General features: G+C 30.2%; 2 protein-coding genes and 1 long non-coding RNA gene across 4 annotated transcripts in view; all 3 read left to right on the top strand.

Annotated features, from left to right (window-relative positions):
* Window positions 1–2,931, top strand: part of LOC142318025 (uncharacterized) — a 4,250-nt gene extending 1,319 nt beyond the window's left edge. The window contains exons 2-3 of the long non-coding RNA XR_012754777.1: window positions 723–952; window positions 2,787–2,931. This is a non-coding gene — a long non-coding RNA (uncharacterized LOC142318025). The remainder of the gene's footprint in view (window positions 1–722; window positions 953–2,786) is intronic.
* Window positions 2,932–59,938: 57,007 nt separating this feature from the next.
* On the top strand, window positions 59,939–119,726 carry LOC142321050 (ankyrin repeat and SOCS box protein 11-like). 2 transcript variants are annotated; one of them, XM_075359088.1, is made up of 9 exons: window positions 59,939–60,045; window positions 65,345–65,537; window positions 69,265–69,532; window positions 74,460–74,690; window positions 75,830–76,094; window positions 79,915–80,253; window positions 82,984–83,146; window positions 90,204–90,468; window positions 93,730–94,159. In XM_075359088.1, exons 2-5 carry the CDS (start codon window positions 65,497–65,499, stop codon window positions 76,055–76,057), a joined length of 768 nt encoding a protein of 255 aa, XP_075215203.1. In that variant the 5' UTR covers window positions 59,939–60,045; window positions 65,345–65,496; the 3' UTR covers window positions 76,058–76,094; window positions 79,915–80,253; window positions 82,984–83,146; window positions 90,204–90,468; window positions 93,730–94,159. The 2 variants fall into 2 exon arrangements, with proteins under 2 accessions (XP_075215203.1, XP_075215252.1); XM_075359137.1 differs by lacking the exons at window positions 59,939–60,045; window positions 65,345–65,537; window positions 69,265–69,532; ... (3 more) ...; window positions 90,204–90,468; window positions 93,730–94,159 and adding exons at window positions 103,886–104,070; window positions 107,279–107,549; window positions 113,965–114,115; window positions 119,599–119,726 and having other exon boundaries at window positions 79,926–80,253.
* A 14-nt stretch (window positions 119,727–119,740) lies between these two features.
* On the top strand, window positions 119,741–129,230 carry LOC142321206 (uncharacterized). The gene is made up of 3 exons (XM_075359231.1): window positions 119,741–119,876; window positions 121,534–121,784; window positions 128,020–129,230. Exons 1-3 carry the CDS (start codon window positions 119,847–119,849, stop codon window positions 128,300–128,302), a joined length of 564 nt encoding a protein of 187 aa, XP_075215346.1. The 5' UTR covers window positions 119,741–119,846; the 3' UTR covers window positions 128,303–129,230.
* The last annotated feature ends 14,949 nt before the right edge of the window (window positions 129,231–144,179 follow it).

Raw genomic sequence — 144,179 nt, 5'->3', positions numbered from 1 at the left:
ATTCTTAAATATACTGCTCATACAAGCTCAGTTGTATATTATACAAATCAAACATTTAAATTCTAACTTTTTTATTTTATTTGGAAAGGCTTTAACTGTGCATAAGCTGAGTGTTTTGTTTTTGTGAATGATATAAAAATATAAATTTTTATTATTAAAAAAAAAATAAAAAAATAATGAATTTAAACATAAGAGAGATAGTGAAAATTAATCAAAAGTTACACTTTACTAGTAGAGCAGTGTACAATTTTTTATTTGAAAAAACAAATACTTTTACATTTAAAAAATTTTTTATTTATTTGCATTATGAACTCAGAGACCATTAATTAACGTTTGAAATATAAGAATAACATTATGTGAAATTTACTAAAATGCTAATATAAATAATATTATACTATTTATAAACCTTTTTAAAAAATTAACAAAATTATAATATTAAAAAAACAATTGGCTGAAAATGAAAGTTCCAAAATCTTTGTAATGCATTAAAAGGCTTAATAATAAAAAGCAAAATTTAAACATTGATTATAAATTTTTATCCTGGTGATTAATAGTGTTGTAAAAATACCATTTACTACCATTTGTCAATTACTTTCCATGAATGTATTCGATGATTCAATGGATAAAATTATAGTCATTCTGTTGAATGACTACTATACATGTGTAATAAAAAATAAATTTACAGTAACATATTTATGATATGAATTGATTTCACTTAATAGAGAGAAGAATACTGGAATAACTGGAAAAATGAAGGATGTCACGTGAAAAGGCAACAAACAGCACCACTAGATATTGAAGATGACATCACTAATAGTACTATTAATACTGGTGGTGTAATGTTAGGTGGTAAAAAATGTGGCATCAATCTGCGATTCAGTAAAAGACCCTGTAAAAAGTTAGCACAAATAATGAAGGACGCTGCTGTTCAGAAATAATATATATTGGGAAAGTGAGTATGTTAAGTATATAACATTTGTAGTAGCACAATAAAAATATAGTGCATAAAATCGGTACTTAATTATCATGGTAAGGTAATATTTGTCTACTAACTCCCATTTGGTGAATTTTTAAGTTTGCTTTTAAAAAATTATCAAAGAAATTGTAGTAAAATTTGTAGGATAACTATCTTGATATAAGAGATTCAGTTCTATATGATTATATCTGTGTATACAAACTAAATGTGCTGATTTAACATACAAAAACCGCTATAAGTGTAATTTATATAATGCATTCTGAGATAATCAGATGATATTAAGGACCTAAATATAGGAGAAATTATTTGAGAATAAGGAGAAGGGTAGTGTAATATATATTTACTAGCATCCTTGTTCCAATGTCACCTGCACTGTATGACTACTTGCGTTTCCCATCGCAATCAGGGGATCTTTAGTCAGTCAGTCAGGACTTGCTTTACATGCCCTCCCCATCTAGCCAGGGTCTCTGCCCCCTGGACCTACTGTGTTCGTTAAATTCATGCTTATGAGAATAATGATAAATAAAAATTAAAGCCAGTTCAATTTATAAAGACTATCAGTGTATTGTACTTCAGACAAACAATTTGGTCAGTACAGGACTCATTAATTGGTTTTTAGAATTTCTGTCATACCTTCACACACTATATACTGTACATAATCAGAATTACAAAAATAAATTACAATCATAATCTTACCAAATCTCATAAAGGTTGACTCAATAGCGGTAGCATAAAAGGGCAAAAATGTTTTTTTTTTATTCCTTAAAATATTAAAATCCAAAAACCTGAAAATGTTTTTTTTTTATTCCTTAAAATATTAAAATTCAAAAACCTGAAAATGTTTTTTAGATATTTATTTGAAGAGTAGTTGCAAACTCAAATCAAGTGAATATCTCGTTTAATACAGTCAGAAATCGAGGAGAAAATTGCAATCATTGTTTAGAATTGTTTACTTTCCTTCACCCCTTTCAGCGAAATTAAAAAAAAAAATGGTAAATTTCATACTTCGTTTTAACCCTTAAACTCAGAATTTCAAAAAATTCTTTCTTAGTATGTCTGTGTTTTATTATATATTTGTTGTAAGTCATTTATTTTATTATTATGTTTTGATAATTGATTTAGAGTAATATCTATCCATTAATATGGCAGACCATCTAACAAACAATAAATATTCTGTTTGTAATAAACACAAATTTAGAAATATTAGAAATTAGATGACATAAAATGAAATATTAGAAAAATATTACACGTATAAATACAAACAAAATTTCAATTTTATAAACCATCAGAAAGTTTGAGGGAGATGGTATTATAACAACTGCAACAAATAGAATTCGTGTAAATTAATACACAATTTTCAGTATTTTAGTATTTTTATTTTTAAATTTTTATTATGCAGTAATGGAATTATTTCAATCATGGCTGAGGATACGGGATCCAGCAAAAGTATTTTCATGAAAAATTAAGGTAAGCTATCTCAATATTCTACACTAGTGGTTCGTTTAATAGAATTTAAATATGTATGTCGATATACACACCCTTTTTCTGTAGGATCTACTGATGATTGTTTAACAATCAAAATGACCGTTTAGATTTATTTTTAAATAAAATTTTTTGTAATGGTTTCTGCAGTATAATCTTGTTTTCCAAAACTTTATGACAATTTTTATGAAATTTGATGTGACTATTAGCAAATGTAAGCAGATTTTGATTATTTGGTGTATCAGCATTTTAATCATATTTTATGTTATTCCTTTTTGTGTTGAATTTTTTTTTGCAATTGGAAATGCTTTTTTTTATGTTTTCATAGCCCTGAATTGACAAAATTATGGAATCATTTGCCAGACAGTTTAGAAGCTTGCAGAGGTAAAGCAAGAGATTTCCTACCATCTCTAGAGACATATTTTGAAAAGGCTATTGAACAGTCTGACCCAGCTGCTATGGCTGATGCTGAATACAAGTGGGAGTAATTTTTTCTATTTGAAATTTTCTTGATTTATTTTTAATTCTTTTTATTTACTTTGATACTTGTAAGAAGAGTTTCGGGGTTTTTGCATTCTGTTATTAGCATTACATATTTGTTTATTTCCAAACAGTAACATGATCCAATATCTTGTTTATCATAAATTATTTATTTTCATTCATTACTAAGTATTTTGTTATTCCTTGTAGATTATGTTTATTGATATTTTATATGACATTTATTTTTACTGCACAAGATGTTAAAAAAGTCTGGAAATGGCTTCAAATTATCAAATTGAATATGACTTATTGATAGAAACAAATTTAGATGTTTGCGGTTAACAAAATAAAATTTTGAATTTTTTTAACTATCATCATGAATTTATCTTTCACTTTTAGTAGCACAATATCACATATCATGTGATATATACAGTAATAATCCAATCAATAAATTGCCAGATTTCTTAGAAATTATGATCAAGAAAATTGCTGGAGATAAACCTGTTACAAATTGTTTAAAAATTAACTATTATATTTGAAATTTGTTTTTACTCTTTTGTTTTTATTGTTTATTTAATTTATTAAAAGTAAAATGTTCTTTAGTCAAAAACTAATTTTGTTATTGTTGATGTTAACTTACTGTAGTATTTGCAACTATTTTTTTAACTACTATTATTGACATAAACTAATATAATTTTTTTAAATGTTTGTCTCTTAATAATTTTTTGACGGTGTGTGTGTGTGCACACACACACACACATGAGCCTGCGCCTGCACAGTTTTAGCATAGTTGATGAGTAAATTATTTAATTAGGTATCTTGTTATTTTATTATAATAGAAATTTATAGTAACACATAAAATGTATTAATTACACAAAGGATATGTGTATTATGCATGCAATTCATAATATTTTTTTTATTTTACCTTTCAAAAATTAAGTTGAATATGGTGGATTTTCAAACACTCCTGTAAGCAGAGTCCTGCCTCACAGTCTGGGCACCAGTATACTGTATCCCTTCTCTTTTCTTTTTTATAATAAACTATACATCTTTTTTGAGTCTTTACATTCTTCCTAGATGCCGGAATGTTTTCAGTGAAGTGGTACTCAGTCAGTTTTGATGGAGGAGGTCCTATGGATGGTTGACCTATTTGTGGTTTTATCTCACTACGGTGATGACTATATATTAATTCACTAACTAGGATTAATCTAAGTGACAGGTGATCTATTTAAAAAAAATTATTAATTATTATTTATTGATTTTCTATTTTTAAAAAAGAGGAATTATTTTCTAGGACAAAAAAAGAAAGAATTTTCTACTTTTTAACTGAATATTGCAAAAAATGTTAGGTTTTCTAATCTACAAGCATGTTAAACGCTAAAAACTGAAAGTGGTAATCAACTAATCTGGCCAAAGCCAGATTTAATGAACCAGCTTCATAAACCATTTAAGTTAAACAACAGTTAATTGTGGTTTCACTGCACAATTTACTTTTGACCATGCAATCGATGACAGTTTTATATATATATAGTATTTAATTTTATTAATCATGCAATGACATGAATCATTTAGATGATTTAGTTAAACTACATTTATTATAATAATCTATTTATTTTTGGAAAATCAAAACAAAGCTATGACTATGTTAAAAAATGTTGTTTGCAATTATTTTAATCGGTTATTAATACTTCTAACCAATCGAGCATGGCCTTAATGAAAAAAAACCTTTCCAGTGTAAAAATGAAGAAATTAAACTAAATTTGCTTTAATCAAAATAGGACATTCTATAAAAATATTTTAAACATAACTCAATGATATATAATCAAAATTCTATGACAGCACTAACATATGTTAATCATTAAAACTTCTAATATGCTAAAAAGTAACGACTTTAAGAAAAAGATTTCTGTAGGTCGACATTTTTCTCGTAAGAAAAAATGCATTACTTATTTATTATGTTTTCATTAACAGTTTAATTTTGGTTATCTAGAAAACTTAACAGATTTATGGGGCAGAGATTATGGAAACAATGGAACAAATCTTAGGACTACAACACTTCTTAATAATTACCAGGAAAAAACCCCATAGAAATCTTTTTAAATACATTAAATAAATATTTATGGTAATATTTGTGTCACAAATATTGCCAAAAAGGTGAGCTTAGTAACAGTATTTTCTTTTTTTTTAATGAGTAATGTATGCCAACATTATATTAAGTAAATATATGGTTGAAAAATTACCAAGCAGAAAATTCTGTACGGTAAATTGTTACCTTTTTTAAATTATGTATCTTGAGTAGTCTGGAAAATTATTAGAACAATCTATTCATAAATATTTTTAAATTTTTGAAAGGTTAATTAAAATCTGAAAATTGTAGTAAATGCAAAACAAAACTTTTTAACCTATTTATACTAGTAAAACAAATACAAAACACAAAAAACTTATTTTAGTTTCATTAAACTTTCTTTTGTTTCATTATTGACAAAAAACAAAACCCTAAACACTACTAAAGAAAAAAAAAATGCATTTATGCAGTTAGAATCAATGTAACAGAAAGTAAAATAACACATTTAAATGAAATCTCATTATTTAGATAGTATGACAAATGGATAGTATCTGTTACTTCAACATATCATGGTATTGAAATGACTACAACAACTAAACTAATAAAATAGTCACAAAACCTGTTGTTGCTGTTGACTACAGTAAAAATATGGGTAGTGTGTATATTTGAGAGACCAGGTGCAGCAAAGTTTTCCAGTGGAAAGGAAAAGGGAGACTAGATGGAATGTTAATTTTTTAAAAGATTAATTAACGTAGCTGTTCTAAATTCTTACACAGGTTTTTTTTAAATATATCAGTTTTAATAAACGATTCAATCTAGAACACTAGAAAAAAAAAAAAATTATATTAGTTTAAAATAATAGCTAATAGAAGTATGTAAATAAAATGAAGTTTTACTCTAAAATTACAAATATAAATCTTATAGCAAAAATTAAGCAAAAGTATAAACAATGAAACTTATAGAATTACACATCTTTCCTGTTAATGGACGAACAGAAATTTCTATGTTTAATTAATCATTTTTACAAATTCCACTAGAATGTAGGGAATTGTAGAAAAGATAGCATTACTGAAATCCTACACATCCTGCATGAATATAGTCCAGAAGTCATTTACAGTAACATAAAATCATAGGCATGATAAATTAGACTGTGATTGTAATGATTTTCAAAAATTATTATTTTTTTTATTTATTTATTTTTTGGTACTTTATTTTGTTTTTTTTTTGTTTTGTTGAAGGACAGACAAGAGACGTGAATGTTAAATGTGATATTTTTACCTTATTTTATAATTCCAATTACCTGAATGCAACTCCAACATAAATATTTTTATGATGCATTAAAAAAAAAGATACTGCAAGTTGACTGTTGTCTTTTTGTAACAAATGTTGAAAAAAAATTCAGATCACTTGTCTTAATATCAGCTCTTTTTCATTTATACTCAAATCACTGTGCCTTAGCCTCTTAACATTTATGTGAATCAGCAACTACTTAACAATAAGAATGTGTTAAATTTTCCAGAAAGAAATCCAGTGAAATATCAATAATTATCCAAATTTACTTCTGCCAGATTCCATAATCAGAAAGCATCATAATCATTATACTGATGATGCTTGAATGAGATTTTTTCCTAATTTTTAATAGTGTGCCTTAGTAGATTTTTATAAAATATTTTTTCTTATCTGCTTTTTCAAAATGTAGAGGTGGGTCACAAGTAAAATTAATCTTCATCATTGTAAGGATGTAATTTATGCTATCCTCTATTGTATACATTTGGTTATTGAAATTATAAATAAAATATGTCAAAAATATTATTTTATGTTTTATTTATTTTAGAATTAAAACTGTTATTTTTAACAGTTGTAAACATTTTTATGATTTTTTTGTATAAATTTTATTATATGGATGTGAATATGTTATTTAGTTATTGTAAAGATAAAGTTTTTTTTGGAGTATATTTAAATTTTCGTTGTAAAAAGTTAATTTTTTTTACTTTCTCCTATAATTGTAAAGTAACCAGTGGATTAAATTTAGCTGTTTGCCTCACAAGTTTTACTTTTGTTACAAAAGCAACTGAGACAATGTAATATTGAATTTTAAAAATTTGCATTGATGTGACTTTTAAAGACTTACTTATTATGTTCTATGCAAGAATTATTCTTTTTTCTATATTAAATTAGTAGTAACAATTTGTCAAATTTTTAGTCATTTTTATAATAAAAAATTACTAGTAATGAATTAATTATTAATACTCAATCTTATCATTTACTGTCTACAATTTATCATCAGGTGTTGTGATAGCAGGTCCTTCTTAGCTCTTTATTTCATTTCAACTGATGTACACTTCCTTGATCTTTCACAAAGTCTTGTATTGTTTAGCTGTTCCTCTAACCAACCATACTTATGCAACTTTTTTCTGTGGATCCATCTGCTTGAGCTGGAGTAACCAAACTAGCTAAATCTTGTGTTTTCCATCTTTGTCTTTTGTCATTTCCTTCCATTTCAGATCTTGTCTGGTACAGTGTGGTTCACATGAATTTTAATACTACACTTTGAATCCTGTTGAATTTTCAAGAAGTCTTTGAATCCTTAGAGGTGACAAGTTTCTGCAATTACGGTTTGAATGATTCAAGATAATGATTGTATTCTACAAAAGACTAGCTTCAGTTTGTAGAATACATAGTTGTTAAAAAGTGGACTACTTTTTTGTAAAATTCACTATTTCATATCATAATGTATAATTTCTGAAATTCCCTCTCATGTTAATGGATACTTACTTGGGAATTACCTTCAAATTTGGTTCTGTTAAATAAATTTCCGAAAAGCTCTTTTCTCACTCCTCCCCTTCTCTCTTTTTTTCACTATTAAATTCATTACTAAGTTGTTTAGTATTATTGATTTTATATTAAATTTCTGCAAAACTTTCTACACTCTTTCTACTTTCTTTCGAATACGTGTTTGAATGAATGTTATTTTATGGTTCTAATCAGTGTGTATTATAATAAATGGGAGTTATATAAATGACTACATCTCTTCCAGTATTTTTAATTATCATCCTAACGTAAAACTCAAATTGGGTGAACCCATCTTCTTCCTAACCCATCTTCTTTAATGAATCTACCTTATCATAGGTTTTAACTTATTGCCTTCCATTTTTCTTGTTCTTGAACATCTTTCATTTCTTTAAGTTTCTTCACTTCATGTAAGCATCCCAGACTTTATTCTTCTTTCTCTCCTAAATTCCAGTTTTCTACCTATGATCCTTTACTAAAGACAATTTTGTTCAAAATATTATACTCCAATTAACATGTTATCCTCTTCCTTATTATTTTCATCTAATTTTACTTCTCTTATATTTAACTAATTTTTTAATTATTTTTCATGTAATTTTTGAATTGGCCAGATCATTGACATATAAATTGAACAAAGTAGGAGAAAGTACAACAACACTACCTTGAATTAAAGTACAATGTTGATTGTATTCATTCCCTATACTAACTTTCAGTGTTCTAATCATGAAGTAATTATCAAAAAATGTAAACAGTTTCCCTCTAATACAAATCTTATCTAATTTACCTAACATTATATTATAATCTACAAGGTCAAACACTTTGCTAAGGTCAGTTGCAACAGCAATAACAAATTTATTATCATTTAAATATTTTGTATATCATTGTAATTACTTCCAGAAGATTTACAGTAGATGTATGGGAAACAAATCCATATTGAGTCTGATTTATTATTATTATTATTAACATTATTATTAATTATTATTACTATTGTTTATTACTATTGTTAATTACTATTATTTATTATTAAATCTACCCATTTCTAAAATCGATTTTTATGGTTACTCGTCAAAGGATACCCACCATCATTCCGATAAGAGTAGGAACAGAAGTGATATAAAAAAGAGCTGTCCGATATCTGGGTGTGAGTCTTGACACAATATTCACATTCTGGAATCACATTTTGAGGGCATGCAAAAAGGCTGCTCGAGTGATCACTTCTCTCAGCCAATTTATGGCAAACATTGAGGGGGACACAGGCTAAGCAAAAGAAGATTACTTATTGGGATCATCAGTCTTTGTAGTATGGAGCAGACGTTGAAGAATGTTTGAATGGAGCATCGATTAAACCTCCACCCAATCTATTCCCGATATATGCGATCCAATAATATTATTATTAACTGCATAATTATTTTTAAAATTGTATAAAATATATTTTAATTTTTTTGTAGCGTTAAAAAAATTATTTTGGTTAGAGCTTCCTCCCAGCACTAACAAGAGTGGAAGGAATGCTGTAACTGCAATTAAATTCTATGTAGTATATTTTATACCATAATTTATTTAATAAAAATAAAAATTATTAGGTAATAATATTATTATTGGTCTTTGTCTCGTTATATTGAGTATATATAGTCATTATTCTTTGTGAAAATATTAGCATTATAAAATATATTTTTATAATACCGGTGACAGGATTTCATTGATGTATATTGGTCCATCAGGTAAGTTCTTGTTTATATTTTTAGTAGTTAATTGTTTAGGAGAGTTGGATTTGGTAGTATTTTTCAGTCATTTTTGTAGATTTTTATACTTGTGTTGAAAAAGTTATATTTTATTAATCTTCTTTTGAATCTTACAATTATAGGCAGGATAGCATTCTTCTTATTCAGTGGAATTCTATACACCGTATCGATGTTTACATCGTGATTGTGTGATTTAGCAATACCTTCCATTATGCAGCACACATCTTCATTTGGGTAACAGGAATCTCATGAATTTCTAATATTTTGTCTGCTGTACTGTTTACATTTTAAAATTCATTTTCTTTCTTTGTATTCTTATAATCTGACTGTAAATTGTTAACAACAGTGGTAAATTCATCAATTTTTGCTAAGAACACCTCTACAGAATGACATAGTTTTTTAACATTGTTGCATTAGTAATTTTCAACTCATCTTTAATATCTGCTAATTGATGTGAAATCGGTAATTTGATTTCTTGAGTATTTCTTTTTTGAAATCCTGCAGGCTTGAATCAAAGCGACATTCAGAGAAGGATTTTTAACTCTGCAGATTTAATAAAAACAATAATAAATAACCTAGATTATACCCCAATGCAAATGTTTTTGGAGACTTCAGTTGATGGCTGTCAGATAGCTTTACATTAAAGATTTATTTAGATATAGTAAACATTTTTGAGGTGGAGATCGAGAATCTATAACTTTATAAATAGCACCCTGAAGAATTATAAAATGGAATTTTCTAATATAACCACCATATGCAGGGCTTTTGTATATATATATATACCAATGTATGTATGTATATATATTTTTTCAAAACCATATTCTAACAATCATAAAATTTTAATAATGTATCACTATCATTGGAATTATGTAAATTTAAAATTTCATGTAACTATGTAAATATTGTTGTCAACTGTTACAACTTACTCTGTCTAAAATTAAAGTGGCATTTTTCAAAAATTGTCTGTTGATTAATCATTTTATGTTTTTCTTTAAATTTAAAAATGAAATATTTTTCGAGTATATTCATGTTTTTTGTTGTTACATATTTCTAAATTATTTTTATAATTAGTGATATAAAAATATATACTTAATTTATGTATACTTACACATAAGTATTTAAACATATACTAAATTAGTTTATATTTTATATATGTATTGTATAAAAAATACATGCATGTGTATATTTTTTTTCAACAATATTTTTTTAGTTTACAGATCATTATAAATAATAATAAACAATTGGACTTCGCATTAAAATTTTGGTTAATTTAAATGAATAGATCAAGATTGAATATATTGAATATAACAATTTATATTAAAGTAAGTAAAAAATATTTGATTTTATTCTTTTAGGATTTTATCAAGTTTCTGATAAAATTTTCTTTTATATAAGTTTGTTTTCTTTGGCACAATTTTAAAACAAAGGCTAAAAATTTTCTAGAGCAGCACCCCCACTAATTTTAGCTAAGAGCCGCCACTGCTTACCACACACCTTAAATCTCTCTTCCTCACCACACATATTACACCTCCCACCCTCAACGCACATGTTGCACCTCCATACCGTATTTTATAAAAAAGTTATTTTGATGGTGAGGTTTTTACTTTAGGTTTATTGCTTTGGCATATTCCAAAACTATAAAGCTTAGCTAATGCTGTGCATTATACAACGTTATGTGTACTGCCATTCGAAACTAAAGACTGAACTTCATATGTATGCTGAAGAAATTAGTGAAACTCATTTTTCAAACCTTTATTATTTTGCCCATTTTTTTTTACATATTGTTGATCTATGCAGAAATATGACAAAAAACTAATTTAAGAACCTATTTATATATTTCTCTTCATGCAGTGTAAAAAATAATATTTAAAAGTTCAATTATATCACTATCACTCTATCATTACATGTGATGAACAGGCCATTTTGTACTAATCAATATCATTTACAGTATAATTGTCATATTAATATTTAATAATTGTAAAATACTAGTAGTTCAAGTAATAATACGAAGATCAATTGCTCACATAAAAAATTACATTAAGTTAGGTAGTAAAGAACTATGATATTTATGTACAGTCACATCCCCAAACAGTTGGAAAAAAAATATGACTGAAGATTTCACAAAAATAATAGTAAAATTATGAAAACGATGAGAGAAAACAATATGTAATAGAAAGAAATAATAAAACTAACACATATGCAACTTAAGGAACGATCAAAAATCAAAACAAGTTCATGATAACAGCTGTTCAGGATGCAGAATAAGACATATAGAATGGATAATTCTATATAGTATAATTGATATGCCACTAGCGCTTCACCATTAAATTACAGTAAAAATTTAACTAGACACACACTGCAGTAACTCATCAACAACAGAATAAAACAGATAAATTTGTAATGATGAATCTCATCAGAAACACTTTTCAGCAAAAAAGTGGATGATGAGGTATTTCATCAAGGGCAATTTTTATCAAGGTGAATTACCTTAACACACCTTAAACAAGTGAATGGTTTTAAGAAATCTGTTATTAGTTTACTTGAATGGATATTTTAAATATTGTATATATTTTAAATAGACAGGCTATTTTAAATATTGTTAGATAATAAATGAAATACTTTTTTCCAAATCATCTTAAGTGCCATAGTTTGCAGTCTATGATGATTGTAGTAATCAGAAAATCATAGAAAACAAATTACGTTATAATTATAATTCTTTTCATGCTAAATTATTTATCAGATTTATGCTAATCATTTATCAGACCTGTGCATATAAAGACCACCTAGAAATTAAAAAAATGTTTATGAATAGTGCTTGCATAAGCAGTTTCTTGCTGAATGCAAAGTTATTTAATTATGAATGAAGGTCAGTTGAATATAAATAAAACTTTTGTCTTCACGGCTCGCATATGAACATGAGTGCACGGCATGGAGGATATTACCTGGATAATTCTCTGATTGAGAGAGACAAAGGACACTAACTGCCTCAGCATCTATGTTCTCTGTCAATACTGTTATCTCAAAGCAAGAGGTTCTGTTATTGGTGGTTCAATGTGTTGTCGTGAATAAGCATGCCAAAGTATAAAATTTTGACTAGACTACTTGTAGAGTTTAGGCATATGAAGTTATGTATCCAAGTCTATGACTTTATCACCAAATTAAAAGGAGAGTGTGAAGCTGAAGAAAATAAGTCACAAGCAAGCAAGTGTGATGGATTACAACATTTGATTGATCTGAGACCTCATTAAAGATCTGCACCTTAAGGTTGATGAAATTGCTTCAGAAGTGTGTATCAGTTAGTGTCAGTGGCGAGGTGAACTGGCAGAATCACCGATATTGGTATGACGAAAATCCTCACTGGATTGACCCATCCAATGTTGTTGGAGATGTTAAAATTATGGTATGATATGGGATATGGGGTACCCGTGTGGTTGGACCAATCTTCATCGATGTAACCCTTAATTCCAAGCAGTAGTTGGACATGCTGAGAGACACTGTCTTTACTTCCCTTTTAAATGAAGATGGAACATGTCCTTCATTTTTTCAACAAGATAATGCTCTGCCACACTTTGGGCTAAATGTTCGTTGGTGGCTTGATGTTCAGTTGCCTGGGCAATGGATTGGTCGGCATGGCCCAGTGGAATGGCCACCAAGACCACCTGACCTCACACCTACAAACTTTTATTTGTGGAGGCATTTGAAGCAACTTGTTTACGCAGAGAAGATTTGTGATATTCAGCATCTGCAACAAATAATTATACTGTGCTGCACGGAAATTGCATCAGAAGTGCTTATGTGAGTGTCTGCTGACTGGATTAAGTGACTGGAGTTATACATTCAACAAAATGGTTGACATATTGAACCCATTATGTAGCCCTCCAGTGTCAATTTTGGATGCCAATAACTCCTACACCGTAATAGTTATGTGAAATCTGATTGCTGAAATGAATTCCTAGTAAAATTTCAACTGTTTTGGTACGTCACATGACCCACCCCCATTAAAATCCATTTAAATAAATGTCTATTTAAGTAAATGGATGGCAATTCAAAATGGCAGCCATTGTTGTGTTTTGCCTCAAAGGTGGGCCCTCATACCTAATTTACATTGGTGTATCCAAATGTTTCATTTTCTTTACTACTTCTGAAATAATAGGCTGTTTTGCGATTTTTGGACCACTCTTTAAATATAATACAGCATTTTGAACAATTAGGATCTTTTTTTGTAGGATTTGTTATGTGGAATTTTTATATAATAGTTTGGTATAATATATAATACTAGTTTGGTATTTTATATTTTGTGAAATATGTTAGTTACACATAATCTTGGAAATCCCAGTTGTTAAACCTTTAATTTATCTGATAATTACTTATCTAGTTTTTTTTAGTTTTGTATAGTTCTGTGAAATTGTAGTATGTATTTCAGTGCTATTTTGAAATAAGATTTATTTTTAAATAAATTTGACATCATTATTTATTTTAACATAACAAATGGGCTTTCAACATGTTGTTAAGCTTTAATCTTTAACTCTTTTCAACATAGTGGCGACAACGTGGATATCGTTCTTAAATAATTTAAAAATTCTCATATTCAGAAATAACATTCTTACATTGCATTCTAATCATTATTTGAAATGCATTGTCTGTTTCTCCAGTCATGTTTATAATATTTAATGTATATTTTTCTTAATGTTAATGAAATACTCTTTTAAAACATAAGTATTTTATTACATATTTTGTTAGAATTCATTGTTTATTACTTTGAAAAAGAATGGAATTCTTTTCTTAAACAATGCTTATTAACTTCTCAATTACTTTAAATTATTGGCTATTTATTATTATCATGACAACCTCTATAATACCAAGTGAGCAACGGACTAGTGAACTGCTAAAGACTAAACACAGATGTGACATGTAACTTTTTATGAAGGAAATGAAAATGGAAATTAAATGCAATATTTGCATTAGCAAAAGTTGATATTTTTAAAAAAGAGGGTCAAAAATATTGGCCCCACTTTTTGATTAGCAGAACGCAGCACCATATATTTTCTCAACAATATCTGATGAGAATTTTTAGTCATCTAATACCTAGTGTTGCATGAATTAATTTGCCCAGACCTTGCATTAATTTGAATTACCTTGTCTCATCTGACATGAAATACAGCATCAGAGCTATCTGTCCACTGACAATGTTTTTTTCTAGATATTTAAAATATTTTTTGTCTCTTTGAAATAATACAATATAACAATGACTTGGAAAGATTCAACTCAGGAATGAATGCAAATAAAATTGAACTACTCTATCATCTATAAAAAAATATGTATAATAAAAAATTTCTCCCTTTTAACTCAAAATTAGACACTGTAACAACCATTTAACCAAAGTGCTTAAATGCTACAGAAAATATGGCAACAGTCAAAGAATCAAGAATAGAAAAAATAATTATAAAGAAAGGAAAATTTTAAAAATGATTTTAGGTCCTAAATGTAACAGTAATTATAAAAGAATGGAGAACAACAGATTAACAAAACGAATTGTTAATTATCTTTCTAGATAACAAGTAACTGGTTTCAAAAATAGATACGTAGTTATTTAAAAAATGAAAGAGTTCTGACAGCTTTTTGAAGTTGTTTTTTAATGCAGTTCATAGATGATTAAGATGAAAGAATATATATATATTTGTTAAATAGGCATGTTCTTCAGCAAATTTCTTCATATATTCCATGGATTTTCTACTTGGTTTTACTGTGAAATTAGTATTTAGATCTGGAAGGGATGTTTATACCATATAAAAGAACAGCAGAGGGTTAAAAATAAAGATTTCATTAAAAAGTTTTATGGTCGCATCTTTTGCAGTTGTTTCCATGAAAGGACGGTCACCCTGAGGATAGAGGGAAGTCTCCTGCAGACTAGTATTAAATCTTTTGCAATGTTGATATCCAGTATTTATTCCAACAGTCCTATTGATGATCTGAGGCTTTTCGTTGCATTTCATAACAACATGCTTTTCACAGGGTAGGGCTGTTAATCCCACACCCAACTACCAACCTGGAGGACCAGGGATTTTCTTATTAGAGTTCCCTTCTCGTGGATAGATAGCTTTCTCTCCAGCTTACAGAGAGATCTATCTACACTGCATTTTATTCAGGTTATCTCCCAAGCCTCATTTGCCCCCTCCACCTTTGGGGAATGTCTTCTTATTCCACCTTCCACCTTCAGATCCAATGAGCATCTTCACTTATTTTTGTTCACCTTGGGTATTTTATTTCCTCAGTGCCCTCCAACCTTAATTGGTGAGTGTACCCCTAGTTATATTGAACTATGATCTATTAATATTTTGTTACAGAACGCGAAACTGTAATTTTTTCAGAACGCATATAGTTTTTACTAAAATATAAGAAGTCTAATATGAGATGAGAAAGTACAAGATGCAAAGAAGTACCTTATAAATCTTTTTCTGTCATCCTTACTCAGAGAGCAGGAAGTTGGGTGCAGAGAGAGACAAAACATCTGAAACTCCAACTATAGAATTTCTGAGAAGCATATAGGAAAAACTAGAACAAAAAGAATAAAAAAAATATAAATTATAAGGAAATATGTTAAGAACGCTGAACAGAATCTGGAATGAAAAAATAAAGTGGTCTAGGCATCTCAAAAAAAAAAGGAGTGTGGGAAGTTAGCTGAATTATTCAAGCAAAATAGGAAGCAGCTAGAGGGACACTCGGAGAAAGACTATAATGAAAAAATCTTTTCAAATAATCAGATGAAGTAAGTACTGTGTTCTAAATTTCTGATGTTGAAGACTTAAAATAAAATTCTCCAGTTTTGTTTGTGTTTTATCCATCTACTGGAAAAATAGCATGTGATTAGTCCCAGACTGAATTTCCTTAGAGACTATTTACCATTTGTTTAATTCTTATAAAAAAAAGTGAACTTTTAACTACGAAAAAATTAAACCCATTTAAAATTACTTATACCATTTTATTGGATTTGAAGCTTGATCTCATCAGTCAGTGGATGAGTTTTGCATTTGTAGTTGCTGAAAATTATGGTTGTAAGTAGATTAGGAAAAGAGCGTGATACCTGAAGTGGCAAATATTAAAATATTTAATACCTATTTATTAAAACTAATCGTGCTGATCAACAAAATCAATTTATCCAGTGTATCAATTTGAATAAAGTGATAATTTTGAAAAACCTTTTGTGCACTCAATCTTAAAGTGATAATGATCAATCTCAGCATATGTGATGATTGGTACAGGCTTTTCAAAAGTTGTATGATTTATTAAATTATATTTCTTAATAAATGAAAAATAATTAAATTGACTAAATTCAAGAGGGTGAAGTATAAAACTAATATGAATTCCTTCCCCAGGATCTTTAAATTGATAATTTTTTATGAAAATTCATTAGATATAATTCAGATATTTGTTGAAAATCTTATTCAGCAGTTTGGAAAGCTGTCTGTAAACATTACATTAATAATTGTTCAATCTGTAAAGTTAAAAACATATGTGTTGGTATAGTATCACATTTTTAAGATACATTCTGCACAAAATCTCTTAAAGAAAAAAGAATTTTGATTACCAGATTGAGAACTAAGAATACTAAAGTAAAACTGAAAATGATATAAGTAATTTATATATATTATAAAAAATATGTTTTTTTAATATTTTTTTATCATTTCATAACAGGCAGTATGCATTAAAGTTTAACAAGTAATCATATCAGCTCTCAGATCAAAATGTCACAAGAAAAATGAATTTTAATGAGAGGTAATATTTAAATCTGGTTTAAAATAACAATTTTTTCTTCTGATTTGACTTTTTACCAAGGTTCTACTGGACTGAAGAAAAGTTCACCAGTAAAAATGCTGATTCCCTTGCCCATCCAACAGTGATGATTACAGAATATTTGTTGGTGCTAGACTGTTCAAAAATGACCTCCTCTTGGTTGTAGTCTTCCGTTGTTCCTGAAATACTCTTGAAATATCCCTTACTTTCTTTTCTATGTCGTTTATCGCTTTGCTGAGCCATCACTTGTGTGATATTCATTCAGGCTTTTACTCCCTTTTATTCTACTTCTTTTAGTTACTGTTCGTTTCTCTCCATCTCACTGAAACCAACTATGTATGCCTTGTTCATTTTTTCATTTAGATTTTTCATTAAAGTGCTAGTCTTCATGTCTTTATTGCTCAGTCTACTGTTATTTATATGATCAATTATACCTTTCTCTTATTTCTGTTGAATGTCTCATTTGTAATCAAACAATGATTTAGCAGTTACAGAAAAAATATTTTTTTTATGTATTCTAAGACAGTGCTGTATTTATAATAGCAGAACACGTAATCAGAAAAATAAAGAATTTAGACTTTTGAGATGCGGTGCGGGAGATGTAGTACAAAATGAAGTTTAAGATAAAAAGGAGAAGAATAAATTGGTGGGCCATGTATTAAGGAATAAGAATTGTTCCTATCTCTGTTGCCCTTCCTGATTAAAAAAAAAAAAAACAAATTTCTTCCTTTTCCATATATAGTTTTATAATAATAATAATGTGGGTATTAGGAGTATAGAGTTAAAAATAAAAAAATGTTCATTCTTGGTTCCTTTTGTGTAAGGTTTACTTTTCTAGATTTTTCTTGATTTTTTTTTTAATCAGGAAGGGGTTATTTAATTTAGTTCTAAAAGTAAGTCTTGTGGGTTAATACTATGAAGGAAGTAAAAAATCAGAATATATTTTAGACAAAATTGAGGATGTAGGATGTTAAAAGGATGTTGAGTTTCAGAAATAGGAAAAGTGAATGTAAAAATATAGAAAATGCATAAAACAGTTAACAGTAAAAAATTATTTAAATAACATTAAAAAATAGCATTAATAAGGAAATCAAAATTAGTACATCTACACAATTTTCCTTTTAATTTTTCTTTTAATCAAATAATTATTTTATCAGTCGGTGAGAATTTTCAGGAAAACAGATAGTGGTGAAATATTTTAATTTGCTGAGAAACAAAGACCACAACAAAGAGAAAAATCTAGAAAAGTAAACCTTATGCAAAAGGAACCAAGAATGGACATTTTTCATTGTTAATTCTACATTCCTAATACCCACATTATTATTATTATTATTATTATTATTATTATTATTATTATTATTATTATAAAACTACATATGAAAAAGGAAGAAATCTGTTTTTTAATCAGGAAGGATAGCTGTCATTCTCTGATGATTCAAACAGTCTTTCTCCTTTTATAGCATGTATTTGACTTTTCAAGAAGAATAAATTAAGGCGATTGATACCTATGATAAAAATGATTTTAACTTTTTTCATTCATGCACCAATAAGTTTAATATAGTTTTTCTTTTTATTTACAGCCCTGTTTGCTTTGATTTTAACTTTTATTGTTTTATTATCTTTGAAGAGGAATCTAAAATTATAACAAGTGTTTTTTCACCAGAATACTATTAAATTATTTAACATTATATGTTAAATAATTTAACCTTTCACCTTGTACAAGGTGACTGTGTCATTCTATAATAATGGGTGAGTACAATATTACTTAAATTTAATAAAAAAATAAGATTGTCCTGTGATAATTCTCTACTATTACTGTATTGACCTCAATCTTCTTATCACAGTTTGTTGTGTAATATAGGGTTATCTACCTAAAAATATGTAATGAGGTGTTGGAAAGAATATAATTCATAAGAGACTTTCATGAGATATTCATGCAAGTCCCTTATGAATTATATTCTATCCTACACCTCAGGTTCATCACAATTAGCATTGACGTGTGGTGTTATTCTTTTATCAGTCGATTACTGTCATAGACTTGTCCAATAGCTTTAAGTAAATAGTGAATCTTTTTTTTGTAGTTATTATATTTCCTCTTGAATATAAAATCTGCCTAGTGACCTACGAGGTCTTGTTTATGTTGCCATATCTTGATATATTACCTCTCACTTCTCTCCACAATCTTTCAGTGTGCAGGGTATAGGCACCTGAATGAATTGGTATCTACAAAATTATAGCTATCTTTTGACAGTAAGGTGCCGGTATCCTTCATATTGAAAAGAATTTTTATGTTCTTCAGCAGTCTAAATTGATGGTAGTTCCAAGGCATGCATACTTTATGAATGATAGGTTGTAGCGTTTCATGATCAGAGGTTGCAATTGTCACAAATGAACAATTTGAGACCATTCATACTAGCTAAACAATCCTATCCCTTCAATAACTCATCTTTAACTGTGTTTTCTCTTTACAGTTTTCACTATGTTGATTTCAACGATTCAGCCCTCATCTCTGACTACTTGAGATTCTTTATATATCACTACTGTACACCACCTACAAATGATTTTTCCAATCTACTTGTACAATTGTACTGGATATATCGAGTTCATTTAGGAGCAGTTCTTGCCTAGGCGATCTAAGCACCATGCAATAAGCAAAATATCTGGAAATAATTTTTTTCCCTCAAATTATGGTGTTCAAACAAAGTATATTTAAACTGTGTAATTTATTTCCAACACTGTACTTCCACTTTCTCTTTTGTTTATCTGTAATTTGAACACAATTAAAACATTGAAAACCATTGTTTGTTCATTTAATTTCATTTACACATCACAGTTTGTACACTTTTATTTTGCTGTAGAACTTTGTGATTGTACAAAAAATTCCAACGCTTTACTATCATCACTGAATAATTTTATAAAACTTGTTATTGTATTTTCACAAAAATTATTCAGAAACACATTTTGATTTGAAGAGCATGCTATTCCTCTAGGAAATGACATTTATCTATTAATGAGAAATGTCACAAAACAACTTATACATGAACTTTTAAAAGACCTAACAGTTGTTGACTTAGAACACTTTGCGTTCAATTCAATTCATGTATACTAATTTGCCGATTCTGAACTCTAAATAGACAATATATTTCATGATTAAGAAGATTGAGGTCGATACAATAATAAAGAAAAATTATATTTGTTTTATTATTCAGTAAGATATTTTATATATATCATTGCAAAAGAGGAAGCTTTTTTTTGCAGAATTTCATTCTTATCATTTGATGTAAAATTTTAGTTTAAAACTGAATTTCAACTTCTTATTTAATGCATTATTTTTACAAATTTCAAAATATTTGAAGAAATCTATTGGAAATTATGAAAAATTCACATGTTAAGTATAAGTTACGTTTTTTTTGTTGATTTTCCCAATAGTGCAATTTAAATATTCTACAAATTCATTAAGAAATGAAATTAAAAAATTATGTATATTTAAGTACACTGTTTTACTTATGTTATTTAAACAATTTTAGAAAAATGTTCTAATCATCAGTTTTAGTAAGGCAGCAATTTATGTCTCTCAGTTTTACATAAAAGTAGAACATTTTTTTTGTTTGTTTTGGATATGTGTTTTAAGAACACTATTGTACATGCATAACTACGTACTTCATAATTTCATCTTTACAATAAATGGGGAAAGGGTTTTGAAGGAAAGAAAATTTTTCATTGAAATTCTTGTCAAATTTGGTCATGTGTTAAAAAGAAGTAGTTACTCCATGTTTTGTAGAATAGTAGAATCTACAGGAGAAAAAGAATGCTTGTTAATACAAATTTGTTTTCTGCCTAGCACTTTTATTTTACTCTTTTGTTATGAATTAAATTATAATTCAGTACTAAATGTAGCAGTTTCAGGCTAATGGATAGATTTAAAAATGATATAAATGCTTTCAAAAAAAAAATTCATGTTTAATTAAAAAAAATTGTATAAAGTAGAAAATTAAAAATTCAAACAAATATTAAAACAGAATATTAAAACATTAAAATTAATTTTGGCAAAACAATAAATTCACTATGTTAACAATAAATCTCTATGTTTTTATTGACGGTGGAAGAAAGTTACAGCTTGAACTTTATTAATTGGTTATTTGAAAAAATTATGTAGAAATACCTTACAACCAGTAACCCAAAAATATTTTAACATGACTAGAATCATAATTAATGACTTTTAATGCAGTATTTATACTTTTTTATGAATGAAAAGTTATTTGGAATATGTGCTAATTTTTTACTACATCTTTAATTTACAACATTTTATTACTGCAAGATGTTTAGATTTTTCATAAAAAGTGTAGTTGTATCACATGTAGTGTTTAATAAGGTTTATAATATTGAGTCGATTAAGGCTCAGTGTTGATGTCATATATCAGATTCATTTTCACTAGCATAAGTTTATTTAAGGATTTTACAACTGCATCATACTTTTTCATCTTGAACATGATTATCTTTGAATCCAAGAACTGAATTATAGATATTAGTCATTATCTTTATATATATATATAATTAATAAATTACATTTTTTTCAAGGTTTAGCCTTGATGCAATATTTGGCTTATGAGAACAGGACTTCATTGTACTTCCATTGCCATTTTTAATTAATTACCTAACATTTAAAAAACCCTTTTCAGCAATTTATTTAAAATTTTGTTTTTAAAAAATTATATTACCTTATCAATGAATGTTTCATTAATATATTAATATTAATGAAACATTAATATTATTAAAAGATTAAATAACCTCTGAATTTTCTGCATCTCAGTGTTATACGTAAATACACGTTCAATTTCTTTTCATTTTAACAGCTTCTGAATTGTGATTTATTTTGTAATTGTTTATTGTATTGATATATTTACCTTATTTCACTTGTTTATAATGTAAATAATATATACATGTTTAATTTCATCAATTTTTTTATTTTATGATTATCACGTATTTTGTATTTAAGCTTTGATCATGGTTTAACCATGTTTTCCCTTCATCCATCCTGGCAAATGCTGGTCAGCCGGCATTTGCATTCAAATTGGCCAGTTGTTGGCCAATTCCTACCTATTTCAGAAGCGATGTATATGTGTATTATTATATACCGATCATAATAAAAGAATTATTTAATAAACTCATTTACTTAAATTCTCTTGGCAGCTCTTTTTTTCTGTTTAGCCCCTGAAACTAACGTAAGGTATTACTTCAGATGATGATATGTATGAATGTAAACGAAGTATAGTCTTGTGCAGTCTCAGGTTGACCATTCCGGAGCTGTGTGGTTAATTGAAACCCAACCACTGAAGAACACCGGTATCTACGATCTACTATTCAAATTCGAATAAAAGTAACTGCCTTTGAACCTAGGGTAACTAGGATTTGAACCTTAGAACTCTCAACTTTGAAATCAACTAATTTACAATAATGAGTTAACCACTTGACCAGACCATGGGCTCTCTTGGCAGCTAGAATAAACATCACCCTCAACTTAAAGGCCAGGAGGAAAACTGGCCTCTCATTAACAGTGAGACTTCATGGCATACGCTACACTGTCAGATTGAATGTATGGGAACCGGTTGATTAATTCCACCATTGTGAAAAAAGTTGATTTTCTGTTAAGGTTGATCCTGCCACCCGCTTATTACCATAATGGAGTGTACAGACCTACTGCATCAGTAATCATGCAGTAAAAAGAAGGCTTGATAGTTTCAAATCAGCCTATCCGCGCAAAGGAAGTCTACCCCTGACTTCTTTTAATTCTGATACGGCCGAGTTTATTTTATTTTATTAACTATAAGACTAAATTTGGTTTGTTAAATTGATGCAAGTACAGTGGATGAATAATTGACTAGGGACTAGTAGGTCATATCCATTTGCCACTTACTTATTTTATACCTAAATATAAGATTTAAATTTAGCTATAATTGTAAAATGGTTGCTAAGATTATAATTAGCAAGAGTTTTAAGAACAGACTCTGTGTCTATGTCATTGTATAGCCAAAAGGGAAGGTGGCAGAAGGAATACAAATGCTGTCTATACACATTGTAAATTCATTTGTTGATTAAAACACAATCATTTTGTGATTTATTTGATAATTGAAACATAAGCGATCTGAGCTTTTTTGTTGCAAACCCAGAAACACAAATGTATGGTAAATATACTGCACTCAGGGTAAAGATATCTTTAGATTTTTTTCTTGAACCGATCAGACTGGAATACATAATTAACAAAGTTATTTATCTTTGAAGTACTTTCAGAACTTTTATTCTGTTAATCCACATATCCATTAAATTCAGTGTAATCTTCTTTTTATATTATATAAGTCAGTTTTTCAAACTAAAATAATGTTTGTAATGTACCATCATGACATGTAAATGTATTTTTTCATCAATTTTTTGTTTGTTCACCTGAAGTTGTTGACGTAAAAGGAAAAAGCTCTTCAATATATTTTATTGGTTTAATTTATTGTTATAATAATTTTTGTTGTATAAGATTTTTTTTCAGGTAAAAAGGATATCTGATATTAAAGAAATTTATTATAATTTAAATTTTAATAATATAAGGTATAAGTTTATTTTATAATATTATACGCCTGTTGTATGATTATGTGTCAATGTAAACCGTTAAGCTATTTTGATCAAGGTTTTACCACAGTTTTCCGTTATAATAGGACAAATGCCAAACAATCAATTTTGTTTTCCATAGAATTTAATCTTTTACATTCTTATTCATATTCAAAATAATAAAACTAAATATTATTTGTTTACAATTTTTATATATTTATTTGGTTACTTGCTTAATCAACATTTTTAAGAGTAATGCAAAATATCAGTTAAAAAAAATTACCATCAAATTCCATTCATAAAAAAAAACCTTCATGTTACAGTCTGATTAGGATCCTGGCTTCTTTAACAACACCTCTCCAAATGTCTCTGCCCTTTGCCTAGCATCCATTTTGATTCCGATCATCCATGAAGATCTTATTCGTTTCAAGATTGTTGTCTATTTTACTAGACAACAGTGTAATTTTACTGTGTTGAGCCATTTGAAGAACCAACTTTTGGTCTGGTCTAGGTACTTTATTTTTCCAGTAACCACCACAGATATTTTAAAGGATATTAAAAAAAAATTTGACATAAAAAACCTTTCAACTACAACAACCCTAGCCAAAATTGCATTCATTTAATTTTTTCACAGTGGTTAATATGTACCTCTTAAATAACTGCTTAACAATATTGAAAAATAAAAAAAATACTATATATATATATATATATATATATATATATATATTTAAAATAAATATCATTTCTCTCTATTAAATACATGATACATTTGTCCCTGGAAAATATGTAAATGTGTGTATATATACAAATACATACAAAAGTTCAGTCATTATTGTGGGCGGCAAAATCATTTCCTTTATGTAAAAAGCCATCATTAATTGTTAAGATGTCAAGGTGATGTTAATTTGATTGGAAAGGCATTATGCAGTGCATTTTTTATTATGGTAAAATATTTAACAAACAGTTTTATCTAGAAGATTTTTACCTATTTTAGAAATGTTGTATTACGAAGGGGTTTAAGTTACAAAATATCTGTGACTTAGTTATTGAACCTTGACAGTGTGCCAAATTTATTATTCTTATTCATTACTTTTCCCCCTCTTTTTTTAAAATGAATTCACTTTATAAGCTCAAAGCTTGTGTGTGAGAATACGGAATGAAAATTTTTATCGTGTGATAAGATGCTGTACTTGACCAGGATTCATACTTGGACTTTCCAGATGAAAGGCTTAGGTGCTATCATTGTACCATGGAGGTTGACAGAGTTGTAGTAATTATCTTAGTAAAGATGGTTCTCAAAAACTTAGTCAAGATGTTTGATGTTTTTATAAAAAAAGAAAGAAATTTATTTCAAAAGAACTGTATTACTATAAAAGTTTTATTTAACACCAGTTTAGTTAAAATTAGAAGAAACGTGGAAATTACCAGAATCCTAAAATTAGGATTACTTAAAATTACAGAGATGTAGTAGTACAAATATTTCCTCAATAGCCATTTGTCAGTAATGCATGGAGACTATATCTCTCCATTCGTTTGACCAATTATATTCAAAATTAAATGACATCAATTACCTATATTCTGAAGTCATCATATAAAAAATTTCATAAAATTTTTTTATCCAGTCTGAAAAAGTCTATCCGGTTAAAAAATATGATAATTGATACAATGCAAAAAAGTTAAGCTGTTATATTCCCACCCAAAATGAAATTGCCCAAATATATCACTTAATTGATGGTACTAATTATATGATCTAATTAGTACAAAAAGCACATTGAATCTAGAAACATAAAATGAAAGAAAGGATTCTTTCCCCACCCCTGTATCAGGATTTTTTATCTTATTTACCAAAGAGAAATTAAATTACTTAAAAAAAAAATTAAGCATCCCTTATGAGTAAAATTTTGAGATATGAGACTCATACTTCCTTACCTTTTGACTGATTGTGACTAAAATTAATTGCCATCAATGCCCCATATATGCAGAAATCATCGGGCCAAATTTTAGCCGAATCGATCCACACTCAATCATGAAACATAAAGCATAAAATATACATACATGCATGCAATCAATATACATACATCGATTTGGAATCTTTCAACACTAGAATTGTGTTTTATTGTGGTTAAAAGAGGAAAACATCAAATTATTGTTACAACAGTTGTTCATGTTATTTGAAGATTTTTGGTTTGATGATAATCAAGACATGTTCATGAAAATACGATGTAATATTTTAGCCTGACCTGGAATTAAAGATAGAACTTTTTTAAGAAAGGTTATGAAACTTTTGGTTATAAAAGGTTCTGAAACTTTATCATTATTATTTATTTATGAATCCCCTTTGACCGATTGTATAATAATATATAAAACCTATTCCAGCATGAAAACATTTTATTTTCAACATTGCAATGAGCTTCCTTGACTTGTGCCTTTAGGCTAATCCATTATAAGTTTAGGAATCCTATTATTATCCAGTCTTTGAAGCTTATTCTTCTATTCATTGGAATAGTAATCTACTTTTTGGTTAATACTAACAACATTTATTCCTGATAATTATATTTTCTTTACTATCCTCTTTTTTGCAATCTTTTGACTAATTTAAAAAGTGCATTTTTAGTTGTTTCTAATTTTTCCCATAAAATCTCAAGGTTTCACTTCATATAAAAGAATCCAAACGGATATGACATTGCATAGTCTTTTCAGGTTATATCTATTAGCTTTTTTAACCTCTCTAAAAAATAAAACAGCTTTGATGTATTTCTGCATTTACTTTGATAGCAGACTATTCACTTTAGCTAGGTTCCATTACTTTTGTCTTTATATTAGTTATAGTTGTAATTTGAAAATTCAAAAAATAAAAGTAAACTTTTGTAAACATTTTTATGAATCGTCGATTAAAATATCTGCAAATGCAACGTTCAAGAAAAAGGTCATCACTTTTTTCTGTTGGAGATTAATATCCTGACTTCTATTACCTAAAAAGGTCGATCGATTGTTTAAGATGGTGAAGGATGCACTAGACTCTTGCCTTAAACCTTGATTATTTATAATTTTGTCCCTGTATTGGTAACCCCCCTTTTGTTGTGCTCCATCCTGCTGCAAATTATGAGTTATTCTTATTAAAATAGGGAAACCTCACTTTTCAAAAATTTTCTAGAGGATTTGTTTATTGATAAATATGTTCGGCATTTTAAAACTGAACTTTTTGATATAAGGAATGGTAACCCTATTAGAAGCGTACAGCGTCCCTTAATAAGAGAGTTGGGTGGATGATTTGGTAATTACACCATAAATGTTTCACTTGTATAAAAAATGAAACCTCAGATAAAACTGAATTTACTGAAAAATATTTTTATAAGTATAGATATAAAAAAAAATATTAAAAATATATTTTCAAGGTTTTATTAAATAATAACAGTATATTAAAAAAAAAAAAAATTATACATATTTTTTTCAGAAGTAGTAAATGTAATATAATAAAAAAAAAAATTAATTTTTTATCAGTTATTAAATAAAATGGTCAGTCAATTTAATGTTATTGTAAACGGCAATATAATCATAAAATTTATTAAATGTTTTTCTTGAAATTTAAATAAAAAAAATTTTAAATGTTAAATTTATTTACATAATATTGTTTTGTATTACTGTGATTTACATATTATTTTAATCATAAAAAACACAGCATTGTTATAGCTACATGGCCTAAATCTTACCGGCTTATTTATAGAAATGTTCATAAAAAACCTGTTTTTAAAGAAAAAGAGAAAAAACAAAATTAAAATAATGGTTAGAAAGAGAAAAAATTACAAGAAGGATCTTTCCCTAATTTTCATCACTCTCAACCGAGAGTTAACCATCTGCAACTTCTTTTTTTTTTTTAATAACACCCACAACTTACTAAAAATTAAGTGCTTCTTTTATTTTTTCCTGTTAAAATTGTTGTAACACCATAAACAAATATACAGACACACATAGATATAGGAGTAAACAAATTATCATAAAGTATTACTCTGTGAAACATTATCTTTTGAACTGAAGTTTGGTTAAAAGTATATTTAACAATTACCATTAACTACCGTGTATAATGAGATAAAAACAATATTAATACTTTTATTTTTTATATGTACATTTTTTTAAATTTAAAATATTTTATAAATAATATAAAATACAACAAAATATATCATTATTAACCTTACGATGGAATGTTTACACAAATCGTAGAAAAAGTCATGGACTCAATCCAAGTTGGATAATATAAAAATTTACAAACATATTAAAATGAAAAAAAAAAACAAAAAAAAATTTTTTTTAATTTATTAAATAAATAAATATCTTGCAGAAAAAATATATACTATTTTATTGGTCTTTAGTTGAATTTTGAAATCGTTTTGTGATGAGTATGGTAAACATCTGTCCCGCTTAATACATCTAAGATGAACTGAATTGTAGTTTATGAATAAATATTTCTGTGGCATATACCTTTAATCGCAATATTTAAAAAGCCACTTGTAAGTACACCTTATTTATTGAATGTAGAATGCTATTCTAAACAGACAAAAATACAAGTAGTCTTGTTGCAGATGCTAAAAACTGGCTTATTTATATAACCAGTTTTTTTTCTTAAGTAGAAAAATCTGACAACATAGTTGTAGGACATTCCCATCGCGCAGCTTTTTTATGATGCACGGATCTGCGAGTCAACTGGAAAACTCTCAGAGAATGGGAAATTGTGGCTGGCTTCCTCCATTTCCTCGCCCTGAGCAGAATGACTGAAGGGGTATAAGTAGAGTAGCACCCCGGGTGGCTAGGAACCACCTGGACAGTTGATTGGTTGGAGGTAGGCGTGTTAGAATCGAGCCACAGTTAGTCAGTAAAAGTAATGGTGATTATTATTATGATATTGGCTGTCAGCGGAACGGCGACTGGGCTTCTGAGGGCATGGATTCCTATGCAGCCGTGAGGTGTAGCGACATCTCAACGCTGGTAGTAAGTGGAATTAAATGTCATGCGGGTCTCTGCGATGGAGCTGAGTGGGAGTAGGAGGTCTGTCCGCCTCTCCCTGATAGATCAGACCGGAATCCAAAAATGAAACAAAGTCAGGATTATGAACTGAAAGTTGAGTTCACCGATAGAACTAGGAATAAATTTTGTTGTAGCGAACAACATATTTGGTGGTATGTTATTTATTCAATCGCCTCAAATATTATGAGACATTTACGCACAAATTGGCTCTATAAAGTGTAGAACTAGGTGTGGGGTTTGTGCTTCTGCGAACTCAGTTAGCTAGTTCAGAGGGCAATGATGTAGGACATTAAAGATGTACCCAGATGAGGCCTGCAGCGAAGGCAAAAGCTGAGTTACAAATCACCGATGTAAATGTCTACCGAGGCATCCCAACGAGCCCTGGCTTATATTACTATGAATGTAAAAAGTTAGAGGGCGAAAGATGACTCCTGTTAAAGCCCATCAGGGCTAGGAACGGGGAGGATGGTGTTGCAATCATAAGTATCACAAGACAGGTGTCTTCCCATGTGGGGTTGGGATGATGACGGCTTACTCACACAGCTTAATTAAAAATATTTATCTTTTTATTTAAATACTATATTTTTTGTGTGTTTAATTCAATAATTCTAACTACAGCGCACACCTATACCATATTTCATTCACACGGGAGTGCCGGTACAAGTAGCCACTTTAAATAAATTTTTACACTTTAAATATTATTCATATATTTAATTCTACTAATCACCTTTTTTTTCCTCCTTCTTCTCCCGACCGGATATCCATTTAAGTATACGCAGTCGGGGAGAGTGTCTATATACTCAAAGGAGGTGTCCCCCACCCACCGGCAGCACGTCCGGCACGGCAGGTAGCCTCCCCGGTCTCGGATCTTTTATTTTCCTTTTGCCATGCCTCTAATCCCCCACGTCATGGCCAAGGTCTACTATCTACAATCTACTAATCACCTGTGATGTCACAACATAACAGTCGACTACAGCAATAGTCTGTTAACTGGGATGTGAGGTTTATATGGTGAGGGAAGGGTGGCTGGTTTAAGTTCCCACTTTGATGGGGAACAAATTTGTGGATCCAACAAGATGCTAATAGAAAAGCTGTAACGAAAAAGACCCACTGCCTTACAGTGGGTAAAATCACCCCTTGTACTGCCTTCTATAACTCTTCAAAATTAAAACCATTTTTTGGGGTGGGGGGTGAAATTTAGCAGAATTTTTTTTTTTTTTTTACAAAAGTTGTTTATTAATAATATTCATAAAATTATCAAATAAGATTTCGTTTTCCTCTGTATCCCCACCCGCTGCGCTGACCTTTTAAAGTGAAAATTTAATAATATCAATGCCTCTACTATAGAAATACTCGTTTTATAGCCAAGTTTGGTGAAAATCTAGAAATATAAGGCGATTTACACACCAATATACATACTCGTACATTAATAAAATCAATAAATCGCCTACTACTGATGTACTATCCATAAAAAAAACAATGTCATAAAATTTTTTTATACACTTTTAAACACATTTCCATTTATCACAATAAAAATATTTTACAATTTTTACAGTGTTACACACCCACCCACACGCCCACACACACACACACACACACACACACACGGGCGCGCGCGTAAATATATATATATATCTTTTTTTTCCTATCTACTTATAACCTAAATATTTTTAATAGAACACAATTTACCATACTTGCGACTTGGCGTTATAGTGACACAAACAATAACTGGATGAAGAATTTTGTAATTAACATAAATTACAAACAAAAATTGAAGTAGTATAAAAGGGTATTTTTTTATTTCTTTTATTTGCGACAATATTTTTGCAGCGACATTTTATTTGCATTAAATATATTTGAAAAAAGTGAATAAATTGTCAGCTGCCGAACTAATAGTTACTTCTTAAATGTTATTACTTGTAAATCGAACTCAACGGGTTAATCTAGTGGTAAACTCGTATTCGCAAATTAGCTATTTCGAAATCGAGAGTTCTAAGGTTCAAATTCTAGTAAAAGCAGTTATTTGCATACGGATTTTACTAGATCGTTAATACCGATGTTCTTTGGTGGTAGGGTTTCAATTAACCACATATCTCAGGATTGGTCGACCTTGAGACTGTGCAAGACTACACTTCATTTCATTCATAAAATCATCCTCTGAGTAATACCTTACGGTGGTTCCAGAGGTTAAACCGAAAAATGTCATTAAATAGAACTGTTAACTGCAGCACGTAACAAAAGTATCGTTAATTGCAGTATAGAATAATTGGATTTAATAACCGCTTTGATGAATAAATTGGAAGTGTGTTAGGAATTTTAACTAACAGGTATTCAAAACAAATAACTCTTTGATAAATAAAATTTACACTGTTACAAATTAAGAACTCCTACAGAATTTCAAGTAATTATTATTAATCTTATATTTTTCGAGTAATATTTATGTTTGTCTCATAATAACAGGTGAAACAGTTAAAAGGGTGTTTTTTGTTTATCCTTAAGTAAATTAAGTTCTAATTTTACTACTCATTTTATTATAAAATTAACGTACAATTTGTACTCTAAATTATTCAAATAATGTTTATTTATGCAGTGTTTCTAATCATTACTTAACAAACTCAAACTTTAATATGTGGGATTATGATATGGAAAATTGAACCGTATGAAAAAATGTAATGAATAATCACGTCGCATCCACGATTTAAACACCCAGTTTTTAACATCCACAACATATTATGCGTTTAACGTATTATTTTAATCTGAATTTACGTGTCACAAGGTACATAACTATGAAATAACGCTAGCTTAAAATTATTTCGTAAGTTTTACTTACAAGGCTGTATAATTATTCATTAGACCATTTTGAACTCTTGTACCTATGAATCTTATTCGATGCGAGTGTGTTTATGTACTTTATGTACGTACGTACTTTACGGATGTACTTGATGTATATGTAAGTTCTGGCTGCTGATGAGCTGTGCGTCTGTGGGAAGGGTCCAGTCGAACGAACACGTAATGTTCGACTGCCCAGTTCTTGGAAGAGCCAGAACTCAGGTCACCCTGGAACTTAGAGATCAAGGGGAAAATTGGCATAAGCGGCGAGTCAATGTGCGGCGTGAGCCGCATTGTCGGACCGTAGAGAGTTCCTTGATGCCGTTGCTTTGTTCAACTGGCATCAGTAGTTTAAGGGCTATAAGACTGCTAGGAAGCTACCCTCGAGAAATGGCTGGCCATCGGTCAAATATAGCTCCAAGCGCTATAATATGGTGGACAGGTACTTGCTGGCATTCAGCGACCTAGGCGTGGCAGCAAATTGCTGTTCTTGACAGAATAGATTTTAATTTATTGACAACTCATATATATTTTAGTATGTAGACGGGGTGCGCTAACTATTTTAGTAATATATGACAAGTGAGCGGTGGGAACGCAAGCGAGTGGTGTAGGGCACCACCCTTATTCCGCTCACGCAGTTATGTATGATCTAAGAGCTAATTAGGATATTGTTCGCTAAGCCGTTTGTGGTATGGGCATTCGGTCTTATCCTTTAGGGCGACCGAATGGGGCGAAGGTGGAAGAAATGCCAGACTAACCAAATATATAAGTTTTATTGAGGGTGTTCATCGGAAGCCTCTCATCATGTGCTTTTTGTTATACAATTTACTTATGATTCCTTTCTCGTAACCGATTGTAAATAAATTACGAGGTAAAAAAAGGTTGTATAATTACACATGTCAATCGGGTTAAAATTTTCGTGTCGGGGATTACGGAGAGCTTGACATGCTCTCCGAAATCCCCAGGAGTGGGGATAGGTTACTGGGTCAACTGCTTTCTTGCTATGTACGACATCCTGTAGCGATACGTTATTCTTTCCACTGAAATATCACCGGTGTCGAGACAGTTGCTTCAGACACCCAAGATAGACTATATAAACTTTGATATAAGATAAACTTTGACTAGTAATACTTACTTGTACGTAGATTTGTAGGGAAGCCCTTGTTAAATAGTTAAGGGTTGTTCCCAGACATTTTATTTAGAAATTATTTTTCTTCTACCTTCATTCTAAGTATTCAAAATAAGAAAATTCTAAAAGAATAGATACTTCTAACCGCAGATTTTGTTATTCAAAATACCCCCGCTGAATATAAACCGAACTGTACGATTTCAGTTTACTAGCTATTTAAGATGCCTAAGAATTAATCATGAGTAAATTCATTCTCTTTTTTTATTCGTGGTATATTGAGGTTTTTATGCGTATACCTTAACAGATTCTTAAGTTAAAATGGAACCTCATGGAAGATTTTTATTTTCCAGAATAAGGAGTTATACAGTAAAAGTAAATAAGTGGTGTTTCACGTTTATGTTACGTATGCAGAAAAGCTGTGAACGTTCTTATAAGCTAAATACAGGTAGGAACTGGCTTCCTTGGCGCGAATCGTAGTTTCTCGGCATTTCATCCGGACGTCCCGGGTTCGAATCCCGATCAGGCATGGCTTTTCACACGCTACTTGTCATTCATCTCATCCTCTGAAGCAATACCTAACGGTGGTACTGAAGGTTAAAAGAAAAAGAAAAAAAAAATACGTACTAATATTTTCCGTCCGATTTTCTTTTTTTCAACAGAAATCCATATTTTAAAAAATAAATAGGAGTATTATAATAATAATAATAATAATAGCCAAATTAAATACAAAGGTTGGGAAAGTTGCTGTGCACTGGAATTATGGAAGTGTAATGAAGACATTTTCTTAATTATTTATCGCTTTGAATTTTTATTTCATAATTTAATAGAAAATAACATTACAATAATCGGAATAGTTTATAAAAGTAATCCGTCTTCAAACACCAACTGAGATAATGGAATGTCACGTACGTATGCAGTTATTGCGGTTTTTAGTTCTTCAATCGTGTGTGGTTTGTTGTAATACTCTGCTTGTTTCACTGCTCTCCATTCAATGTAATCTGGGGGTGTCAGATCGAGTGATCGTGCAGGCCACAAACCCTTCGAAATGATTCATTTACGAAAGACATTTCGTAAGAAAGTCGTCTTGTTGAAACCGACCGTGGTGGATTACCAATTCTGTTAACTGTGTAATGAAGTTTGTTAAAACGGCACAATAATGCTCACTATTAACTGTATTTTCAAAAAAGATTGGACTCATAATGCGCGTTCTACTCTCACTTAGTTGTCGACCACAGTCGTGTATTTTGTGAATTAATATACCCTTCCGCATGAAACCACGCTTCATTTGTAAAAATCGAAACTGTAACGTAACGTAACCTGCGGTCGATAAAACGTTTAAACTGTTAATAATAATTTAATCCTTTGGTATGGATCTGTAGGTTTCAGTTATTGAACACGCATTACTTTGTAATGAAAAAATTTCAGTTCTTTTCATGCAGCAATTCCGATATCTTGCTGTTGTGCTAACTTACTGAGTTTGATAGAATTTGTCGACATAGATGGACTTTCCGCCATACCATTCAAAATATCAAGCAGCTATTTGTACGTTTTGTTTATGTGGCTTCCATTTCGATCAGCGTCTTAAAAGAGCCTGTTGCCCGAAACGTTTCGATAAGAGTTCAAATTGCAGCGCGGTTAGGAACAGGTGGAAACTTATCAAAAAACTTGTACTTCATAACTGTCACCTTCACAAAAGACGTGTTCGACAAGAAAATGTGCTCTTCTACCGCGTTCCGACAAACCAAAAAACAAAACACGTTCAATAACAACTCAACAGCTGACGTTTTGATTTATTACTGAGCAACGCCCAACAAACGCACAGCCCAACCAACCTAACGCCGAAAGAACAGGATGTACCACATAATTGTAAAGCATACTGCACAGCGACTTAAAAATAAATAAATTAAGTTTTTATTTATCGGTTTATACTTTTATACTTTTCCTACAGGAAAAGTATAGGGACAAGGGAAGCAATTTTAGGCCTCAGATTAATAGTAGAAGGAAGATTAAAGAAAAACAAACCGACATACTTGGCGTTTATAGACCTAGAAAAGGCATTCGATAACGTAGACTGGAATAAAATGTTCAGCATTTTAAAAAAATTAGGGTTCAAATACAGAGATAGAAGAACAATTGCTAACATGTACAGGAACCAAACAGCAACAGTAGAAATTGAAGAACATAAGAAAGAAGCCATAATAAGAAAGGGAGTCCGACAAGGATGTTCCCTATCTCCGTTACTTTTTAATCTTTACATGGAACTAGCAGTTAATGATGTTAAAGAACAATTTAGATTCGGAGTAACAGTACAAGGTGAAAAGATAAAGATGCTACGATTTGCTGATGATATAGTAATTCTAGCCGAGAATAAAAAGGATTTAGAAGAAACAATGAACGGCATAGATGAAGTCCTACGCAAGAACTATCGCGTGAAAATAAACAAGAACAAAACAAAAGTAATGAAATGTAGTAGAAATAACAAAGATGGACCGCTGAATGTGAAAATAGGAGGAGAAAAGATTATGGAGGTAGAAGAATTTTGTTATTTGGGAAGTAAAATTACTAAAGATGGACGAAGCAGGAGCGATATAAAATTCCGAATAGCACAAGCTAAACGAGCCTTCAGTAAGAAATATAAGTTGTTTACATCAAAAATTAATTTAAATGTCAGGAAAAGATTTTTGAAAGTGTATGTTTGGAGTGTCGCTTTATATGGAAGTGAAACTTGGACAATCGGAGTATCTGAGAAGAAAAGGTTAGAAGCTTTTGAAATGTGGTGCTATAGGAGAATGTTAAAAATCAGATGGGTGGATAAAGTGACAAATGAGGAGGTATTGCGGCAAATAGATGAAGAAAGAAGCATTTGGAAAAATATAGTTAAAAGAAGAGACAGACTTATAGGCCACATACTAAGGCATCCTGGAATAGTCGCTTTAATTTTGGAAGGACAGGTAGAAGGGAAAAATTGTGTAGGCAGGCCACGTTTGGAATATGTAAAACAAATTGTTAGGGATGTAGGATGTAGAGGGTATACTGAAATGAAACGACTAGCACTAGATAGGGAATCTTGGAGAGCTGCATCAAACCAGTCAAATGACTGAAGACAAAAAAAAAAAATTTATCGGTTAAGCAAATTACGGCAGTAATTCTTAACTACAGTCAAATTAATTACATAATTTTCTACTAAAAAAAAAGTTAAAAATAAAAACTTTTTGAATAATTTACAAAAATACAGTATTAAAAGAATATTTAAAATTGTATTACAATTTTTTTAAAGATTATTAATATTGTTAATTTTTCTTTACATTTTGTTGTAAATTAAATTATTCGTTTTTTAATTTTTAAATAAGTTATAACATACTTCCGTTAGTTGTTATAGTTTTGGCTGTTATAACAAGTAAAAAAAATATTCAGTTATTTCTATTTACCCCTTAATACTAATAATTAAAATTCTTTTTTTTTACAATTTAAAACTAGAGCTTATAGCTTATTCATAAATTACTAAACAGACCGCAGTCAACGATTAACAATTAACTGAAAATGGGACAGGGAATTTTTAAGATAAAATATACTGCAACTTGAACACTATGACATATTATTTGTAATTCTTATAGCGTTACTTGATTATTATATTCGTACACTGTTACAAACTGAATTAATTTAAAGAAGACATTTTATTATTATCCTAACAGATGATTAAGTACTTTCATCACTTCCATTCATATTAGAAAATATGATACGATGAAAATCTTAAAAATAGAAAACTGTTTTTTTTTAATATCTTCATAGGCTAGACTATAAAGCTCGCATTCGAAATTTGCTCGAGTCGTTTCTAGCATTCTACTCGTTAACTATCTCATCTGAAACGACCGCATTCTCGAGGTGTATTCTTGAATAGCTATGAGATTTGCTCTGTTCTTCTGTTTGCTTGATCTTCCTCTGTTTCTTCTACCAAATGACTGTAGAATGATACCTATGCCTTAGGATGATAAACCAGATTATGAGGTGTTATTTTACTAACTTGTACGAAGTAAAGCGATCGCGAAAAATTTCGGGATTTTAGATTTCAACGGAAATATCCATTTTGACCATCCCTGAATCCATTTTGATTTCGGCGTGACGTACGTACGTACACGTATGTATATATGTATGTACGTATCTCGCATAATTCAAAAACGATTAGGCGTAGGATGTTGAAATTTTGGATTTAGGACTGTTGTAACATCTAGTTGTGCAACTCCCCTTTTGATTGCAATCGACTGAACCAAAAGTGTCCAAAAAAATCCCAAACAATTTGGTTTTTGGACTTTTTCTTAACTGCAGTAATAAGTCCTCGTAAAGAGCTTCTAAACTATATATCATACTTATTTTCATCGGTTCCAGAGTTAGAGATTAATTTGAATCTTAAATTTCAAATTTATCTGGCACATCGGGAAGGGAAGGCACATCGATTCGAATCGGACTTTATCTTTTTTTTTAAACTTTTTTGTAATTTAATTATCTTTATTAATTATTGTTAACCACCGTGATTGTTAACATATTTTTACAATAAATAATAATCGCTAATAAATATAAAAAATAAAAATAAAATCAGAAGTTAACGAAATAACTTTTTATTTACTTTTAAAAATGTGTATATGCAATTTTATAGGCGTTATTACATATGTGTATATGTAATAGATTTGGTTAAATATCTGATGATTTAATATGAATTGAAAATTATAATTTAGAATCGTATTATTTTTGGATTTTCTAGTTTAATTCTGTTTAATTTTATTTAATTATTCGGGAATTTCTGTTTAATTTTATCTACATTAACTAATACGATTTTTTTTAAATTTGCTTTATAATCTCTTTTAATGAAGTCAAGACGTATAAACATAATCAAAAATATCGAAATTCTGTAACCGACAGAAAAGTTGGTCTTTAACAACCTTTTACAGTAAGCATAAATTATAAATAATATTTATATATACACATTTGTAATGAAATTCAAAAATAAAAATTAAATAAATAAGAATCAAGGTCTGTTTACTTTAAGAATAGTGATATACCAATTACTTTATCATTTACTTTATATACCATATACTTTAAGAATAGTTCGTAAAATACCAACGTACTAAAAATAAACAGTTACTTTTAATTTTCGCTTTTGTAATAATGCCCTATGTCGAAAATGCACACTACACTTTCTGACTACATAAAGGTTTCTTATGTAACTGAAATGGGTTTTCATCGCTGCAATATCAACTATCCTGCTTAATAACATAACCGTTCAGGTAGATATAAGTTTCATCTGGCAAACATTTGGCCGAAACGCTACGACAAAAATTCATACGAACGATCAAATTAGCATCTTTAAATTTCCAAATAATTTGAATTTTATAGGGAGAAAACATAAGCACTTGTGTAAAATTCGACAGATTTTGGTTCACTGATATTCAATGCTACTGTTTTTTTAATCGCAGAACGTTTTGAACTGCGTGTTATGGCTAGTTCAAACGCTATCAATGTGGTATTCTAACACTTCTTGCTGATCCTTTATGTTTTAAATTTAATTTTAACTCGGTTTCCTGAAACTAATTAATCCATAAGTTAATTGTAGGAACAGACAGTACTCTCGTCCATGTCGACAAACGTTGAACCGATTATTAAATAACCTTCTAAGTTGTCGAAGAGTCATCTTTTTTATAAAACGATTTAACACAGAAAGCACGACAGGCACCTGACCATCCATCTTTACAAAACGGAATTAAATGACCGACAATATGTCATCAAATTCAGCCCATCCTCGGCTAATTGTTAAATAACCAAGCTTATAAATTTTCCCGCTTCGCTGACGTGCCCTTTATACAGACTAATTTCTGCAAAAATATCAAGTCTGACGGGGACTCTATCCCAGAACTTTTCGGACGGAGGTAATACATCGCTGTACGGAGTTCCGACTGAGTATTAAATTTCTATTTATCCAAATTTAAATGGCAGAAATTCTATTTAAATTTAAATGGCAGAAAGGCTCCTGGAATAGACGGAATACCTGTAGAATTACTGCGCAGTGCAGGTGAGGAAGCGATTGATAGATTATACAAACTGGTGTGTAATATTTATGAAAAAGGGGAATTTCCGTCAGACTTCAAAAAAAGTGTTATAGTAATGATACCAAAGAAAGCAGGAGCAGATAAATGTGAAGAATACAGAACAATTAGTTTAACTAGTCATGCATCAAAAATCTTAACTAGAATTTTATACAGAAGAATTGAGAGGAGATTGGAGGAAGTGTTAGGAGAAGACCAATTTGGTTTCAGGAAAAGTATAAGGACAAGGGAAGCAATTTTAGGCCTCAGATTAATAGTAGAAGGAAGATTAAAGAAAAACAAACCAACATACTTGGCGTTTATAGACGTAGAAAAGGCATTCGATAACGTAGACTGGAATAAAATGTTCAGCATTTAAAAAAAATTAGGGTTCAAATACAGAGATAGAATTGCTAACATGTACAGGAACCAAACAGCAACAGTAGCAATTGAAGAACATAAGAAAGAAGCCGTAATAAGAAAGGGAGTCCGACAAGGGTGTTCCCTGTCTCCGTTACTTTTTAATCTTTACATGGAGCTAGCAGTTAATGATGTTAAAGAACAATTTAGATTCGGAGTAACAGTACAAGGTGAAAAGATAAAGATGCTACGATTTGCTGATGATATAGTAATTCTAGCCGAGAATAAAAAGGATTTAGAAGAAACAATGAACGGCATAGATGAAGTCCTACGCAAGAACTATCGCGTGAAAATAAACAAGAACAAAACAAAAGTAATGAAATGTAGTAGAAATAACAAAGATGGACCGCTGAATGTGAAAATAGGAGGAGAAAGGATTATGGAGGTAGAAGAATTTTGTTATTTGGGAAGTAGAATTACTAAAGATGGACGAAGCAGGAGCGATATAAAATGCCGAATAGCACAAGCTAAATGAGCCTTCAGTAAGAAATATTAGTTGTTTACATCAAAAATTAATTTAAATGTCAGGAAAAGATTTTTGAAAGTGTATGTTTGGAGTGTCGCTTTATATGGAGGTGAAACTTGGACGATCGGAGTATCTGAGAAGAAAAGGTTAGAAGCTTTTGAAATGTGGTGCTATAGGAGAATGTTAAAAATCAGACGGGTGGATAAAGTGACAAATGAAGTGGTATTGCGGCAAATAGATGAAGAAAGAAGCATTTGGAAAAATATAGTTAAAAGAAGAAACAGACTTATAGCCCACATACTAAGGCATCCTGGAATAGTCGCTTTAATTTTGGAAGGACAGGTAGAAGGAAAAAATTGTGTAGGCAGGCCACGTTTGGAATATGTAAAACAAATTGTTAGGGATGTAGGATGTAGAGGGTATACTGAAATGAAACGACTAGCACTAGATAGGGAATCTTGGAGAGCTGCATCAAACCAGTCAAATGACTGAAGACAAAAAGAGATTTATCCAAATTATCCCCTTCATTTATTTTTAGATTAGACGTTATCTGTGTGAAAATAGTCTTCAACATCTATTACGAAGGTAAAGAATACGTTTTTAATTTTTTTATTTTTATTTTAAATGCGTATTGTCATATGTATTTAACTTCGTTTTATATCTCAAAGTCGAGTGTATTAGTTATCTTAGTACATATTAACTCTAGATATTTGCGGATTTAACATCGAATTTTATTAAATAAATCAGAATACTAATGAGGAGATTAATAATTATAACTTTAAAAACTTTATAATAAATCAAAAGAATGTTCAGGAACATCGTTGCCAGTTTTTTTAACAGGGAATTTGATATATCTAAAAAAGTTTTTCTACTTTTATATAGAAAAATAAATTATTTTTTTACGGATTAAACAATATAACCGTAATATATCAACAGATAATAGCGATTCAACAATGTGTTGTAGTAATAAAGCAAGATAAATTTTGACGGTAAAAAAACAAAGAATTAAAATAATTTAGTATAAAATAGGTTATTGTATAAATATTAACTTACATTTTTATCGCTGAAAAATTATTTCTTTGTATTAGAATTCCTTTTCTATAATTTCAAGAATCCTGACGTACGTTTGTGAAGGGTTATTTTTTTTAACTATCTACATTTGTTTGAAAATCAACAATTATGTAAAATATAAATACAACGATAACTCCTTTATGAATTAAATACTCGTATATACAATCTTTAATTATTAGATGACACTGTTTTAGCAAACAATAATGTAAAATAAATGACGTCATGTTTTATGAATACAATTAAATGAAGTAATTTTTTATGGTGTAATAGTAATTATGCTGCAGTATTAGCTTATAGTGTAACACTGCTAATTATTTTATAAGTTAAGAAAAATCATCCTCCATGAATGTTTATGTACATACAAGTTATTAAACGATTTACGATGTACTTACAATTTTTAAACACAAAATTCAGCAAATATGAGAAAACAGAAAGCAAATCTAAGATTAAAATTTTATTCCGGTTTCTATCCGGTCCGCTACAGAGAATCAAGTCACCGTGGTATATTTTTAACTCGGTTATCTAATTTTAAAATTCCAATCGCTGAAGAAATTGCGCAGATTTTCCGGAATATATATTAGTTAAAATAAAAATATATTACAAAGCATTAAACCTGGTGGTATTTGCGTAGAGTATGTCACCGGCATCCCACAGATTACTTCAAAAGAAGTTAAACTTCGATTTAACACTACTAATGTGTATTGTTAAATCTACACATATATAATATAATAAACAAGACATATTTTACTTACAAACATAATCTTTATTTGTCTCTCGGGTTAACCGATCACTTATATAAATTCGCAACGTTTCAGTTAGAATTTCAAGTGACAATATATATTCGTACAATCATCATACAAAATTCTCTTACATACTAAGAAATTGACTGATCTACCCGTCTTAAAAAATAAGATATTTTGTTCACATTACACGGAATGCTGTGTACTACGTTGGCTTGTTGAGAAATCCTTTTGCAGTCATTTTTTAATCTTTTCTGACAGATCTATGACATATTGCAATGCAACATATTTCTCACTCTTAGGATAGATGCAACAAACCAGGCTTAGGGGCCTCCATATCGCATGAGTCATAAACGGAATAGTGCGTCAGACGCGAGTGAATAGTTTTCGCGAGTTATATAGTTTGAAGACGTCAAACACGGTAAGTCGCGCATAAAACAAAAACGCGTTTTTTTTTTTTTTTTTTTTTTTTCCGCGTGTGTTTTGTTCTGTTTCTCTTGTTTCAGAAACGGGAGAAACGTGGATGTGGAACGACTCGACGTGCCGTCTCATCCTGCCAGCCGAAAGAAAAGTAATAATTAAAATTTTTTTTTTTTTTTTTCTCGTGTGTTGTTCTGCTTCTTTTGTTGCAGATACCAACAGCCACCACAAAAACAAATGGTTTCTTCACTGCGGCCACGCGGTCCCCCCAACCCCTTCTCAGACACACGTGTGTCTGAAGGTTAATAATTACGTGGAGTGAATAATTACTGTTTACTTCTTCCACAAAAATCGCCGCCCCAAAACCGCGATCGCGAATAGGTATCACCATTTGTAAGTTCCCTATTACCTTCCTTTCCTTTCAAGAAAGAAGAAAGAGGGAACGAGCCCAGCAGCCATCAGCCCAGCAGCCACCTGCCCAGCAGTCACCTGCCCAGCAGCCACTGACAGCACAGAAGAACGAAGAAACCTGCACTTTCCCCCGTTCAGCCCTTCGGGGCTTCGGGAATTACAAGGTTAATGGTATGTAACTTCGGTTACTACCAATTCTTGGAAAGTGCAGGCCAAAGAAGAACGAAGAGGTCTTCGGAAGAAGAAGAGGGAGAAGAAGAAGGAAGACCAACCACTCGCCTCAACATCACGGACTGGAGTCCGGAACAGAGCCCAGCAGAGATGCGTCCTGAAGGGCAGCCATACCAGAAGCGGATGAAGAGCTTCTACACAACCTCTCCTATTTCAAAACTTACAATAAGACAAAATAACCCAGCGACTCCTCCGGAAAAGGGGACGCATTGCTCCCTCCTTATAGCTAGTGCCCCGTTGTGGCGTATTCCTGCTAGCCTATTAAAGAGTTAGCACCGAAAGGACTTCAGTGGACGGTCTGAAGGGGAATTACGTCGGGAGGACAGGCTTTATAAGCCTAGCCTTCCGCGGTCGGCCCATGAAATGGGTTCGATAACGCTGGTTTAACAACGGATTGGAATGCAATTAAATCCGTCTTAAATTCACTAAAATAATAATAGACAAAAATTGAAAAATTAGATCCGAGATTAAAAAATAACCTTTTAAAAAACAAGCCCGATTAGAATGATCCAGCAGCAAGGGACTCTGTCCAGGTTCTGCGATAAAGTAGGGAGTAATAGACTCCTGCCAACTTTGCATTCCATTCCATTCCATAGGATAGATGACTGATATAATAATATTATAGGGTTTATGAATTGTATTTTTAAATTTTTATTTATGATATTTTCAGAATATTATTTATTAATAGATCTTTTGCTTTTTTATATGTACTGGTCTGTCTTCGGGGATTGTAAATTTTATTACTCTGTTTGCAAGATTCTTCACTATCGAATTTTTATGTGATATTCGTTGTGGAGATAGGAAAGTTAGATATCTGCCTGAAGATGTTGGTTTTATTTTCGTATTCCATTTTGTTGATATTTTCTTTTCTCAACTTCATTTGTAAATTTTATATGTTCATTAAATAGTTAAATTCTTTTAATATTTAATCGATATCCTGTTCATGTATACATACTAACGTATCTTTTATAGAATGAGACCTTAGTATTTAATTTTTCTAATACTTTATTTTCTAAATATTCCATAGTTAGGTTTGTTAAGCAGGCTGAGATTGATGACGCCGTCGCTAAACCTTGGCGCTGTTCGTAATTTATTTTTAAATTTAAAATTCATATTATCTATGCAAATAATACATTCTAAATTTAGTTATTCTTTCAACTTCACTTTCTATATGCTTAAATCGCTAAATTCTTCAGAGTGCTGGTATTTTATGAAATCACATCCAACGAAATTAATTTGTGATGTGTGGATATTATTTGCTTGTTAATAAATGTTTGCAGTTCCCGTGAATCTTTGATGTTGTATTTATTTTTTCCCATTATTTGTTGTAATATTTAACCAAAAGTTTGGATCGCTTGAACGTCGGACTTTATATGCAGTCTACTATACAGGTGTTCTAGGATAATCATTTTTATGTAATTTTATTGGACCGTACATTCTTGGCGGTATCGCGTTGTTGACACATATTAATTTCGCTTCTTTTGTTCTATACCCGTGTACAGAGAACTTTATTGGAGATTTTATTATTTTCTAGCTGTTATGTACGGGTCGGATCCCTTTTTATTTCTCTGTATGTGGTTTTATTATTCAATATATTTTCCATTTTTGTTAAATAATAATCATTGTTCATGATAACAGTTTTATTACTTTTACAGATTAAGAATTATAATTTTATCTATAAAAGCTGTAAGAAGCAAACTTAGGCGGAATAAAGAGAACCGGTAGAAAACCTTGGGTTTCAGACGATATATTGCAGCTGAAGGATGAACGTAGAAAATATAAGAATGCTAGTGATGAAGAAAGTAAAAGGAACTATCGGAAATTAAGAAATGCTATAAACAGGAAGTGCAAACTGGTGAAAGAAGAGTGGATTAAAGAAAAGTGTTCAGAAGTGGAAAGAGAAATGAACATTGGTAAAATAGACGGAGCATACAGGAAAGTTAAGGAAAATTTTGGGGTACATAAATTAAAATCTAATAATGTGTTAAACAAAGATGGTACACCAATATATAATACGAAAGGTAAAGTCGATAGATGGGTGGAATATATTGAAGAGTTATACGGAGGAAATGAATTAGAAAATGGTGTTATAGAGGAAGAAGAGGAAGTTGAGGAGGATGAAATGGGAGAAACAATACTGAGATCTGAATTTAAGAGAGCATTAAAAGATTTAAATGGCAGAAAGGCTCCTGGAATAGACGGAATACCTGTAGAATTACTGCGCAGTGCAGGTGAGGAAGCGATTGATAGATTATACAAACTGGTGTGTAATATTTATGAAAATGGGGAATTTCCATCAGACTTCAAAAAAAGTGTTATAATTATGATACCAAAGAAAGCAGGGGCAGATAAATGTGAAGAATACAGAACAATTAGTTTAAGTAGTCATGCATCAAAAATCTTAACTAGAATTTTATACAGAAGAATTGAGAGGAGAGTGGAAGAAGTGTTAGGAGAAGACCGATTTGGTTTCAGGAAAAGTATAGGGACAAGGGAAGCAATTTTAGGCCTCAGATTAATAGTAGAAGGAAGATTAAAGAAAAACAAACCGACATACTTGGCGTTTATAGACCTAGAAAAGGCTTTCGATAACGTAGACTGGAATAAAATGTTCAGCATTTTAAAAAAATTAGGGTTCAAATACAGAGATAGAAGAACAATTGCTAACATGTACAGGAACCAAACAGCAACAATAACAATTGAAGAACATAAGAAAGAAGCCCTAATAAGAAAGGGAGTCCGACAAAGATGTTCCATATCTCCGTTACTTTTTAATCTTTACATGGAACTAGCAGTTAATGATGTTAAAGAACAATTTAGATTCGGAGTGACAGTACAAGGTGAAAAGATAAAGATTCTACGATTTGCCGATGATATAGTAATTCTAGCCGAGAGTAAAAAGGATTTAGAAGAAACAATGAACGGCATAGATGAAGTCCTAAGCAAGAACTATCGCGTGAAAATAAACAAGAACAAAACAAAAGTAATTAAATGTAGTAGAAATAACAAAGATGGACCGCTGAATGTGAAAATAGGAGGAGAAAAGATTATGGAGGTAGAAGAATTTTGTTATTTGGGAAGTAAAATTACTAAAGATGGACGAAGCAGGAGCGATATAAAATGCCGAATAGCACAAGCTAAACGAGCCTTCAGTAAGAAATATAATTTGTTTACATCAAAAATTAATTTAAATGTCAGGAAAAGATTTTTGAAAGTGTATGTTTGGAGCGTCGCTTTATATGGAAGTGAAACTTGGACGATCGGAGTATCTGAGAAGAAAAGATTAGAAGCTTTTGAAATGCGGTGCTATAGGAGAATGTTAAAAATCAGATGGGTGGATAAAGTGACAAATGAAGAGGTATTGCGGCAAATAGATGAAGAAAGAAGCATTTGGAAAAATATAGTTAAAAGAAGAGACAGACTTATAGGCCACATACTAAGGCATCCTGGAATAGTCGCTTTAATATTGGAAGGACAGGTAGAAGGGAAAAATTGTGTAGGCAGGCCACGTTTGGAGTATGTAAAACAAATTGTTGGGGATGTAGGATGTAGAGGGTATACTGAAATGAAACGACTGGCACTAGATAGGGAATCTTGGTGAGCTGCATCAAACCAGTCAAAAGACTGAAGACAAAAAAAAAAAGCTGTATGAATATTATTTTGTTTTTAATGCCGTAATGACGATATTTTACAATTATTTTTCCGCTTCCGCGGTTACTGTTTACTGTTTACTTTTACATATTTGTATTACCTTCCATGTATTACTATGTATTTTATTTTTCTTCCTCACGATCAATATTTCTAATGGCATTTTCAATATTTATAATAAAATTTTTTGTAGGCAATGATTTGTGTGTGAGTGTGTCTTGCCCGAGATTATTTAATGTTAGTTGTACCGCAAATTTAGCTCGTAACGATAAACTTTTAATTACATATTCAGGAACCGGTAATGTTGGTAAATTTTTGTACCTATTTTTCGTTGTATTAGCGAAGTTAGATTTGCTCTACCTATTTCTTAAGCGGTGGATTTTTTTATTTTTTTTTAATAATTTTTTAACTATACTCGCATTTTTGTTCTTCCCAAATTATAAAACTCTCAAACATCGTATGGGGAAACTATCCTTTAAGGTATTTATCTCTTTATAAATATATATTTAGTTAATATTCTTTTCAATTTGTATTGCATCTTTTATTAGCAAATTTAGAAATTTTTACATAAAATTATATACGACATTTTTCTCCATTATCTTTGTTTTGGAATTCAATATGCTTTTGAATTCATTCTCTTCTATACAATTATTAATTTTTTATCGTGAAGTTACTAGTTTTATCCGACCTTATAATCATGGTTTTAAATTTTAATAACTTCTGTTTCAAATCAATTATAACTTTCATACTGATAGAAGCTCGGTTTATATATAATTTTTTATCCTTCTTGTTTAACAGTTTATTAGTATTATGTTTTTTTATTGTTTCTAATCATCTTCTTCCATATCATCATCATCATCATTAATATAATCCAAATTAATTTCTGTATCTATTATAATTTTTTTTTGTCTTCAGTCATTTGACTGGTTTGATGCAGCTCTCCAAGATTCCCTATCTAGTGCTAGTCGTTTCATTTCAGTATACCCTCTACATCCTACATCCCTAACAATTTGTTTTACATACTCCAAACGTGGCCTGCCTACACAATTTTTCCCTTCTACCTGTCCTTCCAATATTAAAGCGACTATTCCAGGATGCCTTAGTATGTGGCCTATAAGTCTGTCTCTTCTTTTAACTATATTTTTCCAAATGCTTCTTTCTTCATCTATTTGCCGCAATACCTCTTCATTTGTCACTTTATCCACCCGTCTGATTTTTAACATTCTCCTATAGCACCGCATTTCAAAAGCTTCTAATCTTTTCTTCTCAGATACTCCGATCGTGTCCAAGTTTCACTTCCATATAAAGCGACACTCCAAACATACACTTTCAAAAATCTTTTCCTGACATTTAAATTAATTTTTGATGTAAACAAATTATATTTCTTACTGAAGACTCGTTTAGCTTGTGCTATTCGGCATTTTATATCGCTCCTGCTTCGTCCATCTTTAGTAATTTTACTTCCCAAATAACAAAATTCTTCTACTTCCATAATCTTTCCTCCTCCTATTTTCACATTCAGTGGTCCATCTTTGTTATTTCTACTACACTTCATTTCTTTTGTTTTGTTCTTGTTTATTTTCATGCGATAGTTCTTGCGTAGGACTTCATCTATGCCGTTCATTGTTTCTTCTAAATCCTTTTTACTCTCGGCTAGAATTACTATATCATCGGCAAATCGTAGCATCTTTATCTTTTCACCTTGTACTGTTACTCCGAATCTAAATTGTTCTTTAACCTCATTAACTGCTAGTTCCATGTAAAGATTAAAAAGTAACGGAGATAGGGAACATCCTTGTCGGGCTCCCTTTCTTATTAGGGCTTCTTTCTTATGTTCTTCAATTGTTATTGTTGCTGTTTGGTTCCTGTACATGTTAGCAATTGTTCTTCTATCTCTGTATTTGAACCCTAATTTTTTTAAAATGCTGAACATTTTATTCCAGTCTACGTTATCGAAAGCCTTTTCTAGGTCTATAAACGCCAAGTATGTCGGTTTGTTTTTCTTTACTCTTCCTTCTACTATTAATCTGAGGCCTAAAATTGCTTCCCTTGTCCCTATACTTTTCCTGAAACCAAATTGGTCTTCTCCTAACACTTCTTCCACTCTCCTCTCAATTCTTCTGTATAAAATTCTAGTTAAGATTTTTGATGCATGACTAGTTAAACTAATTGTTCTGTATTCTTCACATTTATCTGCCCCTGCTTTCTTTGGTATCATAACTATAACACTTTTGTCGAAGTCTGACGGAAATTCCCCTTTTTCATAAATATTACACACCAGTTTGTATAATCTATCAATCGCTTCCTCACCTGCACTGCGCAGTAATTCTACAGGTATTCCGTCTATTCCAGGAGCCTTTCTGCCATTTAAATCTTTTAATGCTCTCTTAAATTCAGATCTCAGTATTGTTTCTCCCATTTCATCCTTCTCAACTTCTTCTTCTTCCTCTATAACACCATTTTCTAATTCATTTCCTCCGTATAATTCTTCAATATATTCCACCCATCTATCGACTTTACCTTTCGTATTATATATTGGGGTACCATCTTTGTTTAACACATTATTAGATTTTAATTTATGTACCCCAAAATTTTCCTTAACTTTCCTGTATGCTCCGTCTATTTTACCAATGTTCATTTCTCTTTCCACTTTTGAACACTTTTCTTTAATCCACTCTTCTTTCGCCAGTTTGCACTTCCTGTTTATAGCATTTCTTAATTGCCGATAGTTTCTTTTACTTTCTTCATCATTAGCATTCTTATATTTTCTACGTTCATCCATCAGCTGCAATATATCGTCTGAAACCCAAGGTTTTCTACCAGTTCTCTTTATTCCGCCTAAGTTTGCTTCTGCTGATTTAAGAATTTCCTTTTTAACATTCTCCCATTCTTCTTCTACATTTTCTACCTTATCTTTTTTACTCAGACCTCTTGCGATGTCCTCCTCAAAAATCTTCTTTACCTCCTCTTCCTCAAGCTTCTCTAAATTCCACCGATTCATCTGACAACTTTTCTTCAGGTTTTTAAACCCCAATCTACATTTCATTATCACCAAATTATGGTCGCTATCAATGTCTGCTCCAGGGTAAGTTTTGCAGTCAACGAGTTGATTTCTAAATCTTTGCTTAACCATGATATAATCTATCTGATACCTTGCAGTATCGCCTGGCTTTTCCCAAGTGTATATTCTTCTATTATGATTTTTAAATTGGGTGTTGGCAATTACTAAATTATACTTCGTGCAAAACTCTATAAGTCGGTCCCCTCTTTTTCCTTTTGCCCAGCCCGTATTCACCCACTATATTTCCTTCCTTGTCTTTTCCAATGCTTGCATTTCAATCTCCAACTATTATTAAATTATCATCTCCTTTTACGTGTTTAATTGCTTCATCAATCTCTTTGTATACACACTCTACCTCATCATCATCATGGGCGCTTGTTGGCATATAGACGTTAACAATCTTTGTCGGTTTAGGTTTTGATTTTATCTTTATTACAATGATTCTATCACTATAAGTTTTGAAATACTCCACTCTCCTCCCTATCTTCTTGTTCATCACGAAACCTACTCCTGCCTGCCCATTATTTGACGCTGAGTTAATTACTCTAAAATCACCTGACCAAAAGTCGCCTTCCTCTTCCCACCGAACCTAACTAATTCCTACTATATCCACATTTGTCCTACCCATTTCCCTTTTTAAATTTTCTAGCCTACCAACCTTTTTGAAGCTTCTAACATTCCACGCTCCGACTCGTAGAATGTTATTTTTTAATTTTCTGGTGACCCCTTCCTTAGTAGTCCCCACCCGGAGATCCGAACGGGGGACTATTTTACCTCCGGAATATTTACCAAGGAAGGCGCCTCCATTATTACTATGTGAAAATGCAGAGAGCCACATTTTCTTGGATAAAAAGCAGCTGTAGTTTTCCATTGCTTTCAGCTGCGCAGTACTCAGAGGACTGAGTGATGTTGATACGGCCGGTTAAGTCATTGTGACTCACGCCCCTAACAACTACTGAAAGAGCTGCTGCCCTCTTTCAGGAATCATTCCTTAGTCTGGCTCTCAACAGATACCTCTCCGATATGGTTGCACCTTCGGTCCAGCTACTCTGTATCCCTGAGCACTCAAGCCCCCTCACCAACGGCAAGGTCTCATGATTCATAGAGGAGGCTATTATAATATTCTTTAATAATTTAGTTTCATTACATCAATGATATTATATTACCTCATCATTTTTATGTTTAAATTGGAGGTTAGTCATTTTGATAAATTTATCATTTTTTTCTCTATTTCGCCGATTTCATTCGGTTTATCACAATCTATATTTCTTACCCAGAAAATTTATTTTTCAATAAATTATGGATTTTCTTATCGTGTCAACGTTGAATTTTTTGTTTCAAAATTCCTAATTTAACTTGATTCCGGATTTCATTGAAAATCAATCAAGCAAAAGAAATTAACAATATTAAGTAATTTTAAGTAATATTATGATTAAGTAATTTTGTTACGGTTTAAAAAAAATACTAAAATAATATTTTTATAATAGTCTATTATATATAATTGTTTAAAAAACAAAAACAATTAATCGAAAATTTAATTATAAATAATATATATTAAATATCAATTATTATTACTACGATTAGAATTTATAAATTAAAAACAGTTCATATACTGAAAAAGCCGGTGTAGGTTTTTCGATGCAATGTACTGTCAAGAGCATGTACTGTCGTTAGTAGCGAATAAAAACAGTACTAAATTTATGCGTATAAGAGTAAATTTATTATTTTAACATATATTAATAAAAAAAGGTAACTTTAATAGTTTACATGTCAAATTTCAGTTAAAAAAATTTTTATTGGAAGGATAAGTAATATTTTAACTATATATTTGACATACTAATATGTTTCTTAATTACAATGTTGAAACTTCTCAAAAGTAAAATCAGCGACATTTCTGCATGGTTATTGAATAAACAGAACAAATTTTTCCATTTACTCCCGGTACCAACCCCGGAATCCGATTTAATTTCAGCGGGTGAGGTTTAAATCTAACCTAATTTTTGCAATTTATAAGTTGATATTAAGAAAAGGATATATGTATCTTTATAAACATCAATTTGCTTAATACTGGAGAAGTAAAATCCCCTTCAGTATATTATCTATCATCTTTTTCTTGAATCGAAAGAAATAATCGTCCGAATAAAGATTCTTTCCCTACATAACCAGTACTATAAATTAATTCTAAAGATGCGCATGCTCCTCTCCTCATCCTTCCCATGTTTAGCGGTTCATCTCTCTTCATAATTGTGTTCGACTCAATTGATATTATACCACACCACCGGCTAAAATGTCCTCGATTACTTAAGTAAACATATGATTTTTTATAGGATGAATACGAATTTTAAGGAAATTTGTAGCAGCCAGCCTCACTTCTTTTATGGTTCAATAAAAAAAAAAATTCTGTCTCTTCACCTGACCTTACACGCAATTGCGTCACGGGATTGAAGCGATCTAAACCGGCCATTCAGCCCCTGATGGTCCAGGCGTGAACAAAAAAAAAAAAGCTAAGTGAGCCAGCGCGCCAGTCGCAAGCTTGTGATATGTACATATACTCGTAATTACATACTACTAGTAATTATTTTTCGAAAGGGCGAACCGTACGCTGTTCCCCGAAATTTATAAAATGGAAATTTTTAAATTAGTTGTAAAGAAACATATATATATATATAAATATGAATGTTTGTCTGTCGTCTTTTACCTTCTTAAACAGTTTATCCGATAGCGAAGAAACTTTGGGGAACGGTTGGACGCATGCCAGGAAAGGATTTAGAATTAGTTTGGATCCGCTAGATGTCGCTGGGGTTGCCATATTAGAAAAGTTATATTCATGGACCGATTTGGTTCATATTCAGAATATGAATTAGAAATATTTTTGCAAAAACCATATTCGCTATGTGGGGCCGATATATATTATATATGTATATATATATATAAAAGGCATGTTTGTATGTGTGTCCGGTAAAGGCCAAATAATTAATGGACCGATTTTGGCGCTGGCAAAATGGGAAAAGGGGAAAACTGGAGAGGGTAAAAATAAACTTTGAGAGGGTGGAGGAAGAAGGATGAAAGGGAGAAGTTAGAAAGGGAAAAGGGGAAGGAGAATATGTGGAAGGTAAAATGTGTGAAGTTCAGTTTAATTTTTGAAGTTACGTTTACAAATTGTTGTTTTTTCAAATTTTTGGCCCAAAATAAATAATGAGCTTAAGGTAACAGATCTGATTTTTACCTTTTAATTTTTAGTTACTAGTAGTACTTATAAACAAAAAAATGGACTGTTATCAAGTGTTCTTCATAAAAAAAATGGCCGCTAAATCGTAAGATTTTGAAAATGTCTTATTTTTGGGGCACAAAAACTACAGGTGGGGGGACAGGTGGCAAAATTCTGAAATGTTTACAGCAGTAACTACATTTTTGTACTTTAAAATCACATAAATGTTATTTTGTTAGTCAAAGGGGTTGACGAATAATAAAGTCATCAAAACCGCTAAAAACATCGTTCCTTCTAACCTTGAACATATAAACAAAAGATTCACAGCATATATTTTGTTAGATAATAACGTAGGTCTACTATAAAAATCTGTCCCCAGTATTTATCTGTCCTTGTACAGTAAAAGTTGGTGAAAATCCGGGCATTCTTATCACTTTATCTACTCCAAAGGATGTCATTTGGAAGCAAGAGTTATACTTTCTGATTTTACTTAAAAATTGCTTCGACTCATCTGTAACACTTAAATATAGAGTTTTCAAAGGTTCCTCCGGTTCACCAAGTAAAGGAAGCAAAACTTTACCGCTGGAACAGCACATTCCAGCAGTTTCATCTTTCCATTTCAAAGCATCGCAATGCTGATATTTTCTGTTCATGGAGCCAATACCAATTAAAGAACGCTTATGGTATTCAAGTGAAGGATCATATTGGAATCCAAAATTATTAAATACAGACCGATTGTTACGCATGAAATTTCGACGGTGCGCGATTTGCATTTCTGCATGAACGATTCTTCTCGCCTGCGATTGTTCTGGAGTTTCTCTCGCTCTTATAGCTGCCTTTATTGTTTTTGAACAATAAACAGTTCAGCTTGTCTTTATAAACGAATTTGTGTTTGAATTAGCGTTTCAGCGCTCTTAAGGTAGCTCGGCGTTCAGCTTGCTCATCTAACCGTTCTTGTCTCTGAGAAGTTGTTTCACCAGCCCTCAAAGCACATTGTCGCCTCGCTTGTTGTTGTCGTCTTAGTTCTTTGTGAGCGGAAGATTCTTGAGTTCGAGCAACTTTTGCCGCTCGGACCCGTAATGAATCCCTGGACAGGTTAGATTTGCGCTTCCGAGGTATTTTAGAAAAAAAAACAAAGTAAAAACTGAAAATAGCGTTAGAAGAAAAACAATAAACAGGCACCTAACCTCATAAACTGGAAAAGTTTTAGTATTGCTTAGAAGTGACAGAAGAATAACAAAAATATATAGAAGGACCAATATAAATTTTTTTACCCTCCCCAAAAAATTTTGTTTTTTTTTTTTACTAAAAAGTGTCCTACGTCCTTCGCAATACCTTTGAGAATATGTGTATGAAGTTTCATGATGATCGGTTGAGTAGTTTCTGCGTGAAAGCGTAACAAATAAACAAACTCACATTCGCATTTATAATATTAGTAAGGATTTTATTAATTAGAGAAATTTTTATTTTAGCTGTAGAGAAACTGGGATAAGACAAAGTGAGGTGCAATTGGTAATTTTGTAATTTATACTAACTGTATTGTTACTGAAGAACCCTTGCATTTTATAAAAACGGATAATGAAGTTTTCAATTGGCATTCACACTGAAACAGTATGTCACAAATTGACTTACAATAGATTTTCTGTATTGCACGATATTTTAGAGTTTACTGAACAGCAAATAACATTGACATCTTTAAGAAGTGGAAACAATTTGTGTACTTTTCATAAAACCGTCAAGAAATCTCTTTGACACTTACAACAAGCAATCCAAATTTAATATTATTTCCAGGCAGAGCACTGTGTACAAAATGCTTAAACAAAATTCAAAAACCACAAGATGATGCTGAAAGCGAAACGGAATGTCAAGATATATTTGAGCTTCAATGTGTTGTAGTCGAGTTGGTGAATAAAGCTTGTTCAGCACTTGGCATTTCCCCGATTAAGGTTCAAAAATTATCGAGCAACGCAAAGGAACTAATTTTAAAAATTAAATTTATAAAAATAGCCGAGTCAGTTATCAGTAAATTAAATGAGTCCTTTGATTTAAATAATTGTACAGAAGAAACCAGTTTAATACCATAAAATTATGCTGATTGTGGTAGGAAATCTGAAGAATTAATCATTAAAATAAAGGATAAAATAAAAACAGTTACATCAACCCAGGAAAAAATTAATATTTTAAGTTTATTACCAAGCATTGGTAATAAACTTAAGATAAGCCGAATGATGCCAGCCAAGAAGACTTGTGTTTCTGTAAGACAAGCTGACGGGAAGAAAATTAATATTCAAAAAAGGCTTATCTTATGTAACTTACAAGAATTGTACACAGCCTTTAAAGAAAAATATAATTTAATAATTGATTTTTTCAAAATTTGCTGATTTAAGACCTAAATTTTGTGTTCTGGCTGGTAGGTCTGGTTCTTGCTCTGTGAGTGTGTCGCCCACTAAAATATAAAACACATGTTATCTGCTCTAAAAATGAAATTTGATTATAAAATTGTCCTTTCAACCATGGTATGTGATATAGAAAATGAAACGTGAATGCTGTCAATGTTAAAAATATCCACGCACTAATGAAGTGCTCAGAATACTGCAAGAGAGCTGGGATGATTTTGATTCTGAAATTATCTTCAAATAGTGGGTTTCTGCTGACCGTTGTGAACTAACTACTGAAATTCTTTCATCTCGAAGAATACTGAATACTGAAGATTACCTCAGTTCTTGTTATCTCACAACAGTCCCAGAAACAAGAATCTTTCACAGTTATGTTTCAAAAAGTCAGAAATGTATTCTGAAAGCCCGGGTAATCCCTGAATCAGAAACATTTACGTTAGTATCAGTTCAGAAGGATATTAGTGTTTCTGATTACTTTATAGGTTTACCAAAGCCAAAATGTAAAAATTATGTCTGCTGCGTATACGATGGCAAGCGACGGTTAGACAAAGTCACTGGAGTCAAAATAATTGAAAACGATGAGGAATAACGAATACACTTTTTCCATCCGCAGGGTCCTGGTACTGCATTTAAGAAATCGTTGAGCGATAATAAAACATGGCTTCTCAACTGGAGAATGTTTTTAAGGTACTCACGCCTTCAGAGCTTTTTCTATCAACTACTGGAAAAGGACACAACATTACACCAAAGATGAATAAGGACTTATCAGTTCTACTCAATAAAAAAATGGCAGTTGGACTAAGTTGGGTTAAGTTTGTTATCAAAAAGTGCAAGATTTATTCATAAATTCTATTAGCAGGAGTAAAATAAGGTAAAAGCAAATTGAACAACTTGTTAATGTATTTGAATTGTTTATCATTCTGTAATTGACTATTTATTAATTATCAATTTATTCATTGTAATGAGTTTAGTTGTAATTTGTATAATCTGAAAGAAATACATAACATCAATATTTTTGGATACGTTTACGGTTGGAAAGAACGATGTTTTTAACGGTTTTGTTGGCTCCATTACTCGTCAACCCCTTTGAATAACAAAATAAATTTAATATCGTTTTAAAGTACATAAAAAGTACTGTTTTAAACATTTCAGATTTTTACCATTTGTCCCACATGTTGTTTTTGTGTCCCAAAAATGAGACAGTTTCAAAATCTTACAATTTGGCGGCCATTTTTTTAATGGACACTCGGTAACAGTCCATTTTTTTCTATAAGTACTACTAGTATCTAACAGTTAAAATGTAAAAAAACATTATTTATTTTGGACCTGAAATTTGAAAAAAAACAACAATTTGTAAACATAACTTCAGCATACAAGATTTGGTGATGTAACAAAATTAATTTTGAATACGCTAAAATGAAATTCCAACTTTACTCTTTCCAAAAAGCTCTTTTCGACCCTCCGTATGATGCAAAATAAGAAGGCTACAGTTCATGGAATGCAAAGCTCTGATTCAGAAAGTTATAAGAGATTGACCCCCTATTACCTTTTAACTGATGTATAAAAGCAGTAACACCGATGAAATACTGAGTGTCATGAATTTATTAATAGAAAAGAAATTCAGCCTGAAAATAAATAAATGTAAAACAAAGATAATGAAATATAATGGAAAGGAAGATAATAAAGAATTAGGGGAATATAATGTATAAGAAATATGCAGAATTTTTACTTAGTAAAAACACAAAGGATGTGTAATGTGTGTGTAATGCAGATATCAAATGCAGATGGAACAAGCAAAAAGAGCTTTCATGTAGAAAAGAAATCTGTTACTGTCGAATCCTCTCTTAGATGTAAGAACTAATTTACCAATCTCCACGATGGAACAATAGCATCTCAGACTTTCATCCAAAGGGGAGTTCTAGGTTCAATTCCTGGTCAGGCGTGGAACTTTCATACATTATAAAATTCATTTCCATATTTCCAAATACAAGCTTCAGTGAATTACTAAATCATAAAAAAAGCGTAAGGAAAAAATTAATAAAATTCTTGAAAATATTTTCGAAAACTGCAGCGCTTTAAAGCAGTGAAAAAGAATAAAATAAAGGATAAGATTTAAAATGAGGAGGTCTTAAGATTATTAAGAAAGGAGATAAATTTGTAAAAAAAATCTTGAAAAGAAAATGACTAGATTGATGGGCTATGTTTTAACGATATCCAGGCTTAGTTAATTTAGCGATAAGATGTAGAAGGCAATATCTGTAGAAGAAAACAATAATTAGAATATATAAAACTGATAATTAAAGAATAAAGCTGTAAAAAATATGTCAAGTTAAAAAGATTAGTAGCACAGGATGGAAATGAAGGAAGATAGCAAATACATAGAATATCTGTAAAAAAAAAATTTGTGTTCTATTTCAGAATCTTATATAAAACCTTTTCTCAATCCTTTTTCTTAATTTGTTTAGAAATATTATTTAATTATTACTAATATTATATATTACTATTATTTATCGTTATCAGTTGGTATTATGATAAGTATGGATATATATTTTGTTAAACCACAAAACATTTTCTATAAAGATAAGCAAAAACACAACTGAACAACACTCCCTATAAAGAAATATTATTTAGTTATGAGAATTAAGGTTTTTAAGCATGTCATATACAGATTTATTTTTTAAATAGAGATATAAAATTTATTATGCTCTTTAATGTGGAATATTCCTTTTTTATCTTTTTATTTGTTTAATATTTATTTATTTGTCACCATTACATTATTCGATATTTTATATTTATTAAAATAATCAAGGAAAATGGAAGTCAAATTTAAAGAGAACAATAAATGCAATATTGTTGCAAAACTAATGACTGCGATAAATTGGTCCAATTATGATGAAGTAAGAAATGTTCTAGAAAATTGTGATAATAGTGAATTAATAGTAAACTGTCGCAGTGGGCCAATGATGATGTTACCATTACAATTAGCATCATATTTAAGAAATCAGCAGGATGCAGTTAAGATAGTTAAATTACTTTTAAATCATGGTGCTAAGGTAAATTAATTAATTTTTCTTACATATATATATATATATATATATTGAATATATATATTCAATTTTTCTTACATATATATATATATATATATATATATATATATATATATTAATTTAGTAAAATAAATTGTTTTTTATCCAAATTAATTCAAAAGCATAAACAAAATTCAACTAACTTTCAGTTAAATTTAGCTTTTTATAAAAAAAAGACAGAAAAAGAAACATAATAAGATAAGGTAACAGCTCTTATTAATTATGCACTTTGTTGGGTTAAGCTGAATTTTGTTTATGCTTTTGAATTTATATATATGTATATAGATAATTACTAAATTACATTTTATTTAGAGTTGTTATCTGTCTGTATATGTATATGACTACAAGTTTAACTATTTAATTTCAGTGAAAATAAATAAATGTTTGAAAAATAGATATTTTAACAAACTAGTAACACGTACTCAACTTTTTTTATGTGCTATATTTCACCTATGTGCAAATATTAAAAATAGTGGAATGTTTAATTTGAACTGAAATATGTATAACATGCAGTTTTTTAAATGTTTCTCTTGTATCTAACATTACAGTCAGATTGCCATAAAATATTTTACACGTGATGTTGTAATAAAATGCAATCACGATCATATGTTTATACTTTTCTCATTGAGACATTAAATTAAAAGTGCAATTTTCACAAATTTCTAAACTTAAGAGAATTTTTGTAAAGAATGTGAAGCAAATTTCAGAGGTAAAACTCAGTTTAATATTTTACAAATATTTCCAATTGTTTATAAAAGAAAATATATTTGGTCTTATTTTTTTTTGTTGTCTTCAGTCATTTGACTGGTTTGATGCAGCTCTCCAAGATCTATCTATCTAGTACTAGTCGTTTCATTTCGGTATACCCCCTACATCCTACATCTACATTTTATTCCAGTCTACGTTATCGAATGCCTTTTCTAGACCTATAAATGTTTGGTCTTATATAATACTGTTACTTTTTAAAAATTCTTGAAAATAGAATATCTAAATTTTTTTGTTAAAATTTAACCCATATGTTATTAGTTAGGTAAAAATTCATTTGAGATTAACTTGCACTCTTTCATTTTTTTTTTAATAGATTATTTTTAACCCCATTTTGATAGGAACCAATCGTAATGATAGCAAACACAGTTACCGTAGACAAACAAAAAACTGTAAATTAAAGAAAGCAATCATTTTGAGCTTCAAACATGAAAGTGCATTTTTATATTAAAAAGAATATATGAATTTTTTTAAAAATAGCCAATAAAATACTGGTTGAAACCTTGTTGAAATGGATTCCTCTAAGCAAATTTACCAGCAAATTTTTTCTATATAATTTGTTTAATTAAATAAGTAGAGAAAAATAAGCACGTTTTGATATAAGATCATTTTAATGTATAGCTTTTAGAAAGTCATGTAATAGCTGCATAAAAACTGTCGTGAAGCATTAGTATTTCTTCTCTCTTTTATGTGGAATGTTCTCCTGATTTGGAACATAATTGGACATGGCATTTTTTAACAAACTGAAAATATCATTCCTCCTCATAGTTTGATGTTAGGAAAGGCATTTGGCTGTGAAAATCATTTCATATCACTTCTGTTTAAAATTAGGAAAAAAGAGGGTATGAAAGAAAAAGCTGCATATAATTTTTTTTATATTAAAAAATGTTAGTTAATGAAAAGTCAATTCTTGGAAAATTAATCTTATGTTTAAAATATGTGTTATTTAGGCAAATTGTTGTGATAAAATTGGCAGAACTCCATTGCATTATGCTGCTATACTAGGTTCTGAGGATGTTAGACTGTTACTGGAAGCTGGAGCTTCACCAAACAATCGATATGTACTTATGCCGTGGAAAAATGATGGCAGTTATAATTCATTTCGGTGTTCTCACGGAATGGATTGTGCAAGAGAAGTGACTGCTGCTAATAACGTATGTTAAAAAACTTGCATCATTATAACATGATTTATTTAAGTCTTCATAATATGTAAATTTTTTGGTAATAACTTTAACATTATTTGTAAATCCAGCACTTCAATTATTCATATTTGGAAAAAATAATATTCTGAAGGTGCTAAATCTGAGGTGTAGGAAGAATTTTGTTGCATAATAGTTAGAGCAATTTTGCTGTAAGAATCACAACTGGTATGTTTGTCTTGATGAAAAATAATTTTTTTTGTCAAATGTGTTTGTTTTTTCTTTATTTCATTATTTAGATAAATCATTATGCAAAGATGAATAATGGTGTCCAGTTATTGTTTTACCCCTTTCCAGAAAGTCAATGAAGGTTCAATATAGTGGCTGTAGAAAATTGAACTTTAATATGATGAAAATACTTAATAATAAGGCAAAAGTTTTAATTTATTAAAATTTAGTAGTGGAGGCGGAGGCATATATTTACAACAAATAGGGCAAGTCAAAAATGATATACACTTTCACTTTAACAGACCTTCAAGATTGTCGTACTGCCTACAACACATGGTTGCTTAGAGTTTATATGACTGCAGTCATGTGTATGAAATTTGATCTCAATCGTGTCATTTGCCTTCCAGTTATTATAGTGTAAACATATCTGCCCTGCTAGTAGTTTGTACCAAAGAAAAATAACACGCAGTGATCAGATTTCTCTGGTCGGAAAGTGTGAAACGGGCTGAAATTCATTATAAACTTTTATCACAATACAGGCACAGTGGTTTATCACATAAAAGTGCTTTTTGTGGATTGAGAGTTTAAAAGACTGAACAAGTGTGATGCATGAAGAGGGAGAAGAACGCTTATCAACCTCCACAACTGATGACAAGATACAGTTAGCTGGAGAGATGGTTCTGGTGAATAGGCAAGTTACCGTCGATAAGGTAGCATTTTCTTTGAACATCAGTCACGGTTGTGAGTATCAAATCATCCATGACAAGCTCAGTTTCCATAGTCTATTGTTGAAGAAAATATTGTTGCTCCATGCCAATGGCCACACACTGTTCAAACCATCAAGTTGAATTTTGAAGTACTGGAACACCCTTCCTGCTCCCACCCAGTCTTGCTCCCTCTGACATCTGTTTGGGCCACTCAGGAGTGTTTTGCAAGGTTGTTGATTTTCTACAGACTTAGATATGCAGGAAGCGGTCCAAAATGGCTTCATGACCGACTGAAAACCTTCTTCTTGAAAGGAATATGCAAGCTTCTGGACCACTGGACCAAGTGCATTGACTGCAGTGGTGTCTATGTAGAAAAACAATATACATGTTAAGCAGCTGCCTTTGTGTAAATAAACTGTAGAACAAAAAATGTAGATAATGTTTGACTCACAATTGTAGCTTCAGACTTTGACCTAATTTTTGACCCTCGTTGAACAAGGAATCATTACGGTAACCATGTTTTTTTTAATATACTATAATTTTTTTTTAGGTTTGTTTAATATCACAGCAAACTACACTATACTCGGATTAAAACAAGAGGGGTGAATGGAATCTGTACTTAAAATATCTTTAGACTTTAATATTCAGATTGAAAAATCCAACTACATCTAGTATTAATTAGACCCATTAGACCTAACATAACAATTTAAACATTTTTTTTCAAGTTGTAGCTGATATTAAAAATGTTATACGAGATAGATGTCATGCAAGGGAATCAAAAGGTGACCCAAATATTATTACTGAAAATTTTAATTTTAATTTTTTTTTTTTTTTTTTTTTTTTTTTTTTTTTTAATTACTTTTAAGACCATAATGGATTACTTTAGTTTATTTATTTTTTTTGGCAAGTTCTTTCTTTTCTTGCTGATTTGCTGTTTTTCAGCTTTTCTTTTTTGCCAGTAATTTCTAAGGGTTTCAGATCTTCTTGCCCTTTCTTGTTCAGAGTACAAAAAAGCTTATTGTTTTCTTGGGTTTTGATAGGAATCTTTTTTCTTTATTTTTTAATTTCTCATAGTTTCCGGTTTTCGTTTTTAGGTTTTCACGGGTTATGTCTAATTCCTCCATGTCTTTCTGTACTTCGTATAACCAGTTCGGTCTGCTTTTCTTGTTCCAGAAAAGTTCAATTATCCGTCTGATAAGTCTGGTCTCTTCCATTCTGAAAATATGTCCTAGAAAGGAAATTCTCTTCTTTTTAAATTTATTGGTTATCGGGATGATAGTTTTCTAAATCTCTTCATTTGGAATAATTCTCCAAATCCCGTCTTTTTTAATGTTTTTCCCGATGCATCGTCGTAGAATCTGTCTTTCAATCTTTTCCAGTTTGTTGGTAAACCTTGTCTGGTACGGTCCAAATATGGTTTCGCATCCGTAAAGTATTTCTGGTTGGATAACTGAGTTATAATGTCTTATTTTTGTGTTTATGGAGATGCATTTTTTGTTACAGATGTTTTGTGTTTTTATTGTGGCTTTGATGAGTTTTTTAATTGTTTATTTAATATTCAGTCATTTTTAAGGTAAGAAAATCATTTGATCAAGGAGATTTTGGACCTAAACTTTTTATGAGCATTTTGTTTTTTTTAACAAATGTGGGTCAAATCTTCTTTCTGTTCAGTCAGGTTAAGCAATAAAAACACTAGTTTCACTATTATTATTAATAATAAAAATAATCATTTAATAATTTATATTTTAAAATAATAATCACAATTTTTATTTTCATTTGTTTAATTTTAAAATTATTAACTTAACAAAACAAGTTCAATCTCAGTAAAATTGTTCAATTAATAATATTTACAGTTTGTATTTAACATTAAGTCAATGTTACTTATATTTATTTGTACTATTTCCATTTAAAAGTTTTGTTGAATGTAAGAGACAACACCAGAAAAGTTTGCTGTCTTCTTTCTTAAAATTATTAATAATATTATTATTATTATTATTTTACTATTTAAATAATAAAATTTTTCATGTTTAAGCATGAACAAGATAATACTAAAAGTTTTACGATAAGTCCCAAAAAAAATATTTCTATGATTTTATCACTCCATGGTCTTTTCTACGTGGACAAAAATATATGGAGTTTCTGCGCTTATGGATGAGGATTGTATTTTTAATTTTTCCTAGAAAAGCTACCTTGCATTTTACACAATTTGTGCAACTTTACAACACGCTGGTGTTGTGCTGAAGGCCTTATCAGAAGTTAGAATTTTATCTCTAATTTTCACTTAGAAATGCAAATGATGGTATTTACTGGATTCGCTCAGAAGGATTCAGTAAATGGGATTTTTATTACATTTCAACCCCCAAGGGCTTGAGCTTATGACAGTATTAAATGATACCAAGATATATCTGGCAAAAACGAGACATGTTATTTTATTATTTTAAGGTCATCTGATCTGAGTAGCAAAAAATTATTCAAAGGTTCTGTGTATACAAGAAGGTCATACTTATAATTTATGAATTCATTTAATTTTTGGAAGTGAAAAATGTAAAAACGTTTCAAAATGTTGGTGGGTTTCACTTCTCAGGACTTTGGATCATTACTGATCATTTTATTATTTTCAGCATTTGTAAATGTTTATGCAGGTTTTCGCCAATAGAGAACAAAACCGGTGTTTATTGGTTTTCATATCAAGATTTTTCTTTAGGGTTAGATTGTATTTGCCTGCATTTTCAAAAAAATTATTTGAGTCTGGAAATTTCTGAAAGGACTAAATCTTAATATTTTACTTTTTCTATTTGTTTTGTTTTATGGACAACAAAATAATTCATCATTTTTATGTGCTAATTCAATTATTGTAAAAATTCACATAAGAAAGTTCAATCCAGAGATAAGTTATAAGATTGTATTTTGTAATAATTTTAATTTTCTTATGAATATTAGAACTGATTACACTGATGATTTCAAGAGTTCAAACATTAAATGTGAATGCAGTAAAAAAAATGTCTTCATGAGTTTTTGCTTGAAAGCCTTGTGTGTATCCATGTAATTTCATATTTACTTTAAGTATTTGAATAATCCTTATAGAAAAATACTGTAACAAGTTCTGCTTCCTGTTTACAGTTAGTATTTTTTTTTATACTAAAAAACTTGCATCACTTAATTTTAGCTTTTATTTTAATGTATTTATTGTTAAGTTGATTATTACTATATTTTTTGTAAAAGATGAAAATAAATGAATTAGAAATATGGGTAATAAAATTAAATACTTTAATAATTGCTTGTTGTATTACATATTATAAGAAGACTAGTATAACAGACCTGAGTAACAGATTCCTGCCAATCAAGAGGAAAGTAATAGAAAATATAATAATGGCAGGAATCCAGAAAGGGGATAAAAGAAAAATCCTTTTAGTAAAGGTAACAAATCCGTTTAACAACTGTCTTTTGTAATTCTGACCACTGATACACCTAAACAGATGTTCCATGAAAACAGTTACCAGACCAGGGTAGGAATTTCATGAGAGTGTATGAGGCCGGACAATCATTCTCACACTTCGAGTTGGGTCTGGTCTGGCAGGTAAAGAGGTTAGGAGTATAAATACTCTGAGGAAGACCATTTGAAATCAGTCTAAGCAAGATGTTATGATGTCATTCTGCAAGGAGAGTATGCAAAATCAGTCTAAGCGACATATTATGATGTGAGTCCGCAAGGAGAGTTCTGCAAGATGTCAGTCAGTGAAAGTATTTTGCGAGGAGGTCAGTGAAGAAGTGAATTAAATTCAACGCGATTAAGGTGACGTCACAAGTAAATTCCAGTCCACAAAAAAAAAAATGGTTCGGTGAGTTATTGTTAGATTATAAGTGAAAGAGTTAATGTACTAAATTTCATTCATAAATTGTTAGGGTAGTTTTATTTCTGAACAGAAAAGCTATTTGCAGTGGAAGAACTTTATACTTGTCTTATCTATTGTACTATTGTTGTTAATACAAGACTAATGATCATGCTAATGCCTTTTGTCAATGGGACTGAATTCTGCTTTTTATTATTTATCTACCTGAGAATAAATCCTGACGATTACTTTAAATTCTGTTTTGTATGTAATCATGTCTGTTATTATTATTGTTGTTGTGATTACTGCACAACAACAATAAATGATTTGTCTATTAAATGATTTGTCTTGTTTTACTTATGTTCTTTAAACAATAAATTGTAATGTAAGCAATTTACAATTTACAATTTACAATATCCTGATCGAGCTGAGAACATGCAACAATATGATTACATTTACAGTTTTGAAAAATTTTCTTTAAAAAAACTTTGGAGTAAAATGTAGTTTTCTTCTGAACAATAATCTAATGTATTTTTTGTTTTATTTTAGTTGCCACTACCTAGGAGTTGGGGATATACACCATTACATGAGGCAGTTAAAAGTGGTCATATTAATTGCATTAAGTTATTGTTGGAATATAGAGAAATATAAATGCTGTGGATGAAAATGGTGTGAGTCCTTTATTATTTTTGGTCAATGAAATGATAATGTCAAATACTAGTAGTACTTTAACCATTGAAAGGTATTGATTATATATTAAATTATTGTTATTTTTTTTTTTTAAATATTAACTATTTACTTAATCTTTACAATTTATATTGATTTTCTCCGCTCTTAGAGCAAAATATATCAAGGTTTTTCACAGCTGATTGCTTGGAGCAGTGTAAATAGTATGACTATGATTTACTTTTTTTTTAAATATTAACTATTTACTTAATCTTTACAATTTATATTGATTTTCTCTGCTCTTAGAGCAAAATATATCATAGTTTTTCACAGCTGTTATATGTAATTAATTATATTTTTTTTTTTCAAAACAGTCCTAGGTGAATCATAAACAATGTGTTAAAATTCTTTCTGGCGTATCTGTTGCCTTGTTATCCTTGTCAATGACTCGATATGAAATACGGGTCACTTCTGAAATTCTGTTGCTCTTCTGAAGAGTGGTAAGCACGCTTGCTATGGAAGGTAATCTGTGAAATGGTTTCCTGTTGCATTCTACATAGAGCTAAATATGCTATGATAGATTTACATGCCAAACAAATTAAAAATGCAGATGATGTTCAGCTCAAGTGATATCTCATCTCATTCATCTCAATGATTGATAATCATAAACATTAACATCAGAGAAAGTAAATTTGATTGAGCCTCTTATACTTAAGTTGTCCATAACCTTTCTCAGAAAAATGTAATAATATCGATGTTACCACAGGAATGAATGTAAAACATCAACACCTTCACTGCATCCACTCTTATAACATCATACGCTGGTGTTACCTGATCTTAAAAAAAATATTTTATCCTTATTTAAGAGATTGATATAATTTATATTAATTTTATAGTTACAAGTCAAAAAATTAGCATATACCACTTCTATAGCATTCTAGTAAAAGCTGCTTTTATATGGATTTGAATATTAGACAGTAGATACTGTTGTACTTTGGTGGTTGGGGTTCAATTAACCACAAATCTCAGGAATGGTCTGCCTGAGTCTGTACAAGACTACACCTCATTTACATGTCGTACATATCATCCTCATCTCATAGGGCTATGGAAGAGTTGCTTACTGTTCACTAGTTGAAGAGATTGTAACAAACACATTAGGAATAATAAAAGTTATTGGAAAATAAATACAAAACTACTTTATTGTTCAATAATAGTACATGGGTGGGTGTAAATATGTATGGAATCTGTTGTCATTAATCAGTAGATGTTCAAATCATCTAAAAATTAAGTATTTTAGATTGATAATTTTCAAGTATCATTAATTTTTTTTTGAATCCAAGATTTTAAAGTAATATTTGTTATTGGTTGCACCAAACTGCTTCAAATAATTTCTACACTTAATTTTCATTAATTTAATTTAAAATCATTTATAATATATGATCAAACATTAATTTCATTATTTACCAGTAGATTATAACAGCAGCAATGTAATTAATTTTGTCAGACTGTGTTACACTCCTTAACATGTGTCTCTTATATTTTTAAAATTATTAATGTATGAATAAATTTATGTTCTAAAGAAGCTTTTTTCTCTGCATGGGTGCTAAATTGAATTAATTTAAAAAATTAATAAAAATAAAATCAGTAAGTATTGCCAGTTAAAGGTTTTTTTTTATATTCAGTCATTTGACTGGTTTGATGCAGCTCTCCAAGATTCACTATCTAGTGCTAGTCATTTCATTTCGATATACCCACTACATCCTACATCCCTTACATATTCCAAACGTGGCCTTCCTACACAATTTTTTCCTTCTGCCTGTCCTTCCAATAATAAAGCGACTATTCCAGGATGCCTTAGTATGCGGCCTATAAGTCTGTCTCTTCATTTAGCTACAATTTTCCAAATGCTTCTTTCTTCATCTATTTGCCATAACACCTCTTCATTTGTCACTTTATCCACCCGTCTGATTTTTACGTTCTCCTATAGCACCACATTTCAAAAGCTTCTAATCTTTTCTTCTCAGGTACTCCGATCGTCCAAGTTTCACTTCCATATAAAGCGATGCTCCAAACATATACTTTCAAAAATCTTTTCTTGACGTTTAAATTAATTTTTGATGTAAACAAATTATATTTTTGACTGAAGGCTCGTTTCGCTTGTGCTATTCGGCATTTTATATCGCTCCTGCTTCGTCCATCTTTAGTAATTCTACTTCCCAAATAACAAAATTCTTCTACCTCCGTAATCTTTTCTCCTCCTATTTTCACATTCAGTGGTCCATCTTTGTTATTTCTACTACATTTCATTACTTTCGTTTTGTTCGTTTTTATTTTCATGTGATAGATCTTGCATAGGACTTCATCCACTTCATCCATGCCATTCATTGTTTCTTCTAAATCCTTTTTACTCTCAGCTAGAATTACTATATCATCAGAAAATCGTAGCATCTTTATCTTTAAAGGGTAAGTCGTAGCATCTTTAAAGGGTTTAAACAAAATTAAATTTAAATAAAATTCTCCATTCTTTTCTGTTCTGAAAACAACTTTATTACTTTTTCTCCCTGGCTAGTTGCTGCCCTCAAATTTTTCCTTCATTTATTGTATTGCTTCTTGAATGTACAAATTAAAAAACAACACAAATAGATTACGTCATTGTCTCATTTCTGTCTGAATCAAAGCTTTGTTTCTTGCAAAGATAATCTATTAACTGGTACCTGATTTATGTATAGTATGTAAATAACTTATTTTCTTTCTACATTTAAGTACAGATTTTCTTAAAACTTTGCAAATTTCATTAAAATTTCACATTATCAAATAAATAGTTTCTTCAGATCTACTAATATCTTATAGGAGGTTTATAATAAATATATATATTTAATATTATATAAAATACAAACCTCCAAACACATTAATTAGATAAGTTAAACTTACCTTATTCATTTTTAATAATTAGTTTTCATGGTATTCCACATCTTCAGTCGGTGTGATAAAATTCTATTTTTAAATATTAAAATTTATTATTTTTAATAATTTGTCATGTTGTTTTAGAAACTGCAATATTTTTCTATTGTCATAATTTAAATAATATTATAAAAGTACAATCTAGAAGATTATTCCAGTAATGAAGCAAAAGTACAAATATTTTTACAATGTTATTTAAACTACAAAAGTGGGAATATATTACAATTTTCAAAACAACATGACAAATTATTAAAAATAATAACTTTTAATGTTATAAAAATAGAATTTAACACAAACTGAAGATGCCAGATATTGTGAAAACTAGTTATTAAAAATTAATAAGAGAAGTTTAACTTATCTAATTGTTTGGTGGTTTGTATTTTATATAATATTAAATCTTATTATCAGATCGGTCAAGATGTTATTGAATTATTTGAATATTCAAAAAATATATATACATTAATTATTTTACTGAAATTAATCCTTTTAAGATTCATATTATTCCGCTGTACAGTTAAATTACATTTAAATTCTGTTAAATAAACCACCTAGTACAGAATGAAAAATAAAAACTGTAACAGATAGCAGCACTCATTTAAATTAATATAAAATTTTCATTATTTTAGTATTTTTATTATGCAATTACAGAATTATTTCAATAATTACTGAGAATGAAGGATCCTGCTGAAGTACTTGAATGAAAAATTAAGGTGAGATACGTTCTACCTCAATATTCTGTTGTAGTTTCTTTATTTAACAGAATTTAAATATATATTTGTGTGTGTGTGTGTGTGTATGCAAATTTTTATTTACTTTTTTGAACTGTATTTATTTTATTACAGATATGAGATGATTGTAGATCTGTTAGTTTCAAAAGGTGCTTTTGTTAACATTGCTTGTGAAAATACTAAGTGTACCCCGTTACATCATTCTGTAAAAATTGGTTCAGTTACGGCTACTCGTATTCTTATTGACAAGGATGCTAAAATTGAATCTGAAGAAATAAATGGTGAGACACCTCTCCATATTGCGGCTAGTGTTGGCAATATTGATGTTCTTAATATTCTGTTAATGAAGTGTAGCAAAAATTTAATTAATTATCCTGATAAAGTAAGCATTTTAAAATTTTGTTCTTTAGTATATAGATTATTTCTTGTTGTCAGGAAATCCACTCTAGAATATTTAAGAAACATTCAGTTATGTTTTTTTAACAGATAAAAGCAGATTACAAGTTACGGATGGGTTGTTTAGCTTAATAGAGCATATTTAGTTAAAACATTAGAATTTTGATTTAGTACTTTTAATTAAAATAAATAACTTAATAATTCCAGCATACTTATATGTTACATAAATATGTCATATATGGTGGATTTGCTGTTCCACCAGAACTACAAATCTTTTTGTAGTTCTTCAAAAAGGGACTGCTTCAGGATTTGCCTGGAAGGAACACAGGAATCTTTGCAAAAACTTTGATCAGAGCGACATTAGAAAGTAAAAAACTAAAAATATAAAAGAGAGGTTCTTATTATATTAATACATAAAAATAATGATTTTCTGAAATAATGGGATTTAATTATGTGAAGATAATAAGTAAATAAAACCAGAAAAGAACAAAATAATAATCTGTTAAAGATGTTAATTGCTAAATATTTGAGTATTTATTTAAATAATACATATTAAAGAAACAAAAAAATTATATGTTTTTTTTTCTTAATAAGTAAAAAAATTATTAGTGACATTTTAAAATTAAATTAGTTGAAAAATTATTTAGCTGTATAGGTAATTACATTTTAGATGCAATAATTATAAATATTTTATTATTACAACAAGCTTGACAGTCAATTAAAACACTCAGAGCAAAACAATGTGGTTTGATCATGCTGCAAACAAAATTGATTTGATTATCCCATGAAATTTATGAATTTTACACTTTAAGTGACCGAAGTATTACTATTCTAAAAAATTGCAGTATGATCAACTGGATTAAAAATTGAACAGTTTATAGTTTTATCTATTTTTTAAATTAGATAATTATTATTTCTTTAAATTATTTTTTTTTCATCTAATAACACAGAGTTTTCTATCCTTTAAAATAATTATCTTCAGCTATACATACAGTGGCATCATGTACAAAATAGATAAATATGAATAGTGTGGTATTCTATGGAAAATTATTTATAAATATTAAGACAAGAAAAGGCCTAGAACACTTCTTCAATGACCCTATGTTCAAAATTTTGAAGCAAGGATTTTATATCCTTTGTGGATTGTATTATCAAAAGATGAATTTTCAATCTTCTACTTATGATTAATAAGGTACAACTTTAACCGGTTGCAAGCTGCTTCTCTGTCTCCACAATCACTAAGCTTTTTCATTTATAGGAAATGGGGAATGAATCAGGAGCAGAGTGATTTCACCGTTTCTCTGTACTTTATTCAATTTTTTATGTAAAATTTAATGTAGATCTTTTGTTCCATCATTTTCAAACAAAATAAATTGTCACTTGTAATAAAATATGTCAATTACACGGCTGTAAAATTTTAAATACGTTTAATATGGCTGAAAGTATTTATATACAAGGTGCTACCCAAAAGTTTGGGGAATTTGAATTTCGTGCGCGAAACATTGGTGTTACAACCTGCTTTTCTTTCTTTCTTTTTCCTGTTTAACCTCCGATAACTACCATTTAGATAATTCTTCAGAGGATGAATGAGGATGATATGTATGAGTGTAAATGAAGTGTTAGTCTTGTCTCAGTTCGACCATTCCTGAGATGTGTGGTTAATTGAAACCCAAACACCAAAGAACACCGGTATCCACGATCTAGTATTCAAATCCATGTAAAAATATCTGGCTTTACTAGGACTTGAACGCTGTAACTCTCGACTTCCAAATCAGCTGATTTGGGAAGACGCGTTAACCACTAGACCAACCCGGTGGGTGCTGTTACAACCTGCCAGATGAGGCTAACAGTACTCTTTGTGAATCAATGTTCCAATAGCTGTGACAGTGAGAGGCTGCATTGTTGACTTCCGTGCGGTTGTGTAACGTTGTGTTTTACTGCTTCAGCGAAGTTCCAGATGGCAGATTTTAAAGAGCAAAGTACCTGCATCAAATTTTGCTTCACGCTTAAAAAAACCGGTGCAGAAACGCATCGCATGCTTGTGGAAGCATTTGGTGACAATGCTATGAGTAAAAGTAAAACTTTTTTGTGGTACAAACGATTCAAAGATGGACAAACGACAGTCGATGACGATGAGCGTTCAGGAAGACCATCAGCGCAACACCGGAAAACATCGCGAGAGTGCGAGAGGCTATTATTGCAGATCGTAGATAAACAATCCATGATGTTTGTGCAATCGTACAAATGTCATATGGGTTCGTGCAACGCATCTTGTCGGACAATTTGAACATGAGACGCATTGCTGCAAAATTTGTACCGAGACTGTTGAACAGCGACCGGAAACAAAATCGCGTAGCTGTCTGTAGTGAATTGAAAAATTCAGCAAGAGATGACCCTAACTTCATCTTCAACATCATAACCGGAGATGAGACATGAGTGTACGGGTACGACCTTGAAACTAAGCAGCAGTCGTCGCAGTGGAAGTCGCCAAGTTCACCACGGCCAAAAAAAGCATGCCAAGTTCGCAGCAATGTGAAGTCCATGATTGTTTTTTTCGACATCTACGGCATTATCCATAAGGAATTTGTTCCTCTTGGTCAAACTGTTAATGGGATGTTCTATGTTGAAGTTTTGAAGCGGTTACGTGAAAGCATTAGGCGCAAATGTTCAGATCTGTGGGGTAACAACAGCTGGGTTCTGCACCATGACAACGCGCCTGCGCACATATCGCTAGCCGTTCAGAATTTCTTGGCTTCCAAAAAGACGGTAGTGATTCCCCACCCACCCTATTTGCCTGACCTTGTCCCGTGCGACTTTTTTCTCTTTCCGAAAATAAAATTTCAATCGAAAGGCCGTCGTTTTAACACAATTGAGGAGATTGAGAAAGAAACACAGAACGTGCTTCGAATACTTACACCTGCAGACTTCCAGGGATGCATGGAATCACGGGAAAAATGCTGGAATCACTGTATCAATGCCAAAGGGGATTACTTTGAAGGAGACAGTGGAAATTATAAATTATGGTAAGCTATTTCATTTTTATGGTAAAATTCCCTGAACTTTTGGGTAGCACCTCGTATATTATAGACAGTAGTATCATCAAATGGGAAAAAGATGAAGTCAGTCGAAAGGGCAACGTGTAACTCTAATTTTTTTATCACATCTCATTTGTGTACATTATTAATTATATTTTGAACAATATGAAGCATTACATAGTGAATGCTTTACAGTACACCTCTTCTGTAATAACAATTCATTTGTTGTTTGTTATAAGAGCTTGTTACAAAAAAAGTCACTCTTTTTTGAGGTAAATTCAATATACAATTACATTACTTTAATTCAAGGTAAAAATAAAATAATAATAATAATAAATTTAGAGAAAAATTTTAGTTACATTCTTGTTAAAGAATATTTAATCCGAATACAAATCATAGCAAAAGCATGATGGTTAAATCAATGACGGAATGTATGAACTGAAATTTGGATAGAAGTGATGTGTTTTGGATCAGTTGAGGTAATGAATCAGTGTGTTGTTTTCCCAGCTTCTAACAATCCACAATAATGACCTGGAAGAGAAATGTGGGTAAATCAGAACAGGTAATTAAAAAAATAATGTTTCTCACTGCATCCTTCTTTTCAGCATCCGTAGTGAAAGGAATATCCTTAATATCCATCTTGTGAAAAGAAGTGAAAATCACAGGGTATCAAATCTGGTGAGTACAGAAGGTAATCTGAACCTATTCCATACAGAGGGTGTGGAGTAAGTTCAGACTTCATCTTCATAAAAGCTTACTAGTTGCACGTAATATGTGTGGCTGAACATTATTGTTTTGTGGAATTATCGAGTAAATTGGATTGTCGAACATGATAAACCTCCCGGGTACTTTTTTCGTAGAAAAAAGTAATAGTAAAGGGAAGTTTTTTATGCAACACTTCCTCAGCTATCTATTGGTGCTTTTTATTTTTACATATGATTAAAAATAAAGTCGTTATTGACTTTAATTTGTTAATAAATAAATTAAATAGTTAATTGCTCATGTCTGCTAGGGCACATTTTTATTCTACATATTTTTCCGAACCCATTCCAATAATTTATTTGATGTAGTAAATTTTTTCAAGGTTAAAATCTCTGTTGACTCAGTGTAGCCCAGTCTTACAATGTGTCCTACTCTCATGTTTTTTTTTTTGAAATGACTATCCAGGTGGCGATGCGCTGTTATGTGATGTGACAGTCATTTTGAATTGATTCATCCACCTGATTTTGGTGCTTCTTATTGGTTGACCGCTACGAGGTTATCCTCATTATTTGATTTACCAGCTTCTGTTGCATGAAATTTTATTGCCTACCTACTTGCAGTACTTTGATCAACAGTTTCATTACGATAAACAGCTTTTAGATGACGATGAGTGTCAGTAGCATCCATGTTTTCAACTGTTAAAAATTCAATCATAGCATATTGTGTTAGATGCCTTAACGTGGCAGGTGTATTATACTACATAACAATGATGACGTGACAGAAAATTAGATTGCATGGGTCAGTGAGTTTTGGAATGTTCCTAGGAAAGGAATGAAACTCAAGATGGCAGCTCCTATCAGTTTTGCAGTTGAGAACAGACACTGTTTTCTCCTGTTTTACATTTCAGTGTGCATTATGTTTCAGCTGCTCCTTGTACATAATACTTAACAAAAAAAAAAAACATTTGTCGTAGTTATCTTTTAATTTTTAACAGACTTTGCAACTGTAAATCACTTATTTTCAATAAATTATGGGCAGAGGACTCTTCCACAGTTAAGAATTGTATTACGTATTTGATAAGAGTTATCTCATATTTGCAGGATAAATAAGAAATGCAGAAAATTTGAAATGATAAATATTTAAAAGTTATCTTACATGGTTTTTAATGATTTGCAGGCTGGTTGTACACCATTGCATAAAGCAGCATCCTCTGGCCACAAGGATTGTCTCAGTGCTTTATTAAAAAAGGGTGGTGATTTAGCTGCTGAAACAAATACTTGCGTTACTGTTGTTGATGAAATATTCACAAATTTGACACGTCCTGTTGATTTTTTACTTAGAATACTTGATTCTAAAATTACATTTACCCAACATAATTCTGTACTTAGCAGTGATCATGGATGTAAGGTAATTTTATTTTTATTATATAGTTTAAAAAAATTTAGTTCATTTATTTATATTGATAGACGAATTTCTTTACGTAAAAAAAATTTAATTAATTGCTAGTACAGTTTAATATAAAAGTTTTTTTTGTTTTAAACAAAACAAAATTTATACCCCATTAAATGCTTTTATGAATGAACATTCATGAATTTTTATTTTAGGAAAGATTTTGAGGCTTGACTTTCTCATAAATTCTGGGTCAGGCTTTTCATTTATCACAACAGGGACGAGGGTTTACTGTGTAATGAATAGGCCATTATTGGAGCCATTTCACACAAAAAAATACAGTTATATAGACAATAATAACTACTATGTTTTTTGTCAATGATTATAGTTAAGTATGACCATAGCCAGATAATCATCTGTCAGCTGAATTTTGTATCTTAAAAACTCGTTCTGATTTTTTGAAGAAGTTCCCCAAGGTGATATTATACTTTGTATGTAGTAATAACGATAATAATATTATAAATAAACATTTAACAACAATGACAAGCTTAGTATTTTATTAAAGCATTTTAGTTTAAAAGAGTACAGCCTGATTTTATTGCAAAGAAAATCAATTTGATCATCTCATGAGAACTTTTCATTTAATAAAAAACCCAGATGTTTAGCTTTGTGGGGAACAGAATATAATTGTATCATCTGTGAAAAGAGTTATAATGAATGACTCACAATTTTTTACATTTTATTAATAAACAATAAAAAAATAATATGGTAATGCCTTCTGAAAATCTTTTTAGAATTGGTTTGATTATTTAATTAAACCTTATGGTATCATCCTGTAATTATTCAAGCATTAAATGTTGCAATTCTTTTTCAGAAATCTTATTCACTGATAAATTAATAATGTATTTTATTCATTGAATACATTAATAAATATTGTATTAAATTCATTTTTAATTTCCTAAAATAGTTATCATGTTAATAAAAAATTAGTAAAAAAAGTTTTTAAGTATAAAAAAAAACATTGAGTTAATATTTAAAAAATCTATTTTTATCATTTAAAGTCAACAAAATAAATTAGTAAATAGTATTGATTTTTTAAAAACTAATAATACTTTTTTTAAGGAAATAATTTTAAATACTTTCTTTTTTTACAACAGATATTGCTTGATTTTGATTTGTTAACGCCAAAAAAATATTACAAAACAAAAATCAATATTGTTATTATTAGTAGAAGAACGTGGCAATTCAATAATACAGCATCCATTAATAGAGGCACTTATTTCTTTAAAGTGGAAGAAAATGAAACTGATATTTTTATTGTTACTTATTGCACATGTTTGCTTTGTAAGTACATTATCAGTATACGCTTTTGCTCTGGTTCATAGCAGTGATGTAAGTGAAACATCCAGCTTTATTTGGATGGTAAGTTACGACCTGTAACGACACATAAAACACCAAAAATAGACCTTATTTTTGGTGTTTTATGTGTCGACCGTGGATTAGATTTTATTAATCATTTCAACTAACTCAATATTTAATTTTTCCATTAACTCCTTAAAGATTAACTGTCTACTCCTTCACGTGAATAATTTTTTATTTATTTCAAGGTTTTTTTTTTTTAATCAGATATTCATTTAAGTCAATAAAATATAATTATTTTAATCTCAATTAAAATAAGAATATTAATCTCTCAAGTACTAAAAGCAGATTATATCTGTAATAATTTTATATGACTGGTTGTGAAAAGCTCAGGATTTGTTATGAAAAGAGTTAATGATGAAGCAGATGTTGGAATTTTACCATCATCACCTGCTTTATCCATTAGTTGTTTTTTACTGTAATTATATCAGATGAGTTGCACATTTCAGAGAAACTGTTTTTTTACAGTACTCTTTTTTTACTCTTCTCTTTTGTTCAGATTTTTTAAACAAAATGACATTGGCGTACTAAATTGTATTTGTTAAACACAATGTTATTAATAAATATTTTATTCTGTAGTAAGCAAATCAAACTTAAAATATATTAATAAATATTTAATAATTTAGTATAATGAAAAATTTCCGAACTAAAATTATGATCGGGTGTTAATTTTTGTACAATAAAAAAATTCCATTTCTTATTTATAAAATACATAGTTAATATTGAAGATTATAATAAAGATGTTTTTTAATAAGATAAATATGTATTTGTTATACTTTTTAATGCAACACTGTTTAATTTCAAATTACACCACTGTTATTTTATATTTTAAAAGATTTTTTTTTTTAATAATTAAAGTTATAATTTTGTTAAAATTAGATAATAGTTGAGACCACAAAATTGACAGGATATTTACATGACATAATTTTATAACATATGAAGAACAACTATTATGTTTTAAGCAAACATCAACATTTTTTATAATTTACATGTGAAGTTTTAATAACTTTTACAAGTAGGAAGAATATGAGAGTTCCTGAAGATGGAATTTAATTCTGAAAGCGCTTGAACGCTTTGAATTCAATTGTTGGTAAGCTAGTTTGTATATTAACTTAAAATATTTAAAGTTACATTGGAGAATCCGTCTTTACAATAAAAACTGGTTAGAAGGAGGATATATGTTTTAATAACCAGAGTATGAAAATAGCAGACTTTACTAATTGTTAGTTTCTGAAAGAAGAAGCTGATGAACAATTATGTTTTCTGATGAGAAAGGGCCACCTGAGCTATGAGTGATAATGTGATCGATTTCAATAATAAACAAAATTAGAATCTATGTTAGAAATGTAACATAAAGTTTAATGTTTTGTAGTATTGTATTACTTAAAAGGTAATATAATTCTTTGTGGATTAAGTTCTTTAATAATAGTATAAAATAATGTTTAACATAAAAGTGAAAAATAGTATATATATAATGTATGACCGTAATACAGGTCAATTATAATATCACTTATAAAGGTGAGAATATATTAAAATATATGAAGAGCGATAGAAAAATGAATGCCATGCTTCCCTCCATCTGTAGTTCCTATATAATTTCCATAACATTACATTATTGTGAAGTAAAGAATCTGCACCCCTATACAACTCAAGCTAAACGTTTTTGGTAATAGTTGACTTAAAACACTATTTTAAAACACTATATAAACGTACGTTTTAAAGTTGTACATTTAAATCATGATTCTAGTACTTTTAAAATTTCAGTAGGAAAATTTATTGTAAAATTAAAATATAATAAAAGTCTGAAAAATCAGCTGAATGCATGCTTGTTGTAGGGTTGTATAATTGAATCCAATTGCATCTGTGTGTGTGTGTGTGTGTGATTCAAGAACTACATAAAAATCATTAGAAATTATAGTTTTGTCTTCAAATGCATAAGTAATCCGTTAACTGTATTATAAAGTAAGTACATGAAATTCTTAAAAAAAGTGTTGAATTGGGGTATTTACCTCATTTTTTGAGCATAGTAAATCGGAAAATGCAATGTCCTTGACACAGAATTATTCTGTAATTTAATTACTACAATGTTACAGTTCCTCAGAATCACACCCACATTGAATGCGTATAAATAAAGTATTGTGAAAAGATTAATGTGAATTAAAAAAGGAAAAAATGAAGAGAATTGTTTATTGTAACCAATTTAAAAATTTGTGGGTGGTTTGATAATTAAGGAATTATTTAATAATCAAAGAAAGTGAAAACTGTTCCATCTACAGGGACAGTTATGACTATAGTTTTTTTAGGATTCTTGTATTGTGGTGGGCTTAGACTACCAAGAAAATGGAAGGACCATCACTAGGTAGTATTACATTTCACTACTGGACTGATTGAAGGATCATTCAGGCTAATGTCCACTCTTTTTTCTGTTTAGCCTCCAGAACCACCATAAGGTTATTACTTCAGGAGATGAATGAGGATAATATGTATGAATGTAAATGAAGTGCAGTCTTGTACAGTCTCAGGTCGACCATTCCCTGAGATGTGTGGTTAATTGCTACCCGAACACCAAAGAACACTGGTATTCACGAACTAGCATTCAAATCCATATAAAAAAATTTGTATAATGTTCATATCTGGCCAAAAATAAAGTGCTCTTTCTAGAAGATAATGTATCTGCACATACATCTTCAGGTTGTTGCTGCAACTCCATAACCTAAATTTCAAGGTCTTCCACAAGCACCAGATTTGGCTCCCAGCAGTTATTTTCTTTTCCCAAATCTGATGAAGAAATGGCTCGCTGTACATCACTTAAATGGAAATGGTAAAGATTTGGTTGCGATTGATCGAGTAGTTTTCTGTTTATCCTGAACAAACAAAAACCTCTTCCCCCTTTTATAATAGTATAGTTATAGATCAATTAAAAATGGAATGGAGAAAAGAATATGAGTGAAAAAATATTTTTATTAAATGTACTGACAGTTTCTGTTGTTTATCAAAGATAACTGTTGCTTTATGTTAACTTAGAATTCATTATATATACATATTCATACATCATCCATTTTATTGCATAGGAGTGAACTACTATTTCCTATCATTCATCTATATGTTTGTAGCATGTCAAGTGCGATAGCATTTTTTAGAAATTCTTTCCTTCGCAACTGTTATTTTATCCAATTTTTAATTAACACTAATTATGCTGGGACTGTTATAGTTTTGTTAAAACCAAAGAGGAAAAGAATAAAAAAATCTTGTTTTACTGAGAACCAGTGTAGTTTTAAAATGTGGAGCCATCATATTAAAATCTATTACAAAAAAACTTTTGTAATTCATTAACAACTGGTAAAACTGTTTTTTAAATATAAAAATTCTAATTAAAAAGATTATATGTATGTATTTATGTATGCGATGCATGTGTGTGTGTGATTTTTTTTGAAATTCTTACTAGAGTTCTTTTAATAAATGGCATTTTAATAATTAACAATAATGCAAAATTAACAAATTTCAGTTTTTTATTAAAATCAACTTTTCCATCAGAAGTTTTGTAAATTCTTTAAAGAAAAACTTTTTTATTTTGTTATATATAAAAGTAAGTCACTTTGTATCACAGAAATAAGTTTTTGGACTTTATTTTCAAATAAATCTATGGTTCTTATTTATACTGAATGTTTCTCTAACACTTTTTTCTTCAAAAAACAGTTCTGAAACTGGAATGCATCATAACACAAAGCAATATATTAACATTATGGTTTATTAATAATATATTAAAACATATATGTTATACAACAATTAATATATTTTATTACATTTTTTTTTGTGTTTTTAGTTCCTTGAAAAGAACGAGAGAGATTACTTGCCATATCTGCTGCTACTTTTTAGTACACTGATGTTGTTACAATCGGCTATTGAACTGGTACTTTTAGGTCCACTGCGTTGGAAAGTACTTGAGCCTTGGTTGAAATTCATTTGTCCATTATCTTTAATGGTATTAGTATGTATTGTGTTGAACAAAGGAGAAACTCCACTAGTAATTGACTCTTTATGTTATGTCAGTTCAGTCGTCGTTTTATTTGGATGGGCTCAGGTTATGTTTCTGCTTGCAAGATTTCCTCAATGAGGTTATTATGGACTTATGTTTTTAGCAGTTCTCACTAATGTTACTAAGGTATGTATCATTTACTAATTTTATTAGACAAATATACCATTTAATAGAAATTGAAAAGCAAATTTACATACTGATAATATTTACTAATAAAACATTCTGCTTTGGGTCCCGAATAAGATGGACACAAACCGACCTGTTGTTTCCATAACATCTAATGTGTGATTACAGGACCCTGTAATCTACAGAACCAGTTCCTGTTGGTTACTAAATTTTAAGGATTATGGGCAGCATGATGCTGGCATTTTTAATGGTTAATTACCATAGCTACATCAACTGTCAGGGCTGATGCTATGCTCATACAGTTTTATGATAAAACTGTATCACTGAATGTCCTAATTTATAGCATTTAGAAAAATATTCTCTGAAGTGTTTAAGAATGACAACCAAAAATTTGTTTTCACAGATCATATTAAAAATATTAACAATCTTTTTAAAGTTGTGAATATTACAATAGAAAATTATAACTAATTTAAATGTCATTAAATGAAAATACTCATGAGAATTCAAAAAAATTGAAAAGCACTAAAACAAATCTTGATTAAGAAATAATAAATAAAAGTGTGTTCAAGGGTTACTGAATAATTAACAACACAAATGATTGTAAAAAAATTTTATTTGTTCAATGACAATGAAATGAATACTATTAGCTACATTTAGGCATTAGTCCCATCTTTCTGTGAACTTTCTTATTCCAGTAGTAAAGAATTGTTCACCTTGGTGACATTCTTGACTTGCTATGTACAAACTCTTTGAGAAAACCAAACAAAAAATAAATTTTGGTGGTGTAAAATCTGGACTGTAAATTGAATATGATGGCACCTTCCTACCTGACCTTTGAATAGCTTACTGTTTCTTTTGAGTTATGGGTTGGGCGTTGTTATTAGAAGAATTGCACCATTTCGAGAGAAACAGGATGTTTTTTCCTTACTGCTGGTTTCATTTATTTTCTAGAATATCACAATTGCACTTTATTTTGATTGTACATTATTCTTCCTAATAATTGAAATAAGCTAGTCCTTTCTGTTATGTAATTAGGTAATTTAAAAACCATTGCCTGCTCCTAAAAATAGTCATGATTTTGTGAATGAAATGGACAGTGCTTACACCCACACTGCAATTTTAGTAATTACTTAAATTTGTTTGATTCTGTCCTTGCAAATAAGATCATTACATTGTCAGTCAAAACTTTCACCAGTCTTCAACTATAATGAAAATAAATGACTCCTGTTATGCAGTTACATTTGTGCAGTTGATAAAGTTCTTACCATACTGTTTGAACTTTCACGAGGGATGAATTTGGCTGGTTTTAGACCTTAAAAAATAAAAATCTTATCCCAGCACATGGTTCTTTCATGGTACATGTTTCAAGCAGAGCTATCATTTTGAAGTAAACAAAAGAAGTTATAGTAATAAAAATTCTTTTCGAACAGTTAATATTTTTTATGTCAGGAGTCCATGTTGAATGTCAGTCTCTTTAATATATTCTATTAAATATTTTTTTTGCTGTCGCTATTTGTCTATTTAATTTCTGAACGATCCTTGAATGTATTACGTTAATCGTGATATTCATGATGGTTGTAGGTAATCTGTCATGAGTCGCAAGCCATTTCCAAAAAACGACATATCCATTCTCAAGAGTAACAAGAATAATTAGGCTGCATAGCATTCCATTTTTTTCTTGTAAATAAGATATCTGATGGAAGAGAGATAAAAAAGAAAGTTTATCAAAACCCAGTGTAAGATTACTTGTTTAATAGTGTACAGAGATTACCTTACAGAAGTAGAACAGTTTAGAGATATTTATGAGTTAGGTTCAGGTAGGTTATGTTAGATATTTAAGATGGAATAAATCATTTGAATGAAGAAGAAGCTTGAGTGAAGATACTATATGTTTTTCCACTGAAAGACAGATTGGGAATGGCAGGTGACATCATGAGTAGAAAGTATGTTACAGCAGTCTTTGACTTGAAATTTATCCTTCCCATTACCTATCCTTTAAAGAAATATCCTTTCTAATACACCATCATTTAGAAATATATGGTTTTATTAGAAAGTGTTGTTATTCTGTCAAATAGCAACAAACATTACTGTAAAATTAAAAAAATGATTGGAAAATGAATTTGGTCATAACTGTATTACTAACAGAAAAATACCAAAATGTCAAATTAAAGCTGAACTTCACTTTTCTTGGTCAATAGACCATTCAGATTTATACTTTTTGGTAGACAAGCTAAATACAGTTACTTTTATCAGTTTGAAAGATTTACTATAATAATTTGTCACTCTCTTCTAAGTATGGATTTTTTTGCAACAGGGAGGTACCAAGGATGTTTAACAATGATAAGTAGAATAGTTTTACCTACCCTATGTATTATTGAGTGGTTGTTTGATTTATGCAATATTTTTAAAGTCTAATATATTGTGTAATTTCATTGACACAGAGCCCATAGCTAGCTGCATCTATAGTTTTGTAGAGCAAGTGTACCTGTAGCTCCTTGCATTCTTGGATTATCAGCTTAGATATGTAGTTAATTAGAAGCCAATAATTTATTTTATTACTTGATATAGATACACTCTGATATTAACTTTTTGCTTGGTAATGTTTACCTAAAAATGTTTATATGTTCAACCCATGTCATTAAATCACTATATTTATGACAGGTATTATTTTTTATTAATAAAGATTATTATTATTATTATTATTTATGTGTGATATTTTATTGTTTATAGGTTTTAATGTCATTTATATGTCTCATCATTGGGTTTACTTTTTGTTTTTGTATTCAATTTCCTGATAATGATCAGTTCCAAGATCCATTTGTTTCATTTATTAAAACGATAACAATGATGGCTGGAGAATTTAAATATAAACATTTATTTAAAAAGAAAAATGGTAGGAAAGATTTCTGCACTAGTAGATTCATTTTTTTATTATTCATTTTGTTGGTGACTGTTGTGTTAATGAATCTTATGGTCGGTTTGGCAGTCAGTGATATACAGATGAGTTTAAGTAATCTTTCAAGTTATTAAAAAGTTAAAAAACTGACGCTTCAATCAAATTGCTCTGTATAATTGCTGTTGAATAATTAGGTTTGATGAATAAATTTTACAAACACTTTGTAAAGTTAAAAAATGAGAATGAGTAATAAAGCTTGCAGCTGAGTGTTACATTGCTGTTGGCAGTGCCAACTTGAATTTTCTTCTGAAATGATGCTAGATATATTTGATCATTTTGTCCACTTTTATATATATATATATATATATATATATATATATATATATATATATATATGTTTAAAAATAAATAAATGCTTGCTTGCTTAATTAGTTTTGGCATATCTTTTTAATGGTAGTGCTGATTTTAGTTTTAAAAGTTTGCATGTGTTCAAAAAAGTTAACTTAAGACTGCAATGTGTATAAGTCAATTGCAGGAAAAAAACTTTTTCAAGAGGGAAAAAGAAACTATTTTAAATTAGGGTAAAATCATTTTATGAAAATTTTCTGGTAGGTGCATTCCCAGCGACTAATCACAAAAAATATTTTGACTGAAATTAAATAGGTTGGTTGTTTTCATTGTGTCATTTCTAGTGGATTAATAATAAATACGTAGAAATTTAATGTTATTCTATTTTCCTGTCTAAGAAGTCTTATATTTTGCAAGCCCATAGTTATCAAAAGTCAAAAGAATGCCATTCCAGTAGGTTAGATAATGTGGTTCTGAAATATTTTGGTATATTCAAAGAGTAATGTTTTAATTTATTTCAAGATTACACTGCTTATGTTAACTTCCCAACAGTTAGAAAATCTTTTAGACTTCTATATGCACTTTTTTTTTTTGTCTTCAGTCAGTCGACTGGTTTGATGCAGCTCTCCAAGATTCCCTATCTAGTGCTAGTCGTTTAATTTCAGTATACCCTCTACATCCTACATCCCTAACAATTTGTTTTACATATTCCAAACGTGGCCTGCCTACACAATTTTTTCCTTCTACCTGTCCTTCCAATATTAAAGCGACTATTCCAGGATGCCTTAGCATGAGGCCTATAAGTTTGTCTCTTCTTTTAACTATATTTTTCCAAATGCTTCTTTCTTCATCTATTTGCTGCAATACCTCTTCATTTGTCAGTTTATCCACCCATCTGATTTTTAACATTCTCCTACAGCACCTGCTTTTATATCGCTCCTGCTTTGTCCATCTTTAGTAATTCTACTTCCAATAACAAAATTGTTCTACCTCCATAATCTTTTCTCCTCCTATTTTCACATTCAGCGGTCCATCTTTGTTATTTCTACTACATTTCATTACTTTTGTTTTGTTCTTGTTTATTTTCATGCGATAGTTCTTGCGTAGGACTTCATCTATGCCGTTCATTGTTTCTTCTAAATCCTTTTTACTCTCGGCTAGAATTACTATATCATCAGCAAATTGTAGCATCTTTATCTTTTCACCTTGTACTGTTACATAATCTATATGTACACGTGTCCTATAAGTTTCCATACATTGGAAAAATAAACAAGATTCAAAAAATACAAAATTAAGGTACAACACATAAATCATCTCAAGGAATGAATCACCATTGCCATTACAAACATAACTTCAGCTGTGCTTACACATGTTCTTCAGCAGTGGAAGATATGCATTGAAATGTGTATTCAAAACAATGGCAGTTATGTAGATCATATTATATCATTAATTCTCAAACTTTTCCGCCCGCAGCCCACATTGAGAATCAAACATTTTCTTGGCTCCCAAAATTTTTAAATTTACCATCTGCTAAAAATAATAATTGCAATTGCTGTTTTTAAGATGCGCTCTTAAAAATAGTCATTGTAATTATTTTTTTAAACATGGCATATCCTATTTCTGAGTTTAAACTTCAATTTTAATGAGAGCAATTAAAATGCATTTTTAATTATATTTGAAAGTGTTTTTATTAAAATTGCTTTCAAAAAAATTAAACTTGTATCTATATAGGTGTATAATAACAATAGTGATAGCATATTCGATATAACAATACAATAATTAAAACCAAACTTTTAATTGAAAAATTATACTTACATTAATGTGAAGAATGAATATGATGTGCTTTAACGAGTTTGCTAATATCAGGATCGAATTCACTTAAAAAGCAGTCGTAAGTCACCGTGTTCGGTAACATGCAGCCGATTTCTCTTTTTTGTTAGCAACATTGCTACAGCACAAAATCCACGTTCAGACAAATATGACAATAGGAATGCTATTAGAAATCTTGACCAATCGATCATAATCCAGGGTACAGTTGCGGGATTGACTTTTGCAGCCAAAATTCTTGGTACCCATTCTTGAATTTTATTTTCATTTCTTCGTTGTTGTCAGTTCTAGAAGTTGTTCTTCTAATTGGGATGAAGCTACTGTGTTGACATTTGATAAAGAATCCAACACCCAGTCTAGTATGTCCATATTTAAAATCTCCTGGAATCGTTCTTTGAAATCACCATGGAGGTTCTCCAAGTGTTGGTAGTAAACAAGCAAGTCGTCATTGTTGAAAGATAATAATCAATATTTATTTGTATGAATATGTTGCGTAGAATGAGAGATATGCAACATTAAAGACAAAAGTAGTCTTTTCCCTTTAAAGTGGAATAATTCGGTTCAAAAAAAAATTTTTTGTATGTCTCTATGCATACAAAAAAGAAATTAAAGCTAAAGTCTTAAGCTTTTAAATGATTTTAATACAGTTTACTGAAAAAATTTTGTTTCCCCCATGCGATAAATCAAACGTGAAGAAAAACTATCAAATTTTTAAACTTCTCTTCTTGCTGATTTTCTTTTTAATTTGATGATTTTTGAAATCTGAACTATAGTATCAAAAAGTGAGTAATCAAGTTTTTTTTTATTCTTCTTTCTAAGCCTCTTTAGTTGCAAAGTTAAAATAGTTTGAATACAATCATTTTTTATCATAAAATATAGGTGTCCCTTTAATTTTTTGTACTAGTGTAGTATATTTAATTTTAGTTTGAAATCAGGAGAAAATAATTTTTGCCCTTTTATCAGCCATCGCCTTTCTAGGCCACCTGAACACCCTCAATTTTCTGTGGGCTTCTACTGCTCCTGAAGGCCTCCAGCGCCCACAAGGGAGCTTTATCGCTCACTTTGAGTACAAATGCATTATTTAAATAAAAATGGTTTTCATAAAAAAAATTTTATTTTTCTATGTATGGAAATTTATGGGATGCTCTGTATTGTTTATCTCTTGTTACAAACGATCACCAGTAGTGATAACAAAAGTAAAATTGATTTATAAACAGTTAAATATTATTTGTTTCTCTCATAGAAGAGATTTTTAAATCTATTTGTTTATTAACATGATGTAATTCAATTCAATTTATTTATTTACTTCAGAAATGACAGGCTATAATCAATTTCAGTTTCTTGATGTTTCATGAATTTTGTAGTGCATGAAAAATACTAAGACCTGAATGGGATTCGAACCTGGAACTTTCTGAATTAAAGGTAGACACTACCTTTCAGCCATAGAGATCAGCGCAGTATTATAAGAACAAAAATTTATGACAGAAAGACAAATTAACATTAATTCTAATAAAAAAACTCTTCCTTGCATTGAATACACTTACTTATCACAATATTTTTATCACCCTAGAGTCTCCTTTATTTTTATGTTATCTTGTGCTGTTCTAGCTTCCTCGATGTCCTGTTTTGACTCAAAATGTTTCTTTTTCATAATCATTTTGACTTTGGGAGAGTACTGGAAGTTGTACAGGTCCCAGATCAGATGAATGAGGATACACTATAATGTTTTTATCTGACAGAAATTATATGTGCATTATAGTGGTGTATGAAACCATTTTCCCAGGCCTTAGATCTTTTTCTGCGCACATAATTTCTTAAAGACTTGAATAAGTTCTTATAATATTCAAAATCTCTCTAATTGTCAATCACTCAGTTGATCAAATAATTTTGCTTACTCTTTCACCATTCTCTTGGGTTTATGATGTTGAAAGATGCCTCGACCACTTCTCACATTAACTAATTCACAGCCACTATGAAATCACTAACCATTTGTAAACTATATTCATCATCACTGTAGTATCAGTATAAAGTAATTTTAATATTTCATATGTTTCTTTAGCTTTTTTTTTTTTCAATTTGAAACAAACAATTTGAATTGTGAAATTGATTTCACAATTCATGAAATAGAGTAATAGATGGGTCTTAATTTATAATTTATATTGCTCTTTAAAAGATTTTTTCTCTCTATCATATTTTGCTATTGATTACACTGAACAAATTGCTACCTGCATAAGATTTAACATTTCACTTTTGCATTAATGTCCTCTGCTTTACTCTGAATGGTATTCACCATATTTTTTTACCATAAGGTGAATAAATCTATTCATAATGTACAAATGATTTTTAGTTCATTTTATTTTTTATGCAAATAAGATATCTAAATTATCATATCTACATTCCATCATTCAGTAATTGGCTAATTTTTATCTATTGCAAAATTTTCTGTTTTCTTCTTAAATTTACTTGAAAATGTTTTCATGCTACTTATTTATTAATTGTTAACCATTCGAATTTTGATAAAAAAGAAATAAGAATTATTTAATCATGTGCGCTGTACCTGTCAATTGAGTTGATTCTTTTTTGTATATTAATAGTACTGTTAGTAATGCACATGTTAATTTTCAGCCTCCTGCTACCTGTAGTTTGTATTTGGCAAGTGAAAAAGAAAAACATACTTTACTATGTTTGGTGATTTTTTATGTGGCGAAATGTTGGCTCGGTGAATTTGTCTGTAATTTTGCATTAAAAATGAAATTAAGTGGAGTAAGGTATTTAAAATGTTGAAAAAACCTTTTGGTGATGATGTTATGTCATAAACATGAGTTTATGAGTCGTACAAATGCTTTCAGTAACTGAGAAAACATCAAAGATGACACGAGATCTGGGTGTCCTAGCGTATCAATTATTGATGAAAATATCAAAAGGTTAAAGAGATTTTAGCTATTAGAAAATGTGCTTTGTAATAACAGAATCGTCATTAGATAAGTTGCTGAAGTAGTAGGAATTTCATATGGCTCATTCGAAGCAATTTATATTAACTTTTGAACATGAAAAGGGTGGCAACCAACTTTTTTCTGAGACTGTTAAATTTTCAATAAAAACACCATCCCATAACTGCTGCTGAACAAATGTTGATCCAGACTAGTTCAAATGCATCATAACTGGTGACGAAATGTGGATGTATGGCTACGATGTTGAGAGAAGATTCAATTATCCCAATGGAAGTTTTCTGAAGAGTCAATACCAAAAAGCACTTCAAGTCCGGTCAAATATGAAGGTCCTTCTAACAGATTTCTTTGACTATAATGGAATTGTTTATTATGAATTTCTACTGCAAGGTTGTACAGTCAACAAGGAGTAATACCTAGAAGTTTTATGCAATTTGCCTGAGCCAATCTGAAGAAAATAACCCGAGCTTTGGAGAGACAATGCGTGGATTTTGCACCATAATAATATACATACACTGCTTAACTTATCCAACAGTTCTCATTGAAACATAACACCGTTTCAATGCCATAACCACCCTATTCACCTGATATGGCTCCGTGTGACTTTTTCATATTTTCCTAACTAAAAAGTACACTAAGGGATAATGTTTTTCAACAATAGATGAGTTAAAGGTGAAATCGAAAGCACAGCTCAAGGCAATACCCAGAGTTGTTTCACATGTGTTTTTCAAACTAGAAGCTACATCAGCATAAATGTGTAATATTACAGCGGAACTACTTTGAAGGGGGACAGATTTCAGAGAAAATTAAAAATGTTCGTTACTTTTTGATGAAACCTCGTATATATTCTGAAGATTAGTTAAGTAAACAGTATAATTGACAGTAATAATTATTAATTTATGAGAGCCATTGTAAAATTTAAATAAGGAAAGCTATTAAAAAATGAGGATAGAAAGTTAGTTATAAGATGTTTTTTCAGTTAAAAAAATTGATAATTTAGGTATATGAACATAAAAAATCTAGAGAATATAATAGTAGTTAATAAAGGTGATAACAAAATTAGTATTTTAACATATTGAAAGAATTTAAATTTAGAGAAGAAAATATTGAGCAAGACAAAATAAAGCTGGAAAAGAATGTTAGTGTGGAACTCCAGCTATTGAGGGCTTTGCCCATAACAAACTGCTACTTAGAAGGAAAATTAAGTGGAACATTAAAGTACGTAAATTTGCAAGTAAAGAATTATGATCAAGATAAAAAAATTATTCTAATCTGAGTAAAATTTTGAAACATGGAAGGTATGGTATTCATATCTCCCCACTGTGTTGGTTGATTGTAATAAAAATTAAATGGTATCAGTGACCTGTATTAACAAGTCATCATACAAAATTTCATAAAACATTTAAAGATATCAAGCAAGACTGTAATTGATGAAAAAAGCGCAAAAAATTGGCTTTATTTTCCTCACTCCTGACTGAAATTGCCCAAATACATAACCAAATGTGACTTTGAGTCCAGAAATGAAAAAAAGGAAAAAAAAAATTTTCCCCTGCTTCTTTATTATAATTTGGATAAGACCAAACATCATCAGAAGCATCTTGTCTATCTAGTGGAGTATTAAATTACGAGAAAAAGGTTTCCTACTCTGTATAAAATTTTGAGATACAGAGTCCGTGAAGTAAGTATGTATTTAATTTCTCATTATACTCCTATCTAATCACATTTCAATAAATTTGTTATTAGTCTTATATATTTTTAAACTGAATTTCTCTTCCAGCAATAAGTCTGTGCCGTTTAGTATTTCTTCTGTTTTATATTTGGTTACCGCTGAAAGAACACTGTCATAAGTGATTCATAACATTTTAATTTTCTAAATCAACTTTGTTTTAATTATGTATTTATTTCTTTTAATGTACCTTCTTTTTTAATAGGATCTATTGATTAAAGGTCATATTAAATGCCTAAAAAAACAAGCTGAATTTGTAACATTTTTGAAAAATTCTCATCTCATACATTATTAAAAAAACAAAAATTCATTTATGATATATTAAAGAGATATAAGTTACCAACGAAATTAGTGATAGATGCAAATACTGCTGCTGCGAATTCTAAACTTAGGTGCGGTCTTTCAAATGCTTTAATGGATGAAATTATAAGTATTGCCTTGAAAAATAGGAAGAAAGAGAAAATTGCCAAGTAAGTAGTTTATTTTGATGTTCAAAACATTGTGTTAGTGATGTAGATTATTTATAAAAAATAAATAATTGGAAAAAATTAGAATAAGTATATTTGTTTAATGAACAACAATAGGTGTCAACTTATAATGAATTTTGTAGAATGTGAAAAATGACAATGGTACTTGAACACAGAACCCTGGGATGAAAGTGCAGAGATGCTATAACTTTGCCGTGAAGATCCTTGGATTGTAACATTATTATTTTATTAAAAGTTAAAATAGTATTTCCAGCTTTGGGGAAATTCTATAGCTGTAGTTATGATGGTGCAATACTGCAGTAATGCGATATTTTTTTACTACACACTTTATTATATTTGTCTCTTTTGTTTTATTCTGATGCTGTGTTATTTTGTGCACTACACATTTTTTTTTATGTCCTTTATAGATTCTTCCCAAAATTTTATTAAAGATTCTTATAATTTTAAACAGTAAGAATGAGTAACCCATCTGGTTGTACGCCTTAAAAAAAATTCCTCCTTTTCTCATTTCAAATGCCGTCTTCTTTTTTTAGTTGTCTTATGTTTCATCCAGAAGTCTATTCTAAACATAACATTTTACCAGATTCTTCTTCCAGTGTAACTCTATTGTATTACATAATAACTTTTTCTTTAATATGTCCCAAGCCATTGCTCTGTTAGTTTTTCACTTTTTTTTTTTTTTTATTATCGGTGTTGCAGAGAAATACCATTTGCATAACCCCCCATTAGTGGGAGAGTGTGTATGTTTTCACCTTAGATATCTATTAACACAGTGTGTAAGTACCTGTACAATTTTACCAATTCCTTTTGTATAGATATACATTGATTTATTGTCTCTTATTTTCATTATTTTTGCGTAATTGATTTTTATTTCCTAAAATGTATTTCAAGCCACAAATGTTTCTGCTAAGAACACAAACCAAGTGTTATATAAATGATAATCATTGTCAGTTATATAAGAATAATGTCAAATTTAAGGTGGTTTTAAACAAAAAATAATTACAGCACAAAATAAAGAAGAATAATTAGAGTTACAACATAACTGTAATAGAAAATCTTAGTAAAGTAATAAAATTTTTAAATAATAATTGTGAAAATGAAATTGGAAGAAAATTAAAAAGAAAAACACACGTATATGAGATGTGATCAGACAGGTAACTGATCTTAGCTCATAAAAACAAATATACTTAACCTATCTTTTTCTGTTTAGCCTCCAGGAATTACCTATCAGGTATTATTTCAGAGGATGAATGAGGATGATATGTATGAGTGTAAATGGATTGTAGTCTTGTACAGTGTCAGGTCGACCATTCCTGAGATGTGTGGTTAATTGAAGAAACCCAACCACCAAAGAACACCGGTGTCCACGATCTAGAATTCAAATCCGTGTAAAAGTAATTGTCTTTACTAGGACTTGATCGCTGGAACTCTTGACTTCCAAATCGGCTGATTTGAGAAGACATGTTCACCACTAGACCAATCCGATGGGCTATACTTAACCTATCTAGTTAAATGATTTGTCTCCTCCTCATGTAACACTTATCGCAGCAATGTTTCCATTGTTGGAATATTTTTACCGAGCACCATCGGTTTTCTTTTTGATCTCTTCTTTGTCTTCAAATTTTTTTACTTTAGATGGAATTTTAAACTTAGGAAAGAGTAAAAAATTACAGAAGCCATGCGTGGCAAGTAGGAAGTCTACACGGGCTTATAGTTGTGATGCATCACAATTTATTTAGAAATTCTTGATAAAATATAGGATCGAACAACTTTAACAGGCTACTTACTTATTACACATGGCTTCCTGCAGTTTTTATTCTTTCCTAAGCTTAAAACTTCAGTTAAAGTAAAGAGATTTGAAGACAGAGAAGATGTAAAAAGAAATGCGACAAGAGGACTTATGGTACTCGCTAAAAATTACTTTTAAAAATACTTCCAATATGTTAACATCGCTGGAATAAGAGTGTTATATCAGGAGGAGATAAGTCATTGATATTTTAGATAGTCATTGAACAATAGTTTAGATTTTTTATTTTGATGAGCTATGTTTTGATTAACCTCAAATATAAGTTTTATTGGTAATATTTAAAAAAGTATATGATTACATTCTAACTTATAAAATCCGATTTTAAATAAAGGAGTCAAATAACAAATAAAGCACTAACACACTAACAAATAAGCACTAACAAATAGCAAATAAAGTAAAATGTATATTTGATTGCACCCAATACAGGCACACAGCAGTGTGACAAGTAATATAATGGTTATATCGTTCGTACTTTCATAAATGTTTCAAAGGATATAAATCAAGAAGGTAATCACATATTAATTGCCCCCCAAAAAATTTTTTAAAAAATATGCATAAAAAATGATTTTAGATTATTTAAAATAATGTTCTGATCACGAAATATCTCTTAAACTTAACTTATTAACTGCATAATTTAGATTTACTTTTTGCTAGTAAAAAAATAAATCAATTTTTTCTCATGTGTTTGCCATTAAGTACACAATATAGTACTGTGATTCCTTGACATGTTTATTACAGTACTATGAAGTGTAACCAGATTGCATATTAAAGATCACCATGTGAGTTGTATGCATTATTCACTGAATAGCATCTGTGTCTTGATCGTTGTAATACCTTTATCGTTATTTAATAGGCCTGTATATTTACAAGAAAATATACTTAATGGAATGTACAATGTGATAATGTTAAAACTTATAAAATAACCAAAAATTAAGTACACAATATAGTACTGTGATTCCTTGACATGTTTATTACAGTACTATGAAGTGTAACCAGATTGCATATTAAAGATCACCATGTGAGTTGTATGCATTATTCACTGAATAGCATCTGTGTCTTGATCGTTGTAATACCTTTATCGTTATTTAATAGGCCTGTATATTTACAAGAAAATATACTTAATGGAATGTACAATGTGATAATGTTAAAACTTATAAAATAACCAAAAATTAAGTACACAATATAGTACTGTGATTCCTTGACATGTTTATTACAGTACTATGAAGTGTAACCAGATTGCATATTAAAGATCACCATGTGAGTTGTATGCATTATTCACTGAATAGCATCTGTGTCTTGATCGTTGTAATACCTTTATCGTTATTTAATAGGCCTGTATATTTACAAGAAAATATACTTAATGGAATGTACAATGTGATAATGTTAAAACTTATAAAATAACCAAAAATAAAAATTATTTTTTTAATTTGTTACAGGAAACCATCAACGGTATCATCATATCCAATAAATAGTTATTATGAACCGCCTGATAGGGTGAGGGTGAGCAATATACTGGATGTAGATGGTGGCAGTAAGTCGACTCCGGGTCAAAGAGAATTATTCACACAAATGCTTGACATAAAACAAATGTTACAATTTGTGATTGAAATCCAACAAAATGATTCCAATCTGAGATCAAACAGCGATGACGAAGAGGAAGATGAACTCAACTCCAAGGTGTACGCTTTATTAAGAAGGATGAGTCAAACGAAAAAAAGATGCGGTGGTAATGTAATCGGATAGTCGGGTATAAGATGGAAGAATTCTATCATCAAAAAATCAGGCAAAAAATCAGTCAATATTTATTGAATTACTGAAATAAATTGTTGACTTAAATAATTATGTCAAAAGACAAAAAATAAAATATCTGAAGTTCAAAAGGAATCGATTAGTGTTTCATTCCCTAGGAGCATTATAGGAGCATTTCAGTCACAACATGAATATAGAGGTAAAATTTTTCTGTCGATCAGACCAGGTGGAAAAGGTCCCTAAGCCTGCCTCAATTAACATACTAAGAGTCGAGAGCCTCGTTACTATTCCGACATTTGTTTATAAACAAAATAAAATTTAGAACCATGTTTTTTGTGTTGTAGGTCGTTAAATATTGATTTTTCAGAAAAAGGTCATTCTTGTCAAAAATGTTGAACGGAAAATTCTACACCGAGAATTCCGCAATAAATAGTAGCTTTCTAAATACTGCCTATGCGGAAAGATACAAGATAGCCGGCAACACAGTTTTAACTTACGCGCGATAAATAAATACCTATAACTTTTGATCTAGGATAAGTAAATCAAAAAAGATACCTAAAGGAATAACGCTTAGTCAATTTAAAAGAAATTGTTTCATTTAGGAATAACATATACTATAATGTTGTCTGGTCAAAGAATTTTCAAATTTGTTTATCAAAGGCCTACAAATAAAAACCAAATTCAAACTGAAAAGCAACTATGCGAATACATGAATTTTTTTGCCAATCACTTCTTTTTTTTTTTTTAATATATTTCATTGTGCCTAGTATCTCTTTCACTTTGTAATTTAATTACAATCTAATTAAACATAAAATATGTTTCCTTAAAAATAATTTTACAATTATTATGTTTGTAAATATGCGTACTTGAAAATTCCTCTTTTAAATTTTTATGTACACAGAAACAAACACATAATTAGGTTTTACTAATTACCCTCTCTTTTGCCCTTCCAGCGTGTTTTTGGATGGATTTGGCGATCAAAAAGACCTTGCTTTCTGCCATATTCTGATGGCTACTGAAAAAAATAATTAAATTTTTCACATTCGCTTTCACATTCCTTCCACCGATTAAACTAGAAAAGGGAACGAACAAGGAATGTTCCGTACACCGTGGAATAAAAAAAAAACTACCTTCCACCAGCACGGGGTTGGCACGGGAGCGACAGTGCTTTCTCTCCTCTCTCTCCCTTGCAGCCTCACGTGCAGCTTCCTATGTGCACAATAGCCAAACACCATGCCGCTGAAACTGTGAAGCGCATAGTTCCGTACAAAGATTTTTGTATCTTTTTCATAAACTGGGGGATGGCTATTGACATTAAGTTTAAGGATTATATACAAGTATAAAGAAGAATGGATTCGTATTAAATTTTATCGATAATAGGGGGTGCTGCAGTTCTGCAGTGCCTGAACACGAGCTGCTCTAACCTACAGCAAAATAGTTTACTCATGACCTAGATATTTTTTGTGTAAAATTTTCCGTTCTACAAGTTTTGTTTGAAACATTTTTCGATAAATTCAATATTTAACTAGTTACAACCGAAAAGCGGGACTACAACACATTCACATCAACATTGAGCGGGCCATTTTTACTAGATCCACATGGATATCTCAAAATTTTCTTGGAGTAGTTACTCTCCACTTTTAGTATGTAAATTGAGGCACGCGTAGGGACTTTTTCCACCTGGTCTGACCGGCAGGAAAATTTTGCCCCTCAATTCATGTTTTGAATCTAATGCTCCTACTCTATATGAACAGAATAAAGGTCACATAGGGTTTGCTAAAACCCTATAATTGTAACTTTCGTATGTTGATTGCAATACATTTAGTACAGGCAATTTGTCATCAAAATAGGCTGTATTTGAAAATCCTTGAATTATATTCATTTTGAGATATTAAGATACTAAACGAAACATAATCAGGTATAAAAAAATAATAAAAGAAGAAATGGTATTCCCTGAAAACCCCTCACATTGTTTCAAAACTTGGAATAATTTTCCTATAATATTCCTTGATAAATTTCCAAGTATTTATTGTACTTATTGAGAATCTAGATATCCTGTATAAAGTGAAATGAAAATGATCGCAGTGAATATAGGAAGAAAACAAGGAAAGAAACAAATTACATTTTTTTCACGAGATCAAAATAACTTAAGTAAATTATATAATAAAAAAATGAAATTAATTATATTGTTTTATAAATTATACTAAAGCATGACATTTTTCTTCTTATATGGCGGTATAGCCCATAAAGGGTTTGGATCTTCTCCACAACTCATCTCAAGGCATTCTTCTTTATCCGTCACCTCCTGATTTTTTCAGATCTTGTTCCACATCACCCAGACAACTATTCTGGTACTCTTACCCATATTCTGGTGTCCTTCTTACCCATATTTTTTAATAAACACCTTTGTTATTGCTCTACTTTCTAATATTCTTAATAAACGACCTACCCGACAAAGTCTTCCCTGTTTATTGTGATTAAAATATCCGGCTCTCTGTATAACTCTTTTAATGTGTATTAATTTTGCTTATTGGCTCTTAATTAATACATTTTTGCTTCATAAAATCTTCTTTCAAATCTTTTTTATTTGCAGCTTAAAACACAATGTCGTACACTCCTATTAATAATCATTGTTCTTGGAATAATCAGAAAGTTTCCTTTACTCTCTCTGTCAATAAAATAACACTGCCAACTCTTACAACACTTTTAATCATAAAACTATTTGTCATTCTTCCTATCAATCATGTCAGCCGTACAATTTCCTTGGATTGATTAAAGCTTTTATTAGAAAGAGAGTAAACATTTAAACAATGGAAGCTTTAAAAATCTACCACTGAGGAAAAAAAAGAAGAGAATTCAAGGATCTGACTGAAAGATTAAAAATAAGTAAATAATTCAAAGGAATAATTATGTATTTTTACTTTTTTCATCATCATATACTCAAATGATGTCGTTTGATATGGCTTAAAATTTTCCACCGCAGTCAAATAAACTCACTTCTAATGGATAGTTAATTCCAACATATAATTAATTTTTTTTTTTCATTTTATTCACACAATTGTAATGGAAATTTAATAATTTAGAAAATTTTATATGAAAGTAAACACATTTTAAATGGATAAACAATAAATACAATTAAACTTTAAAATAAAAGGTACAATAAATACAAGTATTGTGCAAACTGATTATTAAAATAGCAGCAAGGACATGTTCATAATTATTTTACAGTTGGTAACAATGAATTTTTTATTAATGTAGAATTCATAACATCAGTTAAAAGTAGACTTGTTTTAATATTAAAATTTGTGAACAGCAAATTCCTGATTATCGGTAAGCGTTTAATCGCGATGCCTCTTTGAAAAAAATGTTGGATGTTGGCTTCAGATGAAAAGCCAAGACGTTACCACTCATGTACCACGGAGACTAGCGCGAGTTATATCTGAGAAATCATTAAAAACATTGTTTTCCGTACTCAAACAATTACATCCCAAATTTATGGTTTTCTGAGATAGGAAATAATGTTTACAATTAAATTTTGTTTCTGCAGAAGAAATGGGAGATAGGAGTCCTCTATTTTATACTTTTTGGCATAGCTGCCTCTGCAGCTGTTTATATAGTTGGACGCTTAGAATCCAAATTTTACAGTTTATGCAAGATTTATGTAAAAAAAAATACATAAAATATTTAAAATAATTAGTATAGTCAATTTGTATTTTTTTTTGAAAATCCTTACCTGCCGATTGTTTTTTCCATATGTTAGGGGTGATGAGGGAAGCTTAACTCCCAAATCTATGGAAACATCCCCCTCCCGTAGATTTTTGAAAAACTCAAAAAGTTTTTGAAATGCGTTTTTCTCTGAATCTATGCATTTTAAAGAAAAGTTTTTCAAATAAAATATGTAGAGGACATTCTCCTCTACAATTAATGTCTTTGAAGTTATGCCGTATAATTTGAAATTGAAATACTAGGTGGCACTGAAGTTGTAAAAAACGTGTTTTTTCACTGGAAAAAATTGTTTTTTATCTGTATTGCACGGCATAACTTCAAATACATTAATTGTAGAGGAGAATGTCCTCTACATTTTTTGTTTGAAAAACTTTTCTCTAAAATGCATAGATTCAGAGAAAAACGCATTTCAAAAGTTTTTGAGTTTTTAGAGTTTTTCAAAAGTCTATGGGAGGGGATGTTAAAAATCTGGAGTTAAGCTTCCCTCATCACCCCTAATATATGGGAAAAACATCAATCGGTAGGTAAGGATTTTCAAATACAGCCTATTTTGATGACAAATTGCCTGTACTAAATGTATTGCAATCAACATACGAAAGTTACAATTATAGGGTTTTAGCAAACCCTATGTGACCTTTATTCTGTTCATATAGAGTAGGAGCATTAGATTCAAAACATGAATTGAGGGGCAAAATTTTCCTGCCGGTCAGACCAGGTGGAAAAAGTCCCTACGCGTGCCTCAATTTACATACTAAAAGTGGAGAGTAACTACTCCAAGAAAATTTTGAGATATCCATGTGGATCTAGTAAAAATGGCCCGCTCAATGTTGATGTGAATGTGTTGTAGTCCCGCTTTTCGGTTGTAACTAGTTAAATATTGAATTTATCGAAAAATGTTTCAAACAAAACTTGTAGAACGGAAAATTTTACACAAAAAATATCTAGGTCATGAGTAAACTATTTTGCTGTAGGTTAGAGCAGCTCGTGTTCAGGCACTGCAGAACTGCAGCACCCCCTATTATCGATAAAATTTAATACGAATCCATTCTTCTTTATACTTGTATATAATCCTTAAACTTAATGTCAATAGCCATCCCCCAGTTTATGAAAAAGATACAAAAATCTTTGTACGGAACTATGCGCTTCACAGTTTCAGCGGCATGGTGTTTGGCTATTGTGCACATAGGAAGCTGCACGTGAGGCTGCAAGGGAGAGAGAGGAGAGAAAGCACTGTCGCTCCCGTGCCAACCCCGTGCTGGTGGAAGGTAGTTTTTTTTTTATTCCACGGTGTACGGAACATTCCTTGTTCGTTCCCTTTTCTAGTTTAATCGGTGGAAGGAATGTGAAAGCGAATGTGAAAAATTTAATTATTTTTTTCAGTAGCCATCAGAATATGGCAGAAAGCAAGGTCTTTTTGATCGCCAAATCCATCCAAAAACACGCTGGAAGGGCAAAAGAGAGGGTAATTAGTAAAACCTAATTATGTGTTTGTTTCTGTGTACATAAAAATTTAAAAGAGGAATTTTCAAGTACGCATATTTACAAACATAATAATTGTAAAATTATTTTTAAGGAAACATATTTTATGTTTAATTAGATTGTAATTAAATTACAAAGTGAAAGAGATACTAGGCACAATGAAATATATTAAAAAAAAAAAAAGAAGTGATTGGCAAAAAAATTCATGTATTCGCATAGTTGCTTTTCAGTTTGAATTTGGTTTTTATTTGTAGGCCTTTGATAAACAAATTTGAAAATTCTTTGACCAGACAACATTATAGTATATGTTATTCCTAAATGAAACAATTTCTTTTAAATTGACTAAGCGTTATTCCTTTAGGTATCTTTTTTGATTTACTTATCCTAGATCAAAAGTTATAGGTATTTATTTATCGCGCGCAAGTTAAAACTGTGTTGCCGGCTATCTTGTATCTTTCCGCATAGGCAGTATTTAGAAAGCTACTATTTATTGCGGAATTCTCGGTGTAGAATTTTCCGTTCAACATTTTTGACAAGAATGACCTTTTTCTGAAAAATCAATATTTAACGACCTACAACACAAAAAACATGGTTCTAAATTTTATTTTGTTTATAAACAAATGTCGGAATAGTAGCGAGGCTCTCGACTCTTAGTATGTTAATTGAGGCAGGCTTAGGGACCTTTTCCACCTGGTCTGATCGACAGAAAAATTTTACCTCTATATTCATGTTGTGACTGAAATGCTCCTATAATGCTCCTAGGGAATGAAACTTTATATACAAGCCATCAAGGAGGACTTTACAACCTCGTAATTGTATTAATTTTATTATGAGAACAACTACAATCCATTCTAGTATTATTTTTCAGTAAGACTAATTAATATTGTCTCATATTTTATCATAAAGACTGATAAATGAGACATCTAATAAGACTTATTAGATGAAATAATGTAGGTTTTTCAGGCATGACTATTACCAATTCTTTTCACAGTTCTGATATCACTTGCAAAGCAATGATTAACATTAGATTGAATGAAATTACATCTCATCATTAAGTCAAGTTTTTACAAGTTCTTAGATGCATTGAACCAGGAACTGCTCCATCATTACAAGACTTCGGCTCCGGCAGCTGTAAATTATGGCATGTATAAGTGAAACTTTACAGATAAATTTGGCTACTAAAAAGAGATAATTCCATGCACTGTATTATTTTAGCGCTTACACAGTAGGTCCGAAAAGTTCCCGAACTAAATTTCTGTAGTCGATACAAGTAACGCCATCTCTCGAACAACCAAGGAACTATATAGTACGATGACTGACGAGTGTGTGTATAAAATTTCATCACGTTTTGTTACTCCATTTTCGAGTTATATTTGGCCGCATACATGTGACCACGTGCGAGCTCGTGACATGGAACAAAGAAGCACATTAAAATTTTGTGTTCGACTTATTTTTAGTTGAAATTTATTCTACGATACGGCAAGTATTCGATGATGACGCCGCATCTCTTACTACAACATATACGTGATGGAAACGGTTTAAAGATGGAAGAGAGTCGTTGGATGACGACGAACGAAGGGGAGGCCGTCAACAGCTATTCACGACGAAAACGTTGCTGCGAAAGTGCGCGAGCTCCTGCTCGAACAACCTCGTCTTACCCTTCCCGGCCATAGCAGAAGAGCTAAACATCAGTAAAGATGCGGTACGTACAATTCTAACAGAAAAATTTAACTGCCGAAAGGTGTGCTCTCGTTTCGTTCCACATTTCTTGACCGAAGAACAAAAACAGGTGCGTCTTTCTTGCGCTCAAGACTGCTTTGAAACTACCGATAGCAACCCGAATTTTTTGCAATCGATTGTAACTGGGGAGGAAAGCTGGTGCTTCATGTATGATCCGCAAACGAAGCGTCAATTCGCTGCTTGATTGAGTCCTATAGCATAAAGACCGGCGAAAGTCAGGCAGCAAAAATCAAGAGTGAAAACGATGTTGATTCTTCGACTCGAAGGGCTTGATTCATCATGAATTTGCCCCAACTGGTCAAACCGTGAATTCCAAATTCTGTTTGGAAGTAATGAAACATTTGATGCGTGTGTATTCGTCGAATCCGGCCTGAATATCGGGATACGGACAGTTGGACTCTCTTGCACGACAGTGCCCCGGCACACATAGCAACAATTTTAACACGTTATTACGCCAAAAATCAAATCACCATCTTAACCCAGCCGCCCTATTCACCCGACTTGGCTCCAGCAGATTATTCTCTATTCCCGAAACTCAAGTTAAAGATGAAAGGCCGCTTTTTCGACGACATTTCGGCCATTCAAAGGGCTTACACCGAGCACTTGAAGGCGATTCCACAATCTGGATTTGTCTCCAGGCAAATCCTCGCTCTGGATTTCTCCAGAGCGTTTGACGGGCTCTACCGGCTCTGCAACAGGTGTTTAACTAGAGAAGGGTTTTGTGTAGAGGGCTGATGTGAGTAAATTTGTTTATCTTTAAATCTGTATTTTTATTTAATTTAGTTCGGGAACTTTTCAGACACACTGTATAGAAGAGGTAGTTTGCTGCCAAAATTCTGAGATTCTTGACTGATGCTTTCCTTATAAAACTTAATAACATCTGTTTATAAAAGTAAAACGTCAAAACCTGCAGAACTTAATTTGTGTAAACTTAACTTCCTCAATTGACTCAGTACAGGGCTGGCTGTAATAAACCTATGTGCAAAGCCAGATCAGAGTGTCTGTTACTAAAGGTAGATTGGACCATGAGTCCCAGTGATGTGAAAATATTGCTTATGACAGCCAGTTGATGTTTGGGATACTGTAAATAACGGTAGCTCTTTTCCTTAGAGCAGGTTGAAAGATTATACTTTCAAATTGAAGTTAGTGCTATTTCTAATTTCTCTTCTGTTGGCAAGTTCTACTAACTCAATTATGTTTTGAGAATGATGGATTCTGTAGACCATACTGAGCTCACACATCCTGATCCGGTAGAGGAGACACCCACCATGTGACATTTCCAGTTGCCATGCCACCCCCTTTGTACCTAGCCCTGATGGGGTTTACTGGAGGTCATCTTCAGAAGCATCGGTAGTTGACATATTACAATGTAGCCTTAGCCTGGATGCCCCCGATGTGAATACTGCAAGCAAGATTCCCATCAATGTATTATTAACAAAGATGAACTCATAGTAACAAAACACACCTTAAATATAGATTTAAGACTAAATTCTTAAACGTTGAATGAAAGCACTGAAATCACCTACCCAAGCAGGTAAAAGTGAGTTCAACACAACTCAAATCAACCAGCAAGTAAAAAACATAAAAGTGAAACATTAAACAAAACTAAAATATAACAACTAACATAAAACTAACAAATACAAAGTAACAAAGAAATGAGAAAGCAATAGAAATAAGGGAAGCCCAGTCAGGACTCTACACCCCCTCTGCTACCCTTTCTTTAGCAAGTTAGTTTCATAAATTCCTCAATTATTAACCATTCACCCTGGTTACTTCAATTCTGCTGAATATCCAGTGCCAACCTGAAAATCTTGAGACGACAAATCACCTCGGTACGCTTTTCATCGTATTTTGTATACTAATACAACACATGAAAAACGTCATCCAGAACTCCACACTACAGGCACAAACCCTGAATCCACCAGGCCAAATCACACCAGCTTGCTCCTAAAAGCACCTTCTCCTGTAAGAAACTGCGTAACATACTTATTCAGGGAAATCCAGAAGCGCGCTGCAAGCATCTAATATCCAGGAAAAGATTGTGCTTATACCACCCATTTTCCATCTCATCCCATTTTGCTTGCCAAAAATCATATCCATACTGTTTGTTCTCCCGGATTTCAGAAGTCAACTCGCCCAACTTCCTAGCAGCATAATGTTCCTGCCTTTCTATCGAAAGAATATCAGTTGGTTTCACACCCATAATCACCTCTTGTGAAATTGTTCGGTAACCGCTCGTTACCATGAGTAACTTAAGCTGTTGGGCCCTCAGTAAAATATTACAATAACTTTGAAATTTTTAGCCTCCCCACCCAAACAGGTGCTGCATATAGCTTAATAACCTCACGCACGCCTTTGTACAGGATGCTCATAGTCCTAAAATTAAGACTCCAATCAGGATTGGCCGCTGAACTCACACACCGCTTAACAATGGATCTGTCGGGTTTGATGTTACTGGCAGATCAAGTAGTTGCTATGAAAAAGGCACATATGAGATAATTGCAGTGAAATTTGTTTGGTGTATCTGTCTTTTGACTGGTTTTTATACTGAAAAACTCCATTTTTCTTTATCCTTAGCATTTTCTTTCACTTCATTATGTTTGTTCCCTCCCTTATATCTATAACCATTTCAGTTCTTCTTTTGTTCTGTCTTACCTTAAAATGCAAAGTACCCGTTCATCTTTTGCTGTATGGTACCACGCTGAAGACACTTTGTGTAGAATGTGTAATATAAACTCCACCTTTAATGTTTCCTCTTGTTTATCATGTTTACCACTCTGTCCTCCTCTTGTTATTTATTCTTAGTATTTTATCTCACTTCTCATCTAGAAGTTTATACCCAGGTGTCTAGAATCATACATATATATATATTATTTTTTTTTTTTTTTTTTTTTTTAGTTGACTTTACCAGAATGCTGGGGTCGTACACCACTACATCAGGCAGCAAAAGGTGGTCATGTTAGATGTGTTGAGTTATTATTGGAAAAAAAAGCTAATGTAAATTGTTTAGATGAAAAAAACATAAGTCCTTTACTATTGGCCAGTAAATCAGTTAGAGCTGATGATATTTCTGGTATTAAAAGGTATTTATTATTTTAGAACAAATGGTTCTTTTGTTTAAAGCTTCATTTTATTATTTTAGAACAAATGCTTTTTATTTGTTAATCTTGTTTATATAACTTGCAAAAGTTATACGTTTATTTGATCTGTTTTTTTGACATTAATACATTTTCTTCAAAGGTTGGTCTGCTCCAGATGTAGACAGCATGACAGTAGTACAGACATTCACCTGCAGTTGAAAAAAAGATTTACCTTAATTAATTCAATTATAAACACATGTTGTATATTTTTTATTAACCAATTAATCTGATCAAATGTTTTAACAATTTTTCATCTTAACAGCTTGAAATATTTTTGTCTTGACAGAACTAATTTTAGGCTTTGATAGAATAATATACAAGATTGTTTCTCTTATCTTTTCAATTTTCAGTTCCTGGCTAAACCATATTTTTCAAAAGAATCTCGTTCTTTGTTTCCCATATTTCAGAAAGCTTCCTTCTTACTGCATTCTGTATAAAAAATGAAGGATATCGACATACATTTCCTTGTTCAATATATTCTTATCAGATATGAATTTGTGGTAAATAATAAAAACTTAGTAAATAATAGTAAAATATAAAATAGTAAAATAATAGTAATAGTAAAATCAGAAAAAATTGTCCAGCGTTATTTTTCATTTGCTTCTACTCAAATTAAATTTCTGTGATCACAGAGATGATGGTGATTTCCACTCTGATGACTGGCATTTTGTCTGTGGATTGTACAAAAAACACACCACACCTAATCTCCTGTTATGATGTTGCTCAGAACATTTTCTGATCAGCCATAATTCCTAGATCTATTACCGGTATCTGCAATTTTCTTTCTGACATGTAGACAACCTTTTTGGAACAGTGTGTTGACAAAGCGATGCATGTTCAAATGATATGGAAAATACTGTGACAACTTTTGACTGATAGCCCCTTATTGACAATATTTCATTGACAGTTTCTTTTGTCACTTCATACAACATTTTCAACATACTCAATATTTTCTTCAATTGTCGACATAGATGGGGGCTCACTTTGAATCTCATCTTCAAATATTACATACTACAACCATCACTAAAATGCTTTTGCCAATTATAAACCATTGTTTTCTTCATTGCCAATTCCCCATAATCTTTAATGCAATGTTAATGTCTTTGTCGATGATTTTTTAAAAATAAAACCCAAAAACTTATATTTGTATGCTGTTAATAGCATATTTTTCATTACAACATACACATTATGAAACAAACAGATTTAATAATATTGCATCTAAAACAGAAAACATGTATGTGACTATATCATGAAGTTATGAGTGCTGCTAACATGAAAATAAAAAATTTCTTTATTATGATTGCTATTTTAAACTGTATGAAGCGATTCTAGGAAATTTTTGAACCTACCTTATATGCACGATTGAAATCATAGCAATGTCTTCTCTTCTTCACTTGAAATATTTATCAATCTGCTACCATCTTTTGACTAAAAAGAGTGTTTTTACACTTCTTGAATTAGTATGCTTTAAAAATAGGAAAATAAAAGGGCAACAGTTAAACATGCTTTCCTTTTGTTAAAAATTTAATGTACATGTTTGGAATATATTTTAGAGAAAAACTGGCAATATGAAAATATAAGATATATGAAAATACTGTAAAGTGGTATTAAATAATTACCTAAATAAGAAAACAGAATTAAATTTTATTTTCACAGGAATTATGAAATTTCAAATGCAAATAATGAAATATTGATTTTATGAATGACTTCTTTGGTAATCCTGTTACCATAGATCTTGCTAAATCAAGATCTCCAGATTTGAAATCGCCAAATCTTTTCTCTGTGGTTACCTCAAAGATAAAGCCTACAGCAACAAACAATGAACACTAAAACAACTGAAGGTTAATACCAAAAAACCTATATTAAATATCCAGGCACAAAGTTTGATTATCCTTACAAGAAACACAGAGAAAAGGGTGGAAGCATATATTCAGGAAAATGTTGATCATTTTCAGGATTATTCTAGAATTTAAGGTGTAAAATTTTATAATAAAACGTATTTAATAAGTTACTCAAGCCTTTTTGTTTAAAATATATCTACTAACCTAAGCCTATATGCCTAAGCCTAAGTCTATAGTATAGATTATACTAACATAAGCCTATATGGCATGTAGTTTATATGGAACGCCTGTAGGTACTGAAAACTCATAATAGTTTACATAAAAGTTGAAGAAGCTTTGTGTCATCAGAATATATTTTTTTTATAAGAAAAAATATTTCTTATTTATTTATTTTTTTTTTATATATTTTTTTTTTATAAGAATTAATTTAAGATGTTAAAATTCTAGACACAATTGGTAATCATCCCAGTTGCTACTATTTTTATATAATTAAAAAAAAAATTAATTAATAAATGTCAAATTTATTTCCATTTATTGATGGAAAACAAAATGCAGAAAATGGGACTGTGCATTTCAGCTGACCAAAAACACATACAACAAAAAGTCACTTTCCTGGAACTCAAAACAAAGATATTACAGAACAGTAATAAAACCAGATGCTTGCAGCAGAAACATTAACTTTTTAGTGTTTCTACTGTTTACATAGCTTCTCTCTTCGCAAAGCAATGACAGTTTTAAAAACTGTTAAAGAAATAAAAAGAATAATCAGGAAAATTCTTGATCCAAAATTCCAAAACGTCAAAACAAAGCTGATACCAAACGAAGAACTATAGAGGAAAACTGAGAAAATCTCAGACACGATGAAGGAAAAAGAATCAACTTCTACTACTACATCAAAAGGATGAATTGAAGCATAATAAGTAAATAGATTTTTTAATTTGTCATTAATAGAAAAAACAAGAAACATCTGTTCAAATCCACTCAAAAGGATAAGATTGAACCAAAAATTCACAAAAACATCACTGACTGACAAAAGATCAGAATAACACTGAAAATGAAGACTTAAGATTTCAAGAAAAAGTCTCACCCAAAAAAAGGTCTAGTATGTTACAAGAAATGAGGAAAGCCACCTCAGAAAGAATCAAAGATTACTGGAAGAAGAAAAAAGAACAACACGCATAGAATTACTTGATTGATCTTATGTAACCCTAGACAAGTGAATTAAAATAAAAAAAAATTTTAATTAATTTTATAAATTATAGAAAGTCTTATGTAAATATTGACTAAAATATTACATATTTTGTTTTTAGATATGAGAGGGTAATGACTCAATTAATTTTGAAAGGAGCAGATATTGATATTATTTGTGAAGAAACAAAGAATACTATGTTACATTATTCAGTCAAAATGGGTTCAGTACTGGTTACTCATATGCTTATCGAGCGCGGGGCTAGAATCAAAACTCAAAATGTATATAGTGAGACGACTTTGCACATTGCTGCTGGTCTTAACAACAACATCGATATTCTTCATAATCTAATATTACATGACGGTAAAGAATCGATTAATCACCCTGATGAGGTCAGTATCATATTTTCTTGGTTCAATATATATTTATTATTCTGTTATTTCTCATTTAACCAGTTTGTTGTAGAGAAAAGAACAGATTTTATTCTGCATTGTTTAAATTTTACCATGTTAGTTACAGCTTAAATATTTTATTATTTATCTTATGTATTCTTACTTTTTTTTGTCAGCCATTTTACTGGAGGTGTCTCCTATTAATTTTTTTCTGATCTAAAACAAATTTAAAACTTTTTAAACTTATAATCATAATTACTATATCCTACATCCTCAGTTATCCATTTTATTTATTAAATTCTTCATCTTTCTGTGTGGTTTCTCCCTTGTTTATATTCCCTATGACCAATTTATAACTAAATTTGAATATCTTTATATACAACATACCAAACTAATTTGTCGATTCAGCCGCAAATTTTTCTTCTCTCCTGTTCATCGTAAAATCTCTACATTTTAAATTTTATCAACCTGCCTAATTTACAACAACTTTATATAACATTGTATTTCTAAGGCTATTCTTATATCATCCACATTTCATAACTATAAATTGCTCCCTCTGTGAATCATGAGACCTTCCCGATGGTGAGGGGACTTGAGTGCTCAGTGATACAGAGTAGCTGGACGAAGGTGCAACCTTCGGTTCAGCTACTCCATTATGTTTTCTCTTTATTGAATATTTTCTACTGATAACATGTTAAACTGTTGGTACAGTAGTTCTTGCAATTATCTCCTTTTGCTTTTTATGTTAAAATTATTTGACGCTACTAACTTGTAAAACGTGTCGTAAATTTCAAAACATTTTCAGTCACTCTTGCACTCATCTTTTTTAAATGTTGCAATTATTTTCATTCTGGCATCAGTTAATATTATTATTTCATTTCATCAATGCAGATTGTTGTTGGGTAGATGTATATTTAAAATGCTATCAAATATACTATATAAATAATATGAAATCCAATATAATTGAATAATAAATGCAAATAAAAATAAAACCAAAGATTAAAAAATACATAAAATTTATAAAGTCACTCAGAATAAATAGCTTGTAAATTTTTAAATCTGGATACAGTTTGTCTAAATACAGAAAGCAATAATAATTAAAAATGTAATCGCAGTGCTCTTGAAATATAAAAACTGAATTGCTCTGACTGCACAATATCTTACATCAGTCAAATCAGATACGACTTCAAACAATGGTGTAATGCGCATTTAAAACTTCTTCAGAGTCCATAGGAAACCCTCCTTTTGTAATTATTCAGGCTTATTAGAAATATTCAAGAAAGCTTACACCAGTTGTTTGTTTATTCATTAAAGTATCATTGACATAAAAGAAGAATCATTTTTTCAAATATCATTACATTACACTTCTGTTCAGTTCGCTCAAGAGTTTCCTACCTGATTGTCAATTCTTTTTGTGCTTTTAAAACTTATACATCAGATGAATACAAAAACAAGTATGATGGTGATCGTATTAAAGATTCATTGACTATGTAACAGAACATCAAATAATTATAAACTTTAGATTAAAGTTAATGATTGACGGGAAACAATTAAATTGCCAAAAATTGTTAAAAATCTTTAATAGTATATAGAGATAGCAACAGTTTTATAATAAAACTGTTATAATAAATATTATTATATTTCAGTATAAACTGCAATATGATTCTGATACATGTAAAATTAACTGAATGGTTGGTCTTTTAGTAAAACTGGATGTTTACTAAATACTTACAGTAATGAACGTATTGATGATTTCTCTTTTATAAATAGTACCATGATTCAATCTGTCCAATTGTGATTCGTCATGGCGAGCAGAGGTCTGGGACCAGGTTCAACGACTTGATCAGCTATCACCTCTTAGAGTGATTACTTACTGAAAATTCTCTTCTTATGCAGTAGACCGTGGTGACTCAATTATAATTCATCATGGCGAAAGAGATCTAAACCTTGAGTAAGGCTTATCTTACGCTTTATATGTCCTGCTAACAAAGCTATTCATTTTTTTTTCTTTTTCTGTTTAGCCTCTGCAACCACCATCAGGATTAATTCAGAGGATGAATGAGGATGATATGTATGAGTGTAAATGAAATTTAGTCTTGCACAGACTCAGGTTGACTATTTCCAAGATGTGTGGTTAATTGTAACCCAACCACCAAAGAACACCGGTATCCACGATCTAGTATTCAAATCCGTATAAAAGTAACTGCCTTTACTAAGATTTGAACCTTACAACTCTTGACTTTGAAATCAGCTGATTTGCGAAGATGTGTTCACCACTAGACCAACCCGGTGGGTTAAAGATATTCATCTGGAATTAGTATATGACTTGACAAGTCATTTATTGCAACTTTCAAAAGATTCATAACAATTAGGGATATACCTACTCAAGTCTTTACTCACAATGATTCCAACTTCCGTTGCAACAAAAATATCATTCATAATTTATTCAACTTTTAAATTGAGAACCTCTATCACCGGGACACTGTTTCATTGAATGTCATTCACACCTTTACCTAAGCCCAGTTACCAAAACGTTTCAATTAACTGCTTAGGCCATTTGCAACTATTTCAAAATATTACGCAATCTATTTGCAAAATTGTCATTTATCACATAACATTTCTGTTGGAAATTTAATATTGATCACCAACGGAGAATACTTCACCGTTTATTGGAAGCAACATATACATCCACATTATGCAAATTATCCACAACTATAGTTATCTTAGTTATCCTAACAAGTTGTCCACATTGTGCAAGTAACACATTATTCAGTTTCTGACAACCTAGTAGGGTTGTTGATTTAGATACTTTAATTTAATTCAATTTAGAAGACCTGTGCATAAATTATTTACTACCAATCTCTAATGATTGAGTTCATTAATTGCATACTTTATTGTTATTACAATTTCATTTAATTTATATCTCATAATATGATTGATTTGATATTTATATACTATTGCTATTGTAATTTCATTGATTTGTTTTCTCAAAATATGATTATTGATATGTTCATAAATTTTGTATTATTGTTTATAACTTAAGCTGCATATTTATATTAACTAATTGTAATATCATGTTCATATTGCTCTTACTCTTAGACAGTCAGAGACTGGTTACTATACTACATACATGCACACATGCATGCAACATATACAAGGTGTGTTCAAAAAGTAACGAGAATTTTGAAATGTCACGGGTTGTATCAGTCAGATTCTCAGGATTTTTTCATTGTTGTATTGGTGAACATGTCTGAAAAGTATCTGTATATTTTTAGCCATTTTGGATGTTTAGTCTGTTGTCAGCTATCAAAAGGATAACACGTGTTTTGAATAAATAATGGATCAGAGAATTTGTATTAAATTTTGCTATAAGAATGGAATAAAGAGTAGCAATATTTTTAAAATGTTAAATATTGCTTTTTTTGAGTCTACTATGACTGAAGCAAGGGTTTACAAATAGTATAAGCGTTTCCAAGAAGGTCGTGAAGATGTTGAAGATGATGAGCACCCCGAACGTCCCAGCATATCAACAACCAATGAAAACATAGAAAAAGTGAAAGAAATGATTATGAATGATCACCGAATCACAATCAGAGAAGTCGCTGGTGATGTTTGGATATCGATTGGCACGTGCCATGAAATGTTTTCCAATGTTTTGGGTATGAAACGTGTGATAGCAAAATTTTTTCCAAAATTGTTGAATTTCGAACAAAAACAGCGGCGAATGGAAGTTGCTCAGGAGTTGCTGAATGAAGTCAACAACGCTGCAGAACTACTGAAACATGTCATAACAGGTGTTGAAACATCGGTTTCCGGATATGATGTCAAAACTAAGGCTCAATCATCTCAGTGGAGGCATTCTGGATCACCAAGAATGAAAAAACTCGACAAGTACATCGAATGTGAAGGTTATGCTCACTGTGTTCTTCAATTTTAATGGCATAGTGCATCATAGGTCAAACGATCAATAAGGAGTATTACCTACAAGTTCAATACTGTTTGCGTGAAGCAATCTGAAAAAATGCCCGGATTTGTGACAAAACAATTCATGACTTTTGCACCACGATAATGCACCTGCTCACACTTTCTTTGCTTGTTTGTCAATTTTTAACCAAATATAATGATACCGTAGCCGCCACATTCGCCAGAAATGGCCCCGTGTGACTTTTTTCTTTTCACAAATATAAAGAGAACCTTAAAGGGCCATTATTTTACAAGCATAGATGAGATTAAAAACGAATCGCTGTAAGAGCTAAACACTATTCCAAAGATCAAGTTCCAGAAGTATTTCAGGGATCGGAAAAAGCACTGGCATAAATGTATAATATCAAATGAGGACTATTTTGAAAGGGATAACATTAATGTAGATGAATAAACAAAATTCTTTCCAAAAAACAAAAATTCTCGTTACTTTTTGAACACACCTCGTACATACATACGCACAAAATTGTATGCATGAACATCATTTGCACATAGTTCATCAGTGACATGTGTTGCTTATCAGACAGTCTCAACTTCACTTCGATGAAGCCTCACGAACAACACACTAGAAGAAATCCTAGATCTATATGATTATAGGTACAAGAGATTATTCATTCATTTATTTTCAATGTGTAACACATTCATCTAAATGTGATACAACATTAGAGATTATTTATTCAATCATTCAATGTATTGGTGGAAATATTTTACACATTAAGAAGACACAAGTGAGCTTTATGACTATTATACATTATATAATTATATAATCATTATTCTTCTATGTGTGAGATGAATACAAATACAATTTTAAGCCAAGGATAAATTCAACAACTTAATTGTAATCTTATATTTAACCGATATTCACATTTAAACTTTGTTTATTGTTCTGTAATACGGCATAATCTATGCAGCATTATATATTACATTATTTATTCATTGACTACATTATATAATACATTCATTTACAATTATATTATTATATAACATACTGAGATTACAAGTCAAGCATTATCATTATTTTTACACGATTACTATAAATTTCATTTCAATATCAAAAAATCGTCTATTTTTGGCTAGCAATATGTTCAGATTCATGTATCATTTCCTCCTTATTATTTTATAAATAAGGAAACTTCTTAATAAGGAAGATTGCCTTCTTCTTATTCATGTAAAGTACAAAAGTTGTTACAATTCAGTTGGCTTAGTTAACAGCTGATAATAGGGAAAATCATTGTTGCTACCGACTGTGAAATATGTGGAATCATATGTTTTTTAAACCATCAAAAAAAAAAGCCGTCTGAAATTCATTGGCAATTGGTTGCTGTATACGGTGATAATGTAATGATTGAAAAAAATGTCCGAAAACTGTATGAAAGGTTTAGAAATAACAGAATTAATGTGCACGATGAAGAACGTTGGGGTAGACCCTCGATAATCACCGAGGACTTGTTGAAATGCATCGACGATGAAATCAGAAAAGATTGTTGCTCAACGATTGCCAAAACCTGGCCCTTATTTTTCCTGATGCTTCAAGAGCTGTTATTGTTTGTGCCATCCAAAATCGGGGACATGGGCAGCTGTCTAATGGCGTCGTCCTGCTGCACGATAATGCACGTCCACATGTTGCAAAGCCAACACGTGATTTACTGAGAACATGTGGATTGGAAATTTACGATCACCCACCATATAGTCTGGATTTAGCTCCTTCTGATTACCATTTGTTGGGAAATTGAAAGAATTTTTGAGTGGTAAGCAATTCATGGGTGATGATGAACTTAAAAATGCTGTTAAATCAGTGGCTAAATGGACTGACAGCAGAAGAATATGATGAGGATATATTGTCATTGGTGTATTGCTATGATAAATGTCTTAATTCTTGTGGCGATTATATAGACAAGTAGTTTAAGGTATGTAGTTAAAGAGAAATAAAAAAATATTTAAAAAGTTTTCAGAATAAATTTTTTTACAATGAAAAGCTCCTTTACTTTAGCCTCTCATAATTCTAATATTGTTTAGTCCAAATTTTCACTTCATACAGTTAACATGTACATATAGTAGTAAATTACACACATTCTTCAACAATGTAATGCAAATTAAATTAAAATGTGAAACATATTATGATCATTATAACTTTGAAAATATATTCTTTAAACGTAACTGATCATTTTAGTTACTACTAAATATGAACCAGCAAGGTTAATAGACAGAATAAATAAATAAGACCAAGGCAGTTTTTATTTGAACAGTGTAAAAGGTAAGGATATTTTCTATTCTGTGATGCGACAAAAGAAAAGATCACACTAAACCACCATATAAGTTTGTGGCTAGTAGAAGAGGTAATTTATATTTGTACTTATTGAATACATTCATTTGCAGGGCATATTTCATTTGAAAATTTTTTATTGTATATTCTAAATCGATTTTGATGTTTTAGGTAGGATATACACCTCTGCATAAAGCTGCATTTTCTGGTAACAAGGAATGTTAACATAATTTGGGCCCAAATTATGTTTTTATTTGAACGGTTTCCAGCATCAGGAATTTATGGACTTATGTTTTGGGCAGTTCTTGCTGATATTCTTAAGGTATGTATAATAATTATTTTAATTAAGTTAAACATGTTATTTATTATTTTTCAAAAGTTTATTTCTTTTTTGCGGGGGAGGGATGAGGCAGGATTTTTTTTACAGCTGATGTCAATACTTGACAGAATGAAGTATGAAAATTTGGTACTTGCGTGTTAACGCCACCGCAGCTACAGCTTTATTTAAAAACAAAGTAGTCAATCGGATTTCGGTGGAAAATGGGCCGATATAGAGTTTAACATAGATTCAAAACAGTCTATTCGTTTTAATAAATGGTTATTTATATTTATTTATTTTATAAATATAATTTAACCAAACTTAACCTACGCTCGCTTCGCTCGCTAACCTTGACTAATTAACACTGTAATTTTTTGAGTATTTATTTAATAAATTCAGTAATTATTGCAATTATTTATTATTTAAATAATCAAAACACTCCTAATCCGATTGACTACTTTGTTTTTAAATAAAGCTGTAGCTGCGGTGGCGTTAACACATAAGTACTGAAAATTATTTCTTTGAGAAAAAATGCATTATGCTAGACTGATATTTGAACCTAGAATCTTTTAGATGAAATACAAAAATATGAAACACTACACTATGGAGGACATCATTAGATTATATAATAATTAAAAATATTATTTTTATTCTTAAATAACATTTTTTTTAAGTTTAAGTATGTATAGTTTCTCAGAATTGTTTATACAATATTATCATCACTAAAATAATGTATTTGAGAACCAGTCAATATGAAACATCTGGTTCTGATGTAACCAGATTAAATTGGACCCATTACATTATGTGATGTTTGTATTTCATGTGTTACCTATCTCAGTGCTTACATAATGGATTAAATTACAAGGTCTGATAAAAAGTGAGAACTTTTTAATTCTGCTGACTATGTCTTTTCGACCGAGTTTGCTTTTTCCTAAATAATGGTAGCACTGTCTATAATGTACATTAATATATTTGAAGTGATGAATATGTCAGAAGGATTTTGGGAAGATATTATGTCGAAACCAAATGGTTTCGACATAATATCTTTGTGAACATAATATCTTCAAGAACGCTTTGAAGATCTTAAAGGAATAAAAGAATTGGAAATCCTAACACATCAAGTGGTGAAAATATTAATAAAATATAGGACATTATGATCAGTAACAGACGAATCATATCACTAGTAACAATTTTTTTTTTTTTGTTAAAATTATAGTTTAACTAATTTTGAGGGGCTGAATTCAAAACTGTTAGAAATTGTGTAATATATTACACGATACACGTGATTTATCTACCAATAAATGCATAATTACAAATCAAGATTCTAGTAAAAATATTATTTATATGTATTCATTTAAAATTTGATGAAATCAACAAAATTTTTATTTATCCCAACAAAGATAAATTGAAATGCTTTACTACAATTTTAAAGTAACAATTTCTAAAAGTCTGAATCACAGGAAATATCTTTAAAATAAGTTTTTAAAAGATTAAATCATTGGAATTGTCTTACCTTTAATTTTTAAAATATGTTGACAAACTTTTTTGCTTGTACGATGTTTGATCAGTTTCTCTAAACAAAAACCAAAACAGTCACCCGTCATTCTGGAATCCCATCTTCCTTGGTACCGATGCTTCATGGCCAAAATACCCTGATGGAAACACTCTCCTTGCTCATCACTGACAGGGCCCAAATTTTCAGGAAAAATGTTTAGATGGGAATGTAGGAAATGAATTTTTAATGAAATCCTACATCCTAAATGTTTGTAGTTTTCTGATAGCTTATTAACCAAAAATACATAGTTTGTATCTTTTCTGTTGCTTAAACAACCACCAACAATGTCTTTGAAAGATTTCCATGCAGCTAGTTCACATTCACTAAGTTTATTGCCAAAAATTGAGTCCTTAAGAATTTTCTTAATTAGCTGACCGATAAATATACTTTCCTTTAGCTTACCAAATTAGAAAAACTTACTTTTAAATGATTACATCCTGGTCAATCTTTGTCTAGTGCCTCTATGAAATTTTTGTGAATCCATGTTTTATGTAAAGTAGTGACAGTATGACTTTACCGTCCTCAAATAATGATAAATGCTTTACATTTTTTTCACTGGCCACAAAATTCTGTCACAATGGTTGCTTCTTTACTTGGTAATACTTTTTTATCAGGACTATTCCAAAGACAAAGAAAACAACAATATTTTCTAAACCCTCCTTGTAAACCAAGAAGTAACACGACAACTTTCAGATCAATGTAAACTTGTCAGATATGCTCTTTGTATTTTATTGTTTCTAATTGTGATACCACAGTTTCATACATTTCTTTCATGTCGACTGCATGATCTGATGGAATGGATGGCTGTTTGTTACCATTACGCAATAAAATTGCTTTCACGTTACCTTCAGAAGAGTCAATAAAAAGACACCATTCTTCAGCAATATGCTGATTTCCCAGCTCTTTCATTGACATCAGAACAAACGCACAATGAATTTTTCGTACTAAAATAAGTTGAAGGACTTTTATTTTGTGTTCTAAACATAGTAACTTGTTTTTTCCACTAAAAGATTCTGCTGTTGCAGTCTAGACCCCAGAAGTTCAGCTTGCTGCGTTTATATTTTTAAATCGCAAACTAAACCATTAAGTTAATGTTGAATTAAATGAAGAGGTTTCTCAACAGACACAAGAAGATATTCTTCAACATACTCTACATAATCTGCTTTATTTTCAGATTGTCCTAGCAGTGTCAGATTAGAGAGTAATACAGGTACAGGTAACTCCTCTCCATGTGGTACCAGCTTTAGAGCTGAGGATACATCTGCATATTTTATGAATTTTGTAATTTTGAATGAAAATTCAAATATATTTGTCATACAAAAGTAGCAGTCGTTAGGTTCGTGCCAAATCACAGCAAATGGCACAGCTAATCATTTCCCCTTCAACCATTCAATTAGAGTTATTGAGTACGATATTCAAATAACATGAGGCGCACAGATTTTATCTTGATCCCCAAGTGCACAATTCAGAAATAATCTTTCTTTGAGATTTAGACGTAAATCTACCACATACATAACAAAAATTGTCTGAATGATTCTAACATCCACAAACTTTTGCAGAAACCATGTTGTAGCCAATAAAAACGAGAAAAATCACTTCTGTATTATAAAGGATTGATGAAAACATAGCAGAACACTAATAACTCTGTGAAACACAACACCCAGTACAGACAAGTTAAGCTAGACTGAATGAGATTTTAAGTTCTGTAGTAGGCAACAACAGATACCTCTGTATGATGTCATCATACAGACATGTTTGCATCTATTTCTCATGATATAGTGTATTATATTTATTTATTTTTTCATTATTAAGCATGTATGCATATTGTTTAAAAGTAAAAATACAGAAATTATTCTTAATTGTAACCAGTAACTGATCAAAATGAGTTTATTAAAAAATATTTTACAAATTAATGATTTACATGATAACACAATTCAATACTGTGTTTGAAATCAGCACCTAAATTACAGTGAGAAAATTTGTATAACATGTTAGATACAAATTTTGTGTTGATTAGTGATAATTAAAAAAGTTGCTAAAGAGGTGGAATCTCTTATGGCTAATGTGAAATAATCATTTGTATGAAATGAGTAGTAGCAAAATTTGTTCCAAAAATGTTGAATTTTCAACAAAAGTGACTTCGCAGAACAATCATAAGCTGATATCACTGATGACTTAAAATTATTCGGTACTTACGTATTAACGCCACCGCAGCTACAGCTTTATTTAAAAACAAAGTAGTCAATCAGATTTCGGTGGAAAATGAACAGTCTATTTATTAATTTTAATAAATGGTTATGGTTATTTATATTTATTTATTTTATAAATATAATTTAACCAAACTTAACCTACGCTCGCTTTGCTCGCTAACCTTGACTAATTAACAGGAGTGTTTTGATTATTTAAATAATAAATAATTGCAATAATTACTTAATTTATTAAATAAATACTCAAAAAATTACGGTGTTAATTACTCAAAGTTAGCAAGCGTAGGTTAAGTTTGGTTAAATTATATTTATAACATAAATAAATATAAATAACCATTTATTAAAATTAATAAAGAGACTGTTCATTTTTCACCGAAATCCGATTGACTACTTTGTTTTTAAATAAAGCTGTAGCTACGGTGGCTACGTACGTACCAATTACTCAAACATGTCATTATAGGTGATGAAACATGGAGGTACATATGGTGATGGTACTGAAATGAAGGTCCAATCATTGCAATGGAAGTTTCCTTAAGCACCAAAAAAAAGATACAAGATCAGAAAAAGCAAGCAGAGTTTGATTTAGTGTTAAGGTTTGATTTACTGTTTTATTTTTCAATTACTACGATGTCATCCAGTATAAATTCTTACAACAAGGTTGTATGGCTGACAAACAGTTTTACACTGTTTATGTGAGGCAATCCAAAGAATACTACCACAAATGTATAATCAAACAATTCTTAGATTTTGCATCACAATATCGCTCCAGCTCATACTTCAATGTTATTAATTCATGTTTATCTAGCCAAAGATAATAACCGTAATAACATGCCAAAGCTCATGTTATCCAAAAATGAGATCCTGTAACTTTTTCTCATTATTTTTTTATTACACCTCATATATACTTTCAAAGAGAAGAAAAATTTGCCGATCTTTACTTACGGGTTGACACATTTATAACAAATTTTGTTCTTTATGTTTGAAGAATTGTTGTATTACTGAAATGTGGAGTATTATGTTAAATTTGCCAAATTTCAAAATATTTCAGTGTGGAAAAATGTGTCTTTAACATTAGATAAATGTCTACTCTGTCTTGTATAGGTTGTATCATTTTGTTATAATTGCCTGTTAAATTTACAAGGATTGTCTCATCGATCAGTAGGTTATACAAAGAAATATTTAGGGAAATCCATAAATAAAGAATATATATTAGAAGAACTTTTTTGTTGTTTAGTAGTGCAAAACTTTTCCTTTTTTTTGTAAGAAATTACCTTGGTAATCGTCATATCTACCCATACATTGAGAATACATCCGTTCAAGACAAAGCTTTGGTTTTTTATGAATATTCATACAGTTTAGACTGTAGTTTATTAATTTGTTTATCTGATGACAAATGCTATGAACACAATTTTTTTTAATTATTTATTAATTCATATGATATTCAATTATGAAGAGCAAGCAGCTATCTTGATTCAGGCCCTATTAACAGTCATGTCCCTTGTTCATACACTGAGCACCTGTAGCTTGATATATTGATGCAATCTCCATTTTTGGATATATTGTTAATTAAAATTCAACTGGTTCAGAAAGATATTCAGCAAAAATATAAAAGAGCTATTAGCAATTAGCTTTTCTGTTGCTTGTTATGTTATTATTTACAATATTAATAATTATTATTAAATTTAATATGTGATATTCCTTTTTTTCTTTATCTTTTTTTTTAGGTATTAACATCATGTATTTGCCTCATCATTGGTTTTGTCTTCTGTTCTTGTATTCAATATCCAAATCATAATCTGTTTCACAATCCATTTTATTCATTTCTTAAAACAACAATTATGATGGCAGGAGAATTTGAATACTCAGATTTATTTGAACTCGGCTTTTTCAGAACCGACCTGTACGCAACTACTGTAATTTTAATATTATTTGTTTTTTTATCATCTATAGTCTTAATAGATTCATTAAGACTATGGTAGGTGTAGCAGTCAGTGAATTGCAGGTAAGTTCACTCTCTTCTTTTTTTGACTTTTTTTTAGATTATGACGTGATATTTGATGCGATAAAAGTTTTTTAGTATGAACTACTCGGAGGTGTAAATAAGTAATAATATTTTATTTACAGATATTTCCTTTCTTTTGCTTTTTGGTTTTCCTGGTCATTATTATTAGGTGTCTCTGATCTTGGCTCATAAAAACAAAAATTCTTAACCTATTTAGTTCAATGACTTGTCCCCTTCAGATGTAACACATTTATTCCAGCGATGTTTTCGTTGTTGGAAGCGTTTTTCAAACTCATTTTTAGTGAAGACTATAAAGTACTCTTGCCAATTTGTTTTTTTGCTCTCTTTCTTGTCTTCAAATCTCTCTTTCCTTTAAGTGAAATTTCAAGCTTAAGAAAGAGCCAAAAATCTCAGGGAACCATATCAGGTGAATAAGGAGCTAGCAGAAATTGTTCAATGCAGTTTTCTACTAAGAATCTGTGGATAAGTTATGATGTATGGACTAGAGCATTATTGTGATGAATTTTCATTATCGTATGATTAGGGTCATACTGACAGTCTTTTTTTATTATCAAGGCATAGTTCAATATGAGAATGCTCCTCGAGGATACACTGTCAATAAAAAGGCAAAACACTGGATCGAAAAGTAGTGAAGCGTTGAAATATAAGAGAACACTCTTATCTTTACATTTTTATGTTCATCAAAATGTTTTCAGGCCTAAGCCCATCTTCAGTGATATTTTTTATTTTAATAAATTCTTAATTTGTTTACATTTACACATTAATTTTAGCTTTTTACATTTTATTTTGTAAAAATTGTTTGTTAATAAAATTTAAAAAATTCAGAACAAATATTTGTTCAGTCAAGAGAATGAAAAAGTATTGCAATAACTATTAATTTATCAATATCTTATCTTTGTATGCTAACTTATATAATTTTAGTTAGAATGTTCCCATCAAATTCTGTTTGCAGATTTATAAGGCTCAATCAAAATACACCTGCCACTGACAAACAAAATAGAGAAAATAGGGGACTTGATCTCTGTGTGTATGATATTGCTAACAAAGTCAAGCTTAACCAACCCACCCTCTACTGCCAACCTAAAAGTAAATAAACTTTTTATTTGTAAAAATTAAATACCAGTTTTTAATCTAAAGAAGCCATGTTGTTTTTGTTTTTAATTAAGATTCAATTCAGAGTTACAGGATAGTACTCTCACACTTCAATGACTGAATAATCTCATATGTTTTATGTCATTGTTTTTCATTTTTTCTATTTTATTTTATCACTGCAAATTTATTATAATTTCAATTTTGACTATTTAAATTGTATTAGAGCTGAGTTATGAAGGGAATATGAAGTAAAAGCTTTATAGCATCATGAGAGCTGAGTCTGACTAGAATTTGAACCTGGGACGTGGATATTTTTAACGTGTAATTTTCTGTAAGCCATGTAAGTTTTTTCCAAATAAATTTAAATTCATGATAATAATGTAGCAAAGAACAAGTTTTAATATAGCAAGATATAATTAATCAGTTTTTGCCATCAAGCGGTTAGTTAAGGTATAATGTTTTAAATATAAGTTTTTTTCAATGATGAATATTTAGTTAAATATAAAAAGTTGATATATTTAAAATCAATCTTATTTTTTTGTAGGATCTGCAAAAAAGAAGTCACATTAAATTTTTAAGAAACGAAATTGAATTTATTACGCATACTGAAAGATTTATTACTAGATCATTAAGAAGAACATTTATTTATAAAATACTAATAGATAAATATAAGGTACCTTCAAAATTATTAATATTGATGAACGATTCTGATAACTTAGTTAAACTTCCTGATACTCTTTTGAAAACAATTTTTAATATTGCAAAGAAAAACAAAAATAAACAGAAAACTTCCTAGTAAGTATATTTTTAATTTTACTTTAATATTAATATTTTCTTATTTTTTTATCATGTCAAAAACATTTTTTTATTTTCTTAATTTAAGATTGAAACTGAATTTTATATGTATATATATATATATATATATATCATTTTTTTTTTTGTTTATCGATCATTACTGATGAACAAAAGTAAACAATTATTGAACTGCTAATAAAAGTGAACGTAATTGGTGGTAAGTGATTGTGGTGGTGTGAACGTATTGAAAGTTAACACTGATTTACTAACGTACTAAAATGTTACAGTTGAAATGAAACTTCAGCAATAATTTTTACTATATGAGTTGACAATTCTTAAAAAGTTATGACATATAAAAACCTTAGCATTCTAATCACATATGAACAACAAAGCAGATTACTGTAAATGGAGAAATTGCATGCACTCAAGTTTAAGGTTTATAAAAAACAAATTATTCACCCAGTTTTGAAATAAATCACATAAAAATCTACATAATTCTATTCTGCATTTGCGATTATTGAACTTATACTTTTCACTAAATTTTTTATGGTATGTTTTTGCTGTAAGAACGGAAAAGACCATTTTTTAATCTTCTATAGCATCGCTTGACTTTAGTATATCGCTATTAAACAACTCTTCATTGATCCCTCTCAAACTTTTATGCAAGGTAGTCAGCCCATTCTATATTTATCACTCCTTACATTTCAAAATTATATCTTTAATCATTTATTAGCTGTTATTCAACTTGTAAAACCATTCTACAGAGAGATCTAAAAGTCATGCACATCAAAATTAAAATGTCTATAAATAGTAGTATAGTTGAAAAATTTCTATCAACTATCGCAAGGTAGCACCATGGTATTAGCAATAACAAACCTAGGCCCCATTGTGATGTGTGTTGATCATACAACACTTGCAATAGTGCTTGGTAAACATGTCGTTTTACCAAAACGAGTTTTCATTGTTGAATATTATTTTTCTAGTTGTTCTTATGCACATGTTGTAGACTAATTTTGTGGGAAATATCCATATGTGGCAGTGCCTAACAATTCGACCATAGCAAGATTAATCACTCGTTTTAGAGAATGCAGATCAGTTAAAGACAAGAAGAGAACCAGGGGACCAGCCATTTTGACTGATGCTTAACCGGCTGAGGTTAAGAATGTGATGCAGCATTTGCTTTGAAAAAGCTTGAGGAGACTATCAGTGCACTCTCACATTTCATATGGAAGTGCTCAGAAAGTGATGAAGCAGTTACACTTTTGTGCATATCATGTTTGCAGTACCCAGAAATTGAAGAAGCTGGATAAAGAAAAGCGTGTAGTGTACTGTATATGGGTTCAATCATTTGTTGACAACCATAGAATCGCAGAGCTTGACTGTATCAAGCACGGCAAGCATGAGGCATGGTTTCACCGTAGCCTTTGCTACGTGAACAGTCAAAACACTAAAATTCTGTAGACTGAAAATCCACATGTGTTACACATGAAAACCCCTTACACACTCTGAAAAAAAGAGTGTGGTCTGCCATATCACATTGTTGAATATTGGGACCCATTTTGAGCATATGTTGTGAAAATAAATAAATCTTTAAGTATTATTTCTTAATATCTTATTTTTTTATTACTTTGATGTGGGCGACTTTTGAATCTCTTTGAATTTTTGTAAAAATAGAATGGTTGTAAATTTTGTAAAAATATACAACACAGAAACATGAATAAGTTTCATTAGCAATTATCATCTGCACTGTAAGCCAGAGGAACTAGTATATTTATAAATAAATTACTAAAAGAAAGGTAAGTAGAATAAAATGAGAGATCCAAGGCAATCTCTACTTCATTTTAATTAGTAGTATAGTGTATTCAATTTATAATAAAAAACTGTATAACTGTATACCTACAGGCAAGCAACTGAAGGAGAGGACCAACCTTTACAATTTTTTCCTCTTACCAGCTCAATTAAAAAAAATTATTTTGTTGTATATAAATATCCAAAAAGATTTTGGTTAGCAATAATGATAATAAAATTTATGATGTTCATCAATTTGGAATATAACAAATTCGTGTTTCAGTCTAGTACAGTTAAAAATAAAATTGTTTTATAAATTGAATAACAGCTCATAAAAATGGTTAGTATAATGTTATAAGTAACATTACGTATGCTCATAAATGGATAGTTATGTTTTTGTTAGGGTAACTATTAAGAGCAATGCATTATTCATTTAATTTTTCATGAAAAATATTTTTTCTAAAAATTTCGGTGAACAAATCATAAAAATGTAGAAATTTTATGGGTAAAATAGTCTTTACTAAGACTATATATTACTAATATATATACTAATTTTTAGATTAATAAAAATTTTAGATGAAAGTGTTTAGTTTACTAAGATTCTGGTGAAAATAAATACTTTATTCAGTTCAGAACAGTTATATTAATATGATTTCTAAATCGCAACAAATGATCATGGATAACAAAAGAAAAAACTGCTCCAACATAAGGATTAAAAAAATTGAGGACAAACATGATCAAAACAAAGTACAAAATTAAAGAATATAAAAGAGAAGATATTTGGTAACAGGACTAAATTCTGTGTTTGAGATCAAATTTCTTCCTTGCCTTTTATTCGAAAAAGCCTGAATTTGAATTGTAATCATGCTAGCATTTTTCATTTGCTACAGATTTTATGTATCGTTCTTTGTATCATGCGTTTATTTTATGTATTGCACAGGCCTTAAGGCTTAGGGTAGTAAATAAATTCATTAAAAAAAAAATAATAACACATATGCAAGGATTTGAAGATAAATAAATAAATTCAATATAGAACAAAGTAATAGATTTTTTAAGACATTAACTCAAAAATATCTGAGTACATATTTGTATACTTATTAAACAAGTACATATTCTGTTTAGATTTACCTAATTAGTATTATTTTGATATTCATCAACAGAGTAGTCATTTCAATAGAGAATCTTTTGATTTTTTTTTTAAATAAATGACTCAGAAGATATCTTTTAGATTGTTTATTAGCAGTGAAAATTTAATAAATTCCTTCATTACATGATAAAATATGTTATTATATTGTGAATATGATTCTACTATATGATTTAGTATAACTGTACATTATTATTTACTTTTAGTTTTTATTTATTCTAGATTCAGTGCTATCAGACAATTTTCACATAATGAAAACTTGTTCTGATTTTTTTAAACAGTGCTAAGACGTTATATATTAGACTAGCCAGCCTATCTAACCAGAACCTGGACCCTCATAGTTCAGGTCTCTCCTCTTCCAGACTGCCGACACACCCCTCTGCTGGAGGGCTGCTCTCCCTGGCCCTAACCTACCCTCTCCAGATATGCCTTATGCTTATCCTTCACAATCCGCATCCCCTGCACACATCTTGAGAGTCCTCCATATCATCATCGGGGAAGTCTGACCCACTCACTCTTGCACATGAGCAGGGCAAAGCACCCTAGACATAGAGGCTGCCTCCATGGCCTTGAACGTCACCACATTTTATATCCACTATTTTTTACCTTATATACACAATCTATAAAATATGGCGTCTTTTATCTCCTTACCTTTCCCATCATTTTAAGGCCATGCCTCCACCAAACCCATACGTAATATAATTAAATATATAATACTATGTTACTACAATATTACACGATACATAATCACGACAATGCTGTACAACTGGATAATACCACAATACCATGTAACAATACTACAAAACAATGCTATACTGTACATGCTAAGAAATACATAACCTTACTGTAGCACTCGGTAATATCCTCGTACCCATATAAAATACATATACAACAACACTATATAATAATACAACAACACTACCCTAATACCACACTACAAAATTAAACAGCCCATAATCATACATAGGACAATACAGTACAACATGTTAACATAATTTACAAAATACACAATAAAATAACAATACTACAGTACTATAATACTACATGATGCGTAATAATAATTGCAACAGTGCTGTATAACAGGATAAAACAAAAATACAATGTACCAATATTAAAATACAATTTTACACTGCAATCGCTAAGAAATACATAATGTTACTGTTCCACATGGTAGTACCCTTGTTCCTGGTATGGCGGTGCATTTCCCCTACCAAGCCATCAAAAACAGAACAATACTACACTATTATAATACTAAACATAATAATACTGCACAATACATAATAATAAACATTACAATACTACAAACATGGAAACATAATTATTACCAAAGATGTCGAGGCCGTGCACTCACCAAACCCATACTAAATACAATGCAACAACTACAATACTACAACACTACCCAATACCTCATAATACTTGGCGTTACTTTACATGACAATATACAATGTACCAAAACAATACTATATCTTAATTAAACAAATCTACTCTGCTATATTGTAAAAAAAATGATAATATATAATCTATACACTACGTGATACAGTACCATACAAGATACTCTACACACAGCAAAACAATAGCAATAGCATCCTGATACATCATGATAGGGAACTCACTGGTACATCCTGTCGCATAAGATTTTACTTGAAACAAGGCAATACAGATCGACCTAGCACACTTTTCTTTTAGTGAACTTTCTTTTCCGCCTTTTGTTTCAATATGGTATGCACCAGTTTGACCACTTTTTCCCAGCCTTTCTTGCTCCTTGCCATGTGCTCGACCACAATGCCCGGTGTGATATTAACCGATAGTCTGTTTTTCTCAGCTTCCCACCTGTCACACTCGAACCAGGTATGTTCTATAGTATCTTCGGCGCAGTATCTGCAGATCACTGATGCCCTGCATTTGAATCTTTTCAGGTAGCTGCCAAAGTCACCTTGGCCATATAGTAATTGGGTAGGATGGAAATTGACTTCCCCGTGTCTCCACCCCACTCAATACTTCACTGCAGGAATCAGACGCCAAGTCCAACTTCTCTTCTCGCTTGTCTCCCATCTCATCTGCCAGCTGTCCATGATTCTATCTCTCGCTTCCACCTTCAACATCCCATCAAAGCAGAGACCCCAATCTCATTTTAAAAAAATAAGTTTTCAACCTTATTATTATGATTATTTCAAACGGTTTAAGAAGTAATATCATATAATTTTATAGTTATTTTTGTTAGACTGAAATTTAAAAAAAGTTCTACCCCAAATGGCTTTTCACATCTATTGTGTGAAGGGGTGGGCAGATTTTAATTTTCTTTTCACCAAAATTCATTATCTTTTTCAGGTTGTCAGTTAATGTAAATGTTTCAATTGACAAAATGTCAATGGAACCAACTAAAAATCTTATTTTTAGTTGGGATAGGTGTAGTAGAGAGGGTGGGTTCCAGCCCTTTAAAAATAATTTTAAAAAGGTTCATCCCAAGAATGGTGTATAAGCCTGCAAACAGAAATACGATTGGACTGATAGCTGTTGAATAATAAATATGGTAACTTTTCAAATGATCACCCAGTATATTATCCACAACACCAAAATTCAAAAATCATGTGGACACCATATGACTTCCTTGTATGCCTATTAAATTACATATACACATTTTTATAAAATGGAAAGTACATAAAATTTTATTTCATTAATAACTTCTGATATTTTTTCATTATTTTTTTTTTTTTTTGTATTATTGAATTATTATTTATTGTCAAATTTTTTTTACAATCATAGGTTAATAATTATTAATAAATCAATACATTTAAATTAAAAAAAAAGGAGATAAAGTTGGATTTGAACCGATGTGCCTTTCCCTTGTAAGATGCAAATATTTCTTTAATTAAAATTTTATTTAATTTTACCTCTGGAACTAATGAAAATAAGTACCACTTATGATATATTGTTGAAAAGCTCTCAATAAGGGCTTATTACTGCAGTTAAGGAAAACTTCAAAATCCAATTTTTGGGGGATTTTGGGCCTTTTTGAACACTTTTAGTCCAGTGAATTGCAATCAAAAGGGGAGGTGCACAACTAGATGTTACAACAGTCCTAAATCCAAAATTTCAACATCCTACGGCTAATCGTTTTTGAGTTATGTAAGATATATAAGACATACAGATGTCATGCCAAAACCAGTCAAAATGGATTCAGGGATGATGAAAATGGATATTTCCATTGAATTCTAAAATCCAAATTTTCACGATCATAACATTTCCTTTTAGAAGGAAGTAAAAAAAAAAAAAATTAATAAAAAATAATTTATTTTGTTGCAGTAAACGGACAAAACTGGGACGAGGAAAAAAGAGTGACTTAAAATTTATGTTAAAGTACGTAATTGATAAACTGAAAGAATTTGATCCAAGACTGAGTGATGATGAAATTCCTGGTACTGAATTTGATTATGAAACTTATCTTCAATTAAGAAGGCAAAGCCAACTGAAAAGGGAAACCACTATTGCTGTTGAAACAGAGAAAACTAGTCATGAAGCTGAAAATAGAATTAAATCTAACAATCATCTCAATGCAGAGTTTTGGCCAAGAAGTGTGTCATTTTAATATTGCAAATCTCTTGTACTAAGTTAAAATTAAGGACTTTGTAGCTATAAATAAACCGCTGTCAGATTATTTTCATAAAAACTGAATTTTTTAATGTTGCTGCTGGGTAATCCCTAAGGGTTTCTAATACTTTCTGCATCGTGGAAAGGGAACTGTGAGAAAGACCAATTTCAATGCAGTTATTTTAATTAATTGTTGGCCTTAATGAATGCAACTGCATTTGTAAACACTAATAAACTGAAAATTGATTTGAGTAACTCTGCTTAATTAGAGAAAAATATAGAAAGTAAGTAATTAATGAAATAGGTTCTGTTTTGTTGAATATGTATTTTTTAAATAGAAGACTTCCATTCACATTTCATTTAGCATAGAAAATATACAAATTTTTTTCTTTGTATCAAGCAAGAAATACCAGTATATAGAAGAAATTGAAATGTGAAGAAAAAATATTTAACCCTTACACTTGTTATTCAACGATAACTTGTGGTGTGAAATAGTATTTAATTCAACTTTTAGCCCACTGCCATTAAATTGTTGTCCCTTCGTTGCTTTACTTCTAGTTTTTTGTTAACAAACAAGATTACTATGCTGTGATGAGATGGGCTGTCAAATATTGCACTGTACTAACATTCAATTATTCATAGTTATGTTGTTTTTGATTTCATAGTTTGATGTTTTCATTCTTAATTTGCATGGAGTTATATTCCTTTTTTGTTCTTTAGAATAAAAACAAATTGAGTTGTCTTATTTTAATTGTGGTAAATATAAATTTAAGATTCTGTTAATTTAGTTTTATACTTGGGAAATTGGTGTAATTTTTATCGTTTATATTTATTGCTGAAAAGTTTGTGTAACAATTTTTTGTTTGCTTTTTTTTAATTACTTAATTTTTTACATTCTGTTTTTAACGTAATTTTAAAAGTAACAAATAAAGAAAATAGCTAACATTTATATAAAGATTACCATTAATTGTTGTGTAGAATAGAAATATTGCAACGACCATGCAATTACATAAAACTAACATATCTGTTACTTTGTACATCAGCTAGTAAAACACTGCAACATTAAAGTTTTCATTCTCTTGCAAAAATGATTGTGTATTGTCCAGACTGGTGCAAAATATTTATTTATTTACCAGGTATTATTACAATATCCAATACACACTTGTAAATATCTTCAATTACACATACGTAAGCCTCACTGGAACTCATGAGATTTATAAAACCTGTGCATGAACCCAAAATAGAACTAAGAATAAAAATCATAATGATCATAACGTAAAAATATTATACAGACTTCAGTTCATATCAGAAGTCCATATAACTGAAACTTAACATAAAATGAACTTAATAAAAATACTTCTTATCTAATTTGTGACAAATATAAGAGAAAATTTTTGTTATGTATTCTATTTTCTTATTAATAGCCACCTTTGCAGTTTTAAATTTAAGTATGTATTAACTTGTATGTTTCAAGTTGTTTGGTAAGCTATTAAATGACATTTATCACAAGTTATTCTTCATTTATCATGACAAATGATTATTTTCCAGTATTAAATAATTGGTCTAAATTGGCTTATTCAGAATAAACATACTGGTTTCTTTTTTACTAATTTTTAAGAATAAAATTTTCTGACTGAAATATTTCTTATTTGGAATCAGCTAATTACAGAAAAATGTTGATAGGAAACTCCCTAATTGGCGAATAATGTGAGAAAAGATTACTTGTTACACAATTAATTGGGTGAGCATTCTTTAAAAAACATTTTGTTTGTTTTATAAGGGTATTGAGTAAGATGAAAAAGTAATCAAAATGTTTTTCTATAGTTTTTAAAAAATGTATCTTCTAGTAAGTAAAATGAAAGTAGTAACAAAGTGGAATTGGATTCTAACAAGAAAATATTACAGAGTAAAATAAGACCATCCTCAAGTTTTACAATTATTATTAAACAAGTTAATTATTAAATAACAAACTAACTTGTTAGCAAAGAAATAGTATGGGTTTTATAATAATGAAACTCATTTTATCAGTTTTATGAAAAACATTTTATTGTATGTAATTCTGTAATTAGATAATTTGAATAAATAAATGGTCAAAAGAGAAACAAAAAAAAAACATGAACAATTACATTTTAAATATTATATCAAAATAATAATATTAATTATTATTTATGCCATTTAATGAAAGAAATTTATCTTACATTATAAAGAAATGTTCTTGATAAGTATTGTTTATTTTAAATATAATAAAATTTCACAGAAGGAAAATTTAATTAAATATTTTAATAAAAAAATATATTAAAAAAAAAAATTAAATATATTCTAACATTGATATTTTCCCATGTAATTAACACTTTTAAGTGTTATCATGTTGTTAAACAAATTGAGTTACCTGATACACGGAACATATACATTCGAAATATATATGATTTTGTATGTATGTGTGTATGCAGGAGTATTTTGCATTGCACATTGTAAATAAATGAACTGAAAAAAATCACCAAAATTTATTTAAACATTTATTTTGTAGAATTCTTTAGCTTTAATAGTACACAGCAATATCATTTTCTAGTAATACAAGTAATATAAATTTATTTTTTAGAGAATGAATGATATAATAAAATTGAAATAAATTAAAACAGAAATAAAACAAATTCCTTTTACTGCAATTGAGTTTGGCCAAGGCTGTCACTGAATTGATAGTTTATCTAACTCCCTATTATTGCCCATCCCAAACATCATCATGCACTGATAAAATAAAGTTAATATTAATTTCATTTATTAATATTAAACTAATTTTTGCCAATACAAGTGCAGTCAAAAAAGTAATGAGACTGATTTTTGCAGGGAAATTTAAAGCATGCAAAGTGGTAGTCCTGCATGCAAACATGTACCCAGATTTGTCATCTACTTCCAATTTCAATTTGATTGTTATAAGTCATTGAGTGACAGTGACTGTTCACATAAAATGTGTTGGCTAATAACCTACCATAGGAAAAAATATCAATCAACGTTACGCAATTCAGTCTTTTGTTTGTTTGAAAAAAATCAGCTTTTGAACATACAAAATGTTATTTTCACTCATTGAAAAGTGTGTCATGTGCAACATGTTTTTGTTGGTATGGTACATTTTTGTTCGAGTGACAGAGCGTGAAGGGCATGATGAGAGTGAATGAACCGAAAAGTCATGATCCAAAGACCCGAAGACCCAATGATACTTGGTGAAGACACCAAATGTCATCATTTGAGATAATAATAGTTTATTTATAGTAGTTTATCGAAACGATGCAACAATGCAGCATCTGGGGGAACTGATACATATCTCAGAAATAGTACATACAATATTCTAAACGAGCAGATGCAATATGAAACATGACTCATCGGGTTCCACAGCTCTTAACACCTGACCAATTGGAATACTGCATATTCATCTGCAAAAGATTGTTGGTTTACTACAAGAAGGAAGAAACATGCTTTTTGCATAATGTGGTAACTGTTGATGACATTTGGATGTTTCTTATGACCCAGAGATTAAATAACACAGCTCCCAAATGGAAGTCAAGTTCACCGCTTTCAAAAAAAGCAAAAGCTGCACGCACATCGGTAAAGTCATGATAATGACCTTTTTTGATCATGGGGAATCATTTACTTACAGGGACAACTGTAAATATTCTCTGGTACACCAATTTGCTGAAAGATAATGCTGATTCACTTCAGTAAAAAACACCAGGAAAAAATTGAAGAACTTCTGTTGAATCATGACTATTGATGCCCCCATGTCACTTAGATAATCTCCAAATTTTTAAATTGGAAAAATTAATGCGATTCCTCACCCACCTTACAGCCCAGATCTACTAACTCCATGCAACTTCCAGCTGTTCCCGGAGGTGAAGAGGAACCTGAAAAAGTAAAAATTTGAGGTGAATCTAAAAGTTGTAAAAGCCATGGAGGAAAAATGCAAAGTTCTTTCAAATGACATCCTAGATTTTGTATTTGAAAAGTGGATCAAGCACTGGAAAGTGTGTTGCACTTTTGGACAGAAAATCTCTTTTGAAAAGGACACAATTTAGATTCAGAATAAATCTTTTTCAAACTACAACTGTTGGAAAAATGAAATTATTTTAACCTTTCAAATAATATAAAATAAAATTTCATTTGTATTTCGAAACAAAAGTTTTACAATAAAAAAAAAAGTTAAGTAATGTGGCAGAAAAAAAAAGAAATGGAAAAAAGTTATTTTAAATCCTTTCTAATCTTCCGGACCTTACAGCTACCCAAAAAATGAAAATCCCCTATTCCCCAGCATAGTACATGTAAATCATGTTTAACTTCCCCTTTCCTATCCAGCCAAAAACTAAGTGGTAATAAAGTTCCTTTAGCCTTAAAAATACATTTAATTGAATTTCTTTTGTTAATCATTTATATAATCCCTTGCCTATCATATTATATTCAATAATCATCATTGAATATAATATATGAAGTTGTAACCTATTAGCCCTAACCCTCAATTTCATGTGTAACACCTCCTTAATTTACAAATGAATTTATCAGCCCTCTTTTACCAAATCTTCCTTTGCTTTATAGGATCTAACTGTTTAACAGTACGAACAAATTCAATCATTCCATTTACCAGTTATTACACTCGTTATTTATTGTGACAATTTATGTTATGATTAGTAAAGAATATTTGAAATATACCCCTTACATTTAAAGCTAGATAACATTTATACCACTTTTCAGATATTTTCATAATTTGGTGTTTTTCAGTAAACTAACAATTTTTTGATAAATATCTCCAGAACTCATCAAAATCTTCATTCCCTAAGTAAACCCAAATCTGCATGACATAACAGTAGAGTTATTCTACAAATGGTGTTAAAAACTTGCTATTTAGTTGAAAAGGACACTTCAATTAAACTACTAATACTGCATTTTGTTACCATAACACATTAAAGTGGGTCCATAGTAATAAGGAGGGTGTTAATATTTATATTTTTTAACATCTATTATTTCTCCCCTGTATCTCTATTTTTCATTTTTTCGTAATTTTTCTCCTCGCCTGAAAACAGTAATTTTGAATTTAGACATACTTAACTACAAAATCTACCATTTACATTATATTTTAATTGTCCATCGTATTTCGAAATGCTATTCAGATCTAATGATCTGGTCACACTGTCAGATCTAATTCATGATATTGTGCACATATAAAATAGTATTATTATTCATTTTGTAGGGAATTTTGAAATAAAATTCCTCCCCAATCTTATTGCAAATATTGTTAACAAACAAGGAAAACAATTTTCATGTGGTAAGCTTGATGAAAGATCATATAATCAACCTTTTTCCAAATGTTGAAATTACTGTTCAAATTTTCTTGACCTTGATATAAAAAAATTATTCTGCAGAATGTTCATCTTTTCAATTAAAATGAATTAAGACTGCTGAAAGAGCAACAATGCAGCAAGAATGTTTAGATTTGTTGAGCCTTCTATGCTTTGAATCAGATATGCTGTGACAAATTGTTTGATGATATAATTGAAAAGTTTAGGGAAGGAAAATGTATAAAAGTGATGTTTTAGAAAAGTTATATTTAGCTTGAATTTTAGTTATGTTGATTATAAATAAAATCTTGTTTTAAAAAGCTAAATCAAATTTTAATTTTTTCCTGAATTTGTAACGATATGTAGGGAGTGCCTTTTGCTATGAAATGCCTAGAACATCACCATCTTAATCTGCCACTCATTAATTTACATATTTGGTAAAACAAAAATAATGTGTAATGTATATTCACATTAAAGCAAATGATATAATGAAGCATAGTATAACAATAAAGTATTACAAATTTGTACATGTGTACCAATATTTTCTTAGAATTAAAAAATTATTGGACAAATGATTTTTTACCAATTTTTAGGTTCCAGACACACACAGCCGGTTTAAATCAAATCATTTATAGAGTTGTTCTTTAATAATAAATACACATATGTCATTTATATTAACATTTAACACATCAGAATGCAATGCCAGTCTGACCGTGGAAGGAAAGCAGAGGTTGAAGTTCAGGAAAAATATAATACAAAGAAATAAAAACGACTGTTTCTGACAGGACCAACCTACAAAAATGCAACAACAAATCACTTGAACTACTGGCAACCGACTTTGGCAGTTTTCTTCTTTATCCACCAAATCTCTTAGAAAACAGTAGGCGGCACTCACCTTTATGCATGTCTTGATAAATGTATCAACTGTTTCAGTATAAGCAAATCAAGTTGATGTGATCAACTTTGATCGCATCAGCCAAAACAGTTGTTTGTTAATGGCCTTAAATTGAAATTGTGACTGTTGAAGTATAATAGTCAAAAAACGTAATTATAAATTGATCAATAAAGCTTGACCATTAAACAGAAAACGTATTTTTATAATGATTCGCTGAAAAAACTACATTCTGTAAAATCTTGTTCTTGCAAAGTTAAATTTGAAAAAAGATTGAATTTTATTCTGGTATTTCATTTATTAAAATCAGCAAACTTATTTCAGATATCATAAATTAAGGGAAAATGTTTTACAGCTGTTTATAGATAAAAGAGCTGTTTTTCATAATGAATGTAATATTAAGTTAGATTGATTTATTAAAAGACTAGTTTTTCTGGCATGCTCTGGTGGGCGGCGTCTCGGAATGGGATTATTAAGTGTCCAAAACTGATTACCTCTTCATCCCAAGAACTAAAATCTACTTTACTGCCCAGTGTGGACAATCTGTATCATCGATTTTCTGTTATTGGTTATTTTTTAAGCTGCTGCTTCTGATTAATTTTGGAGTTAATAATTAGTATTTTTGATGTCATACACTTAGTAAAAAAAAAGAACATTCTTAAAGAAAAGATGATATTTAACAATATTAGAAAAAGAATTTCCTTAAAAGAAAAACTACACATAATTCAGTCAGAGTACTTTGTAATGGATTCTAAATAGAACTATAAAAATGAATTGGAGATTAATAAATATTAAATAGCAATAGAAAACATGAATTTATAAGGTGAATTAAAAACATCAGTATTAATAGCAAAAAAAAAGTATTAGCAGTCCCTTTTTTTAAATTAAAATGAATATGAAAATTAAATGAAATCACAAAAGATGCTTAGAAGAAACAGTTTTCCAGTTGTATCGTGGTTAATTTGAGTAATTTGGTTTTAGTTCATTATTTTATGAAGAAAAACAATCTCGTAAGTAAAAAAATAAATTATTAATATACATTTTGCATATATATCAATTAAACAAATAGATATATATATATATATATATATCTATTTGTATATATTAAAAAAGTATAAATAATAATACGTACAAGTAATAAATATGTAATAATATAACAAGTATACACCTGACCACGAGACATGTACTAACAAATTGGGATTTTCCGCTAGTGATCGGTATATTCTGGTGCCTGTTATCTTAGCACATTATTACTTATTGTTGTACGGAATGACATAACTTGGGACTACTGGTGTTTTATGTGCTAAGCTAAAGGGGATGGACAGACAGACAGACACACATACAAAACCCTTTAATAGGGTAGGATGTATTTTTAATTAGGAAACTCATTTCAATAATTTTATTAAATACAATTATTTTTAATCTTAATAAATTGTTGTATTGATTGAAAAGTGTATAAATCAAGAGTTTTTAGATTACAATTTTTTTTTTTTTTTTTTAACTATGGTTTTTCATTTAGTTATGATATTAAAATTTTAACTTCATCTAATTTTGATTAGGTAATTTAAACTAATGAAGTAAAAGGAATTTTTTATTGATATTAGAGATGATTAGGAAAAATAAATAAAAAATGATCATATCTGTTTATTTATTAAAAATTTTTAAAAATAAATTTTAAGAAAATTGATTCTACAAAATGAAGAAAAATGTTGAATGTTCATGAAAAAAATTTAGTTTTCTCTCAATTCTTATGGTAAGTATTGATTTAAGAAAAATTTTTTTAAATATGTAATGATCTTGAAGCCCCATATATTCCTGCATCAGGAATTATTACTTCTGTAATAATATGAATATTATGCTGATCTCTGTGGCAGAGTGGTAGCAACTCCTACCTTTCATATAAAGGTTCCAGGTTCAAATCCTGCTTAGGCATGACTATTTCACACGCTACAAAATTCATTATCGTGCATTATTAACTGTCTTAGAACTTCAGCCTGTTGTTGTTGAATAAGTAAATAAATAATTTCATTTAATCTTTCTACTGATAAATTTTGGAATATAAAGAGGTATGCTGTGACCTTTTAATCACTTACATACTTATATCTGTGCCTTTTAATGCAAGTGGTGATATTTCTAATTGAGTTAAAGCTGTACGAATTGATTAAATTAAGTTGTGTTTTATTAATTAGAAAATGAAGATGAAATGTGGATGAAAGTTAATACATGAAATAGTTGTAGCCCGAAATGTTTCTTGAATATAACTCTAACTCTTGGAATATCTGTAATTCAAACATATTGTACATTGATTAAGAATTGTCACTGCTCCAGCAAGCTGATATTAACGGAAGATTGATCACCTGTATGCATTAACTGTCTGGCATGTATAAAAAATTTCTTGTACTGAATTTTTTTTTCACATCTCAAAATAAGTTTAACAAATACTTAAAAAAAAGGAAACTATTATTTTCCTTCAGTATTTTTACGACAGAATTAAATTATGTAAATTTAATCAAAATAAATCCTTCTTGATTTTTGTTTTTAATTGTTATGAAGTGAGTTAAGTTTCATACTTACTTATCAATAATGACTTGACTGTTATACAATAATTTTTTTTTTTACTCAGGAAAATCAGAATATTTTTGCAGAAGATTGTAAACAAATCTTTTATGTGGACATAGTGTCGCCAGTAATTTTATTAGCTACATGCTCACATGTCAGACACTTAAATACTTATTAACGGTTCAGTCAGTCTGAATCCTACATGAAATTGGTTTTATTTATCGTAATTTTTATATTCAATCATGCGTGTGTGTACATTTATTTGTTTTTAATTTGTGTCTGCAATTTGAATTATTCTGTTTGTGTACATAATTGTAAGTGTTATTAATTACACATAGGGTTAAACATGTAAGCCTCTTAAAAAAAAATTAAAAAAGCTCAAATAGCACACAGAAACTAATGAAATATGAACTTAAATATTTATAAAACTTTGAAAGAAAATCCTGAATTGATGACCAGCAGAGTTTACTTCTTAAATGTAATTTTAATAACTCATAAACAGGAACTCTCGTATGCTGCTTATATTCTTTTTCATTGTTGCTATCTTTTTTTTTTTTTTTGCTTTACACTACTGTTACTTTCAATGCTCATTCACTATTGATTGATACAAACCAACATCTCAATTGTATCATAACACTGCCAATTGAAATGTTTACGACAAAACAATACATACAACAATATTACATTATCATAACATCATTGTTTTCTCCAACCAGTTTTCCAGCTATTGCCGGGTCTAGTGTGTGTGTGTGTGTGTGTATGTGTATAGGCAAATGTATTTACTGCTATTGGCTTGCCAGGCCTGTAGTGTAAGTGCAGCTAATGTACTGGTAAACATGTAGTCTAGAACACACCCAAGTCGACCACTCCTGAGACATGTAGTCAATTATCGTAACATAACACATCAAAAACGAAAGTAATGAAATGTAGATGAACCACTGAATATAAAAGTAGGAAGAGAAAAGATTACAGAAGTAGAGGAATTTTGTTACTTGGGAAGTAGAATTACTAAAGATGGTCAAAGCAGGAGCGATATAAAATGCCAAATAGCACAGGCTATTCAGCACAGGTCTTCATTAAGAAATATAATTTGTTTACATCAAAAATTAATTTAAACGTCAGGACTTTTTGAAAGTATATGTTTAGAGCGTAGCTTTATATGAAAGTAAAACTTGGACTATCAGAATACCTGAGAAGAAAAGATTAGAAGCTTTTGAAATGTAGTGCTACAGGAAAATGTTAAAAATCAGATGGGTGGATAAAGTGACAAATGAAGAGATGTTGCGGCAAACCGATGAAGAAAGAAGCATTTGGAAAAATAGTTAAAAGAAGAGATAGGACTTTTAGGCCACATGTTAAGGCATCCTGGAATAGTCGCTTTAATATTGGAGGGAAAGGTAGATGGGAAAAATTATGCAGGCAGGCAATTTTTGGAATATGTAAAACAAATTGTTAGGGATGTAGGATGTAGGGGGTTTACCAAAATGAAACGACTGGCACTAGATAGGGAATCTTGGAGGGCTGCATCAAACCAGTCAAATGACTGACGAGAAAAAAAAGCACACCAACGTTATTGAAGAACAAAACATAATGAACTTTAAGAATGTTACCAAAAAATACAAACAAACATCAGTTCCTACTTTTCATTTAACATTAACTTTCTTACTCTTTTAAATGACATTTTACTGAAAGGCTTGGAGAGTACATCACCCACTTGAACGTACTACTGTACCATGTTAGATAAAATACTTTTATTATACGTTGCTCAATTTTCTCTTGAATGAAATTATATTTAATGTCAATGTGCTAAACTCTCTAGGCTGCTTGCAATATTTACTAATTATATAGCTGATAAAACTGTCTTCAAATAAAAGTAATCACATCTAATTTAATTAATATATTTTTAAACCAACAAGCCTCACTGACACATAAATTGAAGGCTTCATATTCTGCTTCAATGGAAGACAGAGTGACACAAAACTGTTTCTTTGAACATCAAGACGCAGTAAAATTAAAGATGTTAAAACAACGTTCACTGGTGGACATTCTATTATTGGTGTCACCCCAATCAGCACCTTTGATAATATAGAACTTTTACTATAAACTAATGTCAGATCAAGAGTTCCTTTAATGTAACGTAACACTCTTTTTAGAATATTAATAAATCATTACTAGCACAACTTTGATATCTGCTTAGAATATTAATACTTGCACATTATTTTGGTCTGCCGCCTAACATCGTATACACAATACAACCAACAAATTACTTTTTGACACTTATTTTCTATCTCAGTATTTTGTGGTTTTTCTCTCAGCAAATAATTATTATCCACTAGAGTAGAGGTATTATCCACTGCCTCTCCTCCAGTGGAGTAACAAGTAAAATCAATTATATTGAAACATTTTAGTACATTTTCTAGATAATTACTGTAATTCAAAGTTATCACACCACCTTTTAAACTTTTTTTTACAGTAATACCAAATAATAGGAAATTTGACCCAAATCTTTCATTATAAACTTACTCGTCATTTCATTCTTAAAAACATTAATTTCTTGCTTAGTTAAACCCATAATAATTAAGTCATCAATATAAATAAGTACATAGATTTTAAAAATATTACATAATCTGAAAAACAAACAATAATTGATATTTGACCTTACAAAATTTTAAGATATCATGAATTAATATGATGCTTCTTCATATATTGTTGATTCTTCCGTGTTCCTCACACTAACAAAGACAGTCTCATAATGATTATACTTAATTGAGGCTGCAATTGAGAATTTTTTAAATATGCACGTAGATTGCTTTCTTAAATTTCACACTTTATCATTTGGTAAAATTGTTATTCTCAGGTAAACATGTAAATACATTTTCTTTCAGTTCATCATGCAGAAAAGCACTACAGACATCCATTTGCGTAACAGGCTGATCAAAATGTACACTAACAGCTAACATTAATCTAATGAATTTAATTTGACAACAGGAGAATAAACATCATACATTGACCTTTTCTGCATGAAACCTCTGACAACTAACTTACATTTAAATTGAACTATTTTTTCTTGATTATCTCATTTAATTCTATAAACCAAATTGTTGTCAATATCATATATTTCTGGCTTATCAATAACATCCCATCTTTCATTTTCAACTAATGACTTCAACCAAACCTCCATAGCTTCCTGCCACTGCTTAGCAAAAACTGATTGACTGTTTAGCTTCTTCATATGATGTTGATTCTTCGGTGTTGCTCACACTAACAAAGACAGTCATAATCATTATATTTAATTGGAGGCTGCAGCTGATCCCTAGGATGAAGCTGTCTTCTGTCAGTAGGAGTATGTATGTTCACATTCAGAGAACTTCTTTCTAATTTTTCATCTGCAGTCACATCCTTAATTATGTTTTCAATATGTTCAACTTCAAATGTAGGTTCTTCTTTCTTCACGCGGACTTTACAATCAAAAAGTGAGAAATTATTAATTTTAGATGGAACAAAAATAACATCTCTCTAATGTTACTGTATTCACATCTGAAAAATAAAGTCCTTTTGTACTTTCACCATAACCTACAAAGATTCCCTTTCTATTTTTAAGCTCAAGCTTATTTCTCTTTTTTTGTATATGCACCCACACTTCTGTACCACACCACACTTCTGGTAGTTTTATTTTTTTTAAATCAAAATTTTTATTATTGTTCTATAACTCATAAGATGCTTTACCTTTAACTGTACTTGTCCCAGTTCTATTACACACAGCTACTAGCTTAAATACCAGCTTGGGTACACAGCTGGTATTTGCTGCATTAGCCCAAAGTGATTGCTTAGATGTTTTGCTGCCAGTATCGTTCTAGCTACCTCAATGATTGTACATTTCTGGTTCAGCATGACCATTCTGTTCAGAATTATAAGAAACAGTAGTTTGATGTTCTATTCCTTGCTGAGTCAGAAGTTTTTTCACATTGTGGTTAACCAACTCCTTTCCATTATCTGTTCTTAAGATTTTAATTTTCTGACCCGTTTGATTTTCACATTGTTTCACAATTAACATAAACTTCACGCTTATGTTTTAAAAAATATACCCATCTATATGCAAATAATCATCTTTCAATAAAAACATGTAACAAGAGCCACCTATTGAATCAACTTCCATTGGATCACACAGACATCAGCATGGATTACGTTTCCGACTTCAGTTGATTGTGAATTACTTTGAATGATTCACAATGTTGTTTTCCCTGAACACAAGTTTTGTAGAATAAGGTGTAATTTTTATTTTTATCTTCATATGTAGTAACATTTTGATTCAAAATTTTTCCACATGGTTAAAATTTTGATGTGCCAAACTTTCATGCTACAAGATTAGAAACTTATTTGAGTTCACTATGGCATCATTAGCCATATAACAATCATCTTGGTTTGCTAAAAGAAAACTAACAAGTATGATTCCAAGTATGAATTTCTAAAGATAGCAGCTATAAGAAGAAAAGTTCACAAATTCTTTTTTAGAAAATGAAATATCTAGACTTGAAAAAGTAGTACAAGCTGTGAATGCTGACAACCGATTACCTGACAAAGTTGTAGACTACATTTGAAGTATTAAAGAAACTTCAATTAAAAAAAAACTCATAAAATAAATTAGATAGAGAAAATATTATAATCAGAAGAAGAAGTTATTTAAGATAAATTTAACAGTTTGTAATTAATTATTTTATCTGTTTTTTCTACCATGTTTTACTTTAATTTGTGTCTAATCTATAGTAGAAAATTATTAATTGTGAAGCGGTATTTATCATAAACAGCATATTCAGTTTTTTCAAGGAGTGTTCATCATTCACAATGGAATGTCGCCCTCTTCCTTTCTTGTCATGCACATTAGTTTTCCCTAAATTAGCTGCATATTTTACTGTATGCATCCAACCACAGCATTACTCTCATACACGCTTAGTAATAGTAATAAATTTTGTGTGTTGATGAATGAATGAGCCCCATACCTGACCATAAATGTATGGTCAGGTATTATTGATGAACGATTGATAGGACCTGTATTTATTGATTGAGACTTAAACGCAGTGAAATATGAGGCTTTGCTTCTCAACCACATCTACCAAACATTCAAAACGTTCTTGGCCCTAACTTCTAAATAATTTAGTTTCAACAAGATAGCGTTTCACCTAATTTCAACCCTTCAGGTAGGTGAAATTTTAAATTCATTTTTTCCTGAAAGATTTGGCCCGAAGGATATAATAGAATGGCCAACAAGATCACTTGAATTGAATTACTGAATTACTTTCTATGGAGCCACTTAAAAAGTATTGTTTATCATAATAAGCCCCAAGATATCGATGATTTACAAAATAAAATTCGAGAATCAGAACAAAATATCACTTGGGAATCATTGAATAATGCAGAATCATCCTTTTACAACCAACTGGCACACTGTCAAATAACAGGAGGAATTTTGAACATTTATTAAAATAAAATATAAGTAAATAAGCATACGTTAGACTTAATAAATAATTTTTTTAAATAAATTTATTCGGTAATATGCATTTAATAAAATTTTTATAAATATATTCATTTGCAAAAATAGTCCTTAAATTATCAATGTAATTCTTTTTCAAAATCCAGAATTTATCCTGCTGCCATTTTGGGTACAAACATATACCAACTGTTTATTTATACCTTTTTTCTTGTCTTAAAGAGACCTTTAAAATGATGTATCACACAAAAGGTGTTACTATTTAAGATAATTGAGTTACAACCCCTGCCCCCCCCCCCCCAAGAAGGGGTTGAAATTCTATTTCTCATCAAAAGGTAAAATAGTTGACCAATATCTTATCCTGAAAGTTACAGTATTCTATCTGGATTGATTTTAAAGTTGTTATAGGATGTCTATACTTTTAGCTCACTCTGTATATATGTATGTTGTAGGGTTTTCCTTCATATCATATTTTTTTACATATTAATATCAGCTGTTTTTGCCTTAAAAAGTTCATCATATTTTTTACTGGCTTTTTGAAGGAAAGTACGGTATTACTTTTGATCACATTGGAGAGTGGGAGGTGAAAATGAATTTTCTTTATATTTTAGGTATGAGGATTAACTTATTTTAAAATCTGGTTTCCCTTATATATATATATATATATATATATATATATATGTTTAGGCCTGTGTATGAAGTTTTTTGGTCAAAGATCTTCAAAACCACAAATTTAGAAATTTTAGAAATTTAGGTATGCTGCAGCATCAGAAGTTGTACATGTGTGAAAATTTGATGATTAGTTGAGTTGTTCTTGAGTTACACTCAATTTAAGTTGAAAAAAATATGAGGTTATTTTGACTATGAAGTAGTGTATTTTCTATATGTGCTTATGCAGTGGTGAGCGAGTTGAAACTTGTTTTTTTTTATTGTAGAGTTCTTTTGTGGTGTAACTACTTTTTACAGATCAAAGTTTTTTCATTCTTTTTTTTGTAAAATTTTAGATTAGAAGAATTGGTTCCTTTTGAAAAAGTATCACAACAAAATAAAATAAAGAAAAGTTGGTCTTGTGCAGGATTGCACAAGAATTTTTTTAACTTTGTGGTATTTTTATTTTTCCCACTTACTCTGCATAACTTGCAGCATTTTTATATGGTTAAAGTATAACTAAAGTTTTCATTATCATTATTTTCATTATTATGACTATTTTTGTTTACTTATTTCTTTTTGACTTATGCATTCTCTTTTTACTTCTCATTTATATTTAAATTATAAAGATTGAAATTACGCTACAAATAATTCATTGAAAAAAAAGTATACCTTTCGTTTAAAAAAAAAAAAACAGCCACCAGTTTATTCTAAAATATATATATATATATATATATTTCTCCAACCAGTTTTCCAGCTATTACCAGGTGTGGGTTTTGTGTGTATAGGCAAATGCAATTACTGCTACCAGCTTGCCAGGCCTGATGTAAATTAAGATGTAATGCCATGTTAAGTGTAAATGTACTGCTACATTTACAAGCACGTATCTGTAACAGATTCAGATCAACCCCCTCCTGAAATGTGTGGTTAATTGAAACCCAACCGCCAAAGAACACTAATACCCACAGTC

Source organism: Lycorma delicatula, chromosome 1 (genome assembly GCF_047948215.1).
Source record: "Lycorma delicatula isolate Av1 chromosome 1, ASM4794821v1, whole genome shotgun sequence".
NCBI lineage: Eukaryota > Metazoa > Arthropoda > Insecta > Hemiptera > Fulgoridae > Lycorma > Lycorma delicatula.
This window is presented reverse-complemented; position numbering and strand designations above follow the sequence as displayed.

Bases quoted from the DNA above. Each gene is read 5' to 3' on its own strand.
- LOC142321050 (XM_075359088.1), top strand. From the start codon at position 65,497: ATGATAATGTCAAATACTAGTAGTACTTTAACCATTGAAAG. The intron at 65,538-69,264 runs GTATTGATTATA...ATTTTATTACAG, and splicing joins AGTACTTTAACCATTGAAAG to ATATGAGATGATTGTAGATC. The intron at 69,533-74,459 runs GTAAGCATTTTA...AATGATTTGCAG, and splicing joins TAATTAATTATCCTGATAAA to GCTGGTTGTACACCATTGCA.
- LOC142321206 (XM_075359231.1), top strand. From the start codon at position 119,847: ATGGTAGGTGTAGCAGTCAGTGAATTGCAG. The intron at 119,877-121,533 runs GTAAGTTCACTC...ATTTTTTTGTAG, and splicing joins TAGCAGTCAGTGAATTGCAG to GATCTGCAAAAAAGAAGTCA. The intron at 121,785-128,019 runs GTAAGTATATTT...ATTTTGTTGCAG, and splicing joins AATAAACAGAAAACTTCCTA to TAAACGGACAAAACTGGGAC.